The sequence below is a fragment of the Phacochoerus africanus genome, chromosome 12 (genome assembly GCF_016906955.1).
Source record: "Phacochoerus africanus isolate WHEZ1 chromosome 12, ROS_Pafr_v1, whole genome shotgun sequence".
NCBI classification, from domain to species: domain Eukaryota; kingdom Metazoa; phylum Chordata; class Mammalia; order Artiodactyla; family Suidae; genus Phacochoerus; species Phacochoerus africanus.
Genome location: NC_062555.1, coordinates 37,276,605 through 37,420,783, shown reverse-complemented (window position 1 = coordinate 37,420,783; position 144,179 = coordinate 37,276,605). Strand labels below are relative to the sequence as shown.

The following is a 144,179-nucleotide window of genomic DNA, read 5'->3' as shown; positions in this document are numbered from 1 at the left end:
CTGTTCCATTGGTCTGTCTGTCTGTTTTGATCCCAGTACCACACTGTTTTGATGACAGTGGCTTTGGAGTATTTCTTGAAGTCTGGGAGAGTTATGCCTCCAGCTTGGTTTTTGTTTCTCAGGATTGCTTTGGCGATTCTGGGTCTTTTGTTGTTCCATATAAATGTTTGGATTGTTTGTTCTAGTTCTGTGAAAAATGTCCTGGGTAATTTGATAGGGATTGCATTGAATCTGTAGATTGCTTTGGGTAGTATGGCCATTTTTACAATATTGATTTTCCCAGTCCAGGAACATGGAATATCTTTCCATTTCTTTACATCTTCTTTGATTTCTTTGATTAAAGTTTTATAGTTCTCGGCATATAGGTCCTTTACCTCCTTGGTCAGGTGTATTCCGAGGTATTTGATTTTGTGAGGTGCAATTTTAAAAGGTATCGTATTTTTGTATTCCTTTTCTAATATTTCATTGCTGGTATACAGAAATGCGACTGACTTCTGAATGTTAATCTTATAGCCTGCTACTTTGCTGAATTTATTAATCAGTTCAAGGAGTTTTGGGGTTGAGTCCTTCGGGTTTTCTATGTATAGTATCATGTTATCTGCATACAGTGACAGTTTGATCTCTTCTCTTCCTATATGGATGCCTTTTATTTCTTTTGTTTGTCTAATTGCTGTGGCTAGGACTTCCAAAACTATGTTGAAGAGCAGTGGTGAGAGTGGGCATCCCTGTCTTGTTCCAGATTTGAGTGAGAAGGCTTTCAGTTTTTCCCCATTGAGTATGATATTTGCTGTGGGTTTATCATAAATGGCTTTGATTCTATTCAGGAATGTTCCCTGTATACCCACTTTGGCGAGGGTCTTGATCATGAATGGATGTTGGACTTTGTCAAATGCTTTTTCTGCGTCTATTGAGATGATCATATGATTTTTGACTTTTTTTTTTGTTAATGTGGTGTATGATGCTGATTGATTTGCGTATGTTGAACCATCCTTGTGAAGCTGGGATGAACCCAACCTGGTCATGGTGTATACTTTTTTGGTATGTTGTTGGATTCGGTTGGTAAGATTTTGTTGAGAACTTTTGCATCTATATTCATCAATGATATTGGGCGATAGTTTTCTTTTTTGGTGGTATCTCTGTCTGGTTTTGGAATGAGGGTGATGGTGGCATCATAGAATGTCTTGGGGAGTATTCCTTCTTCTTCAACCTTTTGAAAGAGTTTAAGGAGGATGGGCACCAATTCCTCTTTATATGTTTGATAAAATTCACCTGTGAAGCCATCTGGTTCTGGACTTTTATTTGTAGGGAGTGATTTTATGACCTCTTGAATTTCATTTCTAGTGATCGGTCTGTTCAGTTGGTCTGTTTCTACTTGATTCAGTTTTGGCAGGCTGTAAGATTCTAGAAAATTGTCCATTTCTTCCAGATTGTCAAACTTGTTGCCATATAGTTGTTCATAGTATTCTCTTATGGTTTTTTGTATTTCTGCTGTATCTGTTGTGATTTCTCCTTTTTCATTTATAATTTTGGTTATTTGGGTTCTTTCTCTCCTCTTTTTAGTGAGTCTGGCCAGGGGTTTGTCAATTTTGTTCACCTTTTCAAAGAACCAGCTCTTGGTTTTATTAATTTTCTCTATTGTTTTTTGAGTCTCTATTTTATTGATTTCTTCTTTGATCTTTATAATTTCCTTCCTTCTGCTGACTTCAGGTCTTTTTTGTTCTTCTTTTTCTAATTCATCTAGGTGGAGGGTTAAGTTGTCAATTTGGGATCTTTTTTCTTTTTTTGAGAAAGGCCTGTATTGCTATAAATTTCCCTCTGAGCACTGCTTTCGCAGCATCCCATAGATTTTGAGCGGTTGTGTCTTCATTATCATTTGTTTCAAGGTAGTTTTTAATTTCCTTCTTGATTTCCTCATTGACCCCTTGGTTTTTTAGTAGCATGTTGTTTAGTCTCCATGTAGTAGGTTTTTTCTCTTTCCTTTTCCCATGGTTGGTTTCTAATTTCATGGCATTGTGGTCAGAGAAGATACTTGAGATAATTTCTATGCTCCTAAATTTATTGAGATTAGCTTTGTGTCCCAATATGTGGTCGATTCTTGAGAATCTTCCATGAGCATTAGAGAAGAATGTGTATTCTGCTTTTTTTGGATGTAGTGTCCAAATGCCTGATGGGAGTGGGAGGGAGTGGGAGGGATGGGGAGCTTGGGCTTATCAGACACAACTTAGAATAGATTTACAAGGAGATCCTGCTGAATAGCATTGAGAACTTTGTCTAGATACTCATGTTGCAACAGAAGAAAGGGTGGGGGAAAAATGTAATTGTAATGTATACATGTAAGGATAACCTGACCCCCTTGCTGTACAGTGGGGGAAAAAAAAAAAAAAGAACCAAAACTTAGAAAGTAAAAAAAAAACAAAACAAAAACAAAAGAGTGCTTGGAATTCCTGTTGTGGTGCAGTGGTTAACGAATCCGACTAGGAACCATGAGGTTGCGGGTTTGATCCCTGCCCTTGCTCACTGGGTTAAGGATCCGGTGTTGCCAGAGCAGGATCCGTGCTGTGGCTCTGGCATAGGCTGGCAGCTACAGCTCCGATTCGAGCCCTAGCCTGGGAACCTCCATATGGTGCAGGAAGCGGCCCTAGAAAAGACAAAAAAAAAAAAAAGTGCTTGAAGCTGGGGCATTGTTTTCTTTTCTATGTCCAAAATGAAACAATGTCCCTTTCTATGTATCTTGTCAGTATTTTATGCACTCTCCATATTTCCTTCCTGTACTCCACCTTTTTGCCCAAACATTTCATTTTTCTACTTATTTTTCATTTACTTTGGGGCTCTCCACATTCCATACCTACTGTCCCCTTTCTCAGGAAATGTTTTTCAGGGGGCTTAGTGTGATACAGGAAGAATAACGGAACTGATTAAATGGTTAGTGGTTCTCAGCCAAAGACTTTTGCTTACTAAGACCACCAGTCAGAAAAATCTCCCATTTTGGGAGATCAGAAAATATCCATTGAGGTAGATTCCATTTTATCTAGGATTCAATCCAAGCCAGATAGAAAGGTTCTTGATTTTTCAATTAAATACACTGCAGGGGGAGTTCCCGTGGCCTAGCAGGTTAAGAACCCAACATAGTGTCTGTGAGGATGCAGGTTTGATCCTTGGCCTCACTCAGTGGGTTAAGGATCTGGCATTGCCGCAAGCTGCACTGTAGGTCTCAGATGCAGCTTGGATCTGGTGTTGCTAGGGCTGTGGCATAGGCTGGCAGCTGCAGCTCTGATTTGACTCCTAGCCTGGGAGCTTCTTATATGCTGCAGGTGTTGTCCTAAAAAAGAAAAAGAAAAAGAAAAAGAACATACACTGCAGGAATGGCCTGACAAGGAATTATTTCTAGACTCTGAGAAGAAAAGTATTATAGAAGAGTAACTGAAGGTACCTTATCTGAGGTTTAATTAGTTCAGTCACAGTCATAGTGTTTCCCTACCTGGCAGCAGCTCCTTTTAGGTTCCAGTATTAATCTGTGATAACTATTTTTCACTTGCCAGATAATTAGGCTAATAATTAAGATGGAGCCATAGGTATATAAGGGATACCCCAAATCCCACAGAACAAAAGTTGGGCTCAACATGGTCTAAACCTCATTAGCATGAGGAGACCAACCATCCCTCTATGTAGGCATTAGAGTCCTGGTACCTAATGACTCTCAATGCTCCCTTGTTGTCTCTGCCTCACCTCACTCACGATGATGGAACCAGGCCACCAGACTGCTTCACAAAGTCCTCCTGTTTCACAAGGCAGATGTGGTGTCAAAGACCTTTACCAGGGAAGTTCATGTGGTGATCCAGTCTGTAGATGAGGGTGTCTGAAGGACTGAAGAGACCACTCACAGGTAGAGTCTGTGCTCTCACTTTGTCTTCACTCTCCACACCCTCCACCAGCTTGATGGCTCAGCTCTTCCTTTGCAACAGCTGTCTGGTCACCCATCCCTCCAAAACAGAACATTTTAGGGACACAAGGCACCTTTTGAGGAAGAGTGATTGGACAAAGGAACCTCTGTCAACTCCCGCACGTGTACTGGAAATGTGTGAGAAGCACACATGAGTGTAGGAATGGCAGAGTCTGGTCATAGCTTGGGAATGGAGAGCTTTGATGTTACAGACAGTGGGTGATGAGAAATCAGAAGTGCATGAAAGGGACCATGGCTGATGTGGCAAGGAAAGGTCAAGGTGGCAATATCTTTAAGTTTAAATATGTGGAGCAAGGGAAGCCTCCATTCTGTGTGGTGCGACTATAAACACTGTCTTCTATGGAGGCGCCTGCATTTGGTTCACTTCTGGAGCACTATCCAAAGTTTTGTTTTCCAAAGCACCTCTACCCATGTAACCACATTCTGCTCTCTCAGGAAGATGAGTTCCTGTAGAGATGAATGGCCACTTCCAACTAAGGGTCAGAAACCAACTGCTGCTCATGGACTTACATATCTACTCTGGAGTTTTTTTTTTTTTTTTTTTGGCTAAACTTTTCTTTTTAACCTGGGTTTTGGTAACTTTTAGGCATGACAGGCCTTTCCCAATCAGCCCCAGGACCCATCAGTCCTATACCTTAACTACTGATTTAGACATTATGTTACATTCTTGGCTGTCTGTGGATATTGTGGTATGACTCCAATATCTCAGAATTTTGAATTTCCTTGTATCTTTGCCCTGGTGACAGTGGTCTCATAACCAAAAAATCTTTGGGCTCAATCTTTCTTTTTTTTTTTTTGGCCATTCCCACAGCATGCAGAAGTTCCTGGGCCAGGAATCGAACCCACGCCACAGCAGTGATCCAAGCCACAGCTGTGACACTGGATCTTTAACCCACTGAGCTATGAGGATATTCCCATTATCTCTGAGGATACCACTTGGTCCTTTCTCCAGCATCCAGTCCACCCATCTGGCATGGAGAGCTGTCAATCTGTGCTTAGTCCTAAATGGGGCTGTGTCAAGGGTATAAAGATATCAGTCATGTAGCTTTCCTGCTTTAAGACACTTCATTATTTGGTTTCCAAAATAAGACTAATCCACACAAAGAGCCAGCAGTGTAGAACAAATGGAATTATTTATTCATTTGTGAGCCCAGGTAACAAACATCCCATATTTGAGGGGAGGAAGCATCGTGAGGATCAGGGTGGTCAGAGAGAGCCCCTAGGTAGAGTGACATTGGAGTTGAATGTTTCATTGCTGGCTGTGTAAAAGGAGTGCATTCCAGGTAAGAGAAATTTACCAACAGATGCAGAACACTGAGGAATGGGCCACAGAGTTCATTTGGCAGTTAAGAAATGCAGTCCATCTCTAGCAGAGGTGCAGGTGGGTGGCCTGGATTGGACTTGAGGGGAAAGATTGGAGAAACAGGGATAAGGTCTCTTGATGGAGGCATTTATTTTCTTTCAATAACTAAAATTAATTGCTTTTTTATAAAGTAGGCACACACACCCGGTACAAAATTCCAAAGGCAGAAGAAAGTATATAGTGTGTGTCTCTTTCTAATCCTTATCTCCCCTTTTTCTTCCTTGTGTTTCATTTAGAATTGATTTGGCATATGAAGCATAAACAAACATATTTTCTTCACAAATGGAAACATATCATAGATACTATTCTGTCTTGTTTTATTTAATAATATGAATATTTCTTGTGTATATAATTTTCTTTGCTGGCTGTGCAGTTTTCTTTGATAGAGCTACAATACAACTTTTTAATTGCACATTCACTAAATATTTAGGTTTTTTGCTCTAAATAATAATGCTGACATGAATATCCTGTATATAAATCATTGTACACAAGTATGAGTGTGTATCTATGTATTGAATTCATGGATAAAGGAGTTTGAGTATTTTAAATGTTGATATTGCCTAATTGCTCCATCAACTGTATGGATTTGTACCCTCACCAAAACTGCCTAAGGGTGCCTTTCTCCCCATACTTGTTGATTCAATATTGTCCCCCCCCCCTTTTTTTTTTTTGGCTGCATCTGTGGCATACAGAAGTTTTTGCGCTAGAGGTTGAATCAAAGATGTAGTTGAGGCCTATGCCACAGTCACAGCAACACCAGAACCAAGCTGCGTATGTGGCCTATGCCGCAGCTTGTGGCAACACCAGATTCTTAATCCACTGAGCAAAGCCAGGGATTGAACCCACATCCTCATAGACACAACATTGGGCCCTTAACCTACTGAGCCACAATGGGAACTCCAGAATGCTTTTTATTTATTTAATTTTATTATTTTTTTGTTTTTTTGCCTTTTCTAGGGCCGCTCCCGTGGCATATGGAGGTTCCCAGGCTAGGGGTCTAATCTGAGCTGTAGCCACCAGCCTATGCCAGAGCCACAGCAACGTGGGATCTGAGCCCCGAGCCGTGTCTGCAACCTACACCACAGCTCACGGCAATGCCGGATCCCTAACCCACTGAGCAAGGCCAGGGATCGAACCCGCAACCTCATGGTTCCTAGTCGGATTTGTTAACCACTGCGCCACTATGGGAACTCCCAGAATGCTTTTTAATATTAGGAAAATTAGCCCTTTGTGTATGTACTGTAAATATTTTTGAAATTGAGGTATAGTTCAGCTAAAATGTGTTAGTTTCTGGTGTGCAGCAAAGCGATTCAGTTATATATAATGAATATATTCTTTTCAGATTCTTTTCCATTATAGTTTATTACAAGATATTGAACATACTTCCCTGTACTATATAGTAGAACCTTGTTGTTTATTTTATATACAATAGTTTGTATTTGCTAAACCCAAACTCCTAGTTTATCCTTCCTTCCTTTTCCCCTTTGGTAATCGTAAGTTTGTTTTCTGTCTGTGAGTCTGTTTTTATTTTGTAAATAAGTTCATTTTATCACTTTTAAAGATTCCACACAAGTGATTTCCACATAAGTGATACCATATGATAGTTATTTGTCTGAAATAGTTCACTTAGTTTGATAATCTCTGGGTCCATCATGTTGTTGCAAATGCCATTATTTCATTCTTTTTTATGGCTGAGTAATATTCCACTGTATATATGTACCACATCTTCTTTATCCATTCCCCTGTTGATGGACATTTAGGTTGCTTCCATGTCTCAGCTACTGCAAATACTTCTATGAATATCGGGTTGCATGACTCTGTTTGAATGAGAGTTTTCTCTGGATACATGCCTAGAGGTGGGGTTGCTGGATCATATTGTAGCTCTGTTTTTAGTTTTTTAAGGAACTTCCATGCTGTTATTTATAGTGGCTACATGAATTTACATTCCTACAATAGAGTTCCTTTTTCTCCACAGCCTCTCCAGCATTTATTAGTTGTAGACTTTTTTTTTTACTTATCTTTTTAAATTTTTCATTTTATTTTATTTTTTCCTGGGCTTTTATTTTTATTAAAATTTTTTTATTATAGTTGATTTACAATGCTCTATCACTTCCTGCTATACAGCAAAGTGACCCAGTTATACATTATATACATTCTTTTTCTCACATTATCCTCCATCATGTTCCATCACAAATGATTATATATAGTTCCCTGTGGTATACAGCAGGATATCCACTCCAAATGCAATAGTTTGCATCTATTAACCCCAGACACCCAGTCCATCCCACTCCCTCTTCTCCATGTCCATGAGTTGGTTTCTTTTTTTTTAAATTATTTTTATTTTTTCTATTATAGCTGGTTTACAGTGTTCTGTCAGTTTTCTACTGCACAGCGAGGTGACCCAGTCACACTTAGCATGTATACATTCTTTTTCTCACATTGTCCTCCATCATGCTCCATCATAAGTGGCTAGATATAGTTTCCAGTGCTATACAGCAGGATCTCATTGCTTATCCATTCCAAAGGCTATACTTTGCATCTATTAACTCCAGACTCCCAGTCCATCCCACTCCCTCCCCCTCCCCCTTGGCAACCACAAGTCTGTTCTTCATGTCCATGAGTTTCTTTTCTGAGGAAAGATTCATTTGTGCCATACATTAGATTCCAGATATAACTGATATCATATGGTATTTGTCTTTCTCTTTCTGACTTACTTCACTTAGTATGAAAGTCTCTAGTTCCATCCATGTTGCTGCAGATAGTATTATTTTGTTCTTTTTTACGGCTGAGTAGTATTCCATTATGTATGTACCACATCTTCTTCTTTTTTACCAGTTTATTTTTTATTTTTATTTTTTTTACAGAATAAAATACATATATTTAAACACAGTTACATTCACAAAGATTATTATATCATGGATCTTAAGAAACAGATTAAGTGACTCCCTCTGGAGAAGTGGAATGGAAAATATGCTGAGACAAACAGGAAATTCAGTCTATACTTTATCCCATTTTTATGGCTTTCATCTTTACTACTTAGTTTTATCTATTACATTTCAATTTTTCTTTAAAAATTAGCATTATATTAAAATTGTTATATTATGCAACTAAAATTTATAAAGAAGAAAGCCTTATATACCATTAAATATTTTATATAGCATAATAAAAAGAATAACTTAACTGGTAAGAATAACAAAAGTAATATACCCCCTGAAAATAAGTAAAATATAAAATGCATAAATTGGTTAAAAAACAGTGTAACTATATAAATATGTCCTCACAATTTGTTACATCTTATTGATTCTTCAATATAGGCATTACACAATTCTAGGGGATGTGATAAACAAGACATTATAGACCTTACATTGTACCATGGAGAGAAATGATTATTAATAATGCAATTGTATAACCGTATTATTTAATTGTACAGTTGCATTATTTAATTATAATTATCATAAATTATTTGATGGAGAGGAAATCAGAATCAGATCTAAGGAGATTTCAGCATTCCAAGAATGATGTCAAATGACCCCCTTCATGGTGGATTATGCACTTATTTACTATGAGATATATTTCTTCTCCAGAGATTCCTTGTCTGTGTATCAATTGTAGATTTTTGGTTTGCAGTTATTCTGAAGTTTTGATATAAGAGTCTATATGTATATGAGATTGTTTTAAGTAGTTCCCCTAATTGCAAGTTCATCTCCAGTGTCCTGCATTTGTACCCAACCTCTTCTCATGATTTCTGATTTTGGTGGTATAATTGTGCATGGATGATTTCGTATCTTTACTGTATATATACCTTTACTGGTGAGCCTTGTCATTTGCGGCATTTTTGTTTCCTGTTGCTGCCTTTTCTTTTCTGCCTAGAGAAGTTCCTTTAGTATTTGTTGTAAGGCTGGTTTAGTGTTGCTGAATTCTCTCAACTTTTGCTTATCTGTGAAGGTTTTGATTTCTCCTTCAAATCTGAATGAGAGCCTTTCTGGGTAGAGTCATCTTGGTTGGAGGTTTTTTCCTTTCATCACATTAAGTATATCATGCCACTCCCTTCTGGCCTGCAGAGTTTCTGCTGAAAAATCTGCCGATATAACCTTATTGGGGTTCCCTTGTATGTTACTTGTTTCTTTTCCCTAGCTGCTTTCAATATTTTCTCTTTGTCTGTGATTTTGGTCAGTTTGATTAATATGTGTCTTGGTGTATTCCTCCTTGGGTTTATTTTATATGGTACTCATTCCTCCTGGATTTGAGTAAGTGGTTCCTTTCCTATGTTAGGGAAGTTTTCGGCTATTATCTCTTTGAATATTTTTTCTGTCCCCTTCTCTCTCTCTTCTCCTTCTGGCACCCCTATAATATGGATGTTGGTGCATTTCACGTTGTCCCAGAGTCCTCTGAGACTCTCTTCATTTCTTTTCAATCTTTTTTCTCTTTTCTGTTCTGCATCTGTAATCTCCACTAGTCTGTCCTCCACCTTGCTTATTCGTTCTTCTGCCTCCTGTATTCTGCTGTTAGCTACTTCTAGTGAATTTTTTATTTGTTATTGTATTTTGCATCTCTTCTTGTTTAAATTTTATATCTTGTATGTCTTTGGTCAGTGTTTCCTATAAGTTATCCATCTTTGCCTCCAGTTTATTTCCAATGTTTTGCATCATCTTTAGCATCAACAATCTGAAGTCTTTTTCCTGGAGGCTGAGAATCTCCTTCTTGCTTAGCTGATTTTCTGAGGTTTTTCCTTTTTCCCTCATCTGAGTTATAGTCCTCTGTCTTTTCATTTTTATAGGTTTTTGGTGTGGTGACCTTCTTACACATAATAGAGTTGTAGCCTCTCTTACTTCTGGTGCCTGCCCCCCTTGTGGCTGAAGTCAGTATGGGGGCTTGGTGTAGGCTTCCTGATGGGAGGGGCTGATGCCTGCCCACTGGTAGGTGGAGCTGATTCTAATCCCTCTGGTGGGTGGGGCTTAGTCTCTGGATGGGATTAGAGGCAGCTGTGTGCCTGAGGGGTCTTTAGGTAGCTTGTTTACTGAAGGGTGGGGCTGTGATCCCACCTGGATTGTTGTTTGCCCTGGGGCTTCTCAGCAGCTGGCTGATGGGTGGGGCCAGATTTTCCCAAAATGGCCACCTCCAGAGAAAGGCATGGCTGCTGAATATTCCTGAGAGCTTTGCTTTCAATGTCCTTCCCTCACAACAAGCCACATCCACCCCTGCTTTCCCAGGATGTCCTCCAAGAACTGCAGTCAGGTTTGACGCAGATTCCTATGGAGACCTCACTCTACCCTGGGACCCAGTGCACATGAAAGTCCGTGTGTGCCTTTTAAGAATGGGGTCTCCATTTCCCCCAGTCCTGTGGAACTCCTGCGCACAAACCCCACTGTCCTTCAATGCCAGATGCTCCAGGGGCTCTTTCTCCCAGTGCCAGATCCCCGCTTGTGAGGGTTTGATGTGGGGCTCAGAACTCTCACTCCTGTAGGTGAGTCTCTGTGAACCAGTTAGTTTTCAGTCTGTGGAGCTTCCCACCCTGGAGGTATGGGGTTGTTTATATTGTGAATTGCCCCTCCTACCTTTTGATGTGGCCTCCTCTTTTTCTTCTGGAGTAGGGTATCTTTTTTAAGGTTTCGGGTCCATTTGGGTGGAGATTGTTCAGCCTTTAGTTGTGAATTTTGTTGTTTTTAGGAGAGAAGTTGAGCTCCAGTCCTTCTATTCTGCCATCTTAATCCTCTCCCACATCTTCTTCTTAATCCATTCATCTGTCTATGGACTTTTAGGTTGTTTCCATTTCTTGGCTATTGTGAATAGTGCTGCAATGAACATATGGGTACATGTATCTTATTCAGTGAAAGCTTTGATATATGGCCAAGAGTGGGATTGCTGGATCATATGGCAGTTCTATATTTAGTTTTCTGAGGAACCTCCATACTGTTTTCCATAGTGATTGTACCAATTTACATTCCCACCAACAGTGTAGGAAGGTTTCCTTTTCTTTTCTTTTTTTTTTAATGTTTTTAGGGCCACACTGTGGCATATGGAGGTTCCCAGGCTAGGGGTTGAATTGGAGCTATAGCTGCCGGGCACAGCTACAGCAACATGGGATCTGAGCCGTGTCTGTGACCTATACCACTGCTCGTGGCAATACCGGATCCTTAACCCACTTAGTGAGGCCAGGGATCAAACCCATGTCCTTAGAGTTGCTAGTCCATTAGCAGGGTTCATTAACCACTGAGCCACAATGGGAACTCCTGGGTTACCTTTTCTCCACACCCTCTCCAGCATGTTTGTTGCCTTGTTAATGATGGCCATTCTGATTGGTGTGAAGTGGTACCTCATTGTAGTTTTGATTTGATTTCTCTAATAATTAGTGATGTTGAGCATTTTTTCATGTGCCCATTGGCCATCTGTATGTCTTCTTTTGAGAATTGTCTGTTTAGTTTTTCTGTCCAGTTTTCAATTGAGTTGTTTGTTTTTTTTTGCTGTTTAGTTGTATGAGTTATTTGCATATTTTGGAGATTAAGTCCTTCTCGGTTGCATTGTTTGAAACTATTTTCTCCTATTCCAAAGGCTGTCTTTTTACTTTTTTTTAATGGTTTCCTTTGCTTTGCAAAAGCTTGTCAACAGTTTGATTAGGTCCCATTGGTTTATATTTGTTTTTATTTCTGTTGCCTTGGGAGACTGAGCTAAGAAAACATTTGTATGGTTGATGTCAGAGAATGTTTTGCCTATGGTCTCTTCTAGGAGTTTTATGGTGTCTTGTGTTATGTTTAAGTCTTTAAGCCATTTTGAGTTTATTTTTGTGCATGGTGTTTGGGTGTGTTCTAGTTTCATTGATTTACATGCAGCTATCCAGTTTTCCCAGCACTACTTGCTGAAAAGACTCTCTTCTTCCCATTTTATTTTATTTTTATTTTGTCTTTTTAGGGCCACACCCATGCATACGGAGGTTCCCAGACTGGCGGTTGAATCAGAGCTACAGCTGCCAGCCTACACCACAGCCACACAATGACAGATCTGAGCTGTGTCTGTGACCTGCACTACAGTTCACGGCAATGCTGGATCCCTAACCTGCTGAGTGAGGCCAGGGATTGAACCTTCATCCTCATGGATTTCTGCTGAGCCAAGGACTGAAATTCCTTTTCCCCACTTTGTATTCTTGCTTCCGACACTTAATCTTGTTGAAGATTAATTGACCATAGGTATCTTGGGTTCATTTCTGGGTTCTCTGTTCTGTTCCATTGGTCTGTGTGTCTGTTTTGATACCAGTACCACAGTGTCTTAATTACTGTAGCTTTGTAATATTGTCTGAAATCTTGGAGAGTTATGCCTCCTTCTTGTTTTTTTTTCCCCTTCAGGATTGCTTTGGTATTCTGGGTCTTTTATGGTTCCATATAAATTTTGCATTGTTTGTTCTAGTTCTGTGAAAAATGTCATGGATGATTTGATAGGGATTGCATTGAATCTGTAGATTGCTTTGGGTAGTATGGCCATTTTAACAATATTAATTCTTCTAATCCAGGAGCATGGAATATCTTTCAATTTATTTGAATCCTCTTTAATTTCCTTGATTAATATTTTATAGTTCTCAGCATGTGTCTTTCACTTCCTTATGTCAGATTTATTCCTAGGTATTTTCTTGGGTGAAATTTTAAAAGGTATTTTTATATTCCTTTTCCAATATTTCATTGTTAGTATACAGAAATGCAACCAATTTCTGAATATTAATCTTGTATCCTGCTACTTTGCTGAATACATTGATCAGCTTGAGTAGTTTCTCTATGGTGTCCTTAGGTTTTCCTATATATAGTATCATGTCATTTTAGTAGAGTGACAATTTTACCACTTCTCTTCCAATTTGCATACCTTTTGTTTCTTTTGTTTTGTCTGATTGCTGTGGCTAGCACTTCCAATACTATGTTAAATAAAAGTGGTGAGAGTGGGCATCCTTGTCTTGTTCCAAGTGTTAGTGGTAAGGCTTTCAGCTTTTCACCATTGAGTATTGTATTCGCTGTGGGTTTGTTGTAAATGGCTTTGATTATGTTAAGGTATGTTCCCTCTGTACCCACTCTGGTAAGAGTTTTTATCAGGAATGGATGTTGAATTTTGTCAAATGCTTTTTCTGCATCTATTGAGATGATCAAGTGGGTTTTTTTTTTTTTTACTTTTCTTTTGTTAATATGGTGTATGACATTTGATTGATTTGTGTATGTTGTACCATCCCTGTGAACCTGGGATGAATCCCACTTGGTCATGGTGTTTGTTCTTTTTTTATATGTTGTTGGATTTGGTTGGCTAAAATTTTGTTGAGAATTTTTGTGTCTGTATTCATCAAGATATTGGCCTATAATTTTCTTCCTTGGTAGTATCTTTGTCTGGTTTTGGTATTAGGGCGATGGTGGTATCATAGAATGTCTTTGGGATTATTCCTTCTTCAACCTTTTTGGAAAGTGTATAAATTCTTCTTTGTGTGTTTGGTAGAATTCACCTGTGAAGCCATTTGGTCCTGGACTTTTGTTTGTTGGGAGTGTTTTTTTCATTACATATTCAATTTCATTTATTTTCAATTGATCTATTTCTTCTTGATTCAGTTTTGGCAGGCTGTCTCTAGAAAGTTGTCCATTTCTTCTAGGTTGTCAAATTTGTCGGCATGTAATTTTTAATAGTATTCTCTCATGTTTCTTTTGTATTTCTTTAGTATTCATTGAGATTTCTCCATTTTCATTTCTTTTTTTTTTTGTCTTTTTGCTATTTCTTTGGGCCGCTCCTGCGGCATATGGAGGTTCCCAGGCTAGGGGTTGAATCGGAGCTGTAGCCACCAGCCTATGCCAGAGCCACAGCAACGTGGGATCCGAGCCGCGTCTGCAACCTACACCACAGCTAACGGCAACGCCGGATCGTTAACCCACTGAGCAAGGGCAGGGACTGAACCCACAACCTCATGGTTCCTAGTCAGATTCGTTAACCACTGCGCCACAACGGGAACTCCCTCCATTTTCATTCCTTATTTTGTTTATCTGAGCTCTTTGTTTCCTCTCCTTGTAGAATCTTGCCAGAGGCTTACCCTTTCAAAGAACCAGCTCTTGGTTTTATTGATTTTTTTTCTATTTTTTTCTGAATCTCTATTTTATTGGTTTCCTTTTCTAATCTTTATGATTTCCTTCCTTCTGCTGACTTTAGGTTTTGTTTGTTCTTTTTTTAATTCTTTTGGGTGGTGGGTTAAGTTGTCAGGGTTTTTAAAATTCTTTTTTTGAAGAAGGCCCATATTGCTATGTACTTCCCTCTAAGCACTGCTTTTGCGGCATCCCACAGATTTTGGTGTGTTTTTTTGTTTGTTTCTGTTTTTGTTTTTCTTTTTTGTCTTTTTAGGGCCGCACTCATGGCATATGGAGGTTCCCAGGCTAGGGGTCCAATTCGAGTTGTAGCCACCAGCCTACACCACAGCCATAGTAACACCGGATCTGAGCTGTGTCTCTGACCTACACCACAGCTCATGGCAAGTCTGGATCCTTAACCCTCTGAGTGAGGCCAGGGATCAAAACTGCATCCTTGTGGGTGCTAGTCGGGTTTGTTAACTGCTGAGCCATGATGGGAACTCCTGGCATCCCATAGATTTTGAATGGTTGTGTTTTCATTATCATTTGTCTCAAGGTATTTTTAAATTTCCCTTTTGATTTCCTTGTTGACCCATTGGCTTTTTAGTAGCTTATTGTGTAGTCTCCATGTAGTCTGTTCTTTCTCATTTCTTTTCCTGTGGTCAGTTTCTAGTTTCATACCATTGTGGTCAGAGAAGATACTGGAAATAATTTCTATACTCTTAAATTTGTTGAGGTTAGTTTTGTGCCCCAGTATGTGGTCAGTCCTTGAGAATGTTCCATGCTCACTTGAAAAAAATGATTCTGATTTTTTGGGTATAATGTCCTGGTCTCTGGCCATACCACCCTGAACATGCCCAATCTCATCTTATCTCAGAAGCTAAGCAGGGTCAGGCCTGCTTAGTACCTGGATGGATGTAATGTCCTAAAAATAGCAAATATGTCTAACTTTTCTATTGTGTCATTTAGGATCTCTGTTGCCTTTTGATTTTCTGTCTAGAGCATCTGTCCATTGACGTGAGTGGGGTGTTACAGTTTCCTACTATTATGGTATTTCCATCAATTTCTCCTTTTATGTTTGTTAGTATTTGTTGTGTGTATTTGGTGCTTCTATATTAGGGGCATATATATTGATGAGTATAATACCCTCTTCTTGAATTGATCCTTTTATCATTAAATAGTGTGCTTCTTTTTCTTTATGCCCTTCATTTTAAAGTCTATTTTGTCTGATATGTGACTCCTGCTTTTTTGTATTTTCCACTCGCATGAAATATCTTTTTCCATCCCCTCACTTTTGATTTATATGTGCCCTTTGCCCTAAAGTGATTATCTTGTAGATAGCATAGTGTAGGCTTTTTTTTTTTTAAATCCAGTCTGCCACTCTCTGTCTTTTGATTTGAGCATTCAGTCCACTGACTTTTAACATAACTGGTAAATATGTATTCATTGCCATTTTAAACCATGTTTTCCAGTTGATTCTATGTTTCTCCTTTGTTCCTTTCTTTTTTGGTTGATGATTTCCTTTTATTTTATGCTTGTGTCCTCTTCTTTTTACTTTTTGTGAATGTAATATTTGGTTTTGATTCGTGGTTGCCCTGTTTTTCAAATACGTTAATCCTTTCCTCTATCTGCTTGTTTTAGCCTGATAGTTATATAGGCTCAAACACATTCGAAAAAAAAGAGTCTAGATTTTCTCACTTTCCTTCCTCACATTTTATGATTTTGATGTCATTTTTAACATCTTCATGTTTATCTTTTTGTTGCTCCTTGTGTTTATTGTTGCTTTTACAATAGCTTTTTTTTTTTCCCTTTTAGATGTTTACTGGCTTATTTAAGTGATCACTTTCCAATGTGATTTCCTCCATCCTATTTCTTTTTACTTCTTTTTTATTTAGAGGAGCCCTTTCAGTGTTCTTTTAGAATGGGTTTAGCATTGTTGTACTCTTTCACAGTTTTTATTTGTTGCAGAAGTTATTTATTTCTCCTTCTATTTTAAATGATGCTCTTGCTAGGTAGGGTATTCCAGGCTGCAGATTTTTCCATTTTAGAACTTTGAATATCTTGCCACTCTCTTCTGGCCTGTAGTGTTTCTGTAGAGAAATCAGCTGATAGTATTATGGGAGTTCCCTTATAATTAAGTCTTTGTTTTTCTCTTGCTGCTCTTGGAATCCTCTCTTTATCTTTAACTTTTGCCATTTTTATTATAATATGTCTTGGTGTGGTCCTGTTTGGGTTCAACTTGTTTGTGGCCTTCTGCACTTCCTGTATCTTGATATGTTTCCTTTAGATTTGGAAAGTTTTCAGCCATAATTTCTTCAAATATGTTTTTTTTTGTCTTTTGTCTTTTTGTTGTTGTTGTTGTTGTTGTTGTTGTTGTTGCTATTTCTTGGGCCGCTCCCGCGGCATATGGAGGTTCCCAGGCTAGGGGTCTAATCGGAGCTGTATCCACCGGCCTACGCCAGAGCCACAGCAACGCAGGATCCAAGCCGCGTCTGCAACCTACACCACAGCTCACAGCAATGCCGGATCATTAACCCACTGAGCAAGGGCAGGGACCGAACCCGCAACCTCATGGTTCCTAGTCGGATTCGTTAACCACTGTGCCACGATGGGAACTCCCTTCAAATATGTTTTCAATCCCCTTTTTTTTTCTTCTCTTTCTGGAATCCCTATTATGTGTAGATTGGCCTGCTTTATATTATTCCATAGATCTCTTATATTCTTTTCGTAGTTTTTCATTTGGTTTTCTTTCTGCTGTCCTGATAGGGTGATTTCCATTATTCTACCTTCCAAGTCACTAATTCATTCCTCTGCATTATTCGTCCTGCTCTTCAGTGCTTTTAACTCATTTGCATCTCTGCAAATGAATTTCCTAATTTTTCTTGGCTCCGCCTTATATTTTCTAGTTCTTTTCTAAAGTAATCTGTATTACTGTTCATATCTACTCTTAATTCATTATGAATGAATATGTTTGCTTTCAATTCCTTCAGTATTCTCACTATCTTCTTTTTTGAACTTGATGTCTGTTATACTGCAGATGTCTGTTTCATTGTTTGCTCCTTCAGGTTAATTTTCCTGTTCTCTTAACTGGGAATGGCTCCTGAGCTTCTTCATTTTGTTTATATTTGTCTTATTCTGTGAGTTTATGAATATAACTACTGTTGTCTTGGAGGGCTATTTATATGCGAGAGCACTCCTGAGTATTTTGTGAGGGGTGCTTATTATTTATTTTTGGTGAAAGGGCTGCTTCTTTGCGGGGGAGGGGGTTTGGACGCTTGCTGTCTCTTTCCTCAGTGTGTGGAGGCTTATATCCCCTTGAGAGGGTGCCGTGCATGCTTCCAGGGAGATGGAGGCAATGGGTAGAGCTAGTAGCCAGTGCCTGGTTGCTGGGCCTTTGACAGTGGCAAGGACCCACAGGAAGGTGGTGCAAGCTACTCCTAGTTGCAGGGCCCTGGGAAGTGGCAGTGACCTTCAGGCAGGTGTAGGTGGCACCTGGAGCTTCTGGCAGTGGCACTGGCAGGGTGTGTGCATTCCCAGGGGAGTGAGAAGAACAATAGGTGGTGGTCGGTTGCAGTGCCCTCATACATGCTGCCCTATGAGGTGACTGGGGCTGCAGGTAGTGTGCCTGTTCAGGGATCCCCAGTGGTAGCGGGTCATGCCCACCTCTGGAGCCTTAGATGACTGTGGTGGTTTGCCCCAAGCCCCTGTAGTCAACATAAGAGACACCCATTTGCACTTAGCCCATGGGAGAGTCACTGCCACCCATAGCCTGCTCAAGAGATACCTTGCTGTCTCCATCCCTGCACAAGTTGCTGTGCTCTGCCCTGAGGCTTTGAAGCTCCCTGTCTGTCCTGGCTGATCTTATAGCCAGTGGGGTGTTCCAAGAGTGAGGGAACCTTTCCCTCTTAACAGCTCTCTCCCAGGGGTGCAGGTCCTGTACTGATACCTTTTTTTTTTCTTTCATCCTACCTAGTTACATGGTGATCATTCTTGTATGTATGGATGCATACCCTAATTGTGGCCTGGACCACAATCCAGTGGGATGGGATGTGTGTATGAGAGTCTATGTGTGCACAGAGAAATGTATTCCTATGGTGGTCCTCCACTCCTCCTCTTGCTTTCCCCAACAATGGTGGCTTGCTTCTCCTGTGGGCCCAGACCTCCTCCCAGGCTCCCTTGGTTGTGGTACTCCACTCTCCAGCCTCTCAGGCTGTCTCCATATAGCCAACCCTAGTCCTCTTCTCAGAACTGACCTCTGAATTCTGAGTCTCAGTGCCCAGCCCCCTTCAAAGCATCTCAGGCTGTGGTGTCCTGGGAGGTGGTACTGTTGGTCTTTGTGACTATCCCTCTGCTTTTACCTCCTCAGTCCAGCTGCTGCACTTTTCTCTGAGGCTTTGAGGTTCCTCTGTCTCGGCTGGTCTCCCCATAAGTTAGGTGCCCTCCCAGGATGTGAATTTCTTTCCTCTGTCATAGCTCCCTCTCAGGAGTGCTAATCTCATCCTGATTCCTTTCTCTCTCTCTTTTTCCTTTTGTTCTACCCAGTTATGTGGAGGGTTTCTTGTCCTTTTTGGATTAAGGTCTTCTGTCAGCATTCAGTGGATGTTCTATGCGAATTGTTCTACATTTAGTTTTTTTTTTTGATGTGTTTGTGGGAGAAGGTGAGCACCACATCTTACTCTTCGGTCATCTTGATCCTGCTCTAGTTGTAGACTTTTTAATGATGGCCATTCTGACTGGTGTGAGGTGATATCTCATTGTAGGTTTTTTTTTTTTTTTTTGCATTTCTCCATTAATTAGTGATGTTGAGTCTCTTTTCAGGTGCCGCTCGTGGCACAGATCTGCGCAAGTTGCACAGCTTCTGGGAACTAGTTCAGGTTTCAGCCCTGACTCTGCCTGTGGGCAACCTGCTGGTGTTTGCGAGCTCCCAGAAGCTTGTTGAGCCTCGCCCATAGAGCATGCAGAGAAGGAGGCTGCTATGATGGGGGCCCCATCCCTCCCTTTGCAGCATGTTAACAATGAGGCTTCTGTGGAGGACCCAGGCTCCATCTTGTGCATACCCTAATTGTGGCCTGGACCACAATCCAGTCCCTTCAGGCTGTCTCTGTGCAGCGAACCCCAGTCTTATCCTCAGGTCTGTTTGCTGAAGTCCAAGTTTCAGCCCCCAGCCCCCATGTACACCAGCAGACACTTGGTTTGGGCTGGAGAATGCAGCCAGGTGGCCAGGAAGCATCTGTTGGTCCTTTTCTGTTCTGCCTGCTTCAAGCCAGCTGTTGTGCTCTCCTCTGAGGCTTTGAAGCTCCCTGTCTGTCCCGGCTGATCTCCTAGCCAGTGAGGGGCGTTCCAAGAGTGAGAGAACCTTTCCCTCTTAATAGCTCCCTCCCAGGGGTGCAGGTCCTGTATTGATACCTTTTTTTTCCTTTCATCTTACCTAGTTACATGGTGATCATTCTTGTATCTTTGGTTATATGAGATCTTCTGCCAGTGTTCAGTAGGTATTCTGTGAGAACTGTTCTACATGTAGATGTGTTTTTGATGTCTTTGGGGGAGGAGATGAGCCTCCATGTCCTTATGTTCTGCCATCTTGATGTTCACCATTTTTTTTGGTTATTGATTTTGATGTTTTTGCCATTCAGAGAAATTTGCATTTTATGTAGTCAAATTTACTAGTCTTATTATTAATCTTTTGTTTTATGGCTTATGTGTTTTAAGAAAACTCAGTAAGCGTTCCCTCTCTGGAGTTATAAAAAAAGTTCTCCCCAATTCTTCAGGTACTCATAGTTTCATTTTTTTTAATGTTTACACCTTTGCTCCATTTAGAATTTATTTTCGAGTAATGAGTGACATTGGTACTTGTATTAGATACAAATTGCATTCAAGTACATGTAGCAGATTTAACTACACAACAGAGTTTCTCTGGGGCTTTTGGATTCTGCTTAGGAAAAGGGAAGCTAGAAATAGCATTGCTTCCACTATTGCAACAACAAAAAAATCACAAGACAATCTGCAAATTCATAACTTTTTTGAATTTATTGGAGAGGTGAGGTTCCAGGGCCACCTAATTAATCTTAATCTTAGGAAAGACAGATACTGCTGAGGAAACATAGCACAGGTGTCCTTGCTTACTTGGGACTGACTACATTCCCAGACACCATTGAGCTGGCAAGAATTCAGCTGTATATTTTAAGAAATTGCTAAAGACCAAATATAGGCCAGTGTGAGAATATAGAAACTCTGGGAGCCACAAGAGCAAGGGCAACTCACATTCACTTGCAGGCTCTTCTCCATGGACCTTACCAAGTGTTCACAAGAAGGTCTGGGGCAATGTGCATGTCCTGAGATAGTTTCCCTTGTGGTACAGGCTGGTAGGAAAGGCATCAAGCCCCAGATCTTTCTCCCCTATCTTCCCTATAGAACAAAAGCCCTAAGCTGCTGAGCAAACAGCAATGAATCCTGTCCTCAGGCAACAAATCTTGTATTGATGAAGACCAGGTGCAGCTGGAGAACGTGGGAAAACAAACCCCTACCCCCGTGAGACACCGATCATTAGAGCAGAGGAAGGGGTAGGATTGTTAAGAAGACCTAGCCCTAAGAACCAGGGGGTACCGTGCCTATCTAAAACTGATGATGAAACAGAAAAACAGCATGCCTCCCTGGGCAAGAAGGCTCGTAAGTATCGAGGAACAGGTAACAGCGGTCTACTGCTGAAATAGTATCAAGAGTATGGAGAGAGACATTTTCCGAGAAGCAGGCCCTATGGGAAGATGTAAAACTGAGGTGGGGCAGACACTGATAAAACCTCTGGCAAACCAGCCTTAACCGTAAACATAGGTAATGTTGGAGAAACATGAAGCCTGTTATGTACCAACAGTATCCATAGCAAATACAAAACTCACATGCAAGTCAGCTCCTGAGTAGACTGATTCAATCTTTTATACCAGTCCTAGCAGAATAAATGTGTGTCCATTTCCAGGCATAAAAACAATTTACCTCAGTCTTTACAACCTTACAATAGATGGCCAACTTTCAACAAATTATTATTAGAAGGCATACAAAGAAGAAAGAGAGAAATCACACACTCTTAAGAGACAAAGCAATTAACAGAACCAGATTCAAATACAGATATTGGAATTATCAGACATGGAAATTAAATTAACCTGATTACTATTGTTAATATGGTTAATATGTTAGAGGATCTAGTAGAAAAAGTGGATCGTCTTCATGTCTCATTCTCAGAAAATACTAGTGAACACTTTAGATGTCCTAGGTGCGAGGGACAGAAAGACATAGTTGCTGCCATTCAGAAGAAATGTCTTTTATAAATGAGCATTTTTATTGGTGCCTGACAGGAAACCTCAGAGTAGTCAGGCAGCAAGACCACCAGCATTCACACAGCAGGTTACCATATACTATGCAGAAGTGTAGCAGGTATCATTAGATGGTAGCTAGAAGCACTAGAGGGCAGCACCTGTCCACTCAGTGATTCCTGAGGACTCAGTGACAAGAACTTTAAAAGTCATCTATTCAGCAAAGTAAACCAATGACAAAACAACAAGTCAACCTGGGAGAAAATATTTGCAAATGATATATGACTGCTAAGGGGTTAATATTCAAAATATATAAACAGTGATACCACTCAATATTAAAACAAACTACCTGATCAAAAAAATGGAAGAACTGAATAGACATTTTCCCAAATAAGACATATAGGTGGCCAACAGGCACATGAAAAGATGCTCAACATCACTAATCATCAGAGAAATGCAAATCAAAACCACAGTGAGGCATCACTTCACACTTGACAGAATGGCTAACATCAAAAAACCCTGCAAATAATAAATTTTGGCCAGTATGTGGAGAAAAGGGAACCTTCATACACTGTTGGTGGGAATGTAAATTGTGCAGCCACTGTGGAAAACAGTATGAAATTTCTTCACAAGACTAAAAATAGAACTACTATTTGACTCAGGATTCTCCTTCTGGGTAATATAGCCAAAGAAAACAAAACGCTAATTTGAAAATATACATGCACCCCAATGTTCATAGCAGCATTATTTACAATAGCTAAGATATGGAAGCAACCTAAGTGTCCATCAGCAGATGAATTGAGAAGTTCCCACTGTGATGCAATGGGATTGGTGGTGTCTCTGGAACACTGGGCCACAGGTTCCATTCGCAGCCCAACACAGTGGGCTAAGGATCTGATGTTGCCACAGCTGCAATGTAGGTCACAACTATGGCTCAGATCTGATCCCTGGCCTGGAATTATGTATGCTCTGAGGCAGCCAAAAAAGAAAGACAAAAGAAAACAAAACAGATGAATTGGTAAAGATGTGGCATATATATATACACACATACACACAGGAATACTACTGAGCCATAAAAGAATGAAACTTTGCCATTTGCAACAATGTGGATGGACCTGGAGGATATTATGCTTAGTGAAATATGTCAGACACAGAGAGACATACACTTATGTCTTTCACTTATATATGTAACCTAAAAAATAAAATAAATGAATATATAAAACAGAACAGAAACAGACTCACAGACATAGAGAACAAACTAGTAGTTACCAGTGGGGAGAGGGAAGCAGGGAGGGGCAAGAGATTATGAAGTACAATCTACTATGTATAAAATACGCTACAAGGATATATTGTACATCACAGGGACTATAGCCAGTATTTTATAATAGTTTTCAATGGAGTATAATCTGTAAAAATTTTGAATCACTGTGTTGTATGCCTAAAATTATTATAAATCAACTATACCTCAAAAATAGTTGAATTTGTACTTTGTACCACACATTTGTATAAACTTCAGGTCAGTAGAATATGTAATATTAAAAATCATCCATAAAAATTTCACACATAAAAATACCAGAAGAGTACATGGAATAATTCTTTTAGAACCTTGAAGAGAGGAGAGTCTGATTAAGACTATGAAACCATGAAATAGAGCATTAGTTTATTCTACTATGTAGAATAACTTCTGAATGGCATAACACACCATAAACAAAATCAAAAGATAAATTACAACCTGAAAAAATTGTAAATCTTATTATAGACAAAAGCTAATCTCTTTAATATCAAAAAAGTACCCAGTAGAATTATTAGCAAAGGACAGACAGTCCATAGAAAAAGAAATACCAATGACTTAAAATCATGAAAAGATGCTCAAATTTACTCATAATAACATAAATGCAAATTAAAATCACATTACAAAGTCCAGAATCACAAAATACAAAAGTTTCACAGAACATTCTTTTGGCAAGTTGAAGAGAAACCAGCAATCTCTTTGCTGGTGGCAGTGCAAAATGCTACAATACCTATGGAGAGTAATTTTAAAAATATTTATTGTACATTGCAGGAGTTCCCGTTGTGGCGCAGTGGTTAACGAATCCGACTAGGAACCGTGAGGTTGCAGGTTTGGTCCCTGCCCTTGCTCAGTGGGTTAATGATCTGGCATTGCCGTGAGCTATGGTGTCGGTCGCAAGCATGGCTCGGATCCCACGTTGCTGTGGCTGTGGTGTAGGCTGGTGGCTACAGCTCCAATTAGACCCCTAGCCTGGGAACCTCCATATGCCGTGGGAGCAGCCCAAGAAATGACAAAAAAACAAAAAAAATTTATTATACATTGCAAATACATTTTCCTTTTGACCCAACAATTACAACTCTGGGAAGTACTTTTAAATTTAATTCTGTCTTGGTAACAGCTTTTCAGAGGACCCAGATTAATACATACTTTTTGTGTGGGAAAGCTGTAAAAAGTAAGAATATATATGCACGTTTGCTTGTATTACATAAAAATAAACTAGAAAGTTCAAGAAGAAAATAAGATAGAGAAGCAGTAGAAATAAGTAGTGGTAATAGGCTGGGTGAAAAAAGAGGAGAGCAAGACTTTTGAAACCATGTGAAGTCATTACCTATGCAAAAAGTAAATTTAAAATACTCCTCTGGCAACTCTTAAGAGAAATTAAAAAAAGGAACCTTTCTATTGTGAAATTATTATAGACTCATGGGAAATTATGAGGACAGTGCAGAGGTCCTCTGACCCTTCTTCAGTTTCTCCTGATGCTTATGTTTTACATAACTATAGTAATATATTGGAAATTGGCACTGTCATGTGTGTGTACATGCGTGTGTGTGGTTCTGAGCCGCTTTATCACATATGTAAGTTTGTGTCACCACCAGTACTATCAAGGTACAGAACTGTCCCATCATTACAGAGAACTAAGAGAAATATTTTGATTAGACATTATGGACTGAAAGGTATTAGGAATTTAGGCCTGAACCTAGGGCTCAATTAGAATGACTTGCTTTAGAGAGAGCATTTTGTGTTACATCTCTCCAATGTTAAGGTTGACTGAGGCTGTAGTCAAATAGATCAATAATATGTCTTTGTGCTCTTTCTCATTCTGAGATTGGCTGAGGTATGGTAGGATATGAGATAAAAAGGTATATTTTATTATGGAAATTCATCTAGATAATCATCATTAAATAACACCAGAGCTAAATACCAAGAGAGCTAATTTCATAGCTGATCCATAATTCTGAACATTAAATTACTCTTAACTTACTAGATTTTCAGCTCATATTTCAATATTTATATGAGCCAGTTATAATGAATTAAATTCTCTAAGAGGTTGATACCTAGAATTAGTCAACCGCACAGAAAGGCCTTGCTGGTGGGAATGTAACTTTAACAGTTCTTCAAGGGAGAAATGTAGCTATGGATATCAAAGGCTTAATACATGTGTCCATTTTGGGGCTCATAATTCCAATTCTAGGAATTTATCTCAAGGAAAGAAGTATATATAGAAAAACCTATCTGTTATCATAATAGATAATAAAACCTTGTGATAATCAAATCATTAAAGAATACATTAGCATGTATTTACTTAATGCAAAAGAAGGCAGCAAGGAGGAAAACAAAGACATGAAACTGAGAAAACAAATTCTAAATGACAGACATAAATCTAACTATATCAGTAATAACATTAAATATAAGTGGACTATATAATACTATCTTAAATGATAAGAAGGCTGACTCTGTGGCCCCTCTGTTTGATTTGGCTGCTCACTACAAAACCTCACACCTTGCCACAAAAAATTACCTCATGGTCCTAAGGGTGAATTATCTTTTCTTTTTCACTTTGACCTTTGCTGACTTCATCCAAAAATTCTTCTCCTCAAATGGCCTGCCTGCAGACTTCCTGCTGTCAGAATTCTAACAGGCCCCTGATTCAACATACTTGTCCTACTCTCTCAGAGTGTTTCTTCACACTGTATTTTGGGGGACATGCCTATCCCATGCCCTAGCAGTGAGCCATCTTAAAATATCTATTTTTCAAGCATAAACCAGGCCCTTGGAGAATTTGGAGTATATTCAGCTTGCCAATAAAAAACTACATTCCAGGTGGTGAGAAGTATCAGCATCAACTCAGCTGGATATGTATTAAAGACTCCCTGGCAAAAATACCCTAGGGAAAATTGGAGTAAAGAGCAGATCTTTTAGGACACTTGGTATGTTCCAGATGAACACTTTTTTTGGATATACTAAGAGGTATTTAGTCAAAGTATAACTTCTTAGTGAGGAAGTCATATCTTATTGAATTACAAAAGGAAAAGATATGAAGGAAACTTAAATGCATATTACAGAGTGAAATAAACCATTGTGAAAAGGCTACGTATTTTATGATTCCAACTATATAACATTACATAAAAGGTAAAAAGCTATTGAGACAGTTATAAGATTAGTGGTTGTCAGGGGTTAGGGAGGAGGGACCAATGAATAGGTGGAGCACAGAGGATTTTTAGGGTAGTGAAAATACTCTGTGTGATACTATAATGATGGATATAAGTTATTATACATGTATATGCATTTGCCCAAACCCATAGAACATACACCTCCAAGAGTGAATCCTTATGTAAACTATGGCCTCTGGATGATGATGAGTAGACGTAGGCTCATCAGTTGTAATAAATGTACCACTCTGGTGGGGAGCTCATAATGCAGGAGGCTGGTGGATGGGTAGGGTACAGGGGTAAATCTCTGTACCTTCCATTCAATTTTGCTGCGAACCTAAAACTGCTCTAAAAATATGAAGTATTAAAAAAAATATAGGCCACCAGCATTCTGGACTCAGCATATTCTGAATCAGTTAAGAGGCCAGAGTTAGGACAGAGAAAAACAAAAGGGTGAGGTATGAAGAGGGTGCCAGGACCTGTTTACTTTGAAAAAAAATTATTTTTAAGGTTTTTATCTTTCCCATTATAGTTGATTTACAATGTTCTGTCAATTTTTGCTGTACAGCAAAGTGACCCAATTATATACACACACACACACATATATACCTATATATACATATATATATTCTTTTTCTCACATTATCTACCATCATGTCCCATCACAGTATCAAGATACAGTTCCCTGTGCTATACAGGATCTCATTGCTTATCTGCTCCAAATGCAATAGTTTGCATCTATTAACCCCAGACTCCCAGTCCATCGCACTCCCTCCCCTTCCCCCCTTGCAATCAGTCTGTTCTCCAAGTCCATGAGTTTCTTTTCGGTGGAAAGGTTCTTCTGTGCCGTGTATTAGATTCCAGATACAGGTGATATATGGTATTTGTCTTTCTCTTTATGACTTCATTAAGTATGAGAGTCTCTGGTTCCATCCATGTTGCTGCAAATGGCATTATTTTGTTCTTTCTTTGTGGCTGACTATTATTCCATTGTGTGTGTGTACCAAATCTTCTTAATCCATTCATCTGTCGGTGGACATTTAGGTTGTTTCCTTGTCTTGGCTATCGTGAATAGTGCTGCAGTGAACACGGGGCCATGTATCTTTTTCAAGAAAAGTTTTGTCCAGATATATGCCCAAGAATGGAATTGCTGGGTCATATGGTAGTTCTATATTTAGTGGAGAGGTTCCCCACAGGGGACCATTGAATATAGGAGGACCTGAGACTGTGCCTTAGAACTGCTTGCTGGGAACTGGAAGGAGAGGATCCTGTGATGGCATTGAGGTTGGGAGTAACTTCCCATATGGCCAAAAGTCTTTGGCCTTGACCTGCTTCAGGGCTCAGTGTGTGCCCTAACTTATATCCTTCCAATGTGGTGGAGAGGCAGGGGCCCTTTGATGCTGTGCCTTTGTCTACCTGCACCCCCTCCCCCCCAAGAATATGTATTCTCTGTGGTAGCCTAGTTGGCTCCAAGCTGGATTTTAGTGGGGGCAGGAAAATCTATAAGCAAAGAAGGTGAAAGAGAGAGGAGGGCCAGGGAGGCCTTTGAAGCAAATAAAGGAGATTTGAGTCACTGGGCTTGACCCTTAGGAAGAAAACAGTAAAGTCAGGTAGAATAACTGACTCTGGCAGGTCTTGTAAAGAAAGTCATTTGGGAGTTCGCTGTGGCTTGGTATTAAGGATCCCAGCAGTTAAGGAACAACGTCTATGGCTTGGGCTCAATCCCTGGCCTGGGAATTTTTGCATGCTATTACTGCTGTCAAAAAAAAAAAAAAGGCCTTTGAAGAAAAGAAGAAAGACTTTGTAGGATTATTGAACACCAGTGTGCTTGGCACTATACTAGCTACATTTAAACATACAACTCTTGGAGTTCCCTTTGTGGCACAACACTAATGAATCTAACTAGTATCCATGAGGATGTGGGTTTGATCCCTTGCCTCACTCAGTAGGTTGGGGGTGCCATGTTGCCATGAGCTAATGTGTCGGTTGCAGTTGTGGCTTGGCTCCTGTATTGCTATGGCTGTGGTGTAGGACCCTTAGCCTGGGAACTTACATATGCCGCAGGTTCAGCCCTAAAAAGCAAAAAACAAAAACAAAACATATAACTCTTACAAATAACCTTGTGAAATGATCCCTTGAGGGATAATTAAACTAAGACTCAGTGAGATTAAGCAATTTGAAAAAAGTTATAGAGGTTAGAATCATGAAATATGTTTTTCAGATTTTATTTTGGGAGGAAATATCAAAGAGATACAGGAGCAAGAATGTATGTTTGCTCTTCATTCTTGAGCAAAAATGTAAAACTCTTAGAAGAAAATAGGGAAATCATCATGACCTTATATTTGGGAATGGTTTCTTAAGTATGACATCAAAAGCACAGACAACAAAACAAAACAAAAAAATAGATAAATTGGACTTTATCAAAATTTAAAACCTTGAGAGGGGATTAAGATGGTGGAGTAGAAGGATTGGAGCTCACCTTCTCTCATAAAAACAACAAAATTGCAACCAAATTCTGAACAACCTTCAGCCAGATGGACTGCAAACTTTCAAAAAAGATATCCTACTTCAGAAGACAAAGAGGAGGCACATCAAGACAGTAGGAGGGGTGATTATATGATATAAGCAACCCCATACCCACCAGGTGGATAGCCCACAGACTGGAAAGTAACTATCACAAAGCCTCACCTATGGGAGTGGGAGTTCTGAGGCCCACGTCAGGTCCCCACACCTGGGGATCTAGCATTGGGAGAAGGAGCCCCCAGATCATCTGGGGCCAGTGGGGCTTGTGCACAGGAGCTCCATAGGACTGGGGGAAATAGAGACCCCATTCTCTGACAGGTCTTGTAAAGGTGCACATGGGCTTTCATGTGCACTGGGTCCCAGGGCAGAGAAGAGACTCCAAAGGAATCTGGGTCGGACCTGACTGTAGTTCTTGAAGGGTCTCTTGGGAAGACAGGGAGTGACTGTGGCTCATTGTGGGGGAAGGACATTGGAGGCAATTTTCTCTGAAATAATCATCAGCATGTGTTCCTCTAAAGTGGCCATTTGGGGAATATCTGGCCCCACCCATCAGCATTGAGAAGCCACAGGCCAAACAATAATCCAGGTGGGATCACAGCCCCACCCATCAGTAAACAGGCTGCCTAAAGACTCCCCAAGCATACAGCCACTTCTAATCTTACCCAGAGACAAAGCCCCACCCACCAGAGGAATAAGAATCAGTGCCTACTAGTGGGCACTGCTAGTCCCTCCCATCAGGAAGCCTAGAGCAAGCCCCTGTACCAACTTCAGCCACAAGCGGGGAGGACATCAGAAGCAAGAGAGGCTACAAACCTATTGTCTGCAAAAAGGAGACCACACCAAAAACCTAAATGAACCACACCAAAATGAAAAGGCAGAGAACTATAACTCAGATAAGAGAGTAAGAAGAAAACCCCAGAGAAACAGTTAAGTGATCTGGAGATTATCAGCCTCCAGGAAAAAGACTTTAGACTGATGATAGTGAAGATGGTTCAAGACATTGGAAATAAACTGGAGACAAATATTGATAAATTACAGCAAACATTGAGCAAAGAAATACATGATTTAAAGCTTAAGCAAGCATAAATGCAAAATACAATAACTGAAATAAAAAATTTACTAGAAACAATCAACAGCAGAATACAAGAGGCAGAAGAATGAATAAGTGAGGTGGAGGACAGACTGATGGAAATCATTGATGTGGAACAGAAAAGAGAAAAAAGATTGAAAAGAAATGAAGACAGTCTAAGAGAACTCTGGGACAATGTTAAATGCACGAACATCCATATATAGAGGTGCCAGAAGGAGAAGAGAGAGAGAAAGGGACAGACAAAATATTCCAAGAGCTAACAGCTGAAAACTTCCCTCACATGGGAAAGGAACCCACTCACTCAAACCCAGGAAGGAAAACAAGTACCTTATAAAGTAAACCCAAGGAGGAACACCCCTGAGACACATATTAATCAAACTGACCAAAATCACAGACAAAGAGAAAATATTGAAAGCAGCTAGGGAAAATAAACAACTTACAAGGGAACCCCAATAAGGTTATTGGCAGATTTTTCAGCAGAAACTCTGCAAGCCAGAAGGGAGTGGCGCAATATACTTAAAGTGATGAAAGGAAGAAAGCTTCAACCAGGATTACTCTAACCAGCAAGGCTTTCATTCAGATTTGAAGGAGAAATCAAAAGCTTTACAGACAAGCAAAAGCTAAGAGAATTCGAGCAACACTAAACCAGCTTTACAACAAATACTAAAGGAACTTCTCTAGGCAGAAAAGAAAAGGCCACAACTAGAAACAAAAATACTACAAATGACAAGGCTCACCAGTAAAGGCATACATATAGTAAAGGTAGGAAATCATCCACTCACAAATGTGCTACCAAAATCAGAAATCATGAGAAGAGGAGGGCAAAAAGGCAGGACTGGAGATGCACTTGGAATTAAGAGACCAACAACTTAAAACAATCTCATATATATGTATAGACTCCTATATCAAAACTTTAGGGTAACTGCAAACCAAAAATCTACAATAGATACATAAATAAGAAAAAACAACTCAAATGCAACACTAAAGATAGTCATCAAACCACAAGACAAGAGAAAAAGAGAAGAACGAAAAAAGAGTAACAAAAACAAAACCAAAACAGTTAATAAAATGGCAATAAAAACATACATATCAATAATTACCTTAAATGTAAATGGACTAAATGCTCCAATGAAAAGACATAGACTAGCTGAATGGATACAAAAAACAAGACCCATTTCATTTCTAGGGACACCTACAAATTGAAACTGAGAGGATGGAAGAAAATATTCCATGCAAACAGGAATCAAAAGAAAGCTTGAGTAGCAATTCTCATAGCAGACAAAATTGACCTGAAAATAAAGAATATTATAAGAGACAAAGAAGGACATTACATAATGATCAAAGGATCAATCCAAGAAGAAGATATAATAATTGTAAATATATATGCACCCAACATAGGATCCCCTCAATATGTAAGGCAACTGCTAACAACCTTAAAGGAGAAATTGACAATAGCACAATAATAGTGGGGGATTTTAACATGCCACTTACAGCAATGGACAGATCATCTAGATGGAAAATCAACAAGGAAACACAGGCCCTAAATGAAGAATTAGAGCAGATGGACTTAATAGATATTTATAGGACATTACATCCCAAAGCAGCAGAATACATATGCTTCTCAAGTGCACATGGAACATTCTCTAGGATTGATCACATTCTGGGCCACAAATCAGGTCTCGGTAATTTTAAGAAAATTGAAATCATATCAAGCATCTTTTCCAACCACAATGCTATATGACTGGAAATCAAGAACAAGAAAAAAACTGCAAAAAACACAAGTACCTGGAGACTAACCAACTTGCTACTAAACAACCAATGGATCACTGAAGAAATCAAAGAGGAAATTAAAAAATACCTGGCAGCAAATGACAACAAAGACACACCACTCCAAAACTTATGGGATGCAGCATAAGCCATTCTAAGAGGAAAGTTTATAGCAATACAAGCAGGACCTGAGCTGTGTCTGCAACCTACACCACAGCTCACAGCAATGCCAGATGCTTAACCCACTGAGCAAGGCCAGGGATTGAATCTACAACCCCATCGTTCCTAGTTGGATTCATTAACCACTGAGCTACAACAGGAATTCCCTCGACTGCATTTCTATACACTAACAACAAAAGATCAGAAAGAAGTAGGGAAACAATCCCATTTACCATTGAATCAAAAAGAATAAAATACTTAGGAATAAACCTACCTAAAGAGACAAAAGGCCTGTACTCTGAAAACTATAAGACACTGATAAAAGAAATCAAAGATGACACAAACAGATGGAAAGCTATATCATGCTCTTGGATTGGAAGAGTTAATATTATCAAAATGACTATGCTACCCAAGGCAATCTACAGATTCAATGCAATCCCTAGGAGTTCTCGTTGTGGTGCAGTGGAAATGAATCTGACTAGGAACCATGAGGTCACGGGTTTGATCCCTGGCCTTGCTCAGTGGGTTAAGGATCTGGCATTGCCATGAGCTGTGGTGTAGGTTGCAGACTTGGCTTGGATTTGGTGTTGCTGAGGCTGTGGCATAGTCTGGTGGCTACAGCTCCAATTAGACCCCTAGCCTGGGAACCTCCATATGCCACAGGTGTGGCCCTAAAAATGTGCAAAAGACAAAAACAAAAAACAAAACAAAATCAATGCAACCCCTATCAAATTACCAAAGACATTTTTCACAGAACTAGAACAAAATATCTTAAAGTTTGTTTGGAAGCACAGAAACCTAGAATAGCGAAAGCTACACTAAGAAAGAAAAATGGAGCTGGAGGAATCAGGCTCCCTGACTTTAGACTATACTGTAAAGCTACAGCCATCAAGACTGCATGGTACTGGCATAAAGACAGAAATATAGATCAGTGGAACAGGATAGAAAGCCCAGAATTAAACCCATGAACCTAGTCAACTAATCTATGACAAAGGAGGCAAGAATATACAATGGGGAAAAGACAGTCCCTTCAATAAGTGGTGCTGGGAAAACTGGACAGCCACATGTGAAAGAATGAAATTTGAACACTTCCTTAACACCATACACAAAAATAAATTTTAAATGGATTAAAGACCTAAATTTAAGACCAGATACTATGAAACTCTTAGAGGAAAACCTAGGCCAAACACTCTTGGACCTAAATCACAGCAATGTCTTCTCTGATCCATCTCATAGAATAATGACAATAAAAACAAAAATAAACAAATGGGACTTAATTAAACTTAAAAGTTTCTGCACAGCAAAGAAAACCTTGAACAAAACAAAAAGACAACCCAGAAAATGAGAGAAAATATTTGCAAATGAATCAACTGACAAGGGATTAATCTCCAAAATTTCAAACACCTCCTACTGCTCAATACCAAAAAACCAAACAACCCCTTCAAAAAATGGCAGAAGATCTAAACGGACAGTTCTCCAAAGAAGACATACAGATGGCCAAAAAAAAAAAAAAATATGAAAAGATGTTCAACATCACTCATTATTAGAGATGCAAATCAAAACCACTGTGAGGTGCCACCTTACACCAGACAGAATGGCCATCATCAAAAGAGTCTACAAACAGTAAGTGCTAGAGAGGGTGTGGAGAAAAGGGAACCCTGTTGCATTGTTGGTGGGAATGTAAATTGGTGCAACCATTGTGGAAAACCGTATGGAGATACCTCAGAAAACTAAAAGTAGAATTACCATTTTATACAGCAATCCCACTGCTGGGCATCTAGCCAGAGAAAACCATGACTGGAAAAGATACATGTACTCCAGTGTTCATTGCAACACTGTATACAACAGCCAAGACATGGAAACAACCTAAATGTTCATGGACAGAGGAGTGGATTGAGAAGACTTTGTGCATATACACAATGGAATATTACTCAGTCATTAAAAGGAAAGAAATAACAGCCTTTGCAGCAATATGAATGGACCTAGAAATGATCATGTTGAGTGAAGTTAGACAGTGAGACACTAACATCATATGCTATCACTCATAGGTGGAATCTGAAAAAAGTGTACAATGAACTTCTTTGCAGAACAGATACTGACTCAGGCTTTGAAAAACTTGTGGTTTCCAATTGAGACAGGTTAGGGGGATGCACTGGGGGTTTGGCATGGAAATGCTATAAAACTGGGTTGTGATGATCATTGTACAACCATAAATGTAATAAAATTCACCGAGTAATTAAAAAAAGCTTAAGCAGAAACCATAAATTTTTTTCCCACTGTACAGCAAGGGGATCAAGTTATCCTTACATGTATACATTACAATTACATTTTTCCCCCACCCTTTGTTCTGTTGCAACATGAGTATCTAGACAAAGTTCTCAATGCTATTCAGCAGGGTCTCCTTGTAAGTCTATTCTAAGTTGTGTCTGATAAGCCCAAGCTCCTGATCCCTCCCACTCCCTCCCCCTCCCCTTCCCATCAGACAGCCACAAGTCTCTTCTCCAAGTCCATGATTTTCTTTTCTGAGGAGATGTTCATTTGTGCTGGATATTAGATTCCAGTTATGAGTGATATCATATGGTATTTGTCTTTGTCTTTCTGGCTTATTTCACTCAGTATGAGATTCTCTAGTTCCATCCATGTTGCTGCAAATGGCATTAATGTCGTTCTTTTTTATGGCTGAGTAGTATTCCATTGTGTATATATACCACCTCTTCCAAATCCAATCATCGTTGATGGACATTTGGGTTGTTTCCATGTCCTGGCTATTGTGAATAGTGCTGCAATGAGCATGCGGGTGCACGTGTCTCTTTTAAGTAGAGTTTTATCTGGATAGATGCCCAAGAGTGGGATTGTGGGGTCATATGGCAGTTCTATGTATAGATTTCTAAGGTATCTCCAAACGGTCCTCCATAGTGGCTGTACCAGTTTACATTCCCAGCAACAGTGCAGGAGGGTTCCCTTTTCTCCACAGCCCCTCCAGCACTTGTTATTTGTGGATTTATTAATGATGGCCATTCTGACTGGTGTGAGGTGGTATCTCATGGTAGTTTTGATTTTCATTTCTCTTATAATCAGCGATGTTGAGCATTTTTTCATGTGTTTGTTGGCCATCTGTATATCTTCTTGTCTTTCTTTATATCTTTTGTTTTGAAGTCTATTTTGTCTGATATGAGTGTTGCAACTCCTGCTTTTCGGTCATGTCTGTTGGCATGAAATATTTTTCCCCACCCTTTCACTTTCAATCTATATGTATCCTTTGTCTTAAGGTGAGTTTCTTGTAGGCAGCATATTGAAGGTTTTTGCCTTTTTATCCCCTCAGCCACTCTGTGTCTTTTGATTGGGGCATTCAGTCAATTGACATTTAAGGTGATAATTGATAGATGATTATTTATTGCCATTTTGAACCTTGTGTTCCAGTTAATTCTATGGTTCTCCATTCTTCCTTTCTTTTTTTTTTTTTTGGTTGGATGGTCTCCTGTTATTATCTGCTTGAGTATTTTTTTTTTCAATATTTGGTTTTGGCTTGTGGTTGCCCTTTTTTTTTTTTGTCTTTTGTTGTTGTTGTTGTTGTTGCTATTTCTTGGGCCGCTCCCACGGCATATGGAGGTTCCCAGGCTAGGGGTTGAATTGGAGCTGTAGCCACTGGCCTACGCCAGAGCCACAGCAACGCAGGATCCGAGCCGCGTCTGCAACCTACACCACAGCTCACGGCAACGCCGGATCGTTAACCCACTGAGCAAGGGCAGGGACCGAACCCGCAACCTCATGGTTCCTAGTCGGATTCGTTAACCACTGCGCCACGACGGGAACTCTGTTGCCCTGTTTTTTAAGTATGCTAACCCCTTCCTATAATTGTGTGTTTTAGCCTGATAGTCCTGTAGGTTCAAACACTTCATTACTATATTAAAATTAAGAAGAGAAACATACAAACAAACAAAAAGGGTCTATTTATTTCCTAACATCCCTTGCCCACATTTTATGATTTTGATGACTCTTTTTTTTCTTTTTAATTTTATTTTGTTTGAAGCATGTTCATGATTAAATCTGTATGCTGGCTTATTTGAGTGACTGCTCTCTGATTGTGGTTTCCTCAGTCCTAGTTCTTCCTCTTCTTCTCTTTTTTTTTCTTTTTTCTTCCCTTTCCTTCCTTTCTTTTTGGTTTAGAGAAGCCCTTTCAATATTTCCTTTAACTTGGGTTTTGTGTTGCTGTATTCTTTTAGTTTTTGTTTGTTGGAAAAAAATTTTTTTTAAAACTTTTGTGTATCAAAAGACACTGTCATTTGATAGTGAAAAAACAACCCATGGAATGGGGAAAATACTTATAAATCATCTCTCTGAGAAGGGATTAATATCCAGATAAAAAAGAACTCTTACAACTTTACAAACAAACCTAACCCAGTTCAAAAATGGAGGAAAGACATGAGTAGACATTTCTTCATACAAGACATACAAATGGCCAGAGTCCCCATTGTAGCTCAGTGGTTAACAAACCTGACTAGTATCCATGAGGACACGTATTCTATCCCTGGCCTTGCTCAGTGGGTTAAGGATCCGGTGTTGCCATGAGCTGTGGTGTAGGCCAGCAGCTATAGCTCTGATTTGACCCCTAGCCTGAGAACTGTGGGTGCTGGCCTAAAAAGACAAAAGACAAAATATATATCTATATGTATGTATCTATCTATCTATCTATCTATCTATCTATCTATCTATCTATATATCTATATACACACACACATTTATACACATGGCCAAACAGCACATGAAAAGATGCTCAACATCATTAGTCATTAGGAAAATAAAAATCAAAACTGCAAAGAGATTTTACTTCACATCCACAGAAGGCTATTATCAAAAAAAAAAAAAAAGGAAAATAATGTGTTTTTGAGAATGTGGAAAAATTGGAATCCTGTTCATTGCTAGTGGAAATGTAAAATGATGCAGCTGCTGTGGAAAATGTTTCATGGTTCTTTAAAACATTAAAAAGTATTTCCATATGACCTAACAATTCTACTCTGAGGTATACATCCAAAAGAAATGTGATGTGTTATGGAAACTGACTAAATTCCAAAACTTACTAGCTCTCCCCTGTGATCAGAGAAATCATCCGTATCTGTTCTGTTGGTTACCTGTCCTCATCCCTGCTAACCCTGACTCACCGTTCAGCTCCACCTCTGAGGAAGCATGGTGGGTATGAAGAGCTTTTGATCACACAGTTTCTAGAAATGAGTTCTGAAGAATTGGTCTTCTCAGCCCCTTCTAGCCTGCTTTGAACTAGAGAGAGGGCACTGACACTGTGATCTCAAACTGCTTTCCCCAATCATCTTTTCACTATTTCTTCAAGAAAATTTTATTGAACACTTATTCTGTGTAAAGCTGTGGGAAATATCTGGAGCTCCTTTTTCTAGCTGTGAAACCCACTGATTTGGGTTGCTTCCCTTTTCAGAGGTTTCTTTTGCCTTATCCATGCCTGGGGGACACCCCTGCCCTTGTTCTGAACATCACAGTTAGTTACATTTTTCTGTCTTTTACAAACATCTATCACTCCCATAGAGAGTATCAAATGAAGGCACAAAAGAGTAATTTACATTTAATTTGCAGGATAAGATGGTTCCAACCTATCAGGAGGGCTGCAGGCTTCATATCCTTATAGAATGAACTGAGGGAGAGGAGTTTCCTAGATGCTTCACCTTCCCTATTTCTTCCCTAGCTCAGTGTGGAGATAGGGTGTATCTTGCACACACACAAATTCCATGCTGCATACATATGCTTACAGATGCTTCTCTTATTCTCATGGTTACAGCAGTATATTAGTTTTCTATTACTGTGTAACAGATTATCACAAATGTAGTTTAAAACAACACATAATTTATTATCTTATAGTCTCTGTGGGTCAGGAGTCCAGCTTGGTCCCCTGCTTATGGTCTTGCAAAGCTGCAGTCAAAGCATTGGCAGGGCTGCGTTCTAATCTGGGGGCTTGAGTGGCGAGTGGGGAGGAATCGTCCAAGTTCACTCAGGTTGTTGACAGAATCAATTGCTTTGCATTTGTAGGACTGAGAGCCCCAGCTTCTTGCTGGCTGTCAGCTGGAGGCTACTCTCAACATTCAAGTCCACCTACAGTTCCTAGAGGCCACTGCAGTTCTTTGCCTCATGGGCTCTCCCTCTATGGCCACTTCATCCAGCCAGAAAGTAGTCTCTAAAGTGAGTATGTGAGAAGATAGTCTTATATAATATAATACAATCATGTGCATGACATCCTGTCACCTTTGCTGTGTTCTGTTGAGTAGAATCAGATTACATGTCCACCCACGCTTAGGATGATGGGATTACATGGAACAGGAACACCAGGAAGTGGGAATCGTGAGGGGAAGCCACTTCAGAGACTGTCTCTGCAAACTACCAAGGAAAGGTTAAGGTTGTTATCTGCTCCCATTTCTTCTATTTCCTTCAACCAGATGGGCCTATTCTACTTTGATGTTTCACTGTTATTTACCATCTCCTGCCCCTTGAAGTTTTTTCCAAACCCTCTTCAAGAACCACAAATTCTTCAGCATTCACATTGTCCCTATGATAATATTTTCTCTTTTCTTCTGTGGTAAGAATAAAGAAAACCCCAGTGCCACCTATCAGCTGAAGCAATCAGTAAACATAATTTGGGGGGGGGTCTCTTTAATTGATTTTATTTTTATTTTTAAAAGTTATATTTTATTCTATTTAGGGCTGCACCTGTGGTATATGGAAGTTCCTGGACAAGGGGTTGAATTGGTGCTGCATTGGCCGGCCTACACCACAGCCACAGCAACACCAAATCCAAGCTGCATCCGAGCTGCATTACTTGCAGCAATGCTGGATCTTTAACCCATGAGCGAGGGCAGGGATCAAACCTGCATCCTCAGGGACACTGTGTCAGGTTCTTAATCTGCTGAGCCACAATTGAAACTCCTTGATTTCCTTTTTAACCAGAGTGTCTCTCTTGGAACTTCATCCAGCACAGAGAAAGTCAGTTTTTGGGTTTTTTTTTTTTTTTTTCCCACCAGCCACTTGTTTTCAACCACGTCTATAACCACTGTTGAGAGAGGCAAACCACCATGGGCCTTTAATATTCCTGAATGTTCTTACTGAGTATGCCAGGAAAATAAGGCCCTGACTGTTCTCCAGGCCATTTCTCAGGATTATATTTGCAATAAGTGCTCTTAACAGATAAGGCAACCTCTGCTCCTGTACAAAGATTAGGCTTGATTCCTCTTGTAAAAGCAGTGAACCTCCAAACCTCAGCGTTCCTATTTGGTAACATAGCCCACTGTATGTGTAGGCATCTATCATAGGTCCTGTGCCACCCCCATGGCACTTGGTAGACATGGGGAACTGATACAAAAAACCATGCTAAAAGTCTTGCTATGGCTGTGTGGTGAGAAATAAGATCCTATATATCTGACCCAAGGGTCTTGTATTTTCTGCCAATATTCATGGAACCGCAGCAGGATAGCTGCTTAACTTACAAATAGAGTAAAAGGGAGTTCGCCTTGTGGCTCAGTGTCCATGAGGATGTGGGTTCCATCCCTGGCCTCCCTCGGTGTGTTGAGGATGAGGCGTTGCTGCAAGCTGTGACTTAGGTCTTGGATGCAGCTCAGATCAGAGTTGCTGTGGCTGTGGTGTAGGCTGGCAGCTACAGTTCCCATTTGACCTCTAGCCTGGGAACTTCCATTTGTCACAAGCGCGGCCTTAAAATGTGAAAAAATTAAAAATTAAAAAAACCAAATAGAGTAAAAATTCACATCCTGCACAGTCCTTGACAGTCCTTATAGCTTGTTTTCCTAGATGTTAAAGCTGATTTTATTAACTTTGCAAGCACCTCCTTCACATATATTGGAGCTTGCAGCCCGGGTTCCAGTCTGTTGGGTGAAGGTTTGGGCTTGGTGAGCTCTGGGGGGACCTAGGTAGTTGACAGGCTCCGGGGTGGCTGAGGGTGAGGGAGATCCTGGTGCCAAGGGTCGGGGTGAGGGAGGTGACATGGCTCACTTCAGTTTTCCCAGTGCTGATGAGCTCAGAGTGAACACATCCTATCTCCAGACCAACTCTGGAGCCAGGCGAAGAGGTGTGCTACCTGTCCCCCACCCCCACTCAACCCCCGTGTTGGCAGGCATGCCACCTCTTTGGGACAGGCACCTGGGCCAGGCTCTAGGGTGGAGGTTCTAGGTGTGGGTGTTGCAGGCTCTGGAACCCCTACGTTGGGAAGTGGCCACATTCCCTTCAGCTCGAGGCCCATGTGTTCCCGCCTGGTGGGGGTTCCAGGGCAACAGATGCTCCTGGCTTGGCAGGCGGGAGCTGGGAGGGGTATGGCAGGAATTGGAGCTCGGAGTCTGGGCTGGTCCTAGAACAGGGCTTGGGGTGAGCTGGGCCCTTGTAAGCGTGTATGTGTAACAAAGTCAAGGGCCTGGGTGCCTTGGTGCTCATGGGTTCCCGGCTGAGCACTGAACCCTCCAGGGACTAGGTGCCTTGATGCCTGTGCAGCTGTCACTGAGGGAGCCCCTGGGTTCCTGGACTGCAGATGACCTGTCACCTCCGTAATTGTGTGATCTGTGTGCACCTGGTGCAGTTGCAGGCATTACTCAGTGTGTGGCTGCCTAGGGTCAGGGTTAGAGTTAGGACTGTGCTTGGAACGGCATTGACGTGGTGGTGACAGATCGGAGGTAGATAGTGGTAGGCACAGGGTCGTGTAAAGGTTTTCTTTGGTAAAATGCACCAGTGTTACCTTGAGAGAGTGTGTCTGTCTGGTTCCTCTTCCTTTGGATTCTGTTTCTGCTGCGTTGCAGAGGCTGAGGGTCAGGCCCCTGCAGTAAACCGGGGATGCTTCTAAGGATGGGAATGGGTGTGTAGGTGAAGGGTGGGGCTGCCGAGGAGGGCAGTGGCCTCACCTGCTGACCTTGACTTGTCTTTGAAAGCACCCAGTCAAGTGGTTGAGACCAGGGCTGTGCACGTGGGAGAGAAGTTACAAGGCAGAGTTGAGAGGCAGATAAATCGGCCTGGTCTGAGGCGGCCTAGGAGGCTTCCTGGAAGAGCTGAGCTTTGAAGGATGGATTTGGAATGGATCTGTGTTTGTGGGTCTGCAGGAGGGGCTGTGTCTGTGGGCATGTGTGCCGCGCCAGAGTCTGCTGGGGCATGTCTGACGCCGGGTGTTGCGAGTCTATGGAGGTGTGTCTCCTGACCATGTCTCTGGTACTCTGGGTTCGCTTCTGAGTAGCATCGCTGAATTCAAGCCCTGTTGATGCAACCGTGTGGCTGGGTGTCGGTATCCATGTGTCTCTGACTGTGTGTGAGCCCGTGGCCTCTCACTTTACCCTGCCCCTCTCCCCTGACGCACCCCAGCTGCCAGCACTATTTACCGCAAGGGATTCTTCCTTTCCCTTCCCGCTGTCTGGATTCCCATGTGGCCGGCTGCCTGCCCAGGGCCCTGCCCCCGAGGCCTCTGTATTGGTCTTGACCTTGGGATTGATACACTCTGGAAAGCCCCCAATATGCTCTGCCTGGCCGTGAACCCAAAGAAGTTACAGTGTGTGTGTGTGTGTGTGTGTGTGTGTGTGTGTTGGGGGTGGGGGCAGAAAAGGGGGGCAGTTGGCAGCAGGCACCCCTCCTTCTGGAAACAGAGGTCTCCTTCTGGCCCCTTCTCAGGCCCCTCTCCTCTCCCCAAGCTGTCCTCCAGATCAAGTATCCAGGGTCTTGGCCTCACTGTCTCTGTGGATGGGAACGGACAGTCCTCTACAAGCCCAGCCGGACATGTGAGGGGCCTGGTCCTCTGTGTCCCCCAGCACCTCATATGCCTGCGTGGTGCTCACTCCTCATGTCCCTGCCTGCACGCAAGGCTGCCCTCCCTTCTTTCCTCTCCCTGCAGTGGACCCAGGGACCATTCTTGTCCTTCATTCTAAGCCAGTGCAGGCGCATGCGGTGGGCCCCTGTGTCCAGGTGGAGCCATAGTGAGGAGCAGAGGCTCAGCCCCTCTCGCAGGTTGCAGGAAGCAGTGTCTCCATGGGGTTTGTCCCTGTGCCCATCCTGTGTTGGTTGCCGTCCTGCATGTAAAAAAATGAAGCAGCCATGGTCCTTGTTAGCTGGGACTTAGTGTTTAACGGGAGAAGTGATTTTGTGGAGAAGCCATTCTCTCCCACTGCAGGGAGTCAGTGGCTGAAATTCTCCCTGTAGAATTCCGTGCAGAGACCAAGAGAAGGGCTCCAGAAGGTCAGAGCCCCGACCTTTTCATTTTGCCCTGAAATACGGTATCTTGGAGGGCGGAGGCCAAGTCCAAAGTTCCCAAGCAAGCGTTGCTATATTCCAGGTATCTCCCAGCAATTCTAGAGTGGTACGTACGTAGTTGAGTTTGTGTCCCGCCATGAGAGTTTTCATTCTGATTTTGCGTCTGGAGCCTGGGGGTGCTGGAAGGTGGAGCACAAGCTGGGGTCATAGGATGGGATGAGCGAGGCTTCATCCCTCTATGACATCCTGCATGAGTCAGAGGCTCTGATCTTGTCTTCTCTCGGCTCTTGATTTTGCTGAGAAATGAGAATCCTGAAGGTCTTGGTTCTGGCTCATCCTCCACCCCCAGCCCTTTGTCACAGGGCTTGGTCAGCAGCATAGGCCAGCGCTGGTGGGGCAGGTAGGATTCGTGGGAAGGACCCACTCCCCCTAAGGCAGGATATGTGCACAGTAACCTTGGCTTCCCACCTGACGCTGCTGTGACCCTTCTGAGTCAATTCCCCTCATTCCAGGCCCCCCTCTCATCTTGCTCTGTGGCTCTCTGCCCAGCTCCCACGAGGCAGGGAGGATGTGGCTGTCATGAGACCTCCTGTGATCTTTGGGGACGCTTTAGCCAAACAGTGGAGGGTGTGGCCCACCTGGCAAGGGGCCTTGGGCCTGGACTCCCATCCGTTAGGCACAGAACCACCATTCAGAGGAGGGTCAGTCCTGCTTCTTTGCATGGTGGCTTTTCTGCAACCTGCTAGCAGTGGCCACATTGTGCCAAGTGCTGTGTCCTAACAGAGGAAGAGCCCTGCCCCCACTTCCTGGTTTGATGTATGTTGAGCCAACCTACATGCATCCTTAGGGATCAGTGAGTCAGGGGCACCCCACAGCCTTCCGTTCCCCATCATGAGGAAGCTATAGCACTTCGTGCCCGTGCTCCAGCTTTTGCCTCCTGTTTGGTTGGTCAGAAGGTGGGACTGCAGAGATGTTACCTTCAGAAGGACGAGGTCCCATCCCTCAGGGCAGCCTCTTTGTCTTTCTGTTTCCCAGTTCTCTCCTCCTGAGCCTACACATCCCCAGTCCCTGGCTGATACTAGGAGCCCACATGTGCAGTGTCTGTGTCTCTAGCCACATGCACAGAGCTATGTGCATCTGGAGCATTTCTGCAGTCTTTCTTGCTGTTCCAGTCTCCCAAGAGCACCTTCTTCACACCCATGATCAGCAGCTCAACTGCACTGGATAGCCTTTTGAGTCTTTGCCCACACTCTTACTTGTGAGAGTAGCCTTTCTTGTAACACACGAAGTCTTACCCCTTTAATGCTTCCTCCTCTCTCCTAACCACCAGCCAAGTGTCTGCTCTTTTTCCAAGGCCATCACCTGGACTTGGCTCCCATCCCCTCATCTCTGTACCACCCCATGGCTCCAGCAGTTCTTTCCTTGCTCCTCTGCATCATCAGTTTATCTGTCCTCAACTGCATTATTTATGTTAACCTCTGACATGTTATGGCTCACCTTTAAAAAAGTGGGACCCTCTTTGGGTCCCACTTCCTCTTACAGCTCTATCTCCATTTGTCTGCACCTGTGTGGAATACATCTCCTTGAAGGAATTAATTATACTTGCTATCACTATTTGCTCTCCTTTCATTCTTCCTTGAATCCACTCTAGTCATGCCTTCATCTCCATCTCAAAGCCATGGGTCATCTCTGTGTCGCTAAATTTAGTGGTAAAAACTGTGTCCTCATCTTATTTGGCCAACTCACAATTTTTCATGCAGTTTATCACTTTTTCCTTACGATATTTTCCTCACTTGACTTCCAGTATGCCATGCTCTTCTGGATTTCCTCCTTTCTCTCTGGCTTCTGCTTCTCAGTATCCTCTGCTCCGCTTTTCCCCTCCAACTTCTTTATGTTGGAATGCCCCACAGCCCCGTCCTTAGATCCCTCCTTCATTTATACTCGTTCCTTTGGTGACCTTATCCGTCTCAAGGTTTTACATACCTTTTTCTATGTAGCCAGTACTCTCCCTGAGCACCAAAAGACTTCTGTGTTGAGATCACAGTGTATGGTCTTAGGAAAAGGAGAGTGATTAATTATGAAACTACTTCAATAACCACGGTAGCAGAGGAGGTGAGAAGGGGTCTTATTCTGGATCCATTTTGAAGGGAGGAACAGCAGGACTTACTGATGGATCAAGGGCAGACTGTTAGAAACAAAAGTCAAGGGGGATAGCAACATTTTTGGCCTGAACAACTGGCAAGAGAAAGGTATCAATGTGGGAAATACTGTGATTGGAGCAGGTGTGGTATATGTGACTGGGTGGTGGTGGTGGGACAGGGACTCAGGGGTTCACTTTTGAGATAAACACTGCACATCCAGGTGTATATTTTGATTAGGCAATTTGTGCATGTGACACTGTCTACCTCATAAGATAGCGATCTCCATAGAGATAGGACCTGTGTCCCAGTGACTGTTATGTGTGGCATAATTTTTGGCACACAGTTCTCAGATGTTTTCATTGTTGAATGGAGATGCCTCTCAGGTCATTTTTATTTTGACCCCTTTATGTGACCCTATAGTCCTCATCATCAGCTAAGTACTTCCTCTTGTGGAAGGACCTCACATACCCTAGCACTCATCACACTGATAGAGTAATTCATCTGCCCTCTCAGTCCAGAATTTGGATTCAAGTATCATTAAGGTATTGCTATCACCAGCTACTGTTCTAAGCCCTGGGGATATGAGACATTATTGTAATTATTCACGAAAGAAAGGATGAGAAACAACTATAAGCAGAGGCAGTAAAAATAGAGGAAAAGGGCCAACTTGATATCAACATTAGCACTTGGCGACTGACTTGTTTGGTCTGAGTGAAAAAGTAGATGTGTGGTGACATCCATTCCCTGACTTTAGAAAACAGTTTGGTGTGGTGGAGGGTGTTTGGAAAGTTTGAATTAATTTGTATTGTCTTTGGTGCAAGATGGATTTTCCCCTGGCTATTGGCTGCACAATTGGAAGCCAGAGGTAAGGCCAGAGCAGAGGGGTGGCTTTGGGGATCACCCAAAGCATTTGGGGAGCATTTGAGGATAGTAAGTGAGGTTTGGGGTCTAGATGTAGTTATCCACCGTTCTCAGATGAAGAAACTGTGGCTCAGAAATGCTAAGTAACTTGTTAAATGCTAGAGTTAACTCTGATGATTTTTCCACATTCCATCCTTGTGACCTTGACCTTAAAAATCTGTATCCTCGCCAAGGGTCACACATTTGGCCTGAAAAATTATAAAAAGATGTGCTTTAGGATTTTGTAATGTTTTCCTTGTGTTGTAGTTTTGCTGCCCTTTGTTCATGTTTATCATCGTTCTCTGAAATTATTCTCTGGCCACTTTAGCCAGAACTTTCTTTCCAAAGGAAAAAGGGTGACCCAAATCTTTTACTTGTACTTAACTTACATTGAGTGGAACAAGGGTAGCCTGAGCTATGCTCTTCTGCCATGGCCTCCTTAGGGGTAAGGGGTTCTAGTCTTCCTTCCAGAGAGACCAATTCCTGTGCCAACCCAGTTTACAGGAGAGGGTCCACTCATGCCTCTTCAAAGGGTCAAGGGAATATGAGTATTATGGCCACTAAGAGCTTCATTCTGTGGCCAGGGCCGCTGCTGGTGGTGGATCACCTGTCTGGTGATGGTGCTGTGTGTAGGGGTGGAATGCAGCTGACTGAACAGCAGGGAAGAGGCCTAGGAATGTCTCAGAATGGCAGGTTATTCGAGAGGCTTCCTAAAACAGTCTTTAGGAGGAACTTTTTTTTTTTTTTTTTTTTTTTTTTCCTTTTTAGGGCCGTACCCATAGCATATGGAAGTTCCCAGGCTAGGGGTCCAATTGGAGCTACAGTTGCCAGCCTATACTACAGTCATAGCAACATGGGATCTGAGCTGTGTCTGTGACCTACACCACAGCTGATGGAAATGCCAGATCCCTGACCCACTGAGTTAGGCCTGGATACTAGTCAGATTCGTTTTTGCTGAGCCACAACAGGAACTTCCTGGAGGAACTTCATTTAGTCTGTTTGAGGGAACATGTAGACAACATATAGTTTGGAGGGGCTTGCATTTCTTAGCAGCTGCTTACTGATCTCAGCTTGCCTCTACGCCTTCCTCTTGGGTTTCTCCATTTCATTCTGGGGGTTTCAGAGAATTTCACATATGCACATTAATGATAAACTGATGTTTCTCTGAAATAGCCAGTTATTGGACATCTTTAGAGAGAGGTAAAGGGGCCACAGGACCTCTTAAGTTCTGAGCATTTTGTCAGTTAAAACTCATATGTGGCATTAAATTCTAGATTCCTGGACACTTTCTGTATCTAGTTAATGGGACTGGACACTTTCCAAAAGCCTTATTTTCTTTTGGCAATCAAGATGGTTCTGGTGCTTTCTGAAATGCAGTGGGACATAATGAAGAAGTGGGGAAGGATGACCAGGAACCAAGGCTAGCTTATGTGATGAGCTGGCTAGCTTATGTGATGCAGCCTTTGGATTGGGAGAAGACAGGAGTCATCTGAGAGGAAGGCACCAGGAAAATCCTTGGAGGGGATGCAGCTGATTGAGTTTAGCACCATCTAATATACATGAAATACACATAAATATACATATTTATACATATAAAAATATAAATGAATTTTATAAATATACATGAAATACACATAAATATACATATTTATACATATAAAAATATAAATGAATTTTCAGGGAGGCAAGGCTGGTATAAAGGAGGAAAGTAGAGAAGGATCCCAGGTGTAGGTGGCGTAGAAAAGAGACACAACACAGGGCAGAGTACAGGCTGCTGGCAGTAAGTCGACTACCTTGGATATGTTTAGAAAATCCCTTGTGCTTGTGCTTCTTTTCCAGAAGCTTCAGTGCTAATAAGCTCACACTACGGGCAAGCAGAATGAAGCTGAGATTGACTCATCAACTTCCTCCAGAAGTACTTGTACCTTGGGTTGCCTTCCTGATTGTAAGCTCCTTTGAGTGCAAAGCAAATTGGCCTTTCTCCCTTACATGCCCAGTTTTGGAACATGTCAGCTTCTATCCCAGGTACTCAGACCCCTGCCGAGGTCCAGCTCCAGCAGCCAGGGTGTTCCTGTGGGGATGGATGGTGTCGGTGAATGCACACGGAGATAGCCTCTTTGTCCCTTCTTTCAGGGCGATGGACTGCTCTAATTTTATTAGCATAGGTAGCAGTTTATATAGACAGCTTAATTGTAACTTACATCACAGTGCTTAGATCATATTTTTAAAGGTTAAACTTTTAGATTATATGGTACAGTAGATATACATTGTGTTCTAAGGATTTTAATTAAAACCAACGGATACAATACATCATGTAAAACTATAATGGGTACAAAACATCATGTGGAAAAAACATTGTATGAAAATAAGGCGATTTGGTACAAGATGTTTTGTGGTTACTTTTAGCAAGCACCACCTGTTATTGCTTTAAGCTAATCTTTAATAACTAGAAAGGTCACAAGCACAAGAATTTGACATTTACAAAAATTCATTTTTTAGATTAAAGCTTGGGGTACTAACTTCAAAGCGTTATGGTCAGGGGATAGTATGAGAAAATATTTTTTATATCAAAGCAACTTAATTTCCTAAAACTTAAAAGCCTCCTACAAAATTCATTAAAAGCAAAATTATCATTATGTTTTTCCATCAAGAATAAAGTATCTCTAACCTATTCTAACCTATTGTACATTCCATAATTACCTAACTCTAAAACCTATTCTTACTTGTAACAAACTAATGAATACTTTGTTTTTACCTACATTAGATCTGAATAGGGGGAATTCCACCAAGGTGAAGCTCTTATTATTTTACTACTGTTCCAATTTTTTGTTGTTCCAATTTTATTGAGTCACAAAACAAATATAGGAAAATAACAAAGAATAACAAACAAATAACAGGAAAGACTAAATAATAAGTAAATAACAGAAAAGACCGATTTTTCCAAGAAGCGATTTTTATTCTGGCACTGTTGTGCAAAGCCTTCATTTTGTTATTGTTGCTGTTGTTGTCAGGTTAGCAGGTGAGCCTCATTGTTTTTAGAACTTGCCCTCAGAACTGTGCTTCTGGGTAAGCCCTTTTCCCTCGGGTAGGCTTTTTTTCCTCGGTTAGGAGAACCCTGCCTTTGGAACTGTGCCATCAGGCTAGTTCCCTTCCTCAGCCTCCTGCATCTCCTCGGCTCCCCGCAGACCCCCGTCTACATTCTTTCCCTCTCTGCCTATCCTTGGATTGAGGGATAAGCCCCTCTCAATGTCCAACTGTGACCTTTTTTCCAGGTGTCATCCCATGCACTTGATAGGAAGTGGAGGTGGGATATAGGAAGAGAGCCACAGCAGCCTACCAGGTGAGTTCTCCAGAAAGATCTAACCGATAACCAACAGGGAGCACAGAGAGGAGGGCCTGTCATTTGCTTTTGACATTTGATTATGTCATCTTGCTTTCTCTGCTCTTGCCTTCTGGAACAGCTCTTTTTGGATATTGGATTTCCTTCCTCTCCTGGTTTCTATTTCTTTGTGCTTTTCTTTCTGGAAGACTTCACAGGTCTATCTTCCAAACTCTATATTGTTTACTTTTTTAAACTTCTTCTATCTGCTTTTTAATTTCTAAGAGCTTATTTTTGCTCTACAAATGTTCCTTATTGATAGCACCTTGTTCTTGTTTCATGGCTGCAATAGTTTTGTCTATCTCTCTCAATATATTAATGATAGTTTTTTTTCCCTTTGCATGGAAGTTCTATGTCCCTAAGTAGATACTTTTTGTTTTATTTGGTCTCCATTTTCCATGTTAGAACCTTTCCACAAAAATCCAGTGATCTTTTGATTGTTCAGGGGAGCTAAAATCCTAACTGAAAGCTCTGAGTAATGGGAGTGACTTGCCATCTTTGAACTTTACAGTAGGGTGCTGGGGGCAGGGTGCATTTCTTAGAAAGAGGTCTTTCCTCTCAGGTGGTCAATACTCCAGGGAAAAGTTTTTCAGTTTCTGGAAGATGAGGGCCCCAGTGTCCTGAAAGCTGAGTTATGGGTAGTTTTAGCTTTTAGCACTAAGCACTCAGATTACACACTGTCACTTAATAACTCCTCTGCTTTTTTGGATAGTATCAGTTGCGCCTAGCATTGCCCCAGTCTAGCATCCCTCTGCTTTCCTCCAGAAAATACATCTCCAGACTTTGATTAGAGTAGTAGTGGCATAGCATGGGAGAATAATACTTCAGGATAAGACTACTCATCAAACTTTCACCCCACCTTCCCTTACCTCCAGTTCTAGAGGTACCTGCTTCTGCCAGTTCCTAAGCCTTTTGGGAAATCCACAATGTAAACCTAGATTGCTCTTAGCTTTCCCCCACTACTGGCTTAGGATTCAGCTTTCTTAGGTTCTTAACTCAGTTCTAAGTTTTCCATCTACTCTCCAGCATCATAATTGTTCCTGTTGTCTTCTGCCTTTTTGGGTCTGTATCTATAAAAGAAAAAAATCCATCTGACTCTAGGTTAAATGGGGTTTTAGACAGGAGAAAAATGATATGCCTTCTAAGTCCAGAAAACAGTCAATTATTTCTGACTCTTAACCTAGTTATCTTCAATCTTTATACTTTTCTTCCTTTCTCAGTCCTTATAAGGACTCCATTTACAACTTTCTAACATTCAGGCCCCCATTTCCACTCTACACAATATTCTATCCTATATGACACCCCAACTTTGTATCCATTGAAATACCAAGAATATACATGGTAGGTCAATAAACTTACCTCCAAGTGAATGCTCCCCCCTCCCCAGGTAATCTGGTAAATTTCAGGAGTTTGGTCACACATTGGTGGTAGTACCCTGGGCCCTGAACAAGACCAGTGCAATCAAGGTGCTTCAAAACTTGTTCTTTTTTGACTGAGGGTGACCAAAGTGCCAGATACTATTGCAAACCCTTTCCATATATTAACTCATTTAGTCTTTATAACCACTCCATGAGAAGGAAACTGTTATCACCCCTGTTTTACTAGTGAAGAAGCTGGGGTATGCAGAGGTTAAGCCCCTTGTTTAGTTACTCACTGGAAGGTACCTGAGGCCAGGTTCAAACCAGGCAGGCTGGCTGCAGAGCTCAGACCCACAGCCACATTTTAGTGTGGCTAAATCCTGTCTCTTACTTACCTCCCTTGCCTATTGCACACATGTGTCTCTTTGTGTATGTGCCTGCAGAAGCTCTGCAAAGCCTGCCTTAAACAGTTAATTCTTTGATTACCTACCTGATCAACTGTGTACAGCAGGGGGGAGGCAGCAGCAGACAACAGGGGAAGATCAGGGCATGAGGGTAGTAAGCATGCTGACCTGTTAGAAAGGGTGCTACACAAATGAGAGCAGGCAGCCTCATCCGTTGAGGGGTTGGGAGGGTAAATTTCCTGAAGGAAGTGATATTTAAACTAAAACAGAGGATGAACAATAGTTAGCTAGACAGGGTGGAGGGGTGCAGAGGGGCAAGGATGGGTGTCAGAGAAAGGGACTAACTCCTGAGGTCCTGAGGTTGGCTGAGCACATCCTGATAATTTTCTATGAAAGCCTCGCTATTCCTGGCCATCAGTTGGTGGAGACAAATGGGTTTACTCCAGCACCACACACCATGTGTTCATTCTTTTCTGCCCTCAGCCAGAGTCCCAAGCCGGTGTTTTAGAAGCATGGTTTCATGTACGCACATCTTAGAACTAAAATTACTTCATGGATGCCTGCTGCAAAGCTGAAGAAAACACCCAGAAGGCCAAAGCAGGTATATTTTATTGAATTTATAATGCAGAAAATATGTGTAGTTCCTTAGACATTTGAATTGCTATAAAAATTACACTTTATGGGATAATTATTAATGGTTTGAAGAGAAGCAGTATAAATGAAATATAACTGATACTATGAAAATGTAAAGCAGGTAAGTCAAAATCATAAAATAGTTATTCAGTATTCAGAGGCCTACTTAATATACACATATGAAATTTCTTACACACATATACAATAAAAGCCCATGAAAACCATCACTCTGAAGCTGATCACTGCACAAATATGAAAATAAATCTTTAACCTTCATTTTGTCTTCAGCAAGAGGGTTGTGCGGTTTGGCTTTATGCAAATCACATTATTAAATCATACTTATTATTAAATAATCAAATGTCACATATGTATATAAAGCAGCAAGTGGAAAAAAGTTAATTGTGAAATGCATGAGGCTAAGAGTTAACAGTGAGAAATGTCTCCATAGCCAGCATTCTTTTCTATGATGAAACTAAAATATTATTCAGTGTGTCAGGATATGTAAAAAGGAGTGTAGTAGAATTGTGATCTTAAAAGTTCTCAAAGGAAAAATTGAGACAAGATGAACTACTTGCATAGAACTATGCAAATATATCAAATTAAGTATAAGTTAAAAATGTTAGATATTTTTTTGTTCTTACCAAAAATATACTTTAAATTTGAGAACACTTTCACAGAATCAAATGTCGGTAGTAATCTTCATTTCCTAGCAAGTCAACTGAAAAAGCTGTAAGTAGCTTTTCTTTAAATAAGATTGCTAACCAGAGCTATAAGTTCCTAATTTGGATTTTGGTTCAAATAGTTAAAGATGACTGCTTTGTCTGTCAGAGGTGCCCATGTAATCTAATCAATTTGAGTATACTGGCTGTACAATCCAGAAGCAAAGACCAAGATAACACTTCTTTATCAAGGGTAAACTCTTATATACAGATTGTAAGACAAATATAGACACTTTGGGGGAAAATAAATAAAGACAACACAATAACATGTGTAATAATACAGTTTTGTGCAATTGCACCAAACACCTAAACATAAGTACCATATGTTACCATTCTAACCTGGGCTCCATAGAGGCCACCTAGGCAAACAGCAGTGGCAGACCTTTTATCTCACCATGGCACAAATATAACCACCATACTCCGGTTCAGTTTGATAATTCCCCACCAGCAAGGCATTCTTTTTGGTAAAAAAAATGTAAACATTTTTCCTGGGACCAAGAAACAGGAAACAGGAATCTGTGGTAGAGTTGTTGAGGATAGAACCAACTTTCCAGTAAGGGGAAAAAACCCCAAAAAACCCCAGAAAACCACCAGATCTCATCAGTAGAGAGAAGGCACATTTTGAAAAGTTAAATGAACATTGTGGCTGTTTACAATCTGTGTATAACATACCTGGCCAATTTTCATTTTTAATTTTTTTAATTTTTTTAATTTTTTTGTCTTTTTAGGGCCGCATCTGTGGCATATGGAGGTTCCCAGGCTAGGGGTCTAATTGGACCTATAGCTGCTGGCCTATGCCACAGCCATAGCAACGCAGGATTTGAACTGTGTCTGTGACCTACACCACAGCTCATGGCAACATCAGATCCTTAATCCACTGAGTGAGGCCAAGGATCAAACCTGCAACTTCATGGTTCGTAGTTGGATTCATTTCCACTGCACCATGACGGGAACTCCCAATTTTCATTTTAAAAGAAAGCTTGGAGAATGTAAGGTCTGGTCATAAAAATCATAAACAGAAGAAAATTGCTACGTAGAATTGTTTTAATTCAACAAAAGGGATGTTTTTAACTTACATAGTACAATTAATAGAGCTATCATTTAAGTTGTTTCAGCAAACTTCTTGGGGCCTGGCCCTATGAACCAAAGTAAGTTCAAATCTCTGGTTGAGAAGAACTTAGTTGGTTCAGGTCACTGAAAACCAAAAGCAAAAGCCAAAATCAGGCCTTGATGACCCATCCTGGGGTCAGGAGTTGCCATCTTTGGCTCTGGGAGACGTTTGAGTGGGGAAGTCTGGGAGGCAGCATAGCTTCTAGAAGGGGAAGACCCACCAGGCTGCTGGTGAGGATGAGTCACACTCATTTCAGACGAAGGACTCTGACTTACCTGTCCCCTGACCACAATTCCTCTTCAAAAGCATTGGTTTTCTAAAACTACACATAACATTTCTTTCACAGTTCATTCTTTTAGGAAGTGAATGCTGGCAACCAGGGAGTTGGGGGATTTGCATTATATTGGAGATTATGCTCTTAAACCATGAGGAGGTTTGAGGATGCATATTTTCATTTGGCAAAATGTTAAACTGTTCTAAGTAGGAAAGTATTTTTTAATGAGATATAATTCACATAACAAAATCCACCATTTAAAGTATATAATTCAGTGGGTTTTAGTATATGCACAAAGTTGTGCAATGTCACCACAGTGTGATTCCAGCACATTCTCATCATTCCCCAAAGAAACCATACACCCATTATATTCATTCCTAGTTCCTCCCTTTCACCAGCCCCCAGCAGTCACTTGCTGGTATTTTTTTTTTTTTAAAGTGAGGTGTGAAACTTTTCCTGGGCATGTAGCATGTAGCTTTATATATTTTCATTAGAATTTTTAACACTGAATTCAAGCCATAGACTTTATAAGTATTCTGAGATAATAAAATATCCCCTTTAAATACAAACTATTTTTCCTCCAAATGTTTTCTTTCTTTATACATAAAAAATAGATTTTTCTGTCTATACTGGAGCTTAAAACATGACTACTTTTTTTCTTGCCATTAAATTCTCTTCTTGTACAAGAAGTGAGAAACGTCAATACTCCAATATTGAAAAAGTACAAATGACCAGAGTCCTTACTTGTTTTTTTTGGCCACACCTATGGCACGCAGAAGTTCCAGGGCCAGGGATCAAACTGCCACCACAGCAGCAACCTGAGCCAGTAGCAGTAACAATGCTAGATCTTTAACCTGCTGAGCCACCAGGGAACTCCATAAAGTTATACATGGATTTTCTTTCTTTTTCTGTGCCTGTGGCATGCAGAAGTTCCCAAGATCAAACCTGTGCCACAATAGTGACCAGAGCCAGAGTCCTTATTAATTGTGGGCCATCAAGCTCTCCTTCACACTGCTTCAAGGACTACAGAGCTGAGGGCCAAGGCCTGAAAGGCCAAGCTGATATGTTTTACAGATGAGGAAACGGATCTAATGTGGGTTGGTGACATGACTGCAGGCTAGTTGATAGCAAAGCTAGGATGGTAAACCTCTTTTGGTAGCTTGTAGTATTGAATATTAGAAGTAAATGTCATAGGGTATCTACCGTATTAATCTAATTAATGTCTTTGAATTTCTTCTATATCTTTGATCTAGAGCATGTGATTTTTTTAAACCACTTTAAAAACATTTACATGTTATCTGTTAAGGCTTTGTAAAGACAAGATAGGTTATTTAACCAGGGGGCCCGAATCATTCATTGAAACAGCAAAAAAAGAGCTGAGGTTCTGGAGGGACCCAAGAGCACGGCTGAGATCTGCCACACTGTATCTCTCATCCGACAGTGTCCATAGGATGCACCACTCTATGGAAGAAGCAAACAAGTCATGTACATCCAGTACTCTGGGAATGCAGGCTTCCCGGGGGCCAAGGATGTTTTGGATTTAACCATTGCAACAGTTTTTCATCTGGGTTGACTTTCTGGAACTAGTGCCACTCAGATTGGTAATGGATTTGCTGTCATGCTCATCAGTTCTTTTTTTCACTTCCCTGGAGGGAGGGAGGGAGAGAGAGAAAGAAAGAAAGGATTACTGAGGTAAACTGAACCATAAACAACTCTGTAGAAATAAAATCGCACTGCTGAGCACTTGCTGTGTGCCATCCAGTGTTCTAAATGCTTTGTAGGTGTTGACTTCTTTAATCCTCACAACAATGATTTTGCTGTGCTCCATTTCATACGTGAGGAGACAAAAGCAAAAAAAGTTAAGAAATTTCCCTTAGGTCACACAGCTGGAGAAGTGGCAAGGGCTGGCACTCCCACCACACAGATGGGCTCTAGCACCTGCATTCTGATCATCAGGCCACACGCTCCTGCTTGCACATATGGACACGTGCCCAGGTGCATACACATGTGCACACACTCACACTCATGCACACAGACCACTCTTGCTCTCTCCTGTGGTTTTGCAGGGTTTTCTAGTCTGCCACATGCACAGCTCACTCCTTAGGACTCTGGAACCTGGCTACCACCCCCAGCTCATGCTTAACATTAACAGAAGCAATGATGACTTTATAACCATTCTGTAATTATGCATGATCATGGAGATAACAGCAGATGGAAGTTCCCAAGCCAGGGACTGAGCCTATGCCACAGCAGTGACCTAGCTACAGCAGTGACAATGCCATATCCTTAACCCACTAAGCCACCAGGGAAGTCCTGAGCTGCCATTTATGAAGCCCAGGTTGCTCACTGGAGAGAGGCCAGCAGAGAGATGCCACAGGGAGGAGCACCATGGTGGCAGATATCCAGACCGAGCCACAGCCCATGTCCATCTGACCACAGACACATGAGGCACTCAAGGGAGAGCAGTCAGGGAACTCTCCAGTGAGATTCAATCAATTCTGCTAACTTCAGAAAATAAAAAGTGGTGTTGTTCTAGGCGACTATACTTTGGGTTTTGTTACAGTGTGGTAGATCCTGGGAATTGGCATATTCCCAATATAGCAATGCTGTTCAATAGAAATAGAATTATAATTCACATATGAAATTTAAAATTTTTTAGCAGCCATACTGAAATGTAAAGAGAAATAGGTGAAATTAATTTTATTATTTTCTTTAACTCACTTTTGCAAAAATATTATTTCAGCATGTTACAAAAAAATATTAATGAGGTATTTTAAAATTTTTATACTGTCTTAAAATCCCGTATTTAGGAGTTCCTGTTGTGGCTCAGTGGGTTAAGAACCCAACAGAGTGTCCATGAGGATGAGGGTTTGATCCCTGGCCTTGTTTAGTGGGTTAAGGATCTGGAGTTGCTATGGCTGTGGTGTTGGCTGGCAGCTGCAGCTCTGATTCAACCCCTACCTGGAACCTCCATATGCTGCAGGTGTGGCTGTAAAAAGAAAAAAATATCCAGCATTTAATACATCCAGCACATCTCAGCTTGGATAAGCCACATAGCTAGTGGCTACCAAACTGGTCAGCACAGCCCTAGAAGGAGATAATGTGAGCTAACCTTTGAAGACCACTGCAATTGTGAATAGGAAACTAAAGGGAAACTAGTTCTTACTGAAGACCAGTTAATAAACGCTATGCTACACATTTTCACATATTCCTTCTTTAATACAACATGCACATACACGTACAAAATGCTGACAGGTGAGCATCATTATCTTCACTTCACAGATTAGGAAACAAAGACTCAGGAAAAGAAGAAGGATACACAGTTCAACCCATAACACCCCATAAGACTTAGTTCAGACTTCTGACCTCCAGAACTATCACTTAAACCACTAGGCTAGTGGGAATTTGCTACAGCAACAGTGGGAAACTAATAAAACTTCCAAGTGCAAAGTCTTGACCATTTGGTCATTTAACAAATGTCTCATTTATGCCAAGTCCTGGGATCCTCAACTAGTGAGCTTTGAGAGAGAGATAGATGTCTTCTAAATAAATTGTCACCAGGTCCTGAGAGAGCTGCTGACGCACAAGCACAGCGCGGTGCAGGAACACAAAGGGTGGACCACAGTCATGCTGGGGCGCACCGAGGGCAGGTTTCACAGACATGGAGCCTCAGGAAGTCTTTGACAGCAGAACGACCTCTTGGTGGGATAGGAATTCACCTTCATTTAGTGAGCAAGGGAGATTCCAGGTGTAGGGAACAGCTTGCAAAGAGGCACAAAAGAATTTGGCCATGACTGGAAGCAAAGTCATGCCACAGGGAGGCATGTGTCTATAGATTATCATTCATCGAGGAAGCAAGATAAGAGATAAAAACGGAAACGTACATAAGGCCGGGCTCTGGGGGACTATCAGCCACCTGCTAAGGAGCTCAGACTGTATGCTATAGGTAGGACACCAGTGCGGGGGTGCAAGCAAGAAAGTATTAATTGGAGTTTTATTTACAAAGATACTTTACCCTGATTACAGCGTGGAGGAGGAACTGGTATTGGAGAAACTCTGAGGCAGAAAGTTAGGGGCCTCCTTCACTAAATGGGGTAGGAAATTCTCAGGCCTGAAGCAGAGAGAGAGAAAGGGAGAGAGAAAGAGGGCGGGAGAGAGGGAGGGAGGGAGAGAGAGAATATGAATGAGAATATAAATGGTTTCAAGAAAGACTGCAGAAAGGCCACCCAATCAACAGGGTACCAGAACCCACTAGAGACAGATGGTGGTGAAAGAGGAAGGAGTCAAGATTGATTCTAGGTTACTAATTTTTAATTATAATGTTGGTAGTTTCCTGAGAAAGGGAGTCTAGAAGGAGGAACACTTTTCAAGAAAAATTAACACATTAGGATTTGGATATGTTGGTGGGTGGGAATATGGTTATGGAATTAAAAAAAAAGATAGGATTAAAAATATGAAAGTGGGTAAAAAATGTTTAAAAACTAAAAAAAATATGGAAGTGGGAAGTCACTAGCTAGACATAGTTCTAGAAACCAGGCATTAGGCAGCAGGAGAAAGAGTAAAGAAGAGAGTACAGAATAGAATTCTGAAATGACCAACATTCAAAAGGCAAGCTGGAGTAAAGCAAGGTCCCAATTTTGCCACTTAGTAGCTGTGTCACTGAGCATTCACATTCTCAAGTTTCTTATCTGTACAAAACGTATAGTAATCACAGCATCCTCACAAGACAACTTACATCTCTCCCTTCTGGGAGGTCCAACAGGCCTCCATCAGGTATATATCATGTGGCTGCCTGGTTATATATTTTGTTTTCTTTTTTTACTCTAATGTTAAATTGCACAGCCTATCTCAAATACCCTGATATCTCTACAGAGCTTTTGTGCAGAGTACTCATAATAATGCAGACATTGAGCCTCGAAAGCAAATATTAAGGGAGAAAAATAGGTATCCACATTGTTCACCTGGCTTTCAGTTCCTTTAATCTACCAAAAAAATGCAGGCGTATCCCACTTTAAGGAAATCAGGAAGATATAATCTCAAACAGGTTTAAGCCTGGGAAAATTAGCTCACCGAAAACTACAACATGCTTAAGAATTGCATTCTATTATTATTTTTTACAAAATTAATTTCTTTTTACAGCCACACTTGTGGCATATGGAAGTTCCAAGGCTAGGGGCTGAATCGCAGCTGCGGCTGCCAGCCTACATTGCAGCCACAGCCACGCCAGATCTGAGCTGAATCTGTGATCTATGCCTCAATATGTGGCAATGCCAGATGTTTATCCCACTAAGTGGGGCCAGGATCTAACTTGCATCCTCATGGAAACTATGTTGGGTTCTTTTTAAATATTTATTTATTTATTTTTGTTATTTCCCCAATACAATTTTTTTCTACCGTACAACATGGTGACCCAGTTACACATATATGTATGCATTCTTTTTTCTCACATTATCATGCTCCATCATAAGTGATTAGACATAGTTCCCAGGGCTACACAGCAGGATCTCATTGCTAATCCATTCCCTCTGAGCCATAACTGGAACTCCCAAGAAATGCATTTTAAATGACTCAATCTTAGGGACAGATTTATACCCAGCGGGCTCAGCAGCAGTACTTACTGAACTGATATATCAGACTGAGCTCTTTGTGTTTTTCTCAAATATCAAGCCATTGGCAATTTAAAGCCTGTTGACCTTGATCTATTGCAAAATGTTTAAAGCCTATGGCTCTAGTGATTACAAATTTACTTAGCAATGGACAATGGTTGGAATGAATGTCCTTTCAGCCCTACAGGGAAATTGCATTTCTAAGGGAAGCTTTTCCTGGGATTGAGAGGTTTTCCAAGAAAAGGCAGAGGGGTTCAGGTTGTTAACTAAACATTTATTGGTTCCCTTTAAAAACAAATTCTTTCTCAGACAGTGCAAATCCATATACTTTTCTAGCTCAAGTTCTATGACATGACATGGTATGAAAGGGAATTATGGGAACTCTCTTATGAGATCTAAATCAAGAACTAACATGTTTTGCATTATATATAACATTCTAGAGGCTGTAAAACTTTTAAAGTAGTAATTTTACCTGTGGAAACTACACAATTTTCACTGAAGACTTGGGTACTTGGACAAGCAAATCTGATGGCACAGTATAAAGCAAATTAAAGTCTTTATAGGAGTTCCCGTTGTGGCTTAGTGGTTAACGAATCCGACTAGGAACAATGAGGTTGCGGGTTCGGTCCCTGGCCTTGCTCAGTGGGTTAAGGATCTGGCATTGCCGTGAGCTGTGGTGTAGGTTGCAGACTCAGCTTGGATCTTGCGTTGCTGTGGCTCTGGCGTAGGTCAGTGGCTACAGCTCCAATTCAACCCCTAGCCTGGGAACCTCCATATGCCGCGGGAGCAGGCCAAGAAATGGCAAAAAAAAAAAAAAAAAAAAAAAGACAAAAAAAAGTCTTTACATGTTTGTTTTCTTTCTAATTTTCCTATTTAACACATTGCTAACCTAATTAACCTAGAGGCCTCAAACCAGGCCATAATGTAATATTAATAAAGAATCATTTATCAAGGAGGATTTTTTAATTAGTGACCTTGTTATCAAAATGTTTCTGTACACAGGTGTTTTAAGTAAAGAAGCCACACTGTAAACAGGGCTGCCGGGCTGATGCAACATGCCAGCAGGAGCAGAAGGGGGAAAGGCATGGGCGGCTTCTGGCTTTCCTATCTTTTTGACATAATAAAGAGAATCGATTCTGCACTCTGGGTGTGACCAAAGCAGTTTGGAGTCATTTAACTTTAACATGACCCCACAAGACAATTCAGCATTATGTTATTCAGTGGAGACTGGGCTGTTAAATATAGAATCACAGACTGTCCAAACTAGAAAGGGTCTTAGGGATCATTTTCTTCATCCCTTCCCTCAGGTTACAGATTTGGGATGCCTAAAGGAAGACAGGGACTTAGGGCTCCACAGCTCTTTGAGGCAGAACAAGATTGGACTTTGAGCCTCCTGACACTACAATCCTCCAACATGATGGACGGAAGCCACCAGCCAGGCAGAGGGCCTGACCTGCAGCATACTTTCCTGCTCAGACAGGGCAGCAAATAGCACCCTCCTGTCTGAGGCTAAGGTTGCCCTGAGCCTCTTACTGTACTAAAGTTAAGATTCTTATGAAACAAGAATGTCACAAATGATCAGGAAAAGAATTACATGCCTAAAATTATATTTTTGCTATGTCAGCAATTAAGGATTATTGGCCTGGATTTTGTTAATGCACATTTTAATTTCTTCTCTTTTTTAGGGTATTTAATCCCTTTAGACCAGCAAAGAATCTTTTTTTTTTTTTTTTTTTGCCATTTCTTGGGCCGCTCCCGAGGCATATGGAGGTTCCCAGGCTAGAGGTTGAATCGGAGCTGTGGCCGCCGGCCTACGCCAGAGCCACAACAACTCGGGATCCGTGCTGAGTCTGCGACCTACACCACAGCTCACGGCAAGGCCGGATCGTTAACCCACTGAGCAAGGGCAGGGATGGAACCCGCAACCTCATGGTTCCTAGTCGGATTCATCAACCACTGCGCCACGACAGGAACTCCCATCTTTTCACTTACAGCAGAAACTAGGCAGAAGATATAATCAAACATTGTTATTTCCTAAGAATACTGCAAGGATTAAAATACAGTCAAATCCAGGTTCCTCAGTGGTGCAATTTTCATTCTAATCCACATCCCAAAATGTTATTTATTATCAACCATTGCCTTAGCTTAATAATTACCTGGCTAATAATGTAAAGAAAGTGCTTCCAACTGGCATGATATACAATTTACTTTGTTAAGTTTTTTCCTTTACTTCGGAAAAGGTCATAATAGTTATATTCATTATAGTCTTGTGTTTAAAATCTGGTTCCTGGAAGTGGTTCACACACATCAGCTATTAGCTTTGTGGTGACATTTTGCAGAAATCAATGACATCTCAGATGCACCTGCTTTGTTTGGCAGTAAAGGTATTTTGCCAATGTTCACAGTGAACAAGCAGCATTACCAGCTTTTATAAAAACTATGTTTAATTATTTCTCTAACCACTAATGAAAGACAAGACAGTGTTTCCTGACACGTGCAAAGTTAAGTAAAAATTCAATCCTACATCCAGTTTTCCAAATATAAGGCAAGAGTTTACCGAGCAAGATGGAGAACAGCTTCCACTATATTGGAACCATCTTTGGCACTTGTTTCACAAAATAATGCCCCATAGGTCTGTAAAAAAAAGAAAAGAAATATGTATATATACATATACCATTAAATGAAGGCTTTTATTAGGTTTCCTGGAATGTTAGCTTTTAAAACCAATAAAATAAAATATTCCCCTGTTAAAACTAGTAGTTAAGAAATTGGATTCAAAGTTTCAAGACTTAAAAAAACAGGTTTGAGCCTACTTATTCCAGGAGTAGTTCATAGTCAGAGGATTTTTATTTTGCATCCAAAAAACCCACCCCACAATACAAAATTTCATGGTTTAAGGCTCTTATATCCAAGAGTCACACATGCTACCAAATGTTCTCTATCAAATAACTCGACAGAGACAAATGAACCGCTCAGGAATTCAATGTCCATCAAGAGTATGTCTCCTTTTGGCCAGCAGTTAATACATATCCCCCTTTACCCCATCATCTTTTTCTATCAAGGGTCAGCAAGCAGGTCTCTGTTGCTAAAACTGATGGACATTTTCTAGTCCTCTACTGTTCAACCTCCCAGTGGTTATACATACAATCACTTATCATATCCCTCTGCTTTAAACCTTTTGATACTTTCCATCCCTTTCAAGTCATGTTGAATTGCTTATCCAGCAACAAGGCCTTGCTTGTATGTCATCCTAGCCAACCTCCCAATTTTACCTGACACCACTCTCCCTCCCTCACAATGTCCACGTTACCCTGGCTATTTATTTCCCCAATGCTCCAAATGCCCTCCTATCTCAGGACTCCTGCACCTGCTATTCCCACTACTTAGGTTATCCCATAGCCCCTTCACCAGGCTGACTTCTACCTACCTTCTGGATTTTTAGGCCATCCTCCCTTAAAATTAAAGATTGTTTTCTAACTCTGAAAAGTTGATATTAGGTCTTCCTATTATAAAACATTTTAGCGTTTGTATTTCTCTGGCATAGCACTTGGCCACAACTGTAACTGATGAAGTTTTTTTTTGTATGTGTGTCTTTGTGTAACAAGCTGGAGACAATTTTTCTCAGGAAAGGAGAACTGTGTGTGCTGTGGGGCTGGGTGAGGTTTACATAGTCCTGTGTGGGATGAGGGGAGGGTGTGATGGGTGCTCTGGGGCCAGGAGAGAGGGAAGAATCAAATAATTGGGAAATATTAACACGAAAATCTTTACTCATGAGCCCCCAAATCTAAAGAAAAGCTAAAAAAATCCCACAAATCAATGTATTTCTAGTAGAACTGGGTAGTGCTGCTACTGAGTTTCACAGCCAGGATGTTACAGGGTGAAATAGAGATGGCCTTTGAAGATGCAGGAGGGTGGAGGTCATGAACTATGAACTGTATAATAAGTAAGCAAACCTTGGGAAATCTGAGACATTGTGGGCAAAGAATAAACATAGCATGCAGCCAGGAAATGATAGGATCTCTAGGGAGACATGTGGATTACCTCGGTTTAATGTCTGTCTCCCCCAGAGAGGAAACTACTTGAGGGCAGGACAGTCTGGTTGTTCTCTATCCTTTGCTCTGCCCACAATGAAGTGCTTTTCACATGCTGGATACAATTAAGTATGTATTGAATGAATCTCTTCTGTTTTGCTTAGGTTTTGATATTTATCATATTTGGCTCACAGCTCTAAAATTTAAGAAACAATTGCAACTTGAAATAGTAAAATTGAAACTTCTTTTTAAAGTTCACATGTATATGTTATAGAGCTGTCCCTTCATGATGACAACAGACAACAGTGATAGCAACGTCAAGTCAGACTGCTATGGTACGAAATTCTCATCTGACTCAGGAGTATCTGATTACTTGTTCAAGTAAGACATCATAAGAGGGCCACGTAGCATTCTGACAAGATGATGATAATGCAAGAATAAACACTGCTTACAATAATAACCTGGACAGAAATGTGGTCCATCCTCTATATAAATGCATAACCCCCAAATTATTTCACACGATTCCAACTGAGGATAAATCTTAGAGAAAAGAACAAGTCTTCCAATTGTCTTCACCTGTTCTACCCGGTGACAGAGTGGCACCACCTGCTGCCTTGGCACAGTGACCCCCTGGAACCAAACCCATCTTTTCAAAACAGGACACCCATTCTTTTTCCTTAACCCAGATTTCAGAACTAGAGACAGATTCTAGGAACCGGGGAAGAGTGAAGAGGAAGAAGGGATAAATTTGCCTCCTCTTTGTCATTGATACTCCACGGGGGAAAATGATCACGTGATTATTTTACCTCTACAAGGCGATTTGATTCTTGGTGTAATTATTTACATTCATGGAGCAGAGTGAGGCCACTAGGAGTTCTGCCTGTATAAGGACAGAAGACCCATTAAAGAGAGTGGAGGTTTGTCAGAAAAACCTCTTCAGCAAAGGTAGACAGAAGTGAAAGACCTCTTCCAATTTAGACCCATGTTCAGTCTTACCATGGCCAGTTTTTCTCCACAGTACCCTGGGACACATTTTTGTCCCTCTGCTTCAGCAGCATCACGAAGATCAGCCTTGTTTCCTACCAACATGATAGGAATGCTCTCATGGGCTGCATCCTGCCATGAAGAAAAGAAAAAAAATTGTGCATAGGTGAAACCTTTGGACAAGTTATGAGATGATGATGACAACAGCTACCATTTCTGAATGCCACATGATGTATAGACAATATCTTTAAATCTCAAACTATCTCTTTAAGGAGCCAACCCTTTCCCCATTGCCAGGTGAGAACACTGAAATTCAGAGAGGTTAAATAAGACGTTGTAAGGGCCAGGGCCAGGTCCAAACTGATTCCATCATCTTTGCCATTATACCAATACAAATTCAAGAGACATGACCACAGAATTACATTTGGCTCTGGTGCCCACCTATTTTTCTACAATTTTCATATCAAACAGTGGTGGCTGCAAGTCAACCTTAATATCCCAGGTATAAAACACACAAGTATTCCCTTGGCTCTAAAGGGATAAAAATAGAGTCTGAAAGTTCCACGCTTGCTACTACCTGGTTCATAACAAAAGCAAAACATCAAGGCCAACATTTTTCCCGTGAGCAGGCAGTGCGCTATTATTCAGAGTAACAGATGATAAGATAATGCTCCCAGGGGGTTCCTGTTGTGGTTCAGTGGGTTAAGAACCAGACTAGTATCCATGAGGATGCAGGTTCGATCCCTGGCCCGAAATGGGTTAAGGATCCAGTGTTGCTGCAAGCTATGTCATAGGTCACAGATGTGGCTCGGATTTGGTGTGGCTGTGGCATAGGCTGGAACTTCCAAATGCTGCAGGTGCAGCCCTAAAAAAACCCCAAACAACAAAAAACAAACAAACAAAAACCCCCACCAGATAATGCTCCCAAATCAGCGTATGTACTCAGTCCCAGCATATTCACAGAGGAGTTGGCTGCTTGGATGTAAGATGTGAGAGGCAGTGTTAAGTTGCTTTTTTGTTTTGTTTTGTTTTTAAATTTTTTTGAAAGTGTAGTTGATTTACAATGTTCTGTCAATTTCTGCTGTGAAGTTTGAGACCCTGCCCCTCCCACCACCGGGCCACTGACTGGTTGTGTGAAATCAGGCAAATCTTTTCCTGTTTGTGCCTCAGTTTCCCTGTCTGTGAAATGAAGGGGTCAGTAGGGCACATCCCACCTCTGCAGGTTGGATGAGAAAAGAAGACCACCTGACTAGAACATGAGAAGCAGCAGCCCTGACTGAGACGTGTGGAAATGTCTCTGCGGTGTCTGAAGACATCCAGGTGCTCATCCACTTTGGTGCTTCACCTGATACAACATCAAGAAATGAGCCTCAAAAACAATGAAATTCAACTTCCTTTCTCTTAGACCATTTTCCTCCACTGAACACATCAGAGTGACGCTGGGAAACTGTGACACTGGAAATTGTGACACTAGATGCCCCACCTGTTACCATGTTAAGTAATTGTGTTTGGTGGGGAACTGCTGAGGATCCAAGGGGATATTGCATAGAAGCCATTAAGAAAATATTCACTTAAGCCAGAAATCCGAGCGTCTAAATGATGCCCCAGAGTCATAAAGGTAAATACCAGCACTTCCTTCAAGTCTTGACTCAAATAACACCTGGTGAGACTACCCTGAGCATGCTACCTGCAGCCCACTGCCTCACCGTAGGGCCCTTTACTCTTCCCTCTTTTATATTTACTTCCCATCATGTCATCTCTTTATTTATGTTTGTTGCATGTTATGTCTCTCTGACTAGAGTACAAACACCATAAAGGTAGGGCTTTTTGTTTTATTAATGGATATACTGCAAACGCTAGCAGTCCATGCACAAAGCAGGTACACCCCAAATATTTCTGAATATGTACAAGTTTGGAAGAGATCCCACATCTCAAGTGTCTCCACTCAACTTTTACCCACCTATTCATTCAATAGATCATTAATGCCAGGTAAATGGCCATAATTTTATTATAAGACTTTGTAACCCAGTGGTTTTCAATCTAAGTGTATTAATTCCTAAGTCAGAAGGTCCATTCACCCTGACATTCTACTGCTTCTCAATCCCCTGGCCTATCCCAGTGATCTCACCATTAGTGTCTACTCATATTTACGGCGGCCCTATCAACTGCCCAATACAATTTCCTCAACTTAGAAAAGATGAGCCATTGTGAAGGATAACTGTGATAAATCAAAGTCAGAGGTAAAGTGACCGCTAATTTTAATTTTTTCCCCATAACGAATTCAAGAATTCATCTTGAATACAGTTTTCTTCCTTTTTAGACTCTATGAAAGGTAATATATGAATAGCTAAAAAGGTTTCCATGTGTAGGTGCTTATTTATTAGCAAATTACCGCAGTGGCCCCTGACATGGGCCAAGGCTGGTCACTAAGGGCTATTTCAACCAATGGCTGACCCTGCCTTTGCTACCTCCTTTTCTCTCTGTTTCTCCCTTTTTCTTTCCTTCCTTCCTTCCTTCCTTCCTCCCTCCCTCCCTCCCTCCCTCTATTTCTCTCTTTCTTTCTGCCACACCTGTAGCATGTGAAAGTTCCCCGGCCAAGGACTGAACCTGAGCCAGGGCCAGGGTTCAGTCAATTGAAGCAGTGACTCGAGCTGCTGCAGTGACAATGCTGGATCCTTAACCCACTGTACCACAAGAGAACTCCATGGGCTTCCTTTTCTTGAGTATAATCCAAAGTTTTAAAATGAAGACCAAGTCCAACAGTTTCAACAAAAAAAGTTATTAGTATAGATCTTAAGTAAATGTGGGTATGAGTTAGCTGGGATTCTCCATTCTGCTCTGAACTCACTGGACCTCTGTTCTCTCGAGTGGGTGCCTCTCCTTCATGCACTGGCTACCTTGGAGATTCTTTCTTGACATCAGAAGTTTTTTTTCCTTAATCTCCTGCACACTCTGGTGCTTTTAGGATGGAGCAACAGTGTAGAATCAGGAGGTCCAATTCTGCCTTCTGTCCCTAACCTCTAAACAATTAAAAGCCAGTGTCATAGACTTTGTGTCTCAGGTTTCCCATAAAAAGTGAGAATAACATTACATTTCTTCTTTTCTGACATGTTACAGAGATGTACATAACATGTGGAAAATTTTGTGGAATTAAAATATGGGAGTTCCTGTCTCGGCTAGTGGTTAACGAACCTAACTAGCATCCATGAGGACATGGGTTTGTTCCCTGGCCTCGCTCACTGGGTTAAGGATCTGGTGCTGCCGTGAGCTGTGGGGTAGGTCACAGATTTGGCTCAGATCTGGCATTGCTGTGGCTGTGGTGTAGGCCAGTAGCCGTAGCTCTGATTCGACCCCTTGCCTGGGAACCTCCATGTGCCTTGGGTGAGGCAGTAAAAAGACAAAACAAAAACAAAAACAAAAAAACCCCAAAACTTATGTAAATGTCAATACACTTTCATTGTATTTACGATAATTTAAAGCCAATATTTCAACAAAATTTCCATTTATTTATCCCTGTCTGAGTCTTATTGCCAATTTCAACCAATCATTCCTTTTTTAACAAATGATTTTTATTTTCTCCATCACAGCTGGTTTACAGTATTCTATCAATTTTCTACTGTACAGAAAAGTGACCCAGTCATACATACATACATACATTCTTTTTCTCACATTATCCTCCACCATAAGTGACTAGATAAAGTTCCCAATGTCAACCAGTCATTTCTTATATCACTTTTTTAGTCAGAAAGGAAACATTCAGGAAGATATACGAAAAGGGATGTAAGTGGGAAGGGGGGGAGGGAGTGGGATGAACTGGGAGTTTGGGGTTTGTAGATGCAAACTTACATTTAGAATGGATAAGCAATGAGGTCCTACTGTGCCACACAGGGAACTATATCCAATCTCTTGGAAGAGACCACAATGGAAGATAATATAATATAAGGAATATATATACTCCTGGGTCACTGTGGTATACAGTAGAAATTGGCACAAAAGTAAATCAACTATAATTTAAAAGAATGTAAAAAAGAAAAAGTCATTCATTCTGGTGTTTTACAGGCTCAAACTGATGAATCCATAGCTAACTTGAGATCAGACAGCCATCACTTCTCTGTTTAGCCATCACTGCACTTAATGCCTATTAAAAATTACAGATAACAGACCTGCTTGAAAAATTGCATTAGCCACTAGATTTTTTTTTTTCTAAGATAGTATGCTGAACCATGGCTTGAACTGTAGCTTTGTGGTGATTAATAACTGTTGTAGCAAACCAACCATGGTCAAAATCATATCCTACTTAATAAAATTATTTACCATGAAACAAAGGATCTGAAAGCTCCTCAATGAAAGACACCATCTCATCTGACCAGAAGAAAGTACAAATAGTTACCACAGATGTTTAAAATACCAACTGGTATTTTTGTGGTACCTTGGGATGTGTAAGACCCAAATCACTACCAGAAGAACACAGTTCCTGTAAAATTTGGACCTAGCACGAGCTCACACCCACATGGTGGTTCACCTATACTTCTGGCATGTGTGGAAGCCCTGCTACACCCCCCGTCGCACTGCACACCAGCCCCATCACCCTTCGTTTGAAGAGCTGCTGCTCCTTCTTGGGTTGCCTGAATTTTCACTTGCTGCCAGTGGGGTTCTGATTTCATCTATAAGAAAGCCCAGGAGGTTTCCCCCCCAGAAGCTCATGTGAGTAGTGTGCTTGGCTCAGTGGGAACTTGCCCAGCTACTGAGGAATTGACCAATACTGCCAAGTGCCACTGGGAACCCCGCATCTCACAGCCATTTCTTCCTCATGGCCTGGATCCCTCTGACAGAAGAGAAACAGCATTTCCCAAGACAGCCTGTAACTACTTTCCCACATAATTTTTTTGTTCCTCTGTTTGTATTTCTTACCTCAATCATATCTACCCATTCTCGTACATTAAGAAAGCTTTTCTCACATGTAACATCGTACAGCAGCAAAACACCATCTGCTCTTCTGAAGTAAGACTTGGCAATACTTCTGAATCTGGAAAAGAGAAAAGCATGTAAATAACAGTTCTAATCTGTCAGTTCGGTTCTGCCTCATTCATCTCTTTTATGCTCACTTTTTTCTCATCGTCTAAAACAAGACCCCACTGAGAGGAAGCTAATGGCAACCTATGACTGTCGCCATCCCCAAGGCCTAGAGTGAGCTGGTGAAAGGGAACAGGCTAAGAAGCTAGGCTAGTGATTTAAGAAAGCCCATCATTTTCTCCACCAGACAATCCCAAGAGAGTCTACAAACCCCAAAGCATAGCCAGAAGAAAGTCGAGAGCATAGTTGCTAAAGATTTCAGCCTCAGCAACCAGGTGCCAGAACCAAGGTGTGGGACACAGAGAAGGATGGAAGGAGAAGCATATCGGGGAAAAATTATTTTTTAGGTGGTGGGCAGGGAATACTGTGGGTGGGGGAAGAACTGACCACGTGGAACACTGCAGGGCACATACACCAGGCATGTGGGGTTCACCAGGAAGCGCACACCTCCGCCTAACTCTAAACCAGTGCAGTATTTTACGAGATCTCAAATACGGCCATGCCAACCACACATACTTTTTAGATGCTGATACTCTCAGGCTGCCAGAGAATATATGAGCTCCATGTGGGCAGCTATCTGTGTCCACCTGTTCACCACGGAATCTGAGCTCCCTGAATGTTGCTTGGTTACAGAGGTTGGCAGGCAGGTACCCCCATACTTGCTTGCTGAACCATCGGCTAGAGTGTGTTCTCAGAGTTAGATAAGATTAAAACCTATGCTTGGTGCTTCTGGCCATTGGCAATGAATGCAAGATAAGATACTGTTGCCAGCTGCAAAGTCTGCTGTTTAGTTTGTGTCTCCACCCTGAACCCGGGGAGCTGACCGGGCCCTCCTCCCCATTTTCTGCTGTGCCCTGGCTCAGCAGCTCCTCACACTGTCACCACTTTCAGGAGTGCTACCTCATGGAAATTCATTAGGAAAGGGCACTTTTTCTTTTTTTTTCCTAGTAGGTCACCAGTTCAAAGGAAGCTTAAAGATCCTCTTCTTACATGAATGATGGGTCAGTGAAGGAGGAAAGGATGTGGAAAAAAGTAAGTATTCTTGAAATTCTAACATACTATAGCAGAACTGTATAATCATGAGTTTTTTAAAAAAACAAAACACTGAATATCCTACAAGTTTTGTCTCTGCAAACCTCAGCAGAACCCAAAGCATTATGGAAAGCACGTGCCTCTCCTGCCCAGCCGTATCCCAGAGCTGCAGTACTGTTTGCTCTCCATCTACGATGAGAGTTTTCATTTGAAAATCAACTCCTAAAAAGGAATATAAGAGAACATGGAGAACACAATGTAAACCATTCCACTGGTTTTTACTTTCAAACCCTCTTTAGATGAGACAAGAGCCAATGGGCTGGAGTCCAGCCTGGTAGAGAGGAATGAATCTGGCCTGCAAGGAGAATGACCTTCACATACTAATTATAAGTCAGACCACCCATGTGTGGAGATGCAGGTCTTCAGGTAGGGTGACTTGGGGAAGGATTTAATCTGTGGACAAAAGGAAAATATTCTATTTGTGCATGTAATTAGATGGACCCAGTTATACCTGCGTGTGTGAGCACATGCATATAAATATGCCTAAGTATTTATGCAGGTGTGTGTACATGTATATATGCCAGGCTCTCTAGCGACTGAACCAAATATTATAATCTCTTTATAAATCAAATGGAAGAGAACATTCAGCTTTGTTATCTTGGAGGGTATAACAGAGAACCATAAATTTACAAAGACACCCATTGTGAAGAGGGTAATCAATCCAAGGTTTCTGGTTATCAGCATAAGAACTCTTTAGAAGAAGAAGAAAAATAATAATTTGCATATCTTCAACTCCTTTTATTGATTAGTAAGCCAATTTGGGAAATAAAGATACTATATTTTCTTGGTTCTGAGAGGTATTATTCATGCAGTCTGTGGGAAGGAAGGGAGGGAACATACAGTCATAGGATTTTGGCCATAATGACAAACTGGCCATCAGAAATGTCACTTTATCATCATCAAATGACACCTGATCAGAAAGGCTTTCCTTGGGCACCCTGTATAAAGGTGTGCTTCTCCTAAAACTTATTTCTTTAAATTTATTTCTCATCCATTTCTTTCTTTGGGGACATAAATTCTTTGTGAGCTGGGATTTAGTTGACTTTAGTGTGTATCTGTGGTGCCTACAACTTTATGTGGCTCACAGCAGGACTCAGGAAATGCTGAAAAAAATGAATCTGTCATCTCTGGCTCTAAATTTGGTTTGGTCGATCTTACTGGGTAAATAGATACTTCAGCCCTTTACGAGTCTTTTCCAAATTTAGGTTTTAGTCAAAACATAGTAATAGACAATCACACACGTGCACACACACACAACCCTACCTATACACATATGTATCATGCAGAGAAAGAGAGAGATCTGTTTGTGTCTAAATCCCTGAAAAAAAAAAAAAAACAGAATTGAGCTAAAGAAGATCATGTTTCCATTAGCCACTGAAAAAGGAACTGTACCCAGGGTGGCACTTGTATTTCCTCGAAATTCATTCTTGCAGAGTCTCATGAGGAAACTCGACTTCCCCACTGCGGCGTCCCCGGCCAGCACGATCTTGAAAGCCTTCTGTGAGGCCAAAGGTTTCTGGTTATCATCCACCACGTCTGTCTAGGGGAAGGAAGCCACAGTGGGTGACAAAGACAGTGGCAGCTTTCTTCTACTAAGTTACACAGCACGAACAGTAACAGTGTTCATGAAGAGAAGTGTCTCCAAAGCCACCTACCTGTGGCGAAAGCGCTGAGATGGGCTTTCTCGAGGAGGAGCTCACCACACCACCTTCACTAGCAGCCCCCTGGGGCTTCCAGTCCAGGACGGAAGCTGCGCCTTCAGAGCCATACGTCTCTTCATCCCTTATATCAGGAACCTGTTTTTTTTTTTTTTTTCAAAGTCAGCCATTAAAAAACAAAGTCTTGAAACATGATAGAAAATAACATGAGAAAAAGAATGTATGTGTATGTATAACTGGGTCACTTGGGTGTACAGAAGAAATGGACGGGACATTGTAAATCAACTGTAATAAAAAAAATTTAAAAAACCAAACCAAAGCAAAACGACGTCTTTCATTACGCTTACACATGACAAAGTAATAAAAAGAAAAATTACACTGCTGAAACTACAGTCAATGCTGTTACAGAACAGAGTGGCTGCCAAACGAAATCTGTGAGAGTTTTCCCTAACTTGGTAGAGGAAAACCTTCTTCTGTGTTCCACATACATAATCTTTAAAACAATGCCCATGACAGATGAAGGTCAAATGGGGTGAGATACATATGGAAGATCCGGCAGTGACTTTGGGGCTTACATCTGTGTCTGAAGCGTCACCCCCAAAGCTCTCCTGTGTGCCGTGCGACCTCTGGAATCCCCTCTGGTGCTTGTACTCCACCTCGGAGTCATACTCGTTGGAATCCCTCAGGGTAGACAGGCCGCTGTCAAAGCAGCTTTCGGGCAGGCTGTCAATGTCACAGTTCATCCTCTGCATGGGATCACAGAGGGCCAGCGAGTCACAGTCCTCATCCATGTAGGAAGAGCGAGATGACCTGGCGACAAAGGAGAAGAGCACTGTACCTGAGGGCTGGTGATGCTCAGGATGACCCAGCAGTGGAATCAGACAGCCAGAGAATAGGCCGATATTCTCAGTCTTGCCACAGTGTATTCCATGATTAAGCATCAGGGGAAATAAAAGGCTCAGAGCATTATCAGTTCATTCTGTGCAACAATCAGTCAAGATAACGACATTTAAATCAAACATTTAATAAATGACCTTTATTTCCTGATAACAAAAAGAATTCGATTGCCCAGGATGTAAATGCAATCCCAAGTTGTGGTAAGGAAAAAATGTACTCAGAACACCTGAACCTTTTTATTCTAATGTGGTCAGACCATAGTCTGAACAGCGTGTCCATTTCTGGATAATATCTCTATTGAAGAGGGATGCCGAATATCTGCACTGTGGTGTATGGAATGACTGGCCAATGGGGACCTGCTGGAGAGCACAGAGACCCCTACCCAGTGTTCTGTGATGGTCTATGTGGGAAAAAAGTCTGAAAAAAGAGTGGATGTATGTACATACATAACAGAATCACTTTGTTGTATAGCAGAAATTACCACAACATTGTAAATCAACTATACTTCAGTAAAACTTAAAAAAAAAGAAAAAAGTGATATACCCCTCACCCCAGCCCCCCAGCCCCCCGTAAAAAAAAAAGGGATGCCGAGAACCTGGATGAGAAAGGCAACAGATGACGTGAGACTTAAAACCCTCAGGTTTGAGAAATGGTTCCGTGCATTCAGCTTCAACTGTAATGGTTTTTGTCTTCAAATACTTGAAGAGCTGACACAGAATGCATTTTCTCAGGCTGCATAAGACAAAATACGGGCCAACTGATAAACTCTTCTGGGGGTCACATCTCTAATCAACATGGTGAGAAATGACAGGCAATTAAAAATGTGTGGCCCTGGAATGGTTGGGCATAGAAGATGAGTTTTCTGCCGCTAAGTGATGGCATGTCTGGAAAGACTCCTTTGGGAGAAGTTTCAAACAATGGCTAGAACTCCTGAATCCTATGGATCTCTCCACTTGGGAAACTAACATTTTATAAGTGAGGGAGAAATGAATATCAAATTAGAATCAAAGAAATTGCCTATTTTTTACTTACTTTTGCTTTTCCATTGACTCCTATCAGTATCTAAGTTCATAGTTGAAACAAAAGCAAGGGCTACAACTTATTTAGTTCCCAGGGACCACCCTAGCCATTCGGCATTCATGGGGTCAACAGGAAGAGGCAGGATACATAGGTCTCTAGATGTGAGAAACAATAAGAGATGGATGTTTATAGAAAAGAGAGGGTAATCTTAATATAAGTACAAGCCATGTAAATCTGAGAAGTAAAAGATATTTTGGTGCCATTAGCAAATGTTTAAAATTAACTAAAGGGTAATTAAAGCACTAAACTCTAAATATGTTGCTCAATTATAAAGTCTTTATCCTTGGACATGAATTTCATACATTTCCATCTACCTAGCTAGCTGTGTATTTATTTGTATATATTTTCTTCGTCTCATTTATGAAACTCTCCTTCTGAAGTTGATTTTAGGTCAATCTATAAGGAACCTAAGGAAACCATTCTCATTATAATATAGTACAAATCCAGCTCCATGTCATTATTAGTCAGAACTTTACTTTTTTTTAAGCTATTTCAAATTTCTTTTTTTAAATATTGTTTATTTCTTTATTTAAAAATCTCCCCCCCCCCCGGTCTTTTGTCTTTTTAGAGCCGCACCTGCATTTGGAGATTCCCAGGCAGGCTAGGGGTCTAATTGGAGTTGTTGCTGCTGGCCTACGCCAGAACCACAGCAACCCCAGATCGGAGCTGTGTCTGTGACCTACACCACAGCCCATGGCAACGCCAGATCCTTAACCCATTGAAAGAGGCCAGGGATCAAACCCACAACCTCATGGTTCCTAGTCGGATTCATTTCCACTACACCAAGATGGGAACTCCTATTTCAAATTTCTGATAAGAAATGGAGAAAAAAAACCTCCTGGATTGAAAAATGACCTCTGTGAATACACATAATCTATTTAAAATGTAGGTATAGATCAGACTTTCTCAAAACTAATTTATATACATACCCTTTTAAAAGTAAACTACTCTTATCTGTCCAAAGAGTATTTCTATTACAATTAAATATAAAAAATCAAACAAGTTATATTTTTGTTAGAATTCTCAGAAGAAAATAAAGCTAAAACAAATATACACATTAAAATCTAATAAGGGTGTTCCCATCATGGCTCAGTGTTTAATGAACCCAACCAGTATCAAAGAGGATACGGGTTCGATCCCTGGGCTTGCTCAGGGGGTTAAGGATCTAGCGTTGCCATGATCTGTGGTGTAGGTTGCAGAGGAAGCTCAGATCCCGCATTGCTGGCTAGTATAGGCCAGCGGCTACAGCTCCAATTCGACCCCTAGCCTGGAACTTCCATATGTCACAGGTGCGGCCCTAAAAAGGCAAAAAAAAAAAAAAAAATCCAGTAAGGACAAAAAGCAATACAACTAAATTCACAACATGCTTTTAAGTTTGTTTGTTTGTTTATTTATTTATGCCTTTTAAGGGCCATACCTGTGGCATATGGAGGTTCCCAGGCTAGGAATCGGAGCTGTTGCTGCTGGCCTAGGCCACAGCCACAACAATGTGGGATCCGAGCCATGTCTGTGACCTATACCACAGCTCACCGCAATGCAGGATCCTTAACCCACTGAGTGATGCCAGGGGTCGAACCTGCAACCTCATGGTTCCTAGTCGGATTCATTTCTGCTGCGCCACAACAGGAACTCCTTTTTGTTGTAGATTAATTGACCATAAGTATGTGGGTTTATTTCTGGGTTCTCTCTTCTGTTACATTGATCTATGTGTCTGTTTTTATGTGAGTACCATATTTTTTTTGATGACTGTAGCTTTGTAATCTAGTCTGAAGTCAGTGAGTATGATTCCTCCAGATCTGTTCTTCTTTCTCAAGATTGTTTTGGCTGTTTGGGGTCTTTCGTGTTTCCATACAAATTAAAAAAAAATTTTTGTTCTAGTTCTGTGAAAAATGCCAATGGTATTTTGATACAGATTGCATTGAACCTATAAATTGGCTTGGTAGTATGGTCATTTATACATATAAATGACTGTGTGTGTGTGTGTGTGTGTGTGTGTGTGTGTGTGTGTGTGTGTGTGTGTGTGTGTATTTTGGCTGTGCCCATGGCATGCAGAAGTTCCCAAGCCAGGGATTGAACCCAAGCCATAGCAGTGAGAATGCTAGACCCTTAACCCACTGAGCTACCAGGGAATTCTGTCATTTTAATACTATTAAGTCTTCCAATCTAAGAAAATGGTTTATCTTTCCATCTGTGTGTGTCATCAATTTTTTTTCATCAACTATAAGGTCTTATAGTTTTCTGAGCATAGGTCCTTTACCTCCTTAGAGTTATTCCTAGGTATTTTATTCTTTTTGATACAATAATAAATGGGATTATTTCCTTAATTCTCTTTCTGATAGTTAGTAGATAGAAATGCAACAGATTTCTGTATATTAATTTTATATCTTACAACTTTACTGAATTCATTGATGAGCTCTAGCAGTTTTTGGTGGCATCATGAGGATTTTTAATGTATAGTATCATGTCATCTGCAAAGAATGACAGTTTTTCCTTTCCAATTTGGATTTTTTCTTTTTCTTGTTGATTGCTATGGCTACCACTTCCAATACTATGTTGAATTAAATCAGCAAGAGTGGTTATCCTTATCTTGTGCCTGATCTGAGAGGAAATGCTTTCAGCTTTTCACCATTGAGTATTATGTTAGCTGTGGGCTTATCACATACAGCCCTTATTACATTTGTTCAGGTGTATTCCCATTATACCTTCTTTGTGGAGTTTTTTTTTTTGTTTGTTTTGTTTTTTTTTTTAGGACTGCACCTGGGACATATGGAGGTTCCCAGGCTAAGAGTCCAATCAGAGCTGTAGCCACCGGCCTATGCCAGAGCCACAGCAACTCGGGATCTGAGCCGCGTCTGCAACCTGCACCACAGCTCGCGGTAACACCAGATCCTTAACCCACTGAGTGAGGCCAGGGATTGAAACCGCATCCTCATGGATGCTAGTCAGGTTCATTAACCACTGAGATGCTTTGTGGAGTTTTTATCCTAAGTGATTGTTAAATTTTGTCAAAAGCTTCTTCTGAATCTATTGAGATGATCATGTTTTTTATTTAGCTTGTTAATGTGATGTATCACATTTACTGATTTGTGGATACTGGACCATTCTTGCATCCTTGGAATAAATCCTACTTGATCATGATGTTTGATTCTTTTAATGCATTGTTTAATTTGGTTTGATAATAATATATTTTGTTGAGGATTTTTGCATCTGTATTCATCAGTCATACTGGCCTGTAATTTTCTTTTTTTGTGGTATCTTTGTCCAGTTATGATATCAGGGTGACTGGCCTTGAAGAATGAGTTTAGAAGCATTCCTTCCTCTGCAATTTTTTGGAATAGTTTGAGAAGGATAGATGTTAACTCGTCTCTAAACGTTTGGTAAAATTCACCTGTGAAGCCATCTGGTCCTGGATTTTTGTTAGGAGTTTTTTTTTAATTCCTGATTTAATTTCATTATTGGTATCTGTTTATACTCTCTATTTCTTCCTGATTCAGTCTTGGGAGATTGTACACTTCTAGGAATTTGTCCATTTCTTCTAGGTTGTCCATTTATTAGTATATAGTTGTTCATAGTAGTCTCTTACGATACTTTGTAGTTCTGTCATATCAGTTGCAACTTCTCCCTTTTATTGATTATTATTGATTTGGGCCCTCTCTCTTTTTTTCCTGAGGTGTCTAGCTATAGGTTTATTATCAATTTTGTTTATCTTTTCAAAAAACCAGCTCTTGGAGTTCCTGTTGTGGCTCAGTGGTTAACGAATCTGACTAGGAACTGAGGTTGTGGGTTTGATCCCTGGCCTTGCTCAGTGGGTTAAAGATCTGGTGTTGCTGTGAGCTGTGGTGTAGGCTGCAGATGCGGCTCGAATCCCACATTGCTGTGGCTCTGGCGTAGGCCGGAGGCTACAGCTCTGATTAGATCTCTAGCCTGGGAACCTCCATATGCCACAGGTGCAGCCCTAGAAAAGGCGAGAAGACCCCCCCCAAAAAAAAACCAAAAAACAAACCAGCTCTTAGTTTCATTGATCTTTGCTATTTTTTTTTTTAGTCTCTATTTCATTTATCTCTGCTCTAATCTTTGTGATTTCTTTCCTTCCAATAACTTCGGCTTTTGTTAGTTCTTTTTCTAGTTCCTTTAGGTATGAGGTTAGGTTGTTTGAGATTTTTCTTGTTTCCCAAGATAGGCCTGTATCACTATAAACTTCCTTTGTAGAGCTGCTTTTGCGTCATCCCATAGATTTTTAAAAATTTTAGGGCTGCACCTATGGCATATGGAAATTCCTAGGCTAGGGGTCAAATCAGAGCCACAGCTGCTGCCCTACACCACATCTATGGCAATGCCAGATCCCAGCTGCGTCTGAGACTTATGCCACAGCTTGGGGTAACAATGGATCCTTAACCCACTGAGCAAGGCCAGGGATTGAACCCAAATCTTTATAGATACTAGTCAAGTTCTTAACCTACTGAGCCACAACAGGAACTCCCCATAGATTTTTTTAAAATAATTTTTTAATTAAAGTACAGTTGATTTACACTGTTGTGCCAATTTCTGCTTTACAGCATGTCCTATAGTTTTTGCTAAAGGATTGCTGTGTTTTTGTTTTCATTTGTTTCCAGGTATTCTTAAAATTTCTTCATTGATTTCCTCAGTGCTGCATTGGTTGTTTAGCAGCATATTATTTAGCCTCCATGTATTTTTTTTCTTGTAGTTGTTTTCTAGTTTCATAGCACTATAGTTGGAAAAGATGCTTGATATGATTTCAATCTTCTAAAATTTAATGAGGCTTGTTTTGTGGCCTAGCATGTGATATAGTCTAGAGAATGTTCCATGTGCACTTGAAAAGAATGTGTATTGTGGTGCTTTGGGATGGAATGCTCTATAAATATCAAGTCCATGTGGTCTAATTTGTCCTTAAGGCCAGTATTTACTTATTGATTTCCTGTCCGAATGATCTGTCCACTGATGTAAGTGGGGTGTTAAAAGTCCTCTACTATTATTATGTTACTGTTGATTTCTCCTTTCACGTCCATTAATATTTGCCTTAGGCATTTAGGTGCATATATACTTGTTAGGCACACATATATTTACAACTGTTAGAGTTTCTTCTTGGATCAATCCCTTGATCATTATCTAGTGTCCTTTTTTGTCTCTTGTAACATTCTTTATTTTAAAGTTTATTTTGTCTGATACAAACATTGCCAATGCAGCTTTCTTTTGATCTCCATTGGTGAAATACCTTTTTCCTTTCACTCACTTTCAGTCTAGGTGTCTCTAGTTCTGAAGTGCATCTCTTGTAGGCAGCACAGGGTCTCTCTCTCTCTCTTTTTTTATGGCCGCACCTGTGGCATATGGAAGTTCCCAGGCTAGGGGTTGAATCTGAGCTGCAGCTGCCAACCTTCACCACAGCCACAACAATGCCAGATCTGAGCTGTGTCTGTGAACTACATCTCAGCTTGGGGAGACGCCTGATCCTTAATCTGCTGAGTAAGGCATCAAACCTGCATCCTCACAGACACTATGTCGGGTTCTTAACCTGCTGAGCCACAACAGGAACACCACAACTGTCATTTTGTTAACTGTTTTCAGTTTTTTTTTGTAGGTCTTTTTTCCCTTTCTTCTTCTATTATTTTGTCTTGTGATTTGATGACTATTAAGTTTTTACATTAGCATCAAAAAAAGATTAACTTCTTATATCAAGCTCATGACCCCCCAAAAGGAACATCAGTCTGGACCATGGTGGCCCTCTAGTGACTGTTCAAGGTGATGAGCATACAAGTGCTATATTCCTGTCATGCTGAGGCACTGGGATATGATAATTCTATTCCTTAGTCCTCCTGTCAAGCAGTTTTTTGTCCAGTACTACTAGCCTTATTCTTGGTCTCCACTCCTTAAAAAAAAATTACAGTGAAATTCCTGAAGTAATTTCAGCTATCTATATTTCCCCCATTTGCTTAGAATTGATCTTAAATAACAGTCCAGAAAAATGGCATCACACTCACATACTTTATAAAGTAGTATCTATTTCTCAATAACAGAGTAGCCAGTTGCCTGTAAATTTATAAACCATTAAAATTTTTGTTTTATGTCATAATGAGGTGAATAATAAAAACATCTGATACCTGGACAGAATTTTCTTAAAAATGATCACCAATAAGCTTTGGCAACCGATCTTTCTCAAAGGATATCTGACCATTTTGCCACTCCAGGATATTAAGTACATTATTCTTTAGACCCAAAGTCCTCAAATGAAAAATGAGAGAACATAAATTGGAAAATGGCATCAGAATTGGAGAGCCAGGAGTTCCCGTTGTGGCGCAGTGGTTAACAAATCCGACTAGGAACCATGAGGTTGCGGGTTCGGTCCCTGCCCTTGCTCAGTGGGTTAACGATCCGGCGTTGCTGTGAGCTGTGGTGTAGGTTGCAGACGCGGCTCGGATACCCCCGTTGCTGTGGCTCTGGTGTAGGCCGGTGGCTACAGCTCCGATTCGACCCCTAGCCTGGGAACCTCCATATGCCGCGGGAGTGGCCCAAGAAAAGCAAAAAGCCAAAAAAAAAAAAAAAATTGGAGAGCCAGGAGTTCCCGCTGTCCCTCGGCAGGTTAAGAACCTGTCTAGTATCCAGTGATCCCTGGCCACGCTCAGCAGGTTAAGGATCTGGCACTGCTGCAAGCTATGGCACAGGTTGCAGATGTGGCTCGGATCAGCTGTTGCTGCTGTAGGTCAGCAGCTGCAGCTCCAGTTCAACCCCTAGCCTGGGAACCTCCATATGCCGCAGATGTCACCCTAAAAAAAGAAAAAAAAAAAAGAAGTAGCGAGCCAGAGACCTGCAGTTTATGCACTGAGTTCCACATGCTCCAAAATTAGCCTTTTAAGTAGCAACACTGGATGTGTGTCCATACACGCATGTAATCTTCCACGTTTTATTGCTAGAGCTCAAGTTATAAGAGGGCCTAATTTCATTTGATTAAAAATGGAGCAAAATTTCACTTCTGGTAAGCTTTCGTGACTTAATACAGTAGCTCATAAACATCTACTAGCCACATTTCTATTTGTTTTGAAAGTTTCTCTTCCTCGAACATAGCTTGTATAATATTATACTGAGCTATTAAGCATTTACAGATCGTGCCAACAGTCTCACCATATGTTGCACATACCACAACATCACATACAGTAGTTCCACCGATTCCCTGAAACACCTCTACCGAATCCACTTCTAAGAAATAAGACATAATTAGGAGTGACATAAGGTAACTAAGTCATGATAACATCTTAACTATTTTTCTCTTTATGGCTGTACCCTTAGCACATGGAAGTTCCTGGCCCAGGGACTGAATCTGAGCTGCAGTTGTAGCAATGCTGGATTCTTTAACCCACTGCGCCAGGCCAAGGATCAAACCTGCACCTCCATCATGACCCAAGCCACTGAAGTCAGATTCCTAATCCACTGTGCCAAGGCAGGATACCATCTTGAAGAAATCACTTTGCCCTCTCTGAAACATTTTTACTTTAATCTTTACATGTTTTATGATATGGACATTTATAGTGAGATAGTAGAAATAGAAATTAGTGCTCCCTAAGACAATTTATGGAATAGGAGAAAATAGTTTCAAACAATGCAACTGACAAGGGCTTAATCTCTAAAATATACAAACAACTTATACAACTCAACAGCAAAAAAACCAACAACCCAATTGAAAAATGGGCAAAATAGCTGAATAAAAATTTCTCCAAAGAAGATAGACAGATGGCCAACAGGCACATGAAAAAATGCTCAGCATCACTAATTATTAGAGAATTAAAATCAAAACTACCATGAGGTACCACCACCCACCGGGCAGCATGGCCATGATTAATAAGTCTGCAAATAAAAAATGCTGGAGAGGGTATGGAAAAAAGGGTACCCTCCTACACTATTGGTGGGAATGTAAATTGGTACAACTACTATGGAAAACAGCATGGAGGTACCTCAGAAAACTGAATACAGAACTACCATATGACCCAACAATCCCACTCTTGGGCATATATCCAGACAAAAGTTTCCTTGAAAAAGATACATGCACCCTTATGTTCACTGTAGCTCTGTTCACAATAGCCAAGACATGGAAACAACCTAAATGTCCATTGATAGATGAATGGATTAAGAAGATGTGTTATATATACACAATGGGATACTACTCAGCCATAAAAAGAACAAAATAACACCATTTGCAGCAACGTGGCTGGAACTAGAGACTCTCATACTAAGTGAAGTAAGTCAGAAAGATAAAGACAAATACCATATTATATCACTTATATGTGGAGTCTAATATACGGCACAAATGAACCTTTCCACAGAAAAGAAGCTCGTGGACTTGGAGAACAGACTTGTGGTTGCCGAACAGGGAGGGAGTGCGATGGACTGGGAATCTGGGGTTACTAGATGCAAACTATTGCATTTGGAGTGGATAAGCAATGAGATCCTGTTATATAGCATAGAGAACTATATCTAGTCACTTGTGATGGAGCATGATGGAGGATAATGTTAAGAAAAGAACGTATATATGTATGTGTGACTGTGTCGCTTTGCTGTACAGGAGAAATTGACAGAACACTGTAAATCAACTATAATGGAAAAAATAAAAATCATTAAGAAAGACATTAGTGCCCCAAATATATTCTATTTTTAAAATTCACCTATAAGGAAATTTACTTTTCTTTAAACTTGGATCCAGAATTCAAACAAAAGCCAAGTAAGAGTTCACATACCTGTCATAGCCCAGAGGTTGAGGAGAATGACCATTAAATTTGGGGCTGCTCCTAGAAATTGTATTCCCTGGTGATATGTTATTTATACGCTATAATAGATAAAAAACATAAGTAATTTGTTATTCCATATGAACACTTTATATACATTAAAAAAAACTGGGAGTTGCCATTGTGGTGTAGCAGAAATGAACCTGACTAGTATCCATGAGGATGCAGGTGTGATCCCTGGCCTTGCTCAGTGGGTTGGGAATCTGGCATTGCAGTGAGCTGTGGTGTAGGTCACAGATGCAGCTCGGATGCTGCGTTGCTGTGGCTGTGGTGTAGGCCGGCAGCTGTAGCTCGGATTCAACCCCTAGCCTGGGAACCTCCATATGTCACAGGTGTGCCCCCCAAAAAAACACTCAGCATGCTAGTTTATTAATGTAATTAAGTTTCTCATCCTACCTGAAAAAAATGTAAGCACAGAAATCAAGGGAAAAGAGAATGGGTGTGTGTACACGTATAACTGAATCACTTTTTTGCACAGTAGAAATTACCACAACCTTGTAAATCAACTATACCTCAATAAAATTTAAAAAAAAGATACACACTACCATATATAAAATAAACAACAAGGGCTTACTGTAGGGCACAGGGAGCTCTACCGAGTATCGTGTAATAACCTATAATGGGAAAGAATCTAAAAAAGAATATATGTATGTATGTGTGTGTGTGTGTATATATATATATATATATATGAACTGAATCATTTAGCTGTATACCTGAAATACTCTAAATCAACTATACTTCAATTTAAAAATAAAGTGGAATTCCCATCGTGGCTCAGTGGTTAACGAACCCAACTAGCATCCATGAGGATGAGGGTTCAGGATTAAGGATCCGGCATTGCCACGAGCTGTGGTGTAGGTCGCAGACGCAGCCTGGATCTGCATTGCTGTGGCTGTGGGGTAGGCTGGCAGCTACAACTCCAATTTGACTCCTAACCTGGGAATCTCCATGTGCCTTGGGTGTGGCCCTAAAAAGACAAAAGACGAAAAATAAGGAAATAAATAATATGTGGATCTTAACAAATAAATACAAATAAAATAAATAGAATGGGAAAAAAAAAAAGAAATCAAGGGAAAAACTGCAATCATCCCCCAATCTCTCGTGTCTTAAGTTCAAATCCTACCACATAAGCCATTAAAAGGTGTCCTTGTTCCCCACATTTGCTAGCACCTGGCAATATCGACTTTGGATTTATCTCTTCTTGAAGTATAATTTGGCTTCGTGACGGACTCATCCATACCGAAACCTGCGGCACTGGAACCCCAAGCTTGAAACTGACCCTTCAAAACAGGGAGAAGAGGTTTTCTAGCACACAGAGTCTGGGAAGGTCCTCAAAATTCCAAATAGGCCTTAGCTGATTTCTGTAGGAGCGGCCTTAGCTGATTTCTGTAGGAGCATTTGAAGCCCAAGGCCTCCGCTCTGATGAGTTCACTAAGACAGAGAATACCCAACGGGTCTAGCTAAACTCCTCAGCCAGAAGCATCCTTCTCTCTACCCTCCACTGGGTAATATTTCAATTGTGCCTCCAAGAGACTTCCCAGTTTTTCTTCTGCTATTGCTGTCCATGCACATTTTAACCTTCTACTACACTATGAACTCTTCCAGGACCCAGGTCACATCTTATACATCTTTCTCTGGTTTTCTGGAACACTTAGCGAAAAGCTGGCTAACATCTAGATATTTATTTATGCAGATGAGTCGCCTATATTTTTCCTTTTCTTTCTTCCTTTTTTTTTTCTTGTTAGGGCCACCCCTGGAAGTTCCCAGGCTAGGGGTCAAATAGGAGCTGCAGCTGTCAGCCTACACCACAGCCACGGCAACTAGGTATCTATGCCAACCAGGTATCCACACCACAGCTTGTGGCAATGCCAGATGCTTAATCCACTCCATGAGGCCAGGGGTTGAACCCACCTCCTCATGGATACCAATCAGGTTCTTAACCCCCTAAGCCACAACGGGAACTCCCATATTTTTTAATTTGGGAAAATGGTGCCTCCTTTTATTATATGAAATTGTTTCCCATCATTATAAGTTCTCTTCTGGGAAAATACACGATCTTAAACAAAATATACCATCACGAGAAAGAACGAAAATTCTGTTGCTTCACCTATACTTCAATAAAATTTTAAAAATAACAAGAAGAAAAACACTAAAAAAGTTCTGTTGCATACCAAGGATCTGTTGAACTTGCTGTAACTGTTTTCAAGGGCACTCCTTAGGCCGTCGTTACTGTCATGCAGTTTCCTGTTAGCTGTTCTATAGAGTAAACAAATGAAATAAATAGATACGGAAAGCATTAGTGGGGGTGAATGTCACCCTGTCTTTTCAGGTTGTGAGGTTCAGAAGGTGGAGCTACCACCTCTTGCAACTTTCTACCACTTCCCCGCAACCCTCATAAACTTCGACCCTAATTCATTACTAGAAGTGCAACTGAACAATGTATCACCTCTCTTTCAAGGTCTCAAGGCGTTTTAGGAGTGAATCAGCTATCCCACGGAACCCACTTCTCCATCAGAGGGTGCTGTGGCTTGGATAGGTCTGGTGCAGGTCTCTGTGCCCCAAAGGCCTGAAGCCAGCGGGCCCCACCTGCTCTCCAACCACAGCACACACCCCAGCCAGGCGTTGAACGTGCCGTGTACCCCACGCTGCTTTCTGCTGGCTATTCCTGCATCCCACTTGTGGTCTGGTGTTGTACTACTAGGCACTGTTGTGTACCAGTTAAAGGCTCTGATGTGGACCAGGGTTCAAACCCCAACTCAGCCACTAACTTTTTCCATGCCTTACAGAAGCCATTTAAGCTGTCAGAGCCTCAGCAACCTCTTCTATCAAATGAGGTCTCTGCCTTAGAGACTGGCTCCTCTTTCCCTGCTTCAGGCTTATTCAGCCCTCAGAGCTCAGCTCAACTGTTGCTTCCTCCGGGAACACTCCCTGAACCTTCCTGGTTAAGTGGATGCCCTTAGACACGTGTCTCCCCTGCACCCCCCTCTCTTCTTTAGCATCTTATATGTATTTCTGTAAGTATTAATAGGTTCCATCTTCTTTGCCTAGTAGACTAGGCCCAAAAGGAGAGAGGCTTTTTTCCCTGCTTGCCACTCTATCCTCAGCTCCTGGCTGAGTGAAAACCTGCAGAATGAATGAATAAATGAATTATCAGGACTCCTGTAATACGTCCACCCTATCACTGCCACAGATGAGACTTAATAAGCACTCAGAATGATGAAAAAAATTGTTAAGCCTGACCTGACATCATTTGGGGGAATTAGAAGAAAATAATAGTCTGGGTAAAAAAGAGAAAAGGGGGCAGTGGAGGAGGGGGGAAGGTTTTGTGGGAAAGGCCCTCAGAGGGTGGAATTCCTGCAACTTAGTTGCAAAGTTGACAGAACAGGTTAAAAAAAGGAAAAATACACTTGCTAACCAGATACAATAAGTTGTGAAAGAAGGATCCTGTATGCCTAGTAACCTGACACACGCCACCCGAGATACTAAAAACCTCTCGGCTAAGCTGCAGAGCAGGCTGATGAGGTCAGAGCCAATATGCCTTATGGTATAATAAAGATACTAGAAAGATGCACTGGGCATTTCACCTGACTTGCAAGGACAAATACTCTAGTCCCTGGATTTGAATCGTTTATGCGGAGTCAGAAGCATCGGAAAGCTAAGCTGCTGTGCTGAAACGCACCACGTTGAGAAGGAACAAGCCTTTGGAATACAGCAACGTGTCTTATATGTGGCATGTGTTTTACTAACTAAACATAAATTAATTGTAAAATATGATGAGCAGATGATGTGAAAACTTACTGGAGTATTTCAATTTGCCTCTCAAGACTATTTCGATCCTCTGTGTACTCTCGGATTATTTCCAGATCCCTGTAAAAAATATATTTTATGTTTGAATGATGATTAGGTGTTTAGGTCTGCCTTACCTACACCTCTCCCCCAGACCTCTCCTCCCAGACCCCTCTCTGCCTTTTCCAGAGCCCCATGTCATTGACCCTGGTTTTCTATCCCTCTGTGCTCTGCTTGGTTCCTCTGGGCCATCAGCAGCCTCCTCTCTTCCAGTGACTCACAAGCACACACCCACACCCCTGCCTCCTCTTGCAAGGCCCTGCTCCACCTCATCCCTCCCAGCCCACCAGCTCCTCCACCCCAGCCTGCTGACCTGGCTTGGTTCCTCTCTGGGACTGAACCCCTTGACCTTCTGCAAAGTCCCTGCTCCCTGGGCACTCACATTACCAGTCCCTTCAACCCAGTCCACTCTCTCACCTCTTTTTTATTTTTTGCTTTGTAGGGCTACCCCTTCGGCATATGGAGGTTCCCAGGCTAAAGGTCAAATTGGAGCTGTAGTTGCTGGCCTACACCACAGCTCACGGCAATGCCGATCCTTAACCCACTGAGCGAGGCCAGGGATCAAACCTGAAACCTCATGGTTCCTACTTGGATTCGTTTCCACTGCACCACGACAGGAACTCCAAATCTCTCACCTCTGATACATCTCTGCTCATTCTAAGCCTTATAAACCCCATCTCCAGTTGTCTCTCTTTTCCTGTGATTCCTTCTCATCTCTGTGCTCCAATTCCTGCTCGCCCTCCCTCCACCTCACCCTCAGCCACTGAGGAATCCATACCCAGGCTTTCTCTGTTCACTCTAAACATGCTTAGCAATTCTTCTGTTGCTTTATTATGAAGAAGTCCTGGCCTCCTCCTTAAAATGTCCACTCAGAACATTAGCCACTTACTTCCAGCCCCTATCCCACCTCAGTGGACAAAACCCATCGCTAGCTTCCAAAAACCCTCAGACTGTCAAATTTTGTCCATAATAACCTGTCCAGTCATTCTCCTGATAAGGCTAAAAGTTTCCCAATTGTCCGTAGGAATTTAAGTTCCTAAGCCAAAATAACTTTTTTTTTTTTGTCTTTTTAGAGCCGTACCTGTGGCATATGGAAGTTCCCAGGCTAGCGGCTGAACTGGAGCTACAGCTGCCGGCCTACACCACAGCCACAGCAACGCTGGATTCTTAACACACGGAGCAAGGCCAGGGATCAAACCTGTGTCCTCATGGATCCTTAGTCAAAAATTCTGGGCCCTTACTTTATAGCCTTAAATTTTAGCTTTTAAACGTACTACTATTATTATTTTTACTTTTGCCTTTCCATTGAAAATATGTTTTCCATCCACTGGTCTGAGCACTGTTCCCCAAACCAGTTTTATCTTTCCCCATGTTCTTGCCCCTCTTTTGGGTTTTGCCTCACCTGGAGCGTCTTGGAGACTGTTTTTCCATCTGTAGAAGGGGATAAGGAAAGCCCCTCTCTCATAGGAAACCATGAATGAGTTAACGCTGGCAAAGAACAGAAGAGTGCCAGGCAGCTGTCAGTGCGCCCTGTGCTGCTTGCCGCTGTTTCCTCTGCTCCCCAACACAAACTCTCCCTCTTCACAAGCTCACCTCAACCGTCCCTTCTTTAAAAAAGCCTTCACCTCTGCTAAAGTAAAAGGACACTATCCACCATGTACCCAACCTGTGACACTGCTGGTCGTATTGTTTCTGACATTATTGAGTTTTATGTTGTTTAACCACATAACCCTTTAGCTTTTTATTTTTCCCAACTAAATGTCAAGTTCTCAAAGAGCAGAGAGCACATCTTTTCTTTTTTGTTTTTTGTTTTAACATTTTTTTTATTTTACAATGATTTTTACTTTTTCCATTATAGCTGGTTTGCAGTGTTGCTGTACAGTAGAAAATCTTTTCTTTTTTAATATATTCCAACACTCAGAACTCCTGAGCTAGCTCAGGGGCCTGTATGCAGGAAGTGCTTAATAAAGGTTTTACTGCTTTCTATGACAGGGCGTTAATTCTGATTAAAATTTTCAAAATGCTACACAAGGTATTTTTGTCAAGTGTACGTGTACTAGGGGATACACACATATATGAATGCGTATAGATGCCTTTTATATTTACAAGTGCCTATATAAATGTCCATGTGGGAATTTCCACTGTGGCTCAGTGGAAATGAACATGACTAGTGTCCATGAGGATGCGGGTTCAATTCCTGGCCCTGCTCAGTGGGTTAAGGGCCTGGCATTGCCACGAGCTGTGGTACAGGTTGCAGATGCGGCTTGGATCTGGTGTTGCTGTGGCTGTGGCATAGGCTGGCAGCACGGCTCCGATTTGATGCCTAGCCTGGGAACCTCCATATGCTGCAGGTATGGCCCTAAAGAAACAAAAAAAAACAAACAAAAAACAAAACCATGCGTATCTTCCTTATGTATAATTACATGCCTCTGGGTGTACATGTGTGTGCCTTAGGTCTCATGTTATTAACAGCATACTGCGAACCTAAAACCTAGCAAAATAAAATGACCTGCCTAAGACGTCTCATTTCCTATTTTTTTATGTTGTAGGGCTAGAATTTCTACCTTCAAATCACTTTGATTAGCACTGTCTCTTGACACTTCAGGTGTATCTGACTGCTCCTAGTGAATTCAAGCATTACTAAGCCCTGCACTGTCCTGAGCAACCAATAAGTAATTAATTAGCTTGTTTTAAAAAATTAACAAAGACTCACTAGGACATCTGACACTAAAAAGTAAAATCTTTAGAAAGCAAAGAACATTTTAGTAAAGTTAATAAATAAACCCTTTATTATTACATGGCTGAACTTCATTTACATGGATGGTGACCTAAATAAACATTCCACTCACACTCAAAAGTAAAACGGGAAGTTTCATACCTTTCGGAATTCAGACTCTGATCAGCATAATCACTTTTCAAAGAATCTAACTCACTCTGAAGAAAGGCTATGTTTGTCTGTGCTTCTAAAAGATCTTTCTTAACTTTCTGATTTTCCTAGAAAAAAAGGAATAGCACAGGTCATTAGACTCGGAGTTTCTTCCACGCATCACTCTCGCCCCTTCACGGGTCTTCAAATCGTGGCGTTCAAAGGACCCATGATCGATTCAAGGTAACTTGAGATTTTAATAAAGTATTAAATTGTCAAAACTTAAATCCTTGAGGTTCTTCTTTTTTTTAATACTTGACATTTGGTGAAACTATAATAGTCAAGAGCTGATCATGATGCACTTTAACAGATTATTGGCAAACTAATGGAGCCCAAACATTTACATGCCCATTTCACTTAACAAGAGTTGTGAGCAGACAGTCTGTGGAATTAACTGCACCTGTTACCAGGTAGAATGGCTACTTTTCACAATAGATCGTATCACCTAACTTTTTTTTTTTTAGTGCCACACCTAAGGCATATGGAAGTTCCCAGGCTAGGGACTGAATTGGAGCTGCAGCTACAGGCCTACCTGCAGCCATAGCAACGCCAGATCCGAGCTGTGTCTGTGACCTACACCACAATTCATAGCAACACTGGGTCTTAAATCTACTGAGTGAGGCCAGGGATCAAACCCACATCCTCATGGATACTAGTCAGGTTTGTTTCCGCTGAGCCACAATGGAAACACCTCATCTAACATTTTTAAATTTTACACTTAAAAGAAAGCCAGTGGTGTGGTTAGGAAATCTCTGTATTTTTCTTAAAAACAAAAAAAGAAAGAATAAAAAAGAATCATTGGCGGCTTCCAGTTCCATATGGTATACTGGGCACATGAATTTGTTTTCTTTCCCTTTTGTGATCCCATTAACATAAAATACCAAAGGAAATAAATCAGTAAAAGTTAAAGGAACGGAAGAGGGGCCCACCAGCAGTCAAGCGATTTAAATACATTTCTGGAAAAGAAAACTAGATGGCAGTGTGCTGACAAAGGAGAGAGGGGAGTGGACAGGTGGTCCTGAAGATGTGTGCTGAAGGTTCTGATGTAGAACAAAGAAGAGACAACTGGTCAGACAGAACCCCAGACAATGAGGAGCAGGGCTAAAAAGAGATTAAAACTGCATGTGGAGGCATGCTGGCTCTCAAGCCCGTACCTGCTGTTATCCTAGGAAAGAGGATCAGATAAACCAGAGCTGATTCCAAAGGCAACAAGACTTTGTAAAAATAACTGATTCCCCAATAAACAATTTGTAAAAGGAAAGCTAGGGGTTCTCTTTTTTATTATCTAAATTTAAGTTATATATTACAAAGCCTATGGTTATCAAAACAGTATAATTAGCAAAGGGATAAAACATGAATCATCGGAACAGAATAGAGTACAGGAATAGACCCACACAAATATGGCCAACTGATTGTTGACAAAGATAGAAAAGCAGTTCAATGAAGAAAAGGTGTTCTTTGTAAACGGTTTGGGACACTTGGACATCCATATGCAAAAATTACAAGCTTCGATCTAAACCTCACACCTTAAAAAAAACCAATTCATAATGGACTGTGGATCTAAAAGTAAAACTATCAAACCTTTAAAAGAAAATCTTGTGATGTGAGATTAGGCAGGGTTTGTAACATGACACCAAAAGCACAATTCCCTAAAAGGAAAAATTGAAAAATTGGACTTCATCGACACTAAAGGGGTTCTCTCTGAACAGCCACACCCCACGCCTCTGGTGCTTAGGATCCATGTCTGATATCCAGTTCACACAGAGCTCTGGGAAGCCCGTCTTTCAGGAGAGAGCCCTTGAGGGAAACAGATCTATTTGTCTACCTGCGAAGGAATCCTGTGTCAGCTACCTAAAAAGGAGCTGAAATTCCAAGGTGACATCTGGGTAGCAAGTTTAAAAAGCAATCAGTAAGAATTGAAATTTCCTAGATTCTACAATTAATATTTTCAAGGAGGAAAAAAAAGAATTCCATGCACTGGAAAGAATAAACAAGAAGTTGCATCCAGGAAGATGGCAGAGTTTCCTTTTCCAAGAAACCAACGACTCCACCAAAGAATCCAAGAGAAATAAGCAGCTCTCTAGGAAAGTCACGATCCAAACACAAAATCGACTGAGGGGCAGCAAAACCTGGAACTGGTAGTGCATAAAGGGGATTCAGCTGACCACAACGCTGGGCATCTTCTCTTTCAAATGACACAGAGATAACGACTGGAGAGAAATGCAATTCTTGCTCATACTAGCTCATTTTTTTTTTTTTTGGCCCGACAGGGAGAACACTTAGAGTCATAATAAAGGAAATCTTCATTACTAGATTTTTAACTTTTTGTTTTGCTTTTTAGGGCCACACCCACAGCAGATGGAGGTTCCCAGGCTACGGTTCGCATCAGAGCTACAGCTGCTGGCCTATGCCACAGGCACAGCAATGCGGGATCCAAGCCAAGTCTGTGACTTACACCATAGCTCACGGCAACACTGGATCCTTAACCCACTGACCGAGGCCAGGGATCTAGCCTGCATCCGTATGGATACGAGTCAGGTTTGTAACTGGCTGTGCCACAACGGGAACTACCTGGATTTTACCTTTTAGAGTCAACTTCAAAATGAAATAATGAAAATCAAAATATAACAGATGTAGATGTCAACCAGTTCTTTCAACAGAAATACTAAAGATACGGTCAGCAGAAGATGGAAAAGGGACAGAAAGAGGAAAGTTGGAGGAAGGGCAGGGCAATAACACCTCATCTTACAAAGCCAGGAAAACAGATCAGAGTTGGTGTTATAAGAATGTAGGGTTAACTGTTTAACGTTTAAAGGCCATGCTACATTGCTTTGAATAAAAAATAAATAAAAGCATTCACAATAGGTATCATTGAGGGAAAAAGCTTGCATAAATATGGTACCTTTAGACAGAGGTATTTCAAAGACTTTCTCTAACTAGAGTATTCATTTCTCTTTAAGCTTTTACTCTTGGAACACAAATCATAGCATGATTTTATTTAGGAAACAGGTGTCTAACAGGAAATACATTACTGTAAGTGAAAAGGTCATTCTTACCATGGATAAGTCATAAATTTTTTTTTTTAATGCAGCCACATCTTCTTTTTGACTGATGTGTTTCGATTGTTCTTCTAGCTGAAAGAGCAAATAAAAGTTGTTCAAACTCATTTTGGATTGATTTGGTTAAGTTTAGGAATATATTTGCATTTAATATGGGAAGTCTAGAAACCTCAAATTTTTAACATTATATGACCTTATAAATCATTAAGCTACATGTAATCCATAAGGATTTAAAAATCTGTGCAGTGGTTAACGAATCCGACTAGGAGCCATGAGGTTGCGGGTTGGATCCCTGGCCTTGCTCAGTGGGTTAGGGATCCAGCATTGCCGTGGCTGTGGTGTAGGTCACAGACTGGGCTCGGATCCCTCATTGCTGTGGCTCTGGCCTAGGTTGGCGGCTACAGCTCCGATTTGACCCCTAGCCTAGGAACCTCCATACGCCGTAGGAGCGGCCCTAGAAAAGGCAAAAAGACAAAAAACAAAAAACAAAAAACCTGCGTTAAATAATTTAAACAATTGAAAAAGAGGTTTCATTATTTCATGAATTTTCTTTGAAGCAACTGAAAAGCCTTTTTTTGGAAACCAACTATCAAGCAACCCAATATTCCCCTTTTCAGGTATGTCGCCTATTAGTCTGGACCTTTATATTCTCCTCATCTTTATCTTCATTTAATACTTTCTATTCTGTATCATAATCACTTATGAATGTTTACATGTATTACTAGAGTCCAAGGTTTTTAAGAGTAGAAGTAGTGTCAAAATCAACTATTTTTTCTTCATGGTGATTTCAAAAAATGCTTATTTAATAATTTAAATCAATGAAATTTAACGCTCGCTTCAGCAGCACATATATTACAATTTCAGCCATACAGAGAAGATTAGCAAGGCCCCTGTGCAAGGATCACACGCAAATTCATGAAGCGTTCCATATTTTTCTGGGTCACTTCGCTGTACAGCAGAAACTGGTACAACACTGTAAATCAACTATACTTGAATAAAAAAATCAATACAAAAATCAAATTGAACTATGATATGAAGTTAGAGGCATACACATGCAAAATTATAAAAATACACACTGTGACCTTTGCTTACTGGTTGACTACTTAGTATTACCAGACTAAATTGGCTCAGAAGCATCCTTAACATAGACAAAAAAATGTCTTCCCTACACAGAGCATAAATCCCCTGGAAATGTGGGGATTTATAAATGTAATATGCATGCATTGACCAAAATGAAAATGCTATATTTTATCAAGTCTAAGTCAAAATCTAAGTATTTAGATTTTGTTGACGGATGGTACCAATGGAAGGTTTTCACATGGCTGACTGAAGCCAAGTTTTAGCCACTGATTTTAAGATCATGCCAACTTCAGAGAAAAATTGTGGGAAGAAATGAGTTTCTCAGAACCAATGGCATAAGGTAATGGACAATTACAATAAATTTGTAAACTTTTTTTTTTTTTTTTTTTAGGGCCCCACCTATGGCATATGGAGGTTCCCAGGCTAGGGGTTGAATTGGCCTGCAGCTATAGGCCTATGCCACAGCCACAGCAACATGGGCTCTGAGCTGTGTCTGTGACCTACACCACAGCTCATGGCAATGCCAGATCCTTAACCCACTGAGCAAGGTTAGGGATTGAACCCGCAACCTCATGCATACGAGCTGGGTTTGTAACCCGCTGAGCTACAATGGGAACTCTAGATTTGTAAACGTCTGTGTAGTTCTTACAGCCTTTAACATACTCTCACATAAATTGTCACTTACTCTCTTGCAGAACAGCCCTATCAGGCAGGCATGAAGTCGGGTATAAGTGAGAAGGCACCTACTGTGTACAGACAGAAAGGCACGCCATTGCTTATCAGCTGAGTAACTCTGAACAAGTTATTAAACCTAGAACTCAGTGTTTGCATCTGTAAAGGTGGGAATTTGCCCTTTCCTCAGAGAAAGTTGAGAATTCAATTTTTTAAGTGATGAAGAAGAGCTTAGTAAATAACAAATAAAATGTTAGCTATTATTGTCAGGACAGTTTATTATTAATTCCATTTTACAGATGAGAAGCCAGTGATCAGAATGATGAAGTCAATGGTCCTAGGTGTTACAGGAAGTAACTGGCACAGACTTGATAAGGACTCAGGTCTTGTCACTCCTGACTCTCACTATTCAGTGCCTGTTTGATCTTTAGCATATGCTGAATCAGGGCAAGAAACTCTGTGTCTCCTCTTGTAAACATTCTCTTAGTCTAAAGTTTTGGGAAGACATGGAAACAAGTAAGGACAGTGTCTAGGAGAATCTGTGACTCTAGCATAAAGCAAAGTACTGGTCCATTCAAATTCTGTCATTAAGCACAGTATAGGTCTAACGACTTCTGGAAATCAGATATAAGGGTGACATTGATAATACTTTTCCAAGAAGGATTCTAGGGAGTATTTAATAATTCCAGAGGCTTAAACTGCAATAATCCAGAAAATGCAGTTAATTGTCACTTAATCTCATTTGGTATAAACACTGGAAGGAGCATTAAAAGTTATCACATGGACAACTAGAGAAGAAAAGTGATGTGCCTGAGGCTACAATGCCAACCTCCGGGATGATGATGACGATGATTTTTTTTTTTTCTTTTTAGGGCTGCACCTGTGGCATATGGAAGTTCCCAGGCTAGGGGTTGGATCAGAGCTGCAGCTTCCAGCCCATGCCATAACCACAGCAACAAAGGATCTGAACCGCATCTGCGACCTACACCGCAGCTCATAGCACGCCAGATCCTTAACCCACTGAGGAAGGCCAAAGATCAAACTTGTATCTTCATGGATACTATGTTGGGTTCTTAACCTGCTGAGCCACAGTGGGAACCCCCGGGATGATTATTTTTTAAGTACTGATTTTCATTTTGGCTAAGGTATTTCCATAGTTATGGAGACAATCCACATGCAGGAAGTGAATCCAGTCCTGTGCCAGAGGCAACGTGTACCAGCAGCTGAGAGCCTATTGATTTCAAGCATCTTTTCCCAGACTCTGAATTCAGGGATGTCCACTTGGTAGCTTGAAATTGGGAATGTGGGAGTACTTATACCATGGAAATCTGCAATTGCTGCAAATCCCTCTTCCCCTTCCTCCCATTGCCGGAGCCTGTTAAACATCTACCCACCCACCACTGACTGAACTGGATCCTAAATTATTAGAAGCCAAAGAGAGCAACAACCAACATCAGTCACATCTTAGCTTTCCCTTCAACAGGTTCTCTCCCACTTCTTGCTGATTAGGGATCCTCTAGATCTGGAACCTTCCATAAGAAGCCAAATAAATATTCATTTCATTTAACAAATATTCACTGAGCACATATACCATGCGGTAAGCTGGGTGTAGGGCTGTGTGACTGGGAAAGTCAATGTCCCTGCTGTCCTGAGTGCACTGGACATGGGCACCTGAGGGCACTTGGTTGGTAAAGACCAAGGAAAGAAAACTGAGGTTTGATAGACAACTGTTCAGGGGATCAGAAATATGTATTAGATCTCTGCACAAAACACGCTGCTCTTAGAAACCGAAAAAGAAATTCCTGCCAAGGAGTTCAATTTGATTCTGAAATCTGATCCATCTGCTGCTTCCATATCATTCCCCATGTTTTTAGCTGCTAAAAATTTAGACACACATAGATACGGAAGCTATCCCTCAAAGTTTAGTTCTCATACCTACCTTTTTGAGTTTCTTTATCGTCACCTGTAGATCTCCCACCTCTGTTTCATACTGACGCCTGAGGTCACTGAGGGCTTCCTCAGCTTTGCGTTTTTCCTGAAAGAAAAAGAAACGTGGATGTAAACAGGTTCTTCAAAGTCCTCTAGCTGAGAAACATTTTGTGTTGACCTAGAAACTATCATGCTAAGTGAAGTCAGCCATACAATGAGACACCAACATCAAATGTTTTCACTGACATGTGGAATCTGAAAAAAGGACAGACTGAACTTCTTTGCAGAACAGATGCTGACTCACAGACATTGAAAAACTTATGGTCTCCAGAGGAGACAGTTTGGGGGGGTGGGGGGATGTGCTTGGATTATGGGATGGAAATCCTGTGAAATTGGATTGTTATGATCATTATACAACTACAGATGTGATAAATTCATTTGAGTAATAAAAAAAAAGAAACATTTTGTGTTGAACTAAGGCTGGTCCCAGGTCTCCTACACAGAGATGGTGGGAAGGTGTAATGGAAGGAACCAAACTTCACATGCCCAGCACTTCCGGAATGGAAACCTACAAGCGTGAAAGAACTGCGGAATTCCACAATCTACATACACACAGCACCTGGGGTAACATGGCCGAGACTGCTACCCAATTCTGTAGCACATGATTAACTAGCTAATTAATCACTGCTGCACTTAGTTTAAAGCTAGGGCACAGCCAAAGGCTCCAGTGGTCGCCTGAGTCCTGTCATGTCATCAGGACTCAGGAAAGCTTGATGGGTTTACTGTTTTTCCAAGAACTTCCACATTCTCTAAACTCAAAACACACCACTGCTGCATGGCTCATACTTCTCATATGGGTCATCCCTGCTGCAGGGAATGGCAAAAGGGCACCCCAGGAGGTCAGGGGTTACAGGTCTCATGAGCCCAGATATCTTTTAGTTTCCCTTTTCTCTTAACCTATTATGGAGTTTTATATCCTATATTCTGTATTCAAATAAAGTTTTATGTTTACAGCCAGTGGAATTGAGTGTAATAAGACCTAAATAAATGGAGACTATGTCAGGTTTGTGGATCTTTCATTATTATTAAGATACAATTCATCCCAATCAATATTACGATGAAGTCTGGTCAAATCCCCAGCAGGTTTTGTTTGTTTGGAAACTGACAAGCTGATTGCATAGAAATTGAGGGCCTAAACGATCCAAGACAACTTTGAAAAAGAACAAAGATGAAGAACTAATACTATCTGATTTCAAGACTTATTATAGGACTTCCCGTTGTGGCACAGCAGAAAGGAATCCACCTAGGAACCATAAGATTACAGGTTCGATCCCTGGACTCGCTCAGTGAGTTAAGGATTTGGCGTTGCCATGAGCTGTGGTGTAGGTCGCAGATGCAGCTTGGATCTGGCATAGGCCGGTAGCAACAGCTCCGATTAGACCTCTAGCCTAGGAACCTCCATATGCCGCAGGTGTGGCCCTAAAAAGATACAAGACCAAAAAAAAAAAAAGACTTATTATAAAGCAACAGTCACCAGATAATGTAATACCAGCATAACGATTAATCAACAAAACAGAATGGACTGCCCAGAATAAACTCAAAACAAATATAGAAAACTGATTTTGGACAAAGTGCAAAGGCAATTCAGCAGAGAACAGCATTTTCAACAAATGGGCTGGAACCATTAGATGGACACATGCAAAAATATGAACTTTGACCCATACCTTGCAAAATGGATCCTAAATGTAAAAGAAATATGGGAGAAAAATCTCTGCAACCTTGGATTAGGCAAAGATTTCTTAAATACCAAAAACACGATCCATGAAAAAAAACCCTGACAAACTGGACTTCATAAAAATAAAAACTTTCTACTCTTCAAAAGATACTGTTAGGGGAATGAAAAGACAAATTTCAGTCTGATAGGAAATATTTATAGATCACAATACATAAAGAACTCCAAAAACTCAATAATAATAAAACAGGAGTTCCCTGGTAGCTCAGTGGGTTAAGGATCCAGTGTTGTCACTGCTGTGGTTCTGGTTACTGCTGTGGCTCAGGTTCCATCTCTGGCCTGGGAACTTCTGCAGGTTGTGGGCACGGCCCAAAAATAAAGACAAGAAAACAACCTAGTTTTAAAAATGAACAAAAAATTTTAACAGATGTTTCACCAAAGAAGACATAAAAAGTTGCCTGACAAGGAGGGCAAAGAAGGGCGGGGGAGGAAAGGAACAGTATGGGAATGCACCCATTATCTTGACTATGGTAAGAGTTTCTTGGTATATACGTATATTGGGTCTGATCGGTTTATTGCTTGTCCATTATACCTCAATAAGGCTGTTATAATAGATTTTTAAAAACGCTACTGAAACAATGGGATAAATGCTACATGGGCAAGAGGAGTCAAGGTCAGGAAGGGTATGGGGAGAAGGGGAGACTTTCTCTGAGCTTTGCAGAATTTAGGAAAGTAGAGAGGAGTTATCAAGGCAGAGAAAAAAGCTGGAGTGGAAGCAGAGCAGTAAGCCGGGCCAGAGATGCGGGGTGAAGAACAGCGTGGGGAGGTGGGGAGCCAAGGTGCGCTATGCTTAGTGGAGTTGGGGAAAATCTCTAATTAGCCTGGAAGTGTTCCAGAGAGACTAAGAGACTGGGATAAACTAGCAAGTAGGTGTCATTCCTGGGCCTAAACTGTTCCACTGGCAGCGGGGTGTTGAAGTTCCACAGACCACGTCCCGGCAGTGACTCACTGGCCACTTAACACCAGTGGAACAGAGGAATGATGCTGTGCATGCCACAGATTTGCTACCACTGTACCAGGGCCAAGGAAACCGAGGAAGCTGTGATAGTGAACAAAACCTCGAGTTATAAGGAGTGGGGTCATGGTCAGGTGTCTGTTACCAACAACCGATTTGGGAAGTGGTCAGTGGGAGAGGCAAGGAGATTTGATAACGTGCTTGATAAGTGTGTGATGAATGCATGAGTGCACAGATTTAATAGATGAAGAAGGCGAAAAGGCAGAAGAAAATAGGATTTCACTATTTCTAGACTAGAAAAAAAAAAGTGCTAAGAGAAGAATGGAATTGGAAGGAAAAAAAAAAAAAGAATGGGCTCACCATTGCACTAAAGGGGGACCATGGACTCTGAACCATTCATTCTGCTGAACATGATATCCAAACGGTTATTAAACTTGATATTAAGAGATAAGACAACAAAGAGACCTGCAGGCATATAAGGGGAAGGCAGTTTAAGGTGAAGAGTCTGAAAGGACATGAGGTATACAGGTCAATAGCAAAGAGCAGAATGGCACAGGCCCCCGTGCCCCCACCATGCCTCAGGCACTGTGCTAGGCGCACATACAGGTCATCGCGCCTGACCCTCCTTAAAGCAGTAGGTGGCCTGGTCCCGCTCTGAAGCTGGAACAACAAGGGCTCAGAGGTTAGGTCATGTTCTCAATGCCACTTAACCTTGACAGAGGGAGAGCCAGGAGGTAACCTACGGTCTGTCGGAGGCCAACATCCAGGCTCTTCTCACTCAATTCTCTGCCTCTTAGAGTTCACGGGAAAATGAATAGGAAAAAAGGGAATGTTTAGCCTAACATTAGCTGCTCAAATAAATGTGTCTATTTTCTGTTTTTAGTCAACATTTATCACCCAAATATATTTTAGAAGGAAAAAAGGTAATTATTTCTCCTATGGAAATCATCCAGTTTTCAAGTAGGAAAGTTCCTATTACTTAGGATGAAAAGCACACTCCCCTGTAAAACACCAAAGTTTTCTTTTTCTTTTTGTCTTTTTAGGGCTGCACCCGAGACATATGGTGGTTCCCAGGCTAGGGGCTGTCGTTCCACAGCCACAGCAACGCCACATCCGAGCCACATCTGTGACCTACACCCAGGCTCATGGCAATGCGGGATCCTTAACCCACTGAACGAGGCCAGGCATGGAACCTGCATCCTCAAAGAGACAACACTGAGTCCTTAACCTGCTGAACCACAGCAGGAACTCCACAGAAAGCATTTTAACTTTGCTGTACTCTAGATTTAAGGTAGCAGTGGACGTGGGCAGCGCGACAGCGATATTGAGAGTAGAGGGGCTTTCCTCCTCTATGAAGGCGGCCTCTGCCTTCTCCTTCAGGCCTCAGCTCTCCTGTCCCCTCTTCAAAGAGGCCCCTGGCCTGCCAACCTGAAGCAGCCTGTCTAGCACATATGCTGTTTCTTTCCTGTGCTTGCGGCCACCTGAATGTAGACACTGTGATTACTTTGACTCTCTCTCTACCTCCCCCAAACCACCACCACTAAAAATGCCTTTGCTGAAGATGCCTGTGGGAGCCTGGACTTGCTGCACCCAGAGGATGCCCAGTGCCCAACCATCAAAGGTGCTCTGAGGCTCTGTCGCCTGGACGGGCTGATCGCACAAACTCACGTCTTTGCGTGTCTTGTGTTCTGCAGCCTGAATCCGCTGATCCATTTCCTCTTCCAGTTCACTCAACTGCATGGCTGCCTTGTCCTGGGCTCTGAAATTCAAGAGGATGCACATTGTTTCATTACACTCTTGGCCTTATACCATGAAGAAAAAAAAACAACAACAAAAAAAAACACAAAAAAACCAAAACTCTGACCCCATCTACTTCAAGCTATTTTGGAGATGAGGAGAAACATACCATTGAAAATAATATTCCCCATTCTTTCCCCATAATAAAATGAGATTGGTAAATAAAATGAGGTTTGACCAGTTGGGTGTAAAGGGACATGAAAACTAGATATGATATAAGTGGAAGAGAGTAGATTAAATGGTATGAAAGTAGATGGTGATGAAGAACAGAGAATGATACCAAATCGCTGGGGGGCTCTCAAATTCTGAAAATATATTTTGCTGCCATGACTGAACTACAACCCAAGACAAAAAAAAAAAAAAAAAAAAAAGAAAAAGAAAAGAGCTCCATGGCAATGAGATGATTAGATGTAATTTTGAAATTTTATTACATGAAACATACAATACTATATGCTATAGTTAGAAGGAAAAAAGAGATCTCAAAAATGATTTCGAATTAGTTCCCTCAAGTTCAAGAATGTTTATTTATTTTTGTCTTTTTAGGGTTGCACCCATGGCATATGGAAGTTCCCAGGCTAGGGCAGAATCGGAGCTGTAGCTGCTGGCCTACACCACAGCCACAGCAATGTGGGATCCAAGCCGCATCTGCGACTTACATGACAGCTCACAGCAACACTGGATCCTTAACCCACTGAGCAAGGCCAGGGATCGAACCTGAAACCTCATGGTTCCTAGTCAGATTCGTTAACTACTGCGCCACTACGGGAACTCACCAAAGGGTTTTAAAATGGAAACTTCCTGAAAGACAAGTGTGTTAACCAGATTTCTTGAAAGTCTAGAAACATTTCGGATTGCAAATTGTTTTCTATTTAAAATCACTGAAATTTTGCTGCTGAGCAAGGCCAGGGGTCGAACGTGCATCCTCCTGGATGCTAGTCGCATTCATTTCTGCTGAGTCACGATGGGAACTCCCCTACTCTTTTCCCAAGAAAATTCCTGTTTCTTTTATTAATATAATCAATAAACCACATTCCTATGGAGACAGAACATATTGATTTGTCAAAATGTTAGAAATGGGAATATTTCATTGAGAAAGGTTCCGGATAATTTTATTTAGCAAATGTCTAGTATGGAGACATTGCTGTCCCCCCACCCCCCGGGAGGATGTGGATTTTTTTTTTACAGCCTCATTTTGCAGATGCAGAAGCTGAGACTCAGGGAGAAAAAGCAACCTGTCCAAAGTCACTCTCCTGTCAGTGACAAGGCCAGGCTTCCAACAGAGCCTGCCTGCCTGCCTCTCTGGATGAAAGCATTTCCTGTATTCTCAAGGGACTGGATATAAGGGAACAAATCTCTTTGAACTGTTCTGTATGGAATCACAGACCTTGAAAGGTTTATATGATTGGTTCATGGTGACCCGCTGAAGGACTGCTGGCTGACCCTACACAGTATCTCCTGACTCAAATTCCTCAGGTTCAGCAAGTCCCCCTTATTGTAATGTGATAATGCAGTTCCATCTATGAGCCACTCGGTCAGAGAGCCAGTAAAAGGGCCCCTTCTGCCACTAGGATGTCAGTACCTCTTCACTGCAACAGCCAGGTTTTCCATCTCTGTGCTCTGAAGTTTGATCTCACGGATAAAGTTCTTTATAACGTGTTCATATGGCTGAATCAGTCTTGGCTCCACAAGGTTGATGTTTTGATACAAGGTACTGACTTGCTCTTTCCTGCCAAAAATAATCGAAATTAAATTAAACCAAGTAAAATATAAAAAGGCAAAATTTCAGAATTCTGTTAGGAAAGAGACACTTAAGAAACCAGGAAGGAAAAAGCAACAATAACAGAAGGACCGGCATGGAGGGAAGAGAGCAGTCAGAGATGCTACTGCACTGTTCTTCTTCTTTTTATTTACAACAGAACAGAACTTCATTCCTGCCACCCTGCCCCCCACTGGCCCCAGATTTGTTAAGACTGACAAAAACTGCAGGAGCTCTTGTTGTGGCTCAGTGGGTTATGAACCTGACTAGTATCCATGAAGATAAGGGTTCCGTCCCTGGCCTTGCTTAGTGGATTAAGGATCCAACCTTGCTGTGAGCTACAGTGTAGGCTGCAGATGAAGCTAAGACCTGGCATGGCTGTGGCTGTGGCCGGCAGCTGAAGCTCAGATTCTACTCCTAGCCTGGGAACTTCCATATGCTGCAGGTGTGGCTCTGAAAAGAAACACACACACACACACACACACACAGGTTGTACAAAGTGATTTTTAAAAATTGTATAATGTGATCATCTGATATTAGAAGATAAAGGCCTGTGAGGGCAGTGGACATGCATAGGGAAGGGTTGATAGGGAAGGTATTTTTTTGGTCACTGCTGTTTATTCCTTTTTTGTGTGTGCACGTGTGTGTCTTTTTGCCTTTTCTATGGCCACACCTGCGGCATATGGAGGTTCCCAGGCTAGGGGTCTAATCAGAGTTGCAGCCGCTGGCCTACACCACAGCAACGCCAGATCTGAGCCTCGGCTGTGACCTACATCACAGCTGATGGCAACGCTGGATCCTTAACCCACTGAATGAGGCCAGGTATCAAACCTGTAACCTCATGGTTCTTAGTTGGATTCGTTAACCACTGAGCTACGATGGGAACTCCTCTTTTTTTTTTTTTTTTTTTAATAGCAACGTAAACAGACTTGTAGAAAAAAGGCTAGGTAACATTAAACCATGTTCCACCAAACCATAAGACATATTTCAGGCTTTATGATCATAAGTGCATATACCTATTATTTTAGAGCAGTTAAAATCATTTCATATATATTTGTGACAACCCTCATACTTATTATCAACATTCACTAAAAGACAAATATGTCAGAGTCATCTCAAAAGAAAAACTAGGAATGCTAGTTTACCACAGTGAGGCTAGTGGTACCCGTGGCTCAAGTCTGGGAGCTGATGTGCTTAGTGAGGTAGAGGGAAGACACAACAAGATGGCCATTGGCAAGACAGGGATACAGGCCTCTCACCTCCAACCCTGCCAAGATTTTGACCTCAAGACTTCTAGCCTCTGGAATTGTGGGCAAATAAATTTCTGTTGTTTAAGCCACCAAAGCTGATGTTTGTTATCAGAAATACTAGATAGGAGTTCCTGTTGAGGCTCACTGGAAACAAATCTGACTAGCATCCATGAGGATGCAAGTTCGATCCCTGGCCTTGCTCAGTGGGTTAAGGATTCAGTGTTGCGGTGAGCTGTGGTGTAGGTTGCAGATGCGGCTCAGATCCCATGTTGCTGTGGCTGTGGCTCGCAGCTACAGCTCATACTAGACATCCAGCCTGGGAACTTCCATATGCTGTGCGTGAGGCCTTAAAAAGGCAAAAAAAAAAAAAGAAAGAAAGGACAGACCTAGGCAACCATGACAAACAGTGAAAGTTTCCAAGGTTACACAGTTACTGGGTGGCAGAGCTGGGATTTAAATTCAGTCTCATGCTGCAGACCACATGGTCAACCATTACATGATATTGCTTCCCAGTTGTGTAAAACATCTGAACCTTGGCAGAAGAAACAGGAATCAAAATCATTCCACAGAACTGAGAAATACTGCAAATGTCAGGTATATATTAACCTGAACCTTAGTTAAGCATGGCCCTGAGGTGTGTCTGTGGAGTTATAAACTCTCCCAGATTTGCTCTTAAAAAGAAGCTGCTCGATGTGTGCAGAGGTCAGTTATGATTCAAAAGAACTGCTCAAGTGCAATATTGTTCATACACTTATGGCAAGTTGTAAGTCACACAGAAGTGAGTTCCCTGGTGGTCTAGTGGTTAGGACTTGGTGCTTTCACCACTGCAGCCCAGGTTTAATCCCTGGTATGGGAACTGAGATCCCATATCAAGCTGCTACCTGCCATGGCAATAAAAAAACACACAGAAAGTTGCCATTGTTCCTTGCACTGGAACAGAGTACAAATACTGGCTGCAATAGTGAACCATGTTTTTAAAAGATCAATAATTAAAAAAAACCTCTAAGATTGTCTCATGTCATTTCCATGCACAGCAGAATCACTAATTCTTTCTTTCTTTCTTTCTTTTTTTTTTTTTTTAGTCTTTTTAGGGCCATACCCATGACATATGGAGGTTCCCAGGCTAGGGGTCAAATTGGAGCTACAGCTGCCAGACTCCACAGCCACAGCAACACCAGATCCGAGCTGCACTTGCAACCTATACCACAGCTCACAGCAATGCTGGATCCTTAACCCACTGAGTGAGGCCAGGGATTGAACCTGCATCCTCATGGATACTAGTCAGATTTCTTTCCACTGAGCCATGACAGGAACTCCAGAATCATTAATTTCTTTGCCTTTTATCATTTACTGACCTCCAGCAGTATACAGAGCATAAAACTTTCCTGCTAATGGGAACCTGCTTGTCTGCCAAGGATGGCCATTTAGATACCGTCACCTAGAGTCCCTGTTTCTTGGCTAATTATACAGCAATAAAATGTTCAGAAGTATATGTCTGAGCAGATTCCCTGAATTTCTGAAAATTTCTAAAATAAGAAAGAAACATAATGGTTGCAAATTCTTGGGAGTTCCCATTGTGGCACGGGGATGCAGGTTCAATCCCTGGCCTTGCTCAGGGGGTTAAGGATCCAGCGTTGCTGTGGCTATGGTGCAGGCTAGCAGCTACAGCTCTGATTTGACCCCTAGGCTAGGAACCTCCATATGCTGCAGGTGTGGCCCTAAAAAGAAAAAAAAAGAAAAAAATTTTTTCTTGGGTCCTGTGCATTATAAAGAGTTTTAGGAATAGTTTACAGTGAAGTGTACAAATATATTAATTATAGAAACTGTCTGCCACTAGCAGGAAATATGTTATATGGTTAAATGTTGCATCAGAGACTTGCTGGATAGTCATCTTTCTGCTTCTTATTATAAGGCACGCAGGGGAGAACTGACTCCCCAGACCCCAGAGGTAGGTTGGAGGCCCGTGAGTAGCTGTGGCCCATGGGATGGGCATAGAAAGGATGTCTGCCACTTCCATGCGTGGCTCCCCAAATCCTCTGTAAAATCCTGAGCTCATATTCATTCTCATTATCCCTCTCTCATCCACCTCTTCCCCTCCCCCATTCCCTCCCCCTCTCCTTCTCTGCCTCCCCTCTTCTCCCTTCCTCCTGGCTGAAGTGAAAAATTCCAGTATGGCAAAGCCAGGTGATGAAACGTGTCTGAATCACCACACGGCGGGAAACTGCTCAGGAAGGCTGCCTCATTGCATCAATCTTCCCGACACGTGAGAAAGAGGTAAGTCTGTATTTTGCAAAGCCTAAGACTTGGACATTCTTTTAACAGTCAGCCTGAACTTTAAAAGTTGGTGTTATGGTTTCCTATTTTTGTTTTTTTAATCATCATCATCCAGATTAAATGACTTCCTTCCTTCCTTGATAGTTTCATACTAACCAAGCAATAAAACTTCTACAACCAAGATAGGTCTTTATTGCCACCAATCCACTCTCTTTCAAGGGAACAAAAGATTATTCTGAAGCATTTATATGCTGAAGCAGGCATTTATTAAGCATCTTTTTTTTTAATTTTTAAAATGGTTTTTATTTTTTCCACTGGTTTACAGTGCTCTGTCAATTTTCTACTGCACAGCAAGGTGACCCAGTCACACAAACATATACATTCTTTTTCTCACATTATCCTGCTCCATCATAAGTGACTAGATAGAGTTCCCAGAGCTGTACAGCAGGATCTCATTGTATTAAGCATCTGATATATACAGTCCTGGCAGTGATCTCATAATTTACATGTACTATTCTCCTAATCCCTGTGACAACACTATGAAGAAGGCATTGCTAGTATCCTATTTACCGCATAGGAAACTGAGGTAGAGAGAGGTAAGTATCACCCTGGTATCAGAGCCAGGATTCCGACTCAGCCCATCTGGTTCCAGCATCAGCTCTCCAGGGAAGAAGTAACTCTTTATGCAAGTAAAGGCTCATCTGGGTCCCAGGGGTCCCAGGCGTATGCCTCTATTTAAGAAAATCTGATGTTTCAAGATTTTTTGAAAATCATTTTAGGGCAGGGTAGGTATCATTACTCTAAGGACCACCTACATCACAAAGGGATTCCTTTAAAGAATGAAGGTATGACTGGGATGAAAACGAGATAATCTTATAAATTTTTATTTCCCTAAAGCTGTCTGGGGAAAGCGCTTCTGTACACAGAGGCACACTCCCACCGCCCTCTCCTTTTGTCTGCTTGCTTCACGTAGTCCATACCTGTGCCACTGGAGAACAATATAATGCACATGGTGACTTTTTTACACCTGATGCAAAGAACAAAACCAAAATGAAAAACACTTTATCCTAACAAAATAAAAAACCTGGTCCCTCTATGTAAGATTAAAACGCGGTGCCCTGTGCAGGAAGCTAAACACCTATGGATTTGTCAGCTCAAGAGACTGGGTGCCATTACTTGGCACCAAGACAGTCTTTTGTTCTGCTCCTGAGAGGGCAGGAGCCATCGGCCTGCCCCAGTGTCCTCGCTCCTGACGTCAAAGGTTAAACAAGCAGACTGTATAACGCTGCACACTCCACTCTGTTTTCCTCTGGCCCTGACCCAGGGTGGCGCCTCTGGGCGCTGAGAAAGGCACTGACAAGGCTCCGAGCCTTGTCGCTTAATTCATTAAGTCCAGGGCCTCATCTGAGGCCAGTATGCTTGGATTCACAAACACCGTGTAGACCTGTTGACAGGTGTACTGGACAAATACAAGGTAAAGATCAACGTCAGGTCATAGGCATTAGTCAGCCAGACAAAAGACAGCCTCTGCTTCTGCGTGGAGAGAGCCACTCACACAAAAAACATTCTCATTCCTGTGCGAAGGAAAAGAGAGCAAATGAAATGCAACCAGAGGAAAAAAGCACCCTAGCTTACCAATGGGTTTTAGATGTTTATAATCTGAGCCTTTTCATCTTCTTGCTTGATAAATTACAAGACAATTTGTATGAAAGACAGGGATGATGGCAAAATACTGATGAAAAATTCACAATTTAAAATTTTAAAATGATCCCTAGGAAATAACATTGTAAACTTCAAATATTCCCATTGAAGCTGAGAGGGAAATGATATGAACTTAGGAGCAAAAAACAGGTATAGTTAAGATGGGTCAAAAAATTTAAAGGCCACACATTTTCTAGGGATTAACATTTTACTTAGAAGCACACATATTTCTCTCTGTTGATGTATCTGTAACGTAGTAAGGCCAGTATTTAGAATGCCTGGACGCCTCTGGTCTCGGGACACTCCTGGGAAACAGTCAAATGCAGACAACACCACTCCAGGCTAAGAAACACAGTGACCCAGTAAAGGCGGTCAGAAAACTGGCCTTCAGATTCCAGTCTGGCTGCTTTAAGCAATGAAATGGAGCGCTAACCTATTTATTCAAACCATAAGTCATACCAGTCTAAAACCTGACGTGGCTTCCTGTGGACAAAAGCAAACAGTATTCAATGCCAATGTCTCTACATCATTCTACCCTAGGGACAGCTGTACGAAAATTGACGTTGTGACCCTAGCACCTGAGCCAGGGAGAGGAACTATCCATGCAATCCAAAGAGTGTCATGTTAGAGCCCAGAAGTAAAATGCTAAGAAAGAGACTGAGTTCCTGCCCTCATGAGGCTCATTCTTGAAGCTTAAGTACAAGATGCTCTGACAGCACTGAGCAGGTGAACAATTTTTTTTTTTCAACCCAGTCCACTCTCTCACCTCTCTTTTATTTTTGCTTTGTAGGGCCACCCCTGCGGCATATGGAGGTTCCCAGGCTAAGGGTTGAATTGGAGCTACAGCTGCTGGCCTACACCACAGCCACAGCAACATAGGATCCAAGCCGCGCCTGTGACCTATCATGGCCATGCCAGATCCTTAACCCACTGAGGGGGACCAGGGACTGAACTGGCAACCTCATGGTTACTAGTCTGATTCATTTCCGCTGCACTGCAAGGGAAACCCAGAAAGTGAAAATACTTTGTATGACACTACAGTGATGGATGCATGTCATTACAGATTTGTCCAAATCCACAGAATGCACATCATTAAGCGTGAACCCTAATGTAAAATAAGGAATTTGAGGGGTAATGACGTATAAACATAGGTTCATCAATTGTAGCAAATGTACCACTCTGGTGGGGGTTGTTGAGAAGGGGAGAGGCTGTGCCTCTATGGGGGCAGGGGGTGTATGGCAAATTTCTGTACCTTCCTAACTTTCCTGTGAACTTAAAAATTCTCTAAAAATAGACTTTCAAAAAAATCTGATAGTTTCTCTTTGAGAATAAGAATGATAAATATATTCCCACTAAGGTGACACTAGCTGATCTTTCTAAATCTCCTCATATGGAACCAATCAAACTGTCACTGAGTCAGTTGAGAGGAAAGGCTTAGCCTCTTTCCCCCACACAAGTTAAGTGGAAAATGATTTCAAAATGTACTTTCCTTACAGAGAACACATCCTTCCAGAATAACTCCCAACTAACTGAAAAATAAATTTGCACAGCCAAATCCAGCCGTGCTGTTAGAACAGGGCAGCATTAATTCTCTTCCGGAAGTTCAAGGCTTGCTTTCCAGACAGGATGTGCCTCTGCCCACTAACAGCCTTGCCCCAACTGTGACTGCAAATGATTCCCGTCTCTGTTCTCACCAAGGGTTTGGCTCTTGAGCGGCTCAGTTACAGCATGGTAATGTGGCTCTCCCTTCTAGAGAAAACAAACAATGGCCTATTCAACCTGGTCGAGCCAGCCCACAGACTGGGAGAGACAACTGGTCCGGTGGCCTGGGCTTTTCTCAGCTGCTTTGCTGCTTCTGAGTCAGAGGATGATCTGGTCCAGGTATTCAACCACCAGTGCTTCATCTAGGGCCCCCTGCCTGTGGACATCTCCTGCAGGTAAAATTCCTCCTCGATTAACTTGCCTAAGTGCTTACTGGGGGAACGTTCCCCAAAGGGTTTTATTTTATTTTTAGTTTACAGTGTTCTGTCAATTTTCTACTGTACAGCAAAGTGACCCAGTCACACATACATATCCATACATTCTTTTTCTCACATTATCCTCCCTCATGCTCTATCACAAGTGACTAGATATAGTTCCCAGTGCTACAGAGCAGGATCTCATTGCTTATCCATTCCAAAGGCAATAGTTTGCATCTATTAACCCCAGATTCCCAGTCCATCCCACCCCAAAGGGTTATTTATTTATTTATTTGTTTGTTTTTGCCTTTTCTAGGGCCTCTCCCTCAGCATATGGAGGTTCCCAGCTAGGGGTCTAATCAGAGCGGTAGCCACCGGCCTACGCCATAGCAACTCGGGATCCGAGCCATATGTACGATCTACACCACAGCTTGCGGCAACACCGGATCCTTAACCCACTGAGCAAGGCCAGGGATCGAACCTGAAACCTCATGGTTCCTAGTCAGATTCGTTAACCACTGTGCCACGAAGGGAACTCACCAAAGGGTTTTAAAATGGAAACTTCCTGAAAGATGAGTGTGTTAACCAGATTTCTTGAAAGTCTAGAAACATTTCGGATTGCAAATTGTTTTCTATTTAAAATCACTGAAATTTTGCTGCTGGTTGTTTTCCCAATGGAGGGATGACAATGGATCCAGCAAGAGACACCATGCTGGAGGTTTAGGGACACACACCTGAAACAGCTGAAGGCATCTGAAGTCAGGGAGGAACAGCAAGGCGTAAGCGTACCTGGCTGGCTAAATTCAAATGCTTCCTCAGCACATCCCAGCTTCCTGACCCAGGGCTTCATGACACTTAACCTCTTGAGCTCCAGTTTCTTCAGCCACAAAGGGTTATACAGTATGTGCTAGAACCTACCACAAAGCGTGAGGATTAACCCTACCAGATCACATACAACTGGGTGAGGACACTGTAGCTAATAGATACATGTTAGCCAATGTTAGGATCTTTTATTCCTCTTGACTCCCTTTATCCAGGTGAGTTAGAAGTAGTGGTCATCACCTGCCTGCTTCTATGTTGTGTTCTAGAAAAGGGCTGAAAGGAAGAAAGCCATGTGGTATGGAAGCCCAATGGATAGAAATGTTGTCTTATGGGGCCAGTGCAGGGGAAACGGAAAAATGAGAACTGGGTCACACCTGAGGTCATGCAAAGCTTACAGTCTGGTGCTTCTGTAAAGCACCAGATATAAAATATTTACCATATCTCTATTGCCATTTCTCAACTCTGTCATTGTAGCGTGAAAGCAGCCATAGACAATAAGCAATGAATGAGCTTGGTCATACTCCAAGAAAACTTTATTTACAGTCAGGCCAAGGACCAAATGGGCCTTACTTTGTTCCCTGTTATAGTCTCTTAGCGTAAGGCCTGATCACAGGAATGGGGATGAGTCAACGTGGACTAACCTTTCTGTAACCAGGAAAACAAGCCTTCGCTCACATCTTGTCCCTGGGGCCATATCAAATTTTTTTGTTTATGGACATCACATTATCAGTGTGTTATATATGTAGACAGGTCTATGTCTGAATATGGGCCTCTTTCTTTCAAAGTACTTACCTTATAATGCACTTCATTCTACTGATATTTCTCTCCTATCAACTTAAATGCAGAGCAATTTAAATGTAGGCATAATCTAGTAATGTTAGTGCAATTGGTGTATTAGAGTTGTTTTCGACTGAAAATTCATTTCTACTTTGACAAGAAAGATAGGAGTTGGGCCAGAGTTCATTGCAGCACTATTCACAAGCTAAGCCTTGGAAGCAAGCTAAATGTCCATTGACAGAGGACTGGATTAAGATATGGTACATAAATACAATGGAATACTACTCAGCCATAAAAAAGAATGAAATAATGCCATTTGCAGCAACATGGATGTGACGAGAGTCTCATACTAAGCGAAGTTAAGTCAGAAAGAGAAAGACAAATACCACATGATATCACATATGTGGAAACTAAAATATGGCACAAATGAACCTATCTATAGAACAGAAACAGATTCACAGACATAGAGAATAGACCTGTGGTTGCCAAAGGAGAAGGGAGAGGGAGTGGGATGGATTGGGAGTCTGGGTTGGTAGATGCAAACTGTTACATTTAGAATGGACAGACAACAAGGACCTGTTATATAGCACAGGGAACTATGTCTGACCTCCTGGGATAGACGTAATGGAAAGGAATATTAAAAAAAAAAAAAAGAATGTTTATATGTGTATAACTAAGTCTCTTTTCTGTACCGCAGAAATTGACACAACATTGTATATCAACTATATGTTAGAAGGGGGGGGGTTGGGGAGAAAATAAAGAGTGCCACATCAGTTTCTATGCAAAATTTTCCCTTTAGACCACATCTGTCAGCTTTCCAGATTTGCCAGGAACAATTCCAGTGTAAACTTATTTTCCTGTATCCTGTCCACATTAGCATTTATCTAGAATTTTCCCTTTTCTGTAATCGAAAAGTTGCATTAACAGTAACTGTCATGAAACTGTGTACTAACTAGGCATCAAAGTCAGTAACAGCTGCATTAAAATACGCCAGGGTAAGTTGGTGGATGTGCACTTTTTACCTCCAGCGTTCACTTAGTAGCTTGTGAGACATCCGTGCAGTGAAAAGACTTCTCATTAAAGTGTGGCTAAATCAGAAGACAATCAGTGATAAACCCATCTCTCCTTTCCTGACTCTTTGCAGACACAATGTCGCTAAGACTTTCCTTTCAGGAGCAGGAAACAGGAATACTCACTGATAAAACAAATTAAGCTTGGACAAGAGAAGCTGGAGACAGATAACTCCTACGGATCTCAACAGTGGCGGAGAAAGACAGAGGCGGCTTGCTCTGCGGGCCACCTGGAGAACCGCCAGTTGTGCCGATACCTACAGATGCACAGCACTGCTAGGCAACCTTTCGGCCACATCAATGGGATATTAGGAAGTTAAGGGCACAGTGTATGTGAAATAAGTGCAGAAAAAAGAAGTTGGAGAGTCCTGCCACAGAGCACTAGGAAGTAACCAGAATGTTCTTGCTACTGAGGTTTAACCATTTTTAGTAGGTTTAGATGTATAACTGGTTATTTTATTGGAATGATAATGCTTTTATTTTTTAATTTATTTTTTATTTTTGCTTTTGAGGGCCACACCTGCAGCATGTGGAGGTTCCCAGGCTAGGGGTTGAACTGGAGCTGCAGCTGCCAGCCTACGCCACAGCCACAGCAATGCAGAATCTGAGCCGCGTCTGTGACCTACACCACAGCTCATGGCAATACCGGATCCTTAACCCATTGAGCAAGGCCAGGGATTGAACCCTCATCCTCATGGATTCTAGTTGGATTCGTCAACCACTTAGCCAGGAACTCCAATAACGTTTTTATATTTTATAATAAACCCTATAAGCAACAATGAACTCAAGGCAAAGGTGCATGCTTAATAGGAAGTTAAGTATCAATTTCCTTTCCTCAAGAAAGTTGATGATAAACATGTAAGTTGCTTGAAATAGTTAACTGTTACAGCCAAGAGGAGCCTAAGGACACGACAACTAAGTATAATGCAGTGTCCTGGATGGAATGGTGGAGTAAAAAAGGATATTAGGGGAAAACTGAGGAAATCTGAATAAAGTATGGACTTTATCTACTAATAATTGATCAATATCATTTCATTAATTTTACAAAAAGTACTACACCAATGCAAGGTGTTAATAATGGGGGAGGGTGGGTGCAGGTTATGTGGGAGCTCTCTGTGTTCTCTTCACATTTTTTCTGTAAACCTAGAAACATTCTTTTAAAAAAAATAGGTTTATTAAAAATAAGCTTGTTGGCGTTCCTACTGTGGTGCAGTGGGTTAGGAATCCGACTGCAGCAGCCTAGGTCACTGTGGAGATGCAGGTTCGCTCCCTGGCTGGGGTGCACAGGGTTAAAGGATCCAGGGTTGCCACAGCTATGGCATAAGTCGCATGCGGCTTAGATTCAATCCCTGGCTTGCAAACTTCCATGTGCCATGGATACAGCCATAAAAAGCATCTAAGTATGACAAAACAGTCATAGGAGTTATAAATGGAGACAATTTATTGGATAAGTCTTGTCTTGTAAAAGCTAAGTAACCTATCAGTATTTGTCCAAGAAAGTACTTTGGAGGGAGGCAAAAAGAGAACCTGAGATGATCATGGGCTGAAATATACAGAAGTCAATATTTACACATATCAACACCAAAAAAAAATTGAGAATATGTTCTATTGAGTAGAATTCGCTCTAAGCTTGTCACAGAATTTGTTCCTGAAGTGCTCTTCAGCCCTTATACAGAGAATAATTTTCTTAATTAAAAATATGACCTATAGAGAAGTCAATTGCTGATGTCAACAATTTCAAATTTTATAGTCATAAAATGTAACTCTAAAGAAGATTACGAGCAATTTTATGGGGGAGGGGGGGAAGCATAATAAGACCACACTGAAAACAGATATATTCTTTAGAAAAGTATTAGAGATAGATAGAAATAAGTAACTGATTAAAATACATAAATATATTCCGAAACCATTCTGCTTATGCAATTTTAAATGTTCATATAACTGATATAAAGATTTTTCTTTGTGCTAGTGTACATAAACTTTTAAATTTATTTTATTTTTTTGCCTTTTAGGGCTGCACCTGCGGCATATGGAGGTTCCCAGGCTAGGGGTCTAATCAGAGCTACAGCTGCCAGCCTACACCACAGCTCACAGCAAAGCCGGATCCTTAACGCACTGAGCGAGGCCAGGGATCGAACCCGAAACCTCACGGTTCATAGCCGGATTTTTTTCCGCTGCGCCACGACGGGAATTCCTTAAATATATTTTCGAAATAACTGTTTTTTATTTATTTTTAAAAACTTTAAAAAGAGAACTATTTTGTGAGACCACATATATGATAAAAGCAATTTGTAAGATAATAAAATATTAGATAATTTTAAGTATATTAGTTCCTCTCATTTTATTCACAAGAAAATTCTGGTTTGGAGAATTAATTCTATGTCCACTTTACTTTCCTGTCTTATTTCCTTCAACCTTCTCATCTTCTAACCACTCAGGTGTTCATTGTCCTCAAATATTTTCTATACCCAACACATGACATCAATTTTCAACAAAGGAGAAAAATATGCTACTTTGGTTGATTTCACATCATCTCATCCTTTAACTTTTTATTTTTTCTTTTCATTTTTTGAGACTGGAAAGAGTTGGGAAACAGCTTTATCTCTCTCCCTAAAAGTATATATATATATTTGTCTTTTTGCTATTTCTTGGGCCGCTCCTGCAGCATGTGGAGGTTCCCAGGCTAGGGGTCTAATTGGAGCTGTAGCCGCCGGCCTATGCCAGAGCCACAGCAACATGGGATCTGAGCTACATCTGCAACCTACACCACAGCTCACGGCAACGCCGGATCGTTAACCCACTGAGCAAGGGCAGGGACCGAACCCGCAACCTCATGGTTCCTAGTCGGATTCGTTAACCACTGCGCCAAGACGGGAACTCCCTCAAAGTATGTTTTAATATCGCTCTCTGATTAAACCGGAAACTTGTTCTAGTTTCCACCTAGAAATCAAATCCTGCACGCCAATCAAGCCTCTCCCAAAAGTCACCTCTTCCATGAAGCCTGCCCTAATTCAAGCACAAGAAATCCTTCCCTTGCCACATTTTGAAGCCGAATCTCTGTGTACCAAGTTTTCTGTGGATGCTTTATCTTTCCAGTTACCCTATTAAGTCTCCATAGCCCTTGCAGCACCCAGAGATCGGATGGGCAACGAGGTCCTGCATTAATGAACAAATGAGGCCAGAGGCTGGGGAAGGAGGACACAGTGGGAGAAGACGTGGAGAAGGTGAGCTTTGCTAAAGAAGGGGCAGGCGAAGGACTCTGCCTCCCTCGGGGAGGGTAAAGCCGACAGTGGTGAGGAGGGAGCAGACGAGCAGGGCACAGGGTCAGGAAGGAGACAAACTCTGGGGAATCCGATGGCCAAGCTGCAAAGGGTCAGTCCCCTTAGGACACAGTGAGACAGCAGTGTGTTCTAGAAAGCACACCAGACTGCACCTCAAATCAACAGGCAGAGGCACACCCTCCTCTCCAACCTCTTCAAGGGCTCTCATCTCCTCTGTTTATTTACCTACTTCTCCCTTCCCACTGTTTCCAACAGGGGAAGTGCCCAACATTTGCTATGTAAGAAAGCTGAAAAGAGTCGAAAATTGTCAACTGGAGAAACTGTCTTACAGGGATTTGTAACTAATATTTCCGATAGGCAGAGGCCCCTTTGTTTTCTTCCACCTCAGATTTGTGTTTTTGGGGTTGAGGATGCTGAAATTGGAACTCTGGCTGAATGGCTCCAGTAATGTTGTGTTGTGAATCCTAAATACGTTTCAATAATCAACTAGGATGCGTTTTTATCAAAATAATACTTACGTTCAAGGTTATAAGTATTTTATATATGTGTGAGTTCCAAAAACACAAACTAAATTGCATGATTTTGTGGAAATCAACACAGACTCAAAATCTTGCCTTACACAGATAACCCATCACCAGCTTCTAGAGAAGACAGGGATTTGCTTGTCTTCCTAAAAAAATCTCCCAATGTACTTCTCAATATACCACAGAATCATGAGTACCAGTAAAGAGCTCATTTTCTCTCCTAAAATTAACATATTCTGGGATATAAGTGCATTCTCTCTGTTTACTCAGCAGCAAAAGTATTTCTTGGATTTGTATTTAATATACACTGGACACCTACTAGTACTGAATGATTGGCATTTAACTTTAAATGATTATTGGTATCACGGAAAGATAGCTGTTTAGTGCATAAGCTAGAGTCGCCTTTTCTTCGACAGTTAAATCTTAACCTTATGCTTGAGTATATATGATACTAGCAAGAAAATCTGCTGGAGATTCTACACAACCTGCTCTGGCCTTCTTAAAAGCCTTTCTCAAATGTCACAAGAATTTACTCTGAAAGTCATGTAATTAAATGAGAATTTCTTTTTCTCTGACATCTTTAAACTACCTTAAAACCATGTGTATCGGTGTAGTATTTGTTTAGTGACTGAATAAAAAAATCACAGAATTTTGTAATCTACTTTTAAAGAATCATTGATTTTTTCCTATCTACCTTGCTACCTAACCATCAAACACAGAGATAAACCAATAATGGTTTTCCAGTCTGTTTTATACAGAGGTGAACCCCAAAATATCAAACTTAATATGCAAACTTGGCTGCAGAGATTTGCTTACAAATTTTCTTGAACACATTTCCCCTTTAAAATAAAATGTTGTTGACATTTTCAATGTTGATATTTCAATAGTTAAAACCCTTTGAGAAGTTCTTGGTCTCATTCAATGATGCCTGGGGTATATTTTCCACATGATAGAAGCTTCCTGAGATACAGTCCCCTGCTCACCCACTTTGCACTTCACTGTCTTCCCAGCAACCTGCAGAAAAGTTTAATTACTTTTTCATTTGATCTTCTGAAGAACCAGAGGGTGATTTTTCTGGAATGAGATTTAAAAAAGAAGGTAGCCAAAAATCCTATTAAAATGTGACTTTTTCACATTCGACCAGGATTCACTGCCCTGCCTGAAAATGAGTCCACTTTTGTGCTCCCACAGCCACAGCCCACTAAAAGAGCTGACAACCTTCCGATGTGCAAACACTATCTCCTGAAGGAATCTGACCTCAACCTCTCTGGAGAGCCAAGAAAAGGAAAACCGGTCTTCTCTTAATTCAGCCATCATCTTAATTCAATGGATCATCAGATAAGGAAAAAGCAGTTCCAGCCAGCTGTGCATTTATAGTGCTCTCGGCTTACATTTTTCATCCCAAACCTTTATTCTTCCCTGGTTTCCAGTTCTGGTTCCCCGAGGTATGAACTGCCCTCTCTCCCCCACATGGATAACGTCCCTCATGGGCAGTACAACTGGCTTAAAAGCTACTAAACAAAATGGAAATAAATGCCGAATGGTGCCTTCAGTGCAAATGGAACTAAAGAAGAAGCTGTAAAAAGCTATCACAATAATCTGCCTGAGTGGACAAGGGGAACCTGCAAAGCAGTAGAATCTGTTCACCTCCATGCAGTTTTCGTAGCATTTCCCCAGGATTGAAAAAAAAAAAAAAAGAGCATTGAAAATAATTTCAATGTCCAACTATTGGGTTGGGGGCTCAAGACCCAGTTGCAAGCCCTTATCTTGCCAGACTCTTATGAATTCATCTCAGTATAACACCACACCTGCTCTCAGCTAGACACCTACTTCTCACATGCATTCATAAGTCCATGTCTGTGCTTACCTTTCTAAATGGCATCATTTCTATAGAGATAATTGAGAACTACCATGTCTACTTTGGGGAACTTTGAAAACGAACAAAAGGGGGAAAGGAATGAAAATATAAATAAAAACGGAAAAGGACTAAAATCGCAAATAATAGCAATAATAATTTCAAAATGACAGCAGCACTCCAGTCATTGGGCACCATGAAGAATCCAAAAGAAGACTGAATGTCACGAAAGAATGAACATAATGGAAAGGAATGTAAAAAAAAAAAAAAAGAATGTATTTATGTGTATAAGTCATTTTGCTGTACAGCAGAAATTAGCACAACATTGTAAATCACCTATGTTTTAATAAAAAATAAAGAATCAACAGCAGCCTGTGAGACACCCTTCCTTGGCACAGAAATAACCTGAATTCAAAAGCGGGATTTAAAATGCAATTCTAGTATATCTGATCATTTTTCTTTCTGAGTCTTCAGCAAACAAAGGGACCCAGGAAGGAAGGAGGAACTGGCAATAGGAAATTGTAACTTGGCAGCCTGACAGCCAGGACAGAAAATGCACACAGGAACTCAAAAAGTGGAGCTGAACTACCATCCACACAAATCCTGGGGATATCACTACGGCACAGTCCAGGATGAAACTCAACTTTATAATGATGATGCTGAGACAGCAAGGAAAGCTGAAGTTATTTTGCAAATTGTCACTAAAAGCAAGGCACCAAGTGAGTCCACAGGCTCACCCAGAGATATGGGCCGGGCTGCCCATTGCAGCAGGATAAGTAAAAGTCACAAAGTGGAAATGATCCAGATAGCCATGAATAATAAAATGGACACATGAATTGTGATATCTTCACACAGTGAATACTCTACGGAGAAGGAAACAACAGATCTACAACCACAAGCTCAAAAGCATAATGTTGGTTCAAGAAGACAAAACCACGCCATAAGGAGAAAAACACGTGAGAGAGCATGCCTGGGGGGCAGGGAGGGGCTGTCGTGATCAGGAGGCAGCTTCTAGGTAACTTGCTCTTTCCTGACTGGATGCTGAATATGCAAGAGCTCCATGTGTTAAGAGTCGGCAAGCTGTACACCAAGCTCTGTGGCCTTTTCTGCAGGTGTGTTTGTCTCTGAAGAATACATTCACACAATATCACACAACATACCTGACGAAGTATAAATGCCTTATCTTCATGGTAAATTCAATTACGAACAAACACTTCACAATTCAGATTTCAAGTTCAGAGGCAACCCAAGGCAAAATGTGTCGTGTTTATCTTTTCTTTTTTCTTCTTCTTCTTCTTTTTTTTTTTGTCTTTTTGCCTTTTCTAGGGCCGCTTCCTGTGGCATATGGAGGTTGCCAGGCTAGGGGTCTAATCGGAGCTGTAGCTGCTGGCCTACACCAGAGCCACAGCAACAAGGGATCCGAGCCACGTCTGCGACCTACACCACAGCTCACAGCAATGACGGATCCTTAACCTGCTGAGCAAGGCCAGGGATCAAACCCGCAACCTCATGGTTCCCAGTCAGATTCGTTAACCACTGCGCCACGACGGGAACTCCTCCTGTTTATCTTTTCTACCTCAGTTCCACATTCTTTCTGGGGCTTTTCTAGTTTCAAACAATCAACCAACAAGGGCTTAATCTCCAAAATATACAAACAACTTATACAACTCAACAGCAAAAAAACCAACAATGCTATTGAAAAATGGGCAAAAAACCTAGACATTTCTCCGAAGAAGATATACAGAGAGCCAAAAGGCACCTTAAAAAAATGCTCAACATCACTAATTATTGACATGCAAATCAAAACTACAATGAGGTGCCACCTCATACTGGCCATCAATGAATGGCCATCATTAACAAGTCAACAAATAACAAATGCTGGAGAGGGTGGGGAGAAAAGGGAGCCTCCTGTACTGTTAGTGGGACTGTACATTGGTACAACCACCATGGAAAACAGTATGGAGATTCCTCACAAAACTGAATATAGAACTACCATACAATCCAGCAATCCCACTCCCGGGCGTATATCTGGACAAAACTATAATTCAAAAAGATACATGCTCCCCTATGTTCATTGCAACACTATTCACAATAGCCAAGACATGGAAACAACCTAAATGTCCATTGACAGATGAATGGATTAAGAAGATGTGGTGTATATGTACACAATGGAATATTACCCAGCCATAAGAAGAACAAAATAATGCCATCAGCAGCAACGTGGATGGAACTAGAGACTTTCATACTAAGTGAAGTCAGAAAGACAAATACCATATGATATTGCTTATATCTGGAATCTAACATATGGCACAAGTGAACCTATCTACAGAAAAGAAACAAACTCATGGACATGGAGAACAGACTTGTGTTGCCAAGGGGGAAGGGGAGGGAGTGGGATGGACTGGGAGTTTGGGGTTAGTAGATGCAAACTATTGCATTTGGAGTGGATAAGCAAGGAGATCCCACTGTATAGCACAGACAACTATATCTAGTCACTTGTGATGGAACATGATGGAGGATAATGTGAGAAAAAGAATGTATAGATATGTATGACTGGATCACTATGCTGTACAGCAGAAATTGACAGAACACTGTAAATCAACTATAATAAAAAATTTTAATACAACCCAATTTTCTATTAACCCAATAGATGAGAAATCCCTGAACCTTAAAAAAAAAAAAAGTTACCCCTGACCTGATGTGGCCACATCCCACACCCTCACTTTACATCTCCTAGCAGAGTTTAAGACCTGCACCAATCTCCCAAGGATCTTGTGAAAATGCAGATGCTTCAGCTGGCGGGGGCGTGGGGGCAGGGGGGAAGGGGGAGAACAGACGGGACCCTGGAGTCTGCATTTCTAGAAAAGCTCCCAGGTGTGGCCACTGTTGCTGGTCTGAGGCCTTGAGCTACAGAGCTTGAGAAAGGACATGATTTAAAACCAGTGTCTGTCGAGCTCCTGAGAGCTGAATAGTGCTTTGAGCCAGGAACATGAGCGTGAACTCACAGCTTTTTTGTTAATGGCTGAGTTTTAAGGCCCTTATCTGGTGGAACATTCTGGGCTTTCCTGTCCCTCTCATTGCATCCCTGTTAACAACTACCAACTCAGGGACAAATACTGAGTAAGTCAGGGACAGTAAAGTAAGAACCTGTTCCTACACTGGGAGAGTTGCACTATTTCTCATTAAAATGTCACCTTTGGACGGCTTGCCATAGTGCCTTGCCCACAGCATTTGCAGAAGGAATGGAGGGCGAGAGGGTGGAGGAGGGAGGGAAGGAAGGAAGCGAGCAGGCAGGTAGTCTGCCTGGGGAAGTACAGCAACATCAAGTGCTGACGTGGTCTGCCGGGTGGCTTGAGGCTGCTAAAATCCAAGACGTCTCTTCCATGAGGGGCTCAGTGTGGAGCTGCAGAGATTCTGAAGAGTTAGGTTGGAGGGTGAGAATGAAGCAGTAGACCCATGCTAAGTAAGCCCTCTTCTCTCAGTGCGGGGGCGAGGTGGGGGGGGGGGTCCTCTCAGGGGAGGGCAAGCATTTTCATGGCAGATAAAGGTTAATAACTTTCAAGCCACCGCAGAAACTAGGTATGTGGTTTTCAAGTGCTTAGGCATTTGGAAGAGGTACAGGGGGAATATGACACATGCAGAGGGATCTTTCCAGCTTCAGATAAATAATTGAAAATTTTCTGGTGTATATTTTATAAGCTAGAAGCAATTTTAAAAAATGCTCTCTGATCTCTCCAAAATGAATTCCCATAACATAGAGAATCTCAAAAACAGTACCTGAAAAACTTTTTTTTTAGTAGCTGAGATGTTTAACTTTATGGGTGAACTTGGCCAGGCCGCAAAGCTCCAATATTTGGGCATACGTGTGTGGAGGTTGCTGGGAAGGTCTCTAGCACATGAGGTTAACACTTCCATCAGTTAGACTCTGAGCCAAGCAGTCTACCCTCTGTAACATGGGCAGGCCTCCTCCCATGAGCTGAAGATCTTTAAATGAAGACTGACCATCCCCAAGGGAGAGGGACTTGGGCCAGCCCACTATCTTTAGCCCAAACTGCTATTTCAACACTTTCCTGTGTCTCCAGCCTGCCGGCCCACCCTGCAGACTAGGTTTGCCAGACTCCACAACCGCATGAGCCAGTCCCTTAAATTAAATCACTCCCTCTCCTGCCTCTATTCTCTCTTCCGTTTCTGACTCTCTCTCTCCCCCCCGCCCCCACAATCCTACTGACTCTATTCCTCTGGAGAACCCTAACACAATGGCTTATATCATGCCTGGGGTTACTCACATGAACAAATGTACCAGCTTCACTGCTTCGAAGAGTTGAGTAAGATTATTCAACTTAGTTGCATAAATTGAATTCAATAAGAAGTGAATTCCTACTCAGTTGCTGAATAAGAACTTTAATTTGAAATGACATTCAACCAAATAGATCACTTTTAAGGGCCCAGGTGTTCACCTATAATGTCACATTTAAAATCTGGCCAGGATTCATTAGGATTGTAACAACCTAATAGACCAGTGGACTTCAGTGGATGGGTTTTTATCAGCCTGAAGACAGCTTGTTCACTGTAATCTTTTAGGAGAGAGGCAAGGCATTATCTGTTTAGGCCTATATGAAACTTCTGGATCTGGACTCACAGAAGCAACCTAACATTTCTGGCTCTGTTCTTTGCTTTAGCCTCGAGCAAAAGCTTGAATCTATACTCAAGACGACGATGATGGCTCGGACACACCGCCATCTTCCTAAAGCATCAATGAGCTTGTCCCCAGGTCAAGAGATGAAGTTGCATTCCCAGCATGCTCTGAGTCCAAGTAACAGCCACCAAATGCAAGCCCTTTGCTGCAGCTGAAGGCAGCCAGCTGCAAGTGAACAGTGTTGGATATGGTGCCCACTCCCTGGGGTCTACCTCTTGGCACAGACTGTTCACACACTTTGTCTTTGTGCATTTTGTCTTTGGCCCCATAACTTGGCAGCCACAACCCAAATACCTTTGTCAAGTTACCTTCACCTGAAAAAGATAAACTGTCAAATCCTATATTCTCATTGTTGAAAACATCTATTGTTTATTCTTACTGGCATTCTGGCTGCTGTATGTTTTTGTCTATTAAGCATCTAACACGACTCTAACGTGTGTGTGTTAATATCTATTTGGATTGTTACTGGCTTCTTGAGTATTCTAGTTGCAAAGCTGTACAGATAAGGAGAGATGAACCCCATCCTACTTTCCCACCCACATGTCCTGCGTGTGCCGCCAGACATTAGGTTTCTCTGGATGCACACACTGTGTTAGAGCAGAAATGCGTACACTGTAATTCCTTCATTAACATCCCCTAATCACAGCTGCCAGACTGAAGTACATGTTATGCCAACAGATCCCTGAGGAGGAAAAGAAAAAGTATTGGCATGGCAAACACTAAGACTAGTTTACAGCATGTCTGTCAGAAAACATGACATGTGAATGTCCTAAGACAGCATTTTCCAAGCAAATGTCGGTTGACTCCTCAGGAATCCTTCCACCTTAGCCAGAGCAGACGATAATTCTGTTCTACAGGAGCAAGAATTACGAGGTGACTGTGTCACACCAGGGGTTGAAACTGTGCAGCCACCATGCCTGAGAAGATGGGCAATAAGCCAGCACATGTTGTTACAACCCCCCCACCCTGTGCCTCCCCTTCTGGACCAGGAAGCCACAGGCAGCTCGCAGCAGGGGAGGCTCCCACTGCATTCAGATTTCAGGATGAATAACACATTTGCACCTTTCTGTTGTCTATCCAGACATTAAAAAAAAAAAAAAAGGAGTTCCCAGTGTAGGTCAGTGGAAACGAATCTGACTAGGAACCATGAGGTTGTGGGTTCAATCCCTGGCCTTGCTCAGTGGGTTAAGGATCCCGTGTTTCTGTGAGCGGTGGTATAGGTCGAAGACGTGGCTTGGACCTGGCACTGCTGTGGCTGTGGTGTAGGGCGGTGGCTACAGCTCCAATTCGACTCCTAGCCTGGGGACCTCCATACACCGAGGGTGCAGCCCCAAATAGCAAAAAACAAACAAAAAACACCCCTCTAGGACTTCCTGTCATGGCTCAGTGGAAATGAACTCAACTAGTAACTATGAGGTTGCAGGTTTGATCCCTGGCCTCGCTCAGTGGGCTAAAGATCTGGTGTGGCACAGGTCATGGATGCGGCTTGGATCTGGTGTGGCCGTGGTTGTGGCATAGGCCAGTAGCTGTAGCTCTGATTAAACCCCTAGCCTGGGAAATTCCATATACTGCACTTGCGACCCTTAAAAACAAAGCAAAACAAAACACTCTAAGTCATGGATACCATTATAATAAAATGGCCCATTGAGCATGCCCCATAAAGGTATATTTGTAAATCATCACAAAGGAGCATCATGGCTAAACATTCCCATAAAATGTCCCCCTAAAAAATTAAAATTGGGGCTTCCCCTGATGGCCTAGTGGGTGAAGGATCTGACATTGTCACTGCGATAGCTTGGGTTAGATCCCTGGCCTGGGAACTCCTGCATGCTGCAGGCATGGCCAAAAAAAAAAAAAAAAAAGAAATATATGTATCTATATAAATAAATATATATAAATATATATAAATTGAAAAGCATGGTTGGCCTTGCTTTTTGTGTGTGGTGGGAGAAAGCTCTCAGCATGTCATGATTTCACGTGTTTCTGCTTGGCCACCTAAAAATGTCAGGCGTGAGTACATTTAAGGGGCAACCCTTGACGGAGCCTGTATTTGGGACAGATCCAAAAAGTGCTTTTGTGGCTCTCCAAATTGCTTATCTCTGTAAAAAAGAAATGTCATACTTCCATGTTTGCTCTTCTTGTGGATAAGAACCATAGAACATGAAATGTATGTTTTTCACAAACTTTTAAGCGTACAATATACAGTGTACCATATTGTTGCTGACACACCTATCATTAAGCAGCAGATCCCTAGAGCTTTTTCGTGTTCAAAGACTGAAACTCTGTAACTCACTGAATAGTGACTCTTCATTTCCCAACCCCCCAGCCCCTGGTAACCACCCTTCTACTTTTTAAGAGTTGGTTACTTTGGATACTTCACATAAATGGAGTTATACATTATTTTTCTTTTTGTGACTGGCTTATTTCACTTAGCATAGCATTCTCAAGGTCCATCCATGTTGTCACAGACTGCAGAAATTCCTTATTTTGTATAGCTGAGCAATATTCCACTGTATGCATATACCACATTTTTTTGGGGGGAGATTTTTAGGGCCGCACTTGCCACATATGAAGTTCCCGGGCTAGGAGTCCAAATGGAGCTACAGCTACCTGCCTTCACTACAGCCACAGCAACACGGGATCCGAGCCATGTCTGTGACCTACACTGCAGCTCACAGCAACGCCAGATCCTTAACCCACTGAGTAAGGCCAGGGATCGAACCCACGTCCTCATGGATACTAGTCAGATTTGCTGAGCCACGACGGGAGCTCCCACATTTTCTTTATGCATTCATCTTAATGGACATTTAAGCTGTTGCCACCTCTTGGCTACTGTGAATAGGGCTGCAATGATTATGGGAGTGCTGATATCTCTTCAAGAGCCTGATGTCAATTCTTGTAGATATACATGCAGAAGTGGATTGCTGGATCATAGGTTAATTCTATTTTTAGTTTTTTTTAGGAGCCTCCATACTGTCCTCTATAGTAGCTGCACCATTTTACATTCCCACCAAAAATGTTTGAGGGTCTCAGTCTCTCCACATTCTCACTAGCACTTATTCCTTTCTGTGTTTTTGATAACGGCCTTCTCAACAGGCATGAGGTGATGGTCCACTGTGGTTCTGATCTGCATTTCTCTGATGATTAGGAATGTTGAGCATCTTTCCAACCTGGCAAAATTTTGACCAAAGGACAAAATAGTCCAATAATGAAAGGAAATATCACTGCAGTACCAGAAAACATGACCTCTCATCACTACTTTCCATTATTTTTAATCAGAAATCATTCCACTTCAATTGATTTTTTTTTTCATGTCTTAAAACAGTGACAGACAAAGTTTCAAAGGAGCAGAAAGAAAGACATCAGGGGAAAAGGTGTTCTGAACATCTCAGTGCTTTCAGAGCTCTGCCCTCCTCCCCTAAAGTCTCGCACCCATCAGGGCAGCATAACCTGGAGGGAGAAAATATTATACAGCAACATCTGTTGAACCTGACCCGGGTAACTCAGGAAAGTACAAGAACATCCAAGAGCCATGAAGAGAGTAAAAGTAGATGATCTTTGAGTCAAAATACAATCCCCCAAACTTGGAAGGGTAAGAAGTAGCATGATTAAGGTTCTAAATTGGGGTGCAATATGGAACCACATGCTTGTAGCAACATGGATTTTCAAAGCAAGATCACACCTGACACTTGAATTTACCAGAGTACCTTCTCAGGTAGGAAACAGGGGTTGCCAACTAGAAACAGTATCTTCCCCACCTCTGAGCTTTGACCTTCACAGAATACAAAAAATTGGAAATTCCTACTTAAAAATCTGCATTTTCCACCACCCTGTGAAAGTTGGCAATGTTGGAAACACTAGACCTACATCCTGCCTGGCAGCACCAGTCACCCCAGCAGATGAAGCTGAAGTGGGTACTGGGTCCCACCTCCACTCCACGGGGTCAGTGTAAGCTGCCTGGCCCCAGAGTCTGTGAGACCCCCTCCATTCTATCAGTCACAGCCCACGGGATGGAAGGAGAAGGGACCCTGGAAATCACTTGACCAGGGCCTAGAGCCTCTCTTGCTGGAACTGTAACACCACCACACAAGATAAATGGAGATAAGTGCTCTATGGGCAAGAGGAATAAAACTCCCTAAATTTAGTTGGTCTACCTGATTTCTGACCCCCATAAGAGCTGGACCCAAACCATCCACCTTGTGCTCACCAAGGCATCACCTCTGGAGAGAGAGCAACTGGCCAAGACACTTTTATTTTTGACTGGATATGAATTTAAAGCACCCAGTTCCTAGTGCAGCCCTAGGAGATATATATATATCTATATATATATATATCTATATATATAAAGTTTGTTAAATGAAGGAAGGAAGGAATGACAGGAAAAAAGTCAAAAAGAGCTTCTTCTCTGGGCAAATTATAGAGATGATCCTTAAGACGGGAGCAATTTACAAAGAACTTTTTCCACAGTGGCAGGCCCTCACTTTAAATGGTGGACCAGCTCGATGAGCAATGAAAAATGGAGGAACTAATGTTTCCAGTCCTATATAGTTCCTGAGGATTTCGAGTCCTTTGAGAACAGTATTTCTCATACTTGATTAACATGTAGACCTGATTAAAGAAAATATCTCCTATGGATTCCACAGCTGACCTAAGTAGTGCTGCTATCATGTTACTTAACTGTGAACAAACAAACCAGGTATAAACTCCTTATGCTTATAGCTCCCAAATATTTAGGGGACCCAGACACATTTGCAAAATCAGTGGAATGAGAGTTAGCAGCATTCGCTGAATCGGATGAGGTATGCCCTTCTACTGCAGCTCCATCCTCACAGCCAAGGTCAGTGTTGTCCTGGCAGCTTGCGTGACCTGCTTTTGAGCTACACGCACAGGATCAAAAGCCCATTCCCTGATTACTTTTCTGTTGAGAACAGACAATCCAACCTTCTCTGTTGTCAGTAACTTTTAGTTTACACAGATGCATCATTACCCAAAACCCACCACTGTGCCTTCCTTTCAGCCCATGACTAGGAACGCAGGGCTGCAGGATGCCACAGAATCTGAAACACAGAGGCAGCTCTGAAAGGGTGTAGCCAAATGTGTCATGTCAGAGTCATCCGGGTGACTGCAAATGTGCTCAAATCAATTGGTTCTAGATTATCATATAATGGTAACATAAAATGAAATAAAAAATGTTTAGTCTTTTTTTTTTTTTTGGTCTTTCCCAGGGCTGCTCCCATGGCATATGGAGGTTCCCAGGCTAGGGGTTGAATCGGAGCTGTAGCCGCCAGCCTACACTGCAGCCACAGCAATGTGGCATCCAAGTTGCGTCTGCAACCTACACCACAGCTCATGGCAATGCCGGATCCCCAACCCACTGAGCAAGGCCAGGGATTGAACCCGCAACCTCATGGTTTCTAGTCGGACTGGTTAACCACTGAGCCATGATGGGAATTCCTAAAAAATGTTTAGTCTTTTAAGACTCCCATCATGCATGTAAAGACCCAAATGGGGAGTTCCCGTCATGGTGCAGTGGTTAATGAATCCGACTAGGAACCATGAGGTTGCGGGTTCGGTCCCTGCCCTTGCTCAGTGGGTTAAGGATCCGGCGTTGCCGTGAGCTGTGGTGTAGGTTGCAGACGAGGCTCGGATCCCGCGTTGCTGTGGTTCTGGCGTAGGCCGGAGGCTACAGCTCTGATTCGACCCCTAGCCTGGGAACCTCCATTCGCCGCGGGAGCGGCCCAAGAAATAGCAAAAAGATGGAAAAAAAAAAAAAAAAAGACCCAAATGGCCCATGATTTGAGAAACATCCTTGACTTGAAATGTCCATAGTCCAGAAGTGTGCCTGGCACTATTTTTCCACTTAATACACTGCATCTTAAGTCCTTCAAGTGTCAGAAATTCCTCAGTATTTAAAAAGGTGAGACAATAAGCTCCTTGAAGGTCAAGGTCAGGTCTATAAAATCTCTCTAATGCCTGGGACACTGACAGGCACATGAACACTGAGGGAATCAGACAAAGAATCAAGGAAACAGGTTTGAGCTACTGCATCTATATATCTTGTTTTTATAAGACACATGGACCAAGGCCTTAAAAATTAAAATTCACTTTTCTCTTTTTATAATTACTCTGACAACAGCAATCCTAATTTGGAAGACCTGAAATACTGACCAGTTGCAGCAAGGAAACTTTTCCTTTTTTAATGTTTTATGGGAAATTTATTTTTTTTAAATGATTTTTATTTTTTCCATTATAGCGGGTTTCCAGTGTTCTGACAATTTTCTACTGTACAGCAAAGTGACCCAGTTACACACACATATAGACATTCTTTTTCTCACATTATCCTCCATCATGTTCCATCACTAGTGACTAGATAGAGTTCCCAGTGCTATATGGCAGTGAAACTTTTCTGGAGGAACTAACTTCAAAGAAATCATACATGTCACTCCATCATTACAACAACTTTCCCCTGGGAAACAGTGTTTATTGTCCATTTTACAATGTGATATGAGACTAGCAGAGTCAGATAGGAGCAGCCCAAATACCCATGATAAATAACCTCTTCCCATGTTCTCTTTCCAATGACGTACCGCTGTCAGGGGCTACCTAAGCTTTAACAAGCTACACAGGAAGCAAGAAATTAAGAAACATGAAGCAAGAAACATATGTTGCATATACCCTCTTAGGAGAAAAAAAGGAGGCATTTGAATCCTAACCAGCCCCATCAGCTTAAAGGCTCTCTTCTCTGCTGTCAGCCTGCAAGCTTCCATTCAAGGCAGATTAGATCCAGCTACTTCCATTTTACAAATGAAATAAAATCATGCAACCTGGGAAGAAATCAAGAAGCGAGTTTTACATACTCAAAGTGATAGAAGCGTATGACTGTGAATGTGAACAATGGTTTGGGAGAGGAGTAAATGAAGACTTCAGGTTCAAAGACAGGTTGGAGAAGAGTCTGTGGTTCTTTGAGGGTCATCTTCCAATGACATCCCATTTGAAGGTGTCTTTCCCTTGCCCAGCCAAGAAAGGCAGAATCCCTCGTCAACACCTGACAGCAAAGCTCAGACCCATCAGTGAGATCTGAGGGTCAGAGTGGGCCACTGTCCGTGTGGCCAAAACTGACAGTCCTCCAGAGACAGGAAAGCCAGAATACCCTTCTGGAGCCAGAAGGCCAAAAAGAAATTACTCCCTTGAGATGAAATGCAAACAGCAGAACGAGAAGGGGCCACCACCAGCAAGGAGCGCTCATAAAAAGTAAGTCACACAGACTCCTGCCTGACCCAGGAGCAGGTTTGGAAGGTTCAGGGTAGAGCTGTGGTTTTACCAGACAGGTTTCTCCTGCTCAGGAGGAGGGGAGTGACACATGTAACTGTGACAGAGGATATACTGAAGAGAAAAAACAAAAAGCAACAGACCAGTGACAGTTAGAAAATAAAGATACATCTATCTATCTATCCACATGTGCTTACACCTGTATCTCCAGTTCTGAATGTAGAGAAGGCAGAGAATCTTTGGAAAGCCTGTGGCTAGCACACTGATAGGCCCCAAAGCCAGTGCCACAGGTAAGCATCTCACACAGTCAAAAAACAACAACAACAAAAACCACCTCAAACGTCTCTCAGGACTGAGGTCCAACCCACCACCTTGTCTCAAGGGTGGAACAAATCTTTAGCTCCTTGGATGAGCACCAGATAGTACTGGACATAGGAGTGAAATATATATATGTGCATATATATATATATATATATATATATTTATCTTCAAACACTACAAGCACAGTCCAAAGCACCCAGATGCTCACATTTGGAAGATACCCAAGAACATAGATCAGAGAAAAGCCAATTGAACTCTCGAATCCCAAGCTGGTGCAGAGCTATAAACTCATTAAGTGGGAAGAGACAGAAGCTGAGGCACTACCTAATCAGTTACTCAGTGTCTGTTGGTCTTCTGCCTCTGCTCCCCCACCTCCCTCTCACTCTGTGTCTCTAGCCTTCTCTCTGGGTTTCTCTCTCCCACGGGGCATCAATCTCTCCTCCGCCTTTCCCATCTTGCCAAGTACCATATCACCCAGGTGCAGTGGGCTTATGCAGCAACTGCACTATTACAAAAAGAGGTCAGAGGGAAAAGCCCTCAAGTGGAACCCAAGCAAGGGAAATAGAAAAGAAACCCTGACCAGTGCTGAAACTATGCCTCTGCCTACTTATAGCTATGTTTTGTTCTGTTTTGCTTTAAAGTCCAATGGAGTTTTTGTTGTGGCACAGTGGGCTAAGGATCTGGCGTTGCTGCAGCTGTGGCATAGGTCGCAGCTGCAGCTCAGATTCAATTCCTGGCCCAGGAACTTCCATATGTCCGCGATGCAGCCAAAAAAAAAAAAAAAAAAGTCCTAGTTAAGCAGCATTGGTTTTCAACTTTTTTTTTCTTTTCTTTTTAAGGCTGCACCACCAGATCTGAGCTGCATCTGCAACTTAAGCTGCAGCTTATGGCTGAATCCTTAACCCACTGAGGCCAGGGATCAAACCTGCATCCTCATAGAGACAATGTTGGGTTCTTAACCGGCTGAGCTACAACAGGAACTCCTCATGTTCAACTCCTGCTTTTCCTCTCCATCTTTATCATCATCTCTATTGTTAGATGGACACGCTGAAGTAAACCATTTTAACAACTCACACACAGTTCCTATGTGGGTAGTTTTGATTCTTCTCAAATTTTTTCGTTTCTCAATTCTTCAACAAAAGACTCCTCTTCAACAATGCGTGTAGAAAGGGCACAAACCACATGAAAAGCTGACCACAGAGGTCTGGTTTGGGTGCCTGAACGAATCCCACCCCAGCCCTGTCTGGCAGGTCACCAATCACAGGGGCACCCACCCTGGGTCTGTCCCTGATCTGGCCAAAACCAGTGCCCATTCACAGCTCCATTGTGGCTCCGGTGCCAAGTGGACCCTCGTGCTTATGTTTGAGAGAATGTGGGATTCTAAGTTAATTTAGCAAAGTGAATCTGACCACAAACAACCCTCAACATCACTACAAATGGGAGTTCCCGTCGTGGCTCAGTGGAAACGAATCTGACTAGCATCCATGAGGATGCACATCCAATCCCTGCCTTGCTCAGTGGGTTAAGGATCTGGCGTTGCCATGAGCTGTGGTGTAGGCTGCAGACACGGCTTGGATCCTGTGTTGCTGTGGCTGTGGTGTAGGCCGGCAGCTACAGCTCCGATTTGACCCCAGCCTGGGAACCTCCATATGCTGCAGGAGCGGCCCTAAAAAGACAAAAAACAAACAAAAATAAACAACATCACTACAAATGGAAGTGAGGACACTCTGAAAGTCTCGGCTCTGATTAGAAGAGAGGGATAAATTCCTACCACCCGGCCTTGGTCAAATGCTCAATGCATGTGTGCGTACACACACACACACACCCCCTTATCCTTCTCTCCTTGCCAACTTCCAAACACACCAGCTCTCATCAGGAACTTGAGAGTATAGGTAGGGAACCAACCAAAGAGAGGAAGAGAATGCACATAGCATGAACTAACTGCATACTCAGTATATGCAGAGAGGAATCAAAGAACACAGGCCTATTAGAGTCATTCAGCAAGTATTCACTGAGCACATTTATTGAGCACCTACTGGATATAAACTTCCCTTCACCAGGATAATTCCCCTGGCACCAGAAACTGGCCAGGCCATGATGCTAAGTCTGCTCTGTCTCTCCCCAGGCATTCTCTCCCCACTTCATGGATTTTTCTGGGTCGGATACAATCCTCCTTCCAGAATGCTCTTACGTATGTACATTGCCTTGCCCATTTTGGTTTCACCTGCTGGCTGACCTAGCTCCAGCTTACTAGGAAATGGTGAAGGTCCATCCTGACTCTCTGGACCATTGACACCTGCCCAGCTCACGGTAACGTCACATGGCTCTTCCCCAGCCTTTAAGGAAAGGACTTCTCAGTCTTCTAAGAGAAACCAGCTTAAGAATGTGTTAACACACATCCCAGAGACTATTTTCATTCTTTCACAATGCAATTATTATTTTCTCTTGATGACTGAGGAATTTAATCCAAATCTGCTTAATTTTTTAAAAAATTTTTAGGGCCACACCTACAGCATATGGAAGTTCCTGGGCTAAGGATTGAATCAGAGCTGCAGCTACACCACAGCCACAGCAATGTTCAGATCCAAGCTGCGTCTTCGACCTACACCATAGCTCATGGCAACACCAGATCCTTAACCCACTGAGTGAGTCCAGGGATTGAACCTGCATCCTCATGGATATTAGTCAGGTTTGTTACTGCTGAGCCACAACGGGAACTTCCCAGGAGGGTTATTTGCAGGAAACTCCATGTACTATGGACATAGCCCATCAGACTGCCCACAAGCAGGAACTATATCTGTGGCATAAGCTGACAGTTGCAGCTCTGACTGGACTCCTAGCTGGGAACTTCCATATGCTGTAGATGCAGCCCTAAAAAGTAAAAGCAACAACAACAACAACAACAACAACAAACCAACAAAAACCCCAAAAACAAAAACCAAAAAACCCCTCCTCTGCCTTTACATGTTCTTTGAGGAAATTTTTGAGACATGTTTCGCCCACACTGTGAACTTCCTGAGGACACGAACTGTATCTCCTCCTTCTCCCTGTCTCCAGAAAACTATGACACTATCTAAGACAGTGTCTGACATGAAGCAGGCACTCAGTAATGTTTGCAGGATTAATCTGGCTGAAATAATGGCAACGGCATTGTCAACAACAAAAGATATTTATCACATCTGAATGGGAGGAAGGGAAGGTGAACAGGTGTATGAGGAAGTGGAATTGCAGCAACCCAATTTACCCAAACAGTTAATAGCTGCCATGGTAACAATCAGATGAAGCAATTCAGTTTAGTTCTTTTCCACCTGAACAAGTACAGGAAGACAAATATTGTACTTGTTAATCTCACAGAAGACGGGGTGGAGCTTAGGACGCAAGTCTACCAGGTGACACAAGTGCCATTAAACCGAATAATTCTGAAGAGTTGTAAAGGCATTCTGATAATAATATCACCAGTAATATTAAGTCCTACTTTGTATGCTGCTCCTAAGAAGGTCATTTAAAATTCTTTACTGAAGTATGGTTGATTGTACTGTGTTAATTTCTGCAACGTGATTCAGTTACAGATATACGTGGATATTCTTTTTCATACCAAGAAGCTCATTTTGACCATTTAAAGGTTAAATGTCACATATTTGCTTCTGAAACTTTGACAAATCTGACAAGTAGTTCAGTGTGAGTGTATGTATAAAATACGATGTGGGCTCACCTTTCCTTATTCTTGATATTGTTACCTTCTTTAATTAGCTGGACCCAAACCAAGTTACAGATGAAAGATGATTCATCTTAGAGCAAACCTGGCTCAGAGCGAAGTTTAAATTTTTCTACTTCCCTGGCGGAGACACTACTTTTTCAAGCTGGGTATCACACCCTCTTTCTCTACACAATCTCTCTTATACAGCAATGAGTCACTTTCCATGCCCAGTATTCCCTAAACTTTCCAAACTAGAAGGAGAGACAGGTGGAGGAGGAAGTAAGAACTCCCAGCCCTGCAGGTCTCAGCTGTGAATGAGTGAGCCAGGCCACTGCTGCCTTCCAGGGCTATTTCCCTTTCTGAGACCTGGTGCTCAGACTCTGGAGGTGACTCCTCTGAGCCCGCACCGGTGCTGAATAAACCTTGCTTTTCCATATCTCCGAGTGCTGTTTGCCTCCTTCCGTTGCCACAGTTTTTGCGGTTTCCGCAACAACATCACATATATGTGAACTGCCAACCAAATGATGCCTTTCAGATCTTCCTAATAATGACAGCCAGGAATCCATAAAATGTCAATGAAAGTCCAGAGAGCAGAAAAACATTTTATAGTATTAACCTGTTTGTAGTGCCTGAGGAAGAAGTGAAAATAGTTCAAGACATGCCATGACTCCAGGCAGAGCTAGATGAGAATTAATCTTAGTAAAACCTGAGGATTTTCCCCTCCATGCTCTGAACCTGCAGACATCCTCTTTTTGCCTGAGACATAAGTAACTTGATACTGTTGTTATTTCTGTCAGAGTCATAAGAGCAGAGAGTATATTGTATGCTTTTATCTGTGGTACGTAAAAAGTGCGTTTTTCAGTTCACAACATCTGGGATCAAACGCTGTTCTTTTAGCAACTAGGCAAGTTCTTTAACGTCTTTCAGCCTAAATTTTTCCATCAATCAGAGATGAGAAAGTCTATCTTCCCAAGGTTATTCTCAAAATCAAACGAATGAATCTGTAAAATGCACAGAGTTGGCATCAGTGACTATTTCTGTGCAACAATATAAGTGCACAACGTCTTGTTTTCTAAATAGCAGGAAAACAACAAATAGAAAAGCCACTATCGAGAACGCCAAATTGGCTAGGGGCCCGAGTCACCCGGCAGCCTGGAGGTCGGGAGGAGGGGGATGATGTAATCAAGTCTTTAAGGTTCGGGAGCCCTCCTAAACACGTGTCCCGACGCTGCCGATGTCACTCTGGCCTGTGCAGCTAACGAAGTGCCCTTTGCAGGGCTCAGAAACGAGCAAGCGAAAATCTCTCCCCAAATTCTGACTCTGAAAGCCTTCACTTTTCCTAGCTCTAAGGGGATCTCGTCTTGGACAACTTAGAGTCGGTGAATGGAGAAAAGCATCGCGGGTGGGGTCAAGAGAGACACCAGTGGGTCTGCACACTCCGCAGTGCAAGAGGGAGAGATGGTAGCACGCCAGGGAGGACAGGCAACACCACCAACACCACCACCACCTCCCGCCCTCCCCACCACACACTCACCTGGGGATGAACTTGGCTTCGTCCCCGAGTCGCGTCTGGAAGTCCTGCCAAGCCTGGCCCAGGCTCGCCGGGTCCCAGGGGGCGGCGACAGCCGCCGCCGTGTCCTCGTCGCCCTCGTCCTCCTCGCTGTCCCCGGGGTCGAACCCTGCCCGGGCTGCGGTGGACGCGGGCTCCCTCAGCCCCCGGCCCCGGCGCCATCCCCCGCGGCGGGCCCCACGGAAGCCGCGGGCGAACTCCTGGAAGGTGATGGCGCCGTCGCGGTCGGCGTCGAGCCGCTGGAACACGGCCTCGGCGTCGGCCGGCTGCACACGCAGCTCCGCGCACAGCGCGCTGAACTCCTCGCGCTCCAGACGGCCGGAGCGGTTCGCGTCGCAAGCAGCAAAGACGGAGCGCAGCCGGGCCAGCTCCTCCAGTTCCCCGTCCGCCTCCATCCCGCCTGGCGGGGGCGACCGCGAGGGCTCCGGGGAGCGATGGGGCAAGCGGTCCGCCCCGGCTGAGGCGACGGGGGCGAGGCCGGGGCCACCTGCTGCCGCTGGGAGCCGCGGCGAGTTAGGCGAGTCGGGCCACTGGCGGGAACGTCCCGGCGGGGCTGGGCGCCTGGAGTGGGTCGGGACGGCGCGCTGCGACGTGGCTCCGTGCGGACCCGGCCAGGCTCTGCCAGAGCCCCAGAGCCGTGAGAGCCTGCACCTGGGCCCGCGCCCCACGCAGCAGCGCCCGCCGCGTCTGAGCGCCCTGTGCGGCCGCAAGCACTTGTTCGGCGGGGCCCGGCTCCGCCCAGCCTGGGAGGAGGAGCGCCCCGCTCCGGTTCCCACGCCTCCGGGAGCCTTGGGCTTTCACAGTAGGGCTCTGGAGCCTGGGCCTGGGGCTTCTGGAGTTGGAGGACCCAGCTGGAACTGGGGGTGAGGCAGGAACGTTGCCAGGCTCTTCGGTGTAAACAGTTTGCTCCGGCAAAGTGAGAGCGGGCGTGAGCGTGGGGCGGTAACTTTACAGAAAGTGGAAAGGAAGGCAGGGGTAGGATTCCACGTTCTGTGTATTTTATTCTTTTCTGATTCCGGAAAATTGGTGAACTTCTGTGTGTACAAGTTATTTTCACAAACCAAAGCACGAGATTTACCGGAAAATTCCACTTCCTGATTTTCCTGGCTTTCTTTAATGCATGGCTGTCCAACAGGTTAATGCGCATTAGGAATCGCATAGCTCTTTCAGATCCTCAAATCCGAATAAATTTTCTCAGTTCTTGTCTCAACCTGAGGAAAAATTAATAACCAAAATCCTTGACAGGCAGCAATATTTAAACAAGGAGGTAGCTTTTTTCCCCTTTCATCTTAGGGGAACTATATATGCAGATGTATGTTACCTTTTTAAAAAAAATTACATTATAGTTGATTTATAGCGATTCTTCGATTTCTGTTGTACAGGAAAGTGACCCAATCACACACAGTTCCCTGTGCTGTACAGCAGGACCCCATGTTACCTTTTGATCTTAAATACTTATGTCAACGCTGCTATTGTTTCTTTAACACTGGCTCCTTCATGAGGATAAGATTTTTAAAATTTATCTTATTTTTATCCTTTAAAATTTTTTGATTTATTTCCAATAGGCCCTCACTCTTTTGTATGACTTATGTATGTATATGTTCCCTTTGGTGATTCTACTAGTCTGTGAAAATATCTTTGGCTTATTTTTGCTTTATTCACATCAATTCTACTTTTTTAGACTCATTTATTTCCATTTCTTTTAGTTATGACTCTGTATTCCATTTATTCTCATTCTGGTTCTCTTTATTGCTTATTACTTTGTTTTTAATGTAATAAAAACAGAGGCTTGGACTGACACAGTTCCTCAAGCTGGTGTTCTTCAACAGAAAGCTAAATGCTAAACACCTGAGGAACTGTTTTTTCTTGACGAGTAGCATAGATAAGGCCAACACTCACAGCACCCGTGAAGCTGTAAATACCACTGATAGTTGCCACCTGTCAATATAACTGGTTAATTATGAGAGGTGTTCCGTTAGACTAGCCCTGGTCTTAGCAATCCAAGTTCTAAGCGAATATAGTTCTATACAAGCTAATATATTGAAATGAATTTTATTATTAGTGCAATATAAGTTGTTATTGACTTTGAGTGCTTTCCTGTTTATTCTCTTTTTTAAAATTTTTATTATTTTTTTTTGTCTTTTTAGGACCGCACCTTCGGTCCTAAAGTTCCCAGGCTAGGGGTCAAATCAGAGCTATAGCCACCAGCCTAACCCACAGCCACAGCAACCTAGCATCCGAGTGCACCTGTGACCTACAACCACAGCTCACTGCAATGCTGGATCCTTTAACGCACTGAGTTAGACTAGAGATTGAACCCACGTCTTCATGGATACTGGTCAGGTTCATTACCACGCCACAAAAGGAACTCCCTTTCCTGTTTATTCTCAAGATTGGCTTTTTCCATATAAAGAAAAAGTGGCTAGCTTAGTAATATCTTCAAAGCTTTACAAATGTACTTACTAAATGAAATCTTTAAAATATTATTGTTACCAATTAATAAATATCTGTATTTTTCATAATAGATGAGTTAATGATTTTAACTTAGAAGTTCTTAAAGATTGCTCCAGCAACTTCCTTAACTCGCTCTGACCTTTGCACTCAAGTGCTTTTTTTTTTTTTTTTGTCTTTTGTCTTTTTAGGGCTGCACCCATGGCATATGGAGGTTCCCAGGCTAGGGGTCGAATCAGAGCTGTAGCCACTGGCCTACGACACAGCAACATTAGATCTGAGCCCCATCTGTGACCTACACCACAGTTCATGGCAACGTCAGATCCTTAACCCACTGAGCAAGGCCAGAGATCAAACCCACAACCTCATGGTTCCTAGTTGGATTCGTTTCTGCTGCGCCACAATGGGAACTCCATGCACTCAGTTCTAAGATCGTATATTCTTTGGCCAGCTTGGTCCTTTCAATAAGCCCCTTCACTGAAGAGTCCTCAAGAAACATGGATTGGAGTTCCCATAGTGGTGCAGTGGTTAACGAATCTGACTAGGAACCATGAGGTTGCAGGTTCGATCCCTGGCCTTGCTCAGTGGGTTAAGGATCTGGCGTTGCAGTGAGCTGTGGTGTAGGTCGCAGATACGGCTCGGATCCTGCGTTGCTGTGACTCTGGCATAGGCTGGCAGCTCCAGCTCGATTCGACCCATATCCTGGGAACCTCCATATGCCGTGGGAGCGGCCCTAGAAAAAGGCAAAAATAGGAAAAAAAAAGAAAAGAAAAGAAACGTGGATTATTCTAAATTTCTTGTGTACACATATTCTCATTTCCACTGATATTAATCTGTCCTAGACCTATTATAGCAGTTGTCTATCACTGCATAACAACATAGCAAAGACTAGGGATTTAAAACAGCAACCATTTTATTTGCTCATAATTTCATTGCCATCAACTTGGGAGGGCTCCAGTAGGTGGTTTTTCTCTTGGCTTGTTTGGAATCATATAGTCATAGTAGCTTTATTGTGGCTGCTGGTCTTAGAGTGCCTCTCTTAGACGTCTGGAAGTGGGTGCTGGCTATTAGCAGAACATATGTCTCTAACATTGGCGTTGTCACATGGTGGCAGTGTTCCAAGAGGGTAAATCCCAAGGCACAAATGCTTTTGGAGCCTCACCTTGTGTCATGTTTCTTGATATTCCCTTGATCAAAGCAGGTCACATGGCCAAATCCTATGTCCATGTGGAAGGGGATTCTATAAGGTCAAGGATACGGAGCAATGTACTTTACTGGGGGCCCTTACTCTAACAATATACCATACCTGCCCTCTAACACATTCCCTCAGGCTCCCGTCCTACTGATCTCCTGTTCATTCAGCAAACCACAGCTGGGCAGTCCTTCTTAAACACCAATGATTCTGTCATCCTGGAGCTCAGTAGTCCTCATTCAGTGGTAACTATGTTCCCCAGGAAACATTTGGCAATATCTGGAGACACTGGGGGTTGCCACACTTTGAAAAGGGCGAGTGCTACCAGTATCTAGTAGGAAGAGGCCAGGGATGCTGCTGAAGAGCCTATCATGCACAGGCTATCACTGCATAACAGCACAGCAAACACCTAGCTCATAACCAAAAATTATCTGGTCGAAAATGCCAATAGTCCTGAGATTAAGAAAGCCTGCACCCTAGCTCATCAGCCCCCCAGAGGTGCCCCAATAAAACCAGAACCTAGGGTGAACTCTTCTTCTGGGCATCCCAGATCCTCTGTAATCAGGTCCTACCTTTATATCCAAACATCTCTCCCTTTAGTCTCCCTGTAATGGTTCCTCCAGTCTTCCAAATATGCCACACTTGATTACATGATTAACTTAATAGCTCCTAATTGTCATGACAAAAATGTAAATAGCAAACATCCTTTAGCTTTTCTCTCTTCTGCCTAACCGAATCATTTCCCCGCCTCAGAGGAAGAGCTGGATCCTGCTTTTCCTGCCAAAGTTTCCACAATTTCACTGTGACCTGTCACTTACAAGGACATTGCTTAGCATGTTTTATGTCAGCTCAGGCCCCAGGGATGTATTTTTCTTTTCTTTTTTTGGTCTTTTGCATGGTTTTATTTTTCATGTTAAAACTCTGATTCATCTGGAATTTATTTTGAGTCCAATGTGAGTATAGATTCAACTTTATTTTTTTTCTGGATTTCTACCTAGTGATCGCCACAATTTATTCATGTATTCAATCTCCACGTTTATTCAACAGTCTCTTCTCCATGGATTTAAATACCACCTTTAGCATATACTAAACTCCTTTCCATATTTGAGTGTATTTCTGAACTTTCTAGTGTGTTCTATTGAAGAATTACATTTTGAAAGGACTTTTCAGCTTTAAGATTTCTAAAGGAGTCCTATTGGGTTGTCTTTTGTATTTTTAAATGTTTAAAGAACCTCGCAAGGTACTGAGGAATGCTTTTAATATCCTCAGGAATATACACAAGGGAAGGCCAAGGTTATGTAATCTGTCTCTAATTTTTTTTAAGAATTAGAGGAAAGAGAGGAGAAGAAAGAAGTAAAAGGCATTTCTTTTCTGTTTTAGCATCCAGAAACAGCTAGTGAGGAATTGGAGATAACAGAGCAGCCTTTGAGAGCCAGTGAATTGGTAGGTAACGAGAGCTTGCCTGTAGTTATCAGCATGACTTTTTAGAAAGATTGGCTTGCTTTGTGGCTGCTCAAGGATTTTAAAAATCAAAGATGATCTTGTTAGAGCATGTTTCTCAAAAGAGCGAAAAGAAACTCTTGTGATCAAATACATTTCTAAAACACAAATAAGTCAGGAAAAGTATCCTACTCTGTCCCTTCTTGGATGAGATAAAGAAAGCCGTTTATAGTGTTTAATATTTGCTAAATGTATTTGACTATGGAAGCTTTTATTTTTAATTTTTTAATTTTTTTTTTTGCTTATTAGGGCTGCACCCACGGCATATGGAGGTTCCCAGGTTAGGGGTCTAATCGGAGCTGTAGCCGCCAGCCTACACCACAGCCACAGCCTCAGCAGCAGCAACACAGGATCTGAGCCGCATCTGCAATCTACACCACAGCTCATGGCAACGCTGGATCCTTAGCCCATTGAGCAAGACCAGGGATCGAACCTGCAACCTCATGGATGCCAGTCGGGTTCGTTAACCACTGAGCCACGATGGGTACTTCTGACTATGGAAGCTTTTAGTTTTGGGTTTTGTTTTAATTTCCGGGGACTTTGCACAGAGTTGGTGCTCTTGATACTTTGGGAAATCTTGTGATAAGACAAGGACTAGGATGATGAGTGATGAAAAAACTGTCCTTTGCCACTACATCATAAATTGACCCAACAACCTATAATAGGGAGTGAGCACCACCCCTTAACCTCGTCTTCACCCAATGAAAGGGAGAGGCTTTTAGTGGAAGCCAGTTTTAAACTACCCTAAAGGATCCCTGTAGTAAGTACCAGAGCCTTCCTCAGAGCCTGACTTAACACTGAAGTTACTCTGCCCTGGAAAGATCTGATAAGCCTGTTAAGATGGAACTAGATATCCAAGTAATGGCATACCGCTGAGGGACCAATTAATACGTTCAGGAACTCACTCAAACAAGCCCAGCCCTTTAAGAACTTGTGTCTTACTTTTCTCATGAGTAGCTACTCAAGGCTTACTATTTCTAAGGAAGTTATGGGAAAATGTTTGAAAAGGTTACAAAGAAGAATGTGTCAGCAAATTTACATCATAGTGATTTGCTTACTCTTTATGTAAATATGAAAAAAGAATAATATAACATCCATGAACCCAGAAAATGCAGACTTGAACTTTTTTTTTCTGTCTTGTCTTTTTAGGGCCACACCCACGGCATATGGAAGTTCCCAGGCTAGGGGTCTAATCAGGGCTGTAGCTGCCAGCCTACACCACAGCTCACCGCAACGCCGGATCTTTAACACACTGAGCGAGGCCAGGGATCGAACCCTCATCCTCATGGAAGCTAGTCTGGTTCGTTAATCACTGAGCCACGACGGGAACTCCAAACATGAACATTTAATGCTATTTGCATCAGATCTATTTGTTTTATAAGATAAAGAATTATGGTCGCAGTTGAACTGTCTCTCTGATTGCACGTTGTTTCTGTCACCAATATACAGCACTGTTGTGTGTGTGTATGTGCTGGCAATCAGACTTTGGTAAATCTTTCATCGTAAAAAAATAAATATCTCTATACATGCACCTCTGTGTTCATATCAGTACTATTCACAATAGCCAAGGCATGGAAACAACCTAAATGTCCATCGACAGATGAATGGATTAAGATGTGGTACATAAGCCATGTACAGCAACATGCATGCAAGAGAGATTATCATACCAAGTGAAGTAAGTAAAAAAGAGAAAGACAAATACTATATGATATCTATCACTTACTTGTGGAATCTAAAATATGGCACAAATGGGAGTTCCCGTCGTGGCTCAGTGGTTAACGAACCCGACTAGGAACCAGGAGGTTGTGGGTTTGATCCCTGGCCTCACTCAGTGGGTTAAGGATCTAGCATTGCCATGAGCTGTGGTGTAGGTCACAGATGCAGCTCGGATTCAGTGTGGCTGTGGCTCTGGTGTAGGCTGGTGGCTACAGCTCTGATTAGACCCCTAGCCTGGGAATCTCTATATGCCAAGGGTGTAGCCCTAGAAAAGACAAAACAAACAAAAAAAGCAACAACAAAAAAACCCTAAACTTAAATTGCACATCTAGTGGAATTACGATATAGATTCAGATTGCCTGATTCAAGTTTGCTACAGGCTTCCCACCACAATGCATGTAGCAAGTGCTGTCTTGCTCTGCCCACCTCCTCAGATCTCCTGTGGGGTTCTGGTCCCTGGGTCACTTTTTGGAGAACTGACTTCAGGCTGCTAGACTTTGCTTGCGTGTTCAGAGAGTCATAGGTGCCTGAATCTATATCTCCCTTGGAAGCAGACTTGGAGCAATGCCTGGTGTTCAAGCTCTCTTGTCCTCTGTGTAGAACAACTCTGAGCTGACCTGCACAATCTTCAGCAGTGGGACTGAGCCTGTCACCTGCTGGGTGATGCTGTTTGAAGTCAGTGTTGCACTCTTTCTTATCCCCTTCCCTTCCCCTTCTACCTCCCCCACTCCCCTAACCCTCCCGTTTCACATGTATCCTCACCTCAGTGCTAGCCTGGCTAAAGGCAGCCCACAATGACTTTCTTGGCATGAAATAGTCTCTGCAGAGGACTTCCCATTGTGGCTCAGCAGAAACAAATCTGACTAGTATCCATGAAGATGCCGGTTCGATCCCTGGCCTCACTCAGTGGTTAAGGATCCGGTGTTGCTGTGAGCTATAGGGTAGGTCGCAGACGAGGTTTGGATCAGGCATTGCTGTGGTTGTGGTGTAGGTGATCAGCTACAGCTCTGATTCAACCCCTAGCCTGGGAACCTCTATATGGCGTAGGTGTGGCCCTTAAAAAAAAAAGACCAAAAATATTTTCTGCAGAGACTCCAGTCTGAGGGTGTGGTGTTGTCTGCAGTTTGTGAAAGGACCCTATGGAATACATGTGCCACCTAGAAGCCACTGCAATGCCTTGATACAGGTCCTGCAGAAATCAGCACATTTGAAATTGAGTGTAGTACATATAAAACCACAGTGTATACAATTAAATATCTTTGAGTTAGAAAAGAGAAGATATTCCTTTCAGAGTTATTCAACTTATTCTTTTCTCATAATACACCGAATGACTAAAGAAAAGTAGACTGCGATATATCAATTAGCCATCTTGGGTAAAAGTCTGAATATATTACAAACCAATAATAGAAACAAGCAGGAAAGTAGAAATATTTAAAATTTTGTACTTTTTTTTTTTTGGTCTTTTTCCGCACTGCACCCTCAGCATAGGGAAGTTCCCAGGCAGGGGTTGAATCAGAGCAGCAGCTGCCAGCCTACACCACAGCCACAGCAATGCTAGATCCTTAACCCACTGAGCGAGGCCAGGAATCAAACCCGAATCCTCATGGATACCAGTCAGGTTTGTTACCGCTGAGCCATGATATGAACTCCCAATTTTGTGCATTTTTACTTTAGCATTATTTAGGAGAGTGGAGGGGTCAGAAATGTTTGGCACACAAAAATGCATTATTTTTTGTATGAGATGCCAAAATTTCATGTGCATTATCCCTTGATTATCTATCTCTATCTATCTAGATTAAAAAATAATTTATATCTTACTTTAATTGGGAAAATTTCTAGGCATACTTAACTAGGCATATTTTCAAAGTCTTTGTTGCTGGAAATTCTATTTTCCTGAAAACATTAGCACGTAAGGGAAGACATACCAGGAAATACTTTCACTCTTACACGAGCTTCTTTTATTTTATACAGGTCGGAAGTGATGGTGCAGGGAATTCCTGTCGTGGCTCAGTGGTTAACAAACCCGACTAGGATCCATGAGGACATGGGTTCGATCCCTGTCCTTGCTCAGTGGGTTAAGGATCCGGCACTACCGGGAGCTGTGGTGTAGGTCACAGATGTGGCTCAGATCCTGTGTTGCCGTGGCTGTGGCATAGGCCGGTGGCTACAGCTCCAGTTAGACCCCTAGCCTGGGAACTTCCATTTGCCTTAAAAATACAAAAGTCAAAAAAAAAAAAAAAAAAGGGATGGTGCAGCTATAAAGATGGGGAATATTTAACCTAAAAAAAGAAAAGGCCACAGATTATGTGGAGTGGATACAGCTGAGCCTAGATTCGAAGCATGATAAATACATGAAAAGTCTTTAAAGTAACCTTGACTTGTACTTCA

At 41.9% G+C, this 144,179-nt stretch overlaps 1 protein-coding gene and 1 non-coding gene across 2 annotated transcripts; one reads left to right on the top strand and one right to left on the bottom strand.

The window, feature by feature from the left end:
* Positions 1-54,116: 54,116 nt before the first annotated feature.
* RASEF (RAS and EF-hand domain containing) lies at positions 54,117-135,620 on the bottom strand. The gene is made up of 17 exons (XM_047754717.1): positions 134,897-135,620; positions 101,691-101,837; positions 99,983-100,073; positions 95,578-95,673; positions 91,884-91,961; positions 88,780-88,895; positions 85,854-85,922; positions 84,227-84,311; positions 82,008-82,096; positions 71,865-72,099; positions 71,287-71,427; positions 71,024-71,171; positions 69,712-69,793; positions 68,378-68,492; positions 63,479-63,598; positions 61,009-61,085; positions 54,117-54,491 (listed from the first exon to the last, which is right to left on the bottom strand). The coding sequence occupies exons 1-17, from the start codon at positions 135,325-135,327 to the stop codon at positions 54,386-54,388; spliced, it is 2,226 nt and encodes a 741-aa protein (XP_047610673.1). The 5' UTR covers positions 135,328-135,620; the 3' UTR covers positions 54,117-54,385.
* LOC125113107 (U6 spliceosomal RNA) lies at positions 92,719-92,821 on the top strand. Its single transcript, XR_007131337.1, has one exon. It is a non-coding gene; the product is annotated as a U6 spliceosomal RNA (small nuclear RNA).
* Positions 135,621-144,179: the final 8,559 nt, after the last annotated feature.

Excerpts from the sequence above, each read along its gene's own strand:
- RASEF (XM_047754717.1), bottom strand. The coding sequence starts at position 135,327 with ATGGAGGCGGACGGGGAACTGGAGGAGCTGGCCCGGCTGCGCTCCGTC. Across the intron at positions 100,074-101,690 it reads CTGGCTGTTGCAGTGAAGAG|AGCCCAGGACAAGGCAGCCA; the intron begins GTACTGACATCC and ends CTTGAATTTCAG. Across the intron at positions 71,428-71,864 it reads GTGACGCTTCAGACACAGAT|GTTCCTGATATAAGGGATGA; the intron begins GTAAGCCCCAAA and ends AAAAAAAAACAG.